Source organism: Trichosurus vulpecula, chromosome 8 (assembly GCF_011100635.1).
Source record: "Trichosurus vulpecula isolate mTriVul1 chromosome 8, mTriVul1.pri, whole genome shotgun sequence".
Classification (NCBI taxonomy): domain Eukaryota; kingdom Metazoa; phylum Chordata; class Mammalia; order Diprotodontia; family Phalangeridae; genus Trichosurus; species Trichosurus vulpecula.
The window spans coordinates 225,728,535-225,849,498 of NC_050580.1; the positions used below are offsets into that span (position 1 = coordinate 225,728,535).

The 120,964-nt window shown below is 40.7% G+C and overlaps 1 protein-coding gene across 3 annotated transcripts; it reads right to left on the reverse strand.

Moving 5' to 3' along the window:
* Window positions 1-14,248: 14,248 nt before the first annotated feature.
* Window positions 14,249-72,269, reverse strand: TMEM229B (transmembrane protein 229B). 3 transcript variants are annotated; one of them, XM_036735434.1, is made up of 4 exons: window positions 71,923-72,040; window positions 27,965-28,148; window positions 18,034-18,147; window positions 14,249-17,360 (listed from the first exon to the last, which is right to left on the reverse strand). In XM_036735434.1, the coding sequence occupies exon 4, from the start codon at window positions 17,328-17,330 to the stop codon at window positions 16,827-16,829; it is 504 nt and encodes a 167-aa protein (XP_036591329.1). In that variant the 5' UTR covers window positions 17,331-17,360; window positions 18,034-18,147; window positions 27,965-28,148; window positions 71,923-72,040; the 3' UTR covers window positions 14,249-16,826. The 3 variants fall into 3 exon arrangements, with proteins under 3 accessions (XP_036591329.1, XP_036591327.1, XP_036591328.1); XM_036735432.1 differs by lacking the exon at window positions 18,034-18,147 and having other exon boundaries at window positions 71,923-72,269; XM_036735433.1 differs by lacking the exons at window positions 18,034-18,147; window positions 71,923-72,040 and adding an exon at window positions 38,796-38,867.
* Window positions 72,270-120,964: the final 48,695 nt, after the last annotated feature.

Genomic DNA, 120,964 nt, shown 5'->3' on the forward strand with positions numbered 1-120,964 from the left:
GGCTGCCATCCCTGGGCCAGTCCCTAAGGAGCTATGGCAACATGTAGGCACCTTCCTGAAGATCAAACGATGGTGTCTGACATGGCCTGAGAAATGAGGAAAAGACATAAAGGGGCAATCACCTTTTTATAGGCCAGCTCAAAGGCATGGCTCTTCTCCACAATGAGACAGGGAATCACATCATTATGGAACACAATGTTTTAAATCTTATTCAAGAGCTTGTCATTGGGCAGGCCCAGCACTCTACATGGAAAGATGTTATCAGTCCTAAACTATGTCCCCCACCCTCTAAGCAAACCAAGCTTGTCAGGGAACTCCCTAGATCGGTGTCTTATACTCCCATCTGTCATATTTCAGAGGAGTTCTAAAAAGGCTGGGAGGTGAAACCATTCCATCCATATCTCTAGGCAGCATTTTTTCTGGGTTATTTTTAGTCAGTCAATGAACATTTACCATTGGCCAGGCATTGTGCTAAGTGCTAAGGTTCTGAAGAAAGGCAAAGAAATCTTCAAAAACTCAGGCCTTGCCCTTAAGGAGTGTGCATTTGTAATGGGAGAGACAATATGCAAGATGTGTATATATATATATATATATATATATATATAACATATATATATTAGATATATACAGAGTAGATGAAGATAATCTCTGAAGACATTAGCAGTCACAGCTGGGTGGGGGTGGGGATAGGAAAGGTCTCTTAGGAAAAGGCAGGATTTGAGATGATTCTTGAAGAAAGCCAGGGAAACTAACAAGCAAAGTTGAGGGAGAAGAGCTTTCTAGACAAGCTCCAGAGACGGGGCCTTATTCAAGGAATAGCAAGGAAGCCAGGGTCATTGGATTGTAGGGTACTTGGAGAAGAGTAAAGCATGATAAGACTGGAAAAGTAGAAAAGGGCCAGGTTATGAAAAGCTTTGAATGCCAAACAAAAGAAATTATGTTTGATCGTGGGGGTAATAGGGCGTCACTGGAATTCCCTTAGCAGGGTGATGACATAGTCAAACCTACAATTTAGAAAAATCATGTAGGTAACTGAGCAGAGGATAGATTTGAACAGGTAGAAACTTGAGGGAGAGAGACCAATTAGAAGGCTACTAATGTAATCATCAAAGCAAGAGGTATAAGGAACTGAACTAGGATTATAGCTGTATGAGTGGAGAGAAGGGAACATATATGAGAGAGGTTATGAAGCAGGATTTGTCAGTGGATTAGATATATGGGGTGAGAGTAAGGATCCAAGGATGACACCAATGTTGCTGGCCTGGATGAACTGGGATGATGATGGTGGTACCCTTAATAGTATAAGGGAATGTAGAAGTGGGGAACATTTTGGGCAGTTGGAGATGTGTGACTAGCTTAGCAGAGGGATTAGGGCCAGATATATGTATCTGGGAGTCAACTGCATAGAAAATTGTATTTGAGTCCATGGAAGTTGATAAGAGCATTAATTGAAATAGTATAGGGCAAAAAGAAAAGGAGGTCTAGGACAGAGTCTTGGGGGCCACCCATGGTGAGAGGGTCTTAAATGGAGAAGAAACAGCAAAGGGGACTAAGAAAGAACAAGGAAGGATTGTGTAGATTTGGGTTAATTCATCAAGGGGTAGAGATAAGGCAGATAAAGGAGCTTAGGCAATTCAGGGATGATAGCCTAGTAAAGAATTAAAAGGTAAAGGGAATTTAGATCATAATGAGGTTGAAAAACAGAGTTAGGAATTTAAAGCATAGGGAAAGATGGAATGACAAAATTTTTCAATCAGATAATGGAATTTTGGAGTTAATAGGTGTGGATTGTTGTCATTGTTTGTCTTTCGTTCTCAAAAGTGGTACCCTAATAGATCACAGCAAGATGAAGGGTGTGAACATCTGTATGTAGATGAGGTAGAGTGGAAGAATAGGTTGTAGGAATTGAGTAGAACTAGAAAATTAGGGTATTTGATGGAGAATCAATATGTATGCTGAAGTACCTCAGAATGAGGGCAGGAAAAGAACAGATAAAGATTTTGTTCCAGGCATTGAACGCATTGAGAAAGGAAGGAGAATGCTGGCAGGAATGAGGTTGGAGAGGGAGGTAGAGCAGCCTGAGGGAACAACCAAGATGAGGATTGGGAATGGGATTTGTATATCCATTTTCAGGGTTTCAGAATTAGCAGGATAGGGTGAGTATTAGGGGATGGCAATACACTTACAATTGAGCAAGGAGTCCAGGTAAAAAGTATCAGTAGTTGGTTCCCTGAGTAGACATATACTGGGGGCTCAGTATACAGTTGATATGTTTAAAAAATGTTGACTGACTGACTTCATTTGGTGCCCAACCCCCAAGGGATCCAAATAGCCCATTAGTGACACAAACATGGAACTTGCTAGTTTCCCTTTAGGAACTTGCTCCATTCTATCCTATCCTGAAAAAAAGAAAAACAAAAAATTGTCCTTTGATTGTGCTAGCTCTTCAAACCATCATACCATCCCTTTAATCTATCCTTTTTAATACCAGCCTCTGTAAGCAAGTAATCTAGCCTGGCTACTTCAACTTCCTTACCACCTGCTTGGCCTCCAACCTCATGGGATCTGGCTTTTAACCTTGTCACACTACTAAAATCTCTCTCTCTCTCTCTCTCTCTCTCTCTCTGTCATGATTGAGGGCTTTCTGGATAGATCTAATGATCTTTTCTCTATCTTCATTCTTTTTGACAACTTTGCAGCATTTGACATTATAGATCAGTCCCCTCTTGATTCCCTCTTTTCTCTTGGCTTTCATGATGCCGCATGCTCATGCTTCCCCTCCTACCTTTCCAACAACTCCTTTTCTGTGTCTTTTTCTGGTTTACCATCCTCCTTCCACTCCTTAAATGTAGATGTTCCTCAAAGGTATTATTCTAGAACTTTTCCCACTTTTCTCTGCTTTCTCCCTTAGCAATCTTGTCTGCTCCCGTGACTTCAATTATCTCTCCTATGTAGCTGACTCCTAAATATGTGCCTTTACTCCCAACAAGCCCCCAGAGCTAGTCTCATTTCTCAACTGCCCATTATGTATGTCTACCTTTGTGTCATGTGGCATCTCAAATACAATGTGTCTAAAACTGACCTCATAATTTTTCCCTTTAAACCTTCTTCTTCCCCTCTTAGCTTCTCTATTTTTAGGAATGGCACCCTCATCTTGCCAGTCTCTCAGCTTCAAATTTTGGAATCACCTTTTTAACTCTACCCTCTCTCTCATCCCACATATGTAATCCATTGCCATTTCAAGAGGAAGCAGAGTCATAACTAGCAATTTTTACACCTAAAACAAGTGACGGCCTGAAGAAGGGAATGCATCTGGAATGCAGCCAGGGAAGAAATACATCCTGCCTGACTGCAGAATACCACAAATCTTCCAGGCCGGAAATGCCTTTGGGATAAGGGCCATCACCACTGCTGCTGCCATAGGGCAAATATAGCCGGTGAGGAAGTGCTTTGGGGACAATAATGTCGGTACTATATATTTTTCATGTTTGGGGGCAAAGCCCCAGTAGCCTCATCTTAGTCACAGTTTTAGGAGAAAGTAATTTTCAGTGTATGTGTCCTTGGCAACAGCCTCAGTCAGGCTGGCTGTTTGGTTCCCTCTGCTTTGATCAGAGAAATCCAAGGATAATTTTGGAACCCTGTCTAGGCTTTCAGAAAACACCTTGCATGGGTCTCAGTCATAGAATGTTAGAGTAGGAAATGACTGTAGGAAATCCTAGAGAGAGAAATGAGACTGCCTAAGAAATGAGGTAAGCTCTTCAGCAGGGACCTTGGGCAGGAATCTGCTAAAATCTGAGGGCCATGCTGGCCTGGAGCCTGAAAATTTCAGCCTGAGCTTTCCTACAGCTTAAAGACAAAATCCACCTGACCTAGATGGACTTTGAACTCAAGGATGCTAATAAGGGATAAAGTAAGCCCCTCCAGGTGGTCATTGATTCACTGTGTGACCATGACCTTGATCCTGTTTGGTTTAATATTCAAACTTTGGAACTAGAAGAGACCTTAGAGATCATTTGGTCTAGCAGTTCTCAAATCTTTTGATGTCAGGACCTTTGAAGCTCTTAATAATTATCAGTGACCCCAAAGAACTTTTGCTTGTGGTAAGTTATATCTATTGATATTTGCCACATTAGAAATTAAACTGATAAAATTTTAAAATATGTATGTATTTATTAATTCACTTTAAAATCACAAGAATAAACCTATTACATGTTAATATAAATAACATTTTAATGAAAAATTACTATATTTTCCAAAACAAAAATTTGGTGAGGAGTGACTTGATACTTTTGCGAATCTCTTTAATAGCTAGCTTAATAGAAGACAGGTGGATTCTCCTATCTGCTTCTACATCCAATTTAATATATTGTTTCAGTTGAAATGTATGAAGAAAATCCAGCCTTACGTACATTTGTAGTTAGAAAAGGGAGTTCTATTTTAATAGGCAAATAATGTCTTAGTATTATTATTAAAATAGTATTGACTTCTTGCATGCTCTGAAAGTATCTCAGGTATCCCCAGAAGTCCAAGGACCACTCTTTGAGAATTGCTGATATAATCTAACTCTTACCTCCCACCCAATTTCACTCTGAAAACGTAGACCTATTTTTAGACGAAGAACCTGGAGCCTAGAGTCTTATTCAAAGTCACACAAACTCCAAATCCATTGTCATTTCCCCTACATCATGCTGTTTGCAAATAGAAATAGAGGATAAGTTTCCAAATGCAGTTTTATCATTTTGCCATGGACTAGCCCTAGCTAGAACTAGCCCTAAGCCTATATATGAGCAAATAAATCAATTGAAATATCCTTCAATTTCTATCCACTGACTTGATACTTAGAAAATCTTCCTGGCCTGCTGAGAGACACTGGTCCGATTTTGAGAATGCCAACACCTACTTCCATACTTTGGAATGGATCTAGGATTGCACAGATGAGGGTATTTGGAGACAGGATTCACACTCTCTCATCCTGCACAATTCTTTTTATGGCCTCCTGTAAATCCCACACAGGGGCTTCACCTAATATTCCAAGGGATTCTCTTAGAGCCTTTTCAGTTTCTTTTCTTAAAAAAATTTTATCAATAGTTTTTGTTATTGCCTCTCCTATCCCTCCTCCACCACCCTCCCAGAAAGCCCCTCCTTATAAGGAGAAAAAAAGTTCAACAAACTATCCAGCACATTGAAAAAGTATGATATTCTCTGTAGGGCTCTCTGTACCATTCCCCACCTCTGCGAAGAAGAGAGGGAGGTTTATTCTCCTATTTCTTTTGGGGGGAGAGGAGGGCAAATTTGCTTATTATCATTTTGAAACATTCAACTTCCTTTTTTGTTGTTGTTTATCCATTTACATTATTGTGGTTATTATATACATTGTTTTCTCAGTTTTGCTTACTTCATTTTGTATTAATTCGTACGTCTTCCTGTGCCTCTTTACATTCATAGTTTCTTAGGGCCCAGAGATGGTCCATTGCATTCATTTTTCACAACTTGTTTAGCCACACCCCCAGTCAATGATATATTTCGAAGTAGAAGATGCCTTAAAGGTCATCTAGTCCATTTCCTCTCATGTGAATGCCATCAATGACATTCCCTACAAAAGGGATACCCACCATTCTTTTTGAAGGTCTCCAGTGACAGGGAGTTCACTACTTCCTCAAGCAAACCTTTCTATTGATAGGCAAACAATTGTTAATAAGAATTAGATTATATAGAACTAAAACCTGTCTCTCTGTAGCTTCCCATCTTTGATTCTAGTTCTGCTTTCCAAGGCCAAGCAAAACAGAACAAATATGATTCTTCTTTTGCAAGATAATTCTTTGTGGAGGGCAGACTTGATAGTTATAAATTAAGCCTTCTCTTCAGGTTAAACATTCCTATGTTTATTCCATGTTCTATTTTCCTAGAGCATGGTTTCTAGTGCCCTCCTCATCCTCTTCCAAGCATGCTCTAGCTTATCAATATACCCCCAAAAGGATGGTGCCCAAATCTGAACAAAGTTCTCCAAATGGTAGCAGATTGTGGGACTAGCTCCTTTCTGGTTCTGGACTCTCTGCCTCTGTTTGCATTAGCTCTTTGGGCTGCAACATCCAGAAGTTGACTCATACTGTTCTTAGAATCACTAAAACCCCCAGGGTTTTTTTTCCACATGAACTGTTGCCTAGCCAGTTCTTCCCCATCCTGAACTTGTACAGATGATATTTTGAACTTAAGTGTAGGATTTTCCCTGGGAACAAACTCATAAAGAGTAGCAATAGAAAATTAGAATGTCGAGGTGGGGCTTCCCTCATCTTTGGGGCCAATGTCATGGACAATTGGAGCATTCTGCATTACATCCTTGAGGTCTTTGTTTTTCCCTAAATTTTATACTGTACTTACATATCTGGAGAGGGAAGAGACTTCAGAACTCGTCTGATTCAACCCCTTGATTTTATATTGAGGAAACTGGGGCCCACTGAGGTTAGGTGACTTGTCCAACATCACATGGGAAGTAAGCATCAGGTCCTCCAGGTGACTCCAGAGCCACCACCACTGACTATCTCTTTTTTTTTATTATGAACTTGACAAGCACCAACAAACATGAACATTTCCACACACAAGGAACAGAAAAAGAAGATTGTATGTGAAACTTTAAATCTCTATTATGTATAATTTTTCTCTCTTTTTTAAACATGTTAAATTCCACACAATAGTACCAATACAGCCCTGCTTATCTGTGTTTCCTTCTGAACCTCCCACAGTTTTTTTCTGTGTATTTTAAAAATATTTCATTGATGTTCTTTTCTTCTTTTTAAGTCTCTCTGACTATCTTTCTCTCCCCCTGCCCCCACCAACTCTCTCCACCAATTAAAAGTCCCCGTTTGTAACAAATAAGTATAAGTAAGCAAACAAATTTATACATTTAAAACATGTTTGAAAGTGTGTCTCATTCAGCACCTATTGTCCATCAGCTCTCCACCAACGGGTAGAAAGGATGCTTCATCAATCTTGTGGAATTGCAATTGGTCTTTGAATTGATTAGAGCTCTTAAGTCTTTCAAAGTTGTTTTCTTTTACAACGTTACAATCATTAAATACATTGTTCTCCTGGTTCTGCCCATTTCACTCTGTATCAGTTCTGAATCAACTTCTTTTGCTATTTACAGCCTAATAACATTTCATTACATTCATATGGAATAATGAAAGATGCTCATTTTATTTCCAGTTCTTTGCTACAACCAAAAATACTGCTATATTTTTGCACAGGCAGGTTCTTTCCTTTTTTCTATTATCTCTTTAGGGGTATATACCTAGTAGCGATATTGCTGGGTCAAAGTTTAGTGACTTTTGAGATGTTTTTTCAAATTACTTTCCAGAATGGTTGGGCCACTTCACAGTTTCACCAACAATATACTAGCGTGTGTGTCCTTCCATGGCTGCTCTAACAATTATCGTTTTCTGTTTTTGTTATCTTTGCTAATCTGATGTTTATGATAGGGAACCGCAGAGCTATTTTAATTCACACTTCTTTTATTTTTAGGGATTTACAACAATTATTACATGGTTATTATTTGCATCCTTTGACCATTTATCTATTGGGGAAGTGGGTCTTGTTCTAATACATTTGATCAATTCTCTATATTTCCTGGATATCAATCCTTTATCTGAGAAATTGTTGCAAAGACTGTTCACTATTTTCTTTTTAATCATAACTTCAATAATTTTGTTTGCACAAAACTTTTTCAATTTTATGTAATCAGAATTGTCTATTTTATCTCTTATGATGATCTCTTCCTTGATTAAAAAAAACTTCCTCTATCCATAGTTATAAAAGGTATCTACATCTGTGCCATGTATCCATTTGGAGTTTTTCATGGTATATGGCGTGTGCTGTTGATCTAAAGCTAATATCTGCCAGACTGCTTTCTAGTTTTCCTTTCCTTTCCCCTATAGTTGATGTCGTTGGGTTTTTGGAATGCTCTCTTACATTCAATTGCTTCTGTGTCTTGCATACCTAATATGTTCCACTGATCAACTTTTCTATTTTTTAATGAATACTGAATGGTTTTTTTTTGACTCCTGCTTTGTAGTAAAGTTTAAGATGTAGAGTATTTCTGCCCACCATTCCCATTTTTTACCTTAAGATTCTTAACCTTTTGTTTTTCTGGATGAATTTTGTTATTATTTTGTCTGGTTCTATGAAGTAGTTTAATTGGTTTGGCACTGAATAAGTAATGGATTTATGCAGCATTCTCGTTTTAATCAAAATATAATCTAATATAATCATGTTAGAAAGGCCTAACCATAAGAAAGTAATATTTTTCCAATTATTTAAGATCTTTATTTTTATGGAGTGTTTTGTAGTTGCATTCATATAATTCCTATGTATTTATGTCGGTATTTGGAACCCAAAATATTTTATACATTTTGCAGTTATTTTGAATGGAATTTCCGTTTTTATTTCTTCCTGCTTGGATTTGTTAGTAATATCTAGAAAGGCTGATGATTTGAGTGGGTTTGTTTTATATCCTGAGAGCTTACCTAAATTATTATTTCAATTTTTTAATATCTATAGGGTTCTCTAATTAAATCACATCCTTTGTGAGAAGTGATAATTTTGTTTCCTCTTTGCCTATTCTTATTCCCTCAATTTCATTTTATTGTCATCTTGCTGTAAGCAGCATTTCTAGAACTATATCAAATAATAGTGGCAACAATAGATATCCTTGCTTTACCTCAGTCTAATTAGGATGGCCTCTAGTGTTTCTCCTCCATTGCAGATAATGCTAGCTCTTGGTTTTAGATGGATACTATTTGACATATTAAGGAACAGTCCATTTTCCTATGCTTTTTAATTTTTTAAAAAAATATAAGTAGGTGTCATATTTTATCAAAAGTCTTTTTCTGAATCTATTGATGTAATTATGCAATTTTTTTGTTACAATATGGACTATTATGTTATAGTTTTCCTAATAGTGAACCAACCTTACATTCCTGGTATAAATCCAGCCTCAGTATGTTGTTTAACCTTTTAACATTCTTTGCTATTTTTAATCCCACCACCTTTATGATCCACCCTCTAAAGTTGAAGTTGGTTTGGGTTGTAATTATTTCCTCCCAAATATATATTCCCTTTTGGTGCCCCCCCCTTATCTTTCCTCATCCCATCAGATTTGCCATTAAATTTAATTAATGTCTACTCTGAACTCATGTATGTGTTCAATCCTCTTTTGCCATTATGAAAAATGGTGAGTTCTTTCTCCATCATCCTCATTTCTTCCCTTTTCCCTTCCTTTTCTTTCTACTTTTAAAACCAACAAAACAGAATAAAACCCCACCCTGGTGCTGTGTTTCATTAGTCTTTAGCACTATGTGAATGGGCTTTCCCTTGCTTTTGACTCAGGACAGCTCACCTTCTTTTCAAACATCTCTGATTATATCCTCTCCACTGTGGTAGATGGACCTCTTAAAAAATTTCTCTCCAACCCTTCCCTCCCAACATACGCTACTGTTCAAATCCTATCTATGCTTTAACAACTAACTAAAGCATTGCCCCTTCTCTGAACTCCCATCTCCTTTTTCCAATAATCAGGACTAGAAAGGACTTTAAAGACCTAGCTCAACTTCTTCATTCTCAGAAAATGGATACGTAAGGAAATATATACAAAGAAGCTGGTCACACATGTAGTTGGTTAGTGGCCAAGCTAGAACTTGGAACCCCGACTATATCACATTGCCTTCCTACTTCTTTCAAATGGAGAAAGGCTCAGGGTAAAAATACGTGACAGAGGTAGGACAGCCTTCATGGTACATGGATCCCCCAGAAGGGGCTTCAAGATGATAAAATCACCCCCATCACTGGCCATCCAGGCAAGAGTAGAAGATCCATGTCAGCAAAATCATGAAGACAGAAGGTGGCTGGCACATACATCTCAAGGAGTTCCTAAAAAAAATCAACATTTTGGGGTGTGTCATAGAGGACAGAAAACTGAACTTAGATTCAGAGAACATCTGAGTTCAAATCCTGCCCCTGCTACATACTACCTCTGTGTTCCTGGGCCAGTTACAGCCTCTCAGCAACCCTGCCAATTCTCCAAGGCTATGTAGAAGTTGTGAAGCAGGTTCCCATTTGAATTGGCAGAAAGAGCAGAGCAGAGAGGTCTCTACACTGAAGAAATCATAGGTCTTGGGGGAAAATAAGGGGAGATTACTGGATTTGGAACTTAGAAAGCTTGGGATCTAGTGCCAGCTCCGTGCTAAGCAACCTGGCCATATTACTTAGCCTCTCTCAGACTCAGTTTCCTCATTTGTAAAATGAACAGATTGGCTTAGGTTACCCCCAAGGTCCTGTCCAGCTCTGACATTCTATGGATCTAGCAGAAGGCAGGCCCAGATACCATGGACTCATTAGGAGATTTGATGAGGACACTATCTCTGCACTGCTGAAATCTTCTCTCCTGTCATTTATCCATGAGTCATTAGCCTCCAGAGGGGTCTCCAGACAGAGCTTAGAGAAAGGCTCAGGGCCCTTGAAGGCATTAGAAATACAGGGGGAATTCCACTAATGCCATCTCAATCATTTCATTTGAGTAGGGTTGGGGGGAAGGGGGAGTAGCGAGAAAAGGAGCCCATTGTGGATGAATAGAAGGTAAGCCAGCCTCAGGCAAGTTGTGAAATCTCAGAACTTTGTCTTAGGTGCTCTCATCATACCCTTTCTGTGTCCTTTTCTCCTCACTCTTCTCAAGGGAGACTAAGCTCGTACTTGTCCTCTCTCTGTTTTTTCCTATCAAAACCTGCTGCTGTTAAGAAAGAAATCTCGAAAACCCACTCATACTCGTGCACTGCTCTCAATTTGTCACTGTTCATAATCCTTTGATAGCTACCTATTGCCTACTAAATAAAACCCAAAGAGCTTGCTCTGGTATTTGTGCCTCCAACCTGCTTCTTCTGCAGCTTCATTCACATATTCACTCTGTCCTATGAGCTGGACTATCCCCAAACTTGTCTTGCCATTTTTTGCACACAGTTAGGGCTTAATAACTGTTCATTGAATTAAAAAATACACACTGAGGTGTAAATGATCTGATGAAGCTTAATAAGGGAACCCCTTGAGGTATTTACATTTTGACAGAGTACAAAGCCTTTGGATCCCCTTCGATTAGTGACATTTCCCACATTTGTGAGCCAATGGGGGTAGGTGTCTTAAGGAGGCAGGAGAGCCATCTACCCAGAAAAATCATACCAGCTGGTCCTAGGCCCTAGCTAACTAGCAGGCCCAAGTCTTCTAGGAATATGAGACACGGTAGTAGGACCCCTCTTGAATTACAATCAAAAAACTTTCAAAAGTTTTCTAGTGTGGCCATACTGGCTATGAGTCCATGAGGGAGTCACTTAACTTCTGAGTCTCAGTTTCTTCATTTGTAAGATGGGGATAATATGCCCATAAACCTTTTAGGATTACTATGAAGTTAAAATGAGATTTGTGTGTCTGTGTGTGTATACACACATATACATATATATGAGAATATATTATATATGAGCTTTGCAAACTTTAAAGCTCTAGATAAATATTAGTTGTTATTTTTATCGTTATTTTGGACTTCATTGTGGAAAGAGCATGGTGGTATAGCATCATTCAGCTTGTAGGCTGGTGGTGGGGCTGGTCAGGGGCAAGGAGTAAGCTGGGTATTCAAAGGAGAGCCACCTCCTTGAGTTAACTGGCAAGGGTGGGGAGAGCATCTTTTCTAGTTTAAAAGACTTTTAGAACTGACTACTTCAACAGAGGCAGGAGGAAAATAAAACTCTTCTGATCACCCCCTTCCTAGCTGTCCCACCTTGGAGAAAGACTAGGACTCTCAAAACAGAAGAAATGCTCCCTTTTAGCTCATGAAGCCACAGTCTCTCTTCCTCCACAGCAGAAAGAATTGTGGCTCAATTAAGCTCACTCCAAGGGGCTCCTTGGAAACCCTCTTGCCCCCTATTAAGACTGTAAGACTGCTCAGGCTCCTACCTTCATTCCCTTAATGGTGGGTGACGTAAATGATATCCAAATCACTTTATACTTACCCAGCTGAGATGGACTCATTAACCAACTTTAAGCAAAGATACTATGATAGACTGGCAGAAAGTTCCAAGGAAAGAGTTCCCTCAGAAAAGCCAGGAGGCAGTCCCAAGAACTACTTTGAGACAGGGAATCATCCCATGCAGTGGGTGGGTTGGAAGAGCTTCCAGTCTGTTAGCACCTTTGTTAGAAATGGGCTTCATTTAATGAAATGTTAAGTGTGGCCTTAAATGGTACCTGACTGAGACAGGCCTCCCTGAATCCTACAGTAGACAGAGTCAGCAATAGCCCTAGAACACAGATTTCAGTATATTTTATGTTCATAAGGTAGAGGCAGTGTGGTGGGGACAGAATAATGGAATTGTGGTAAGACCTGACTCAAACTATGTGACCCTGGATCATTCACTTAACTTCTGGGAGTCTCAGATCTTTGAAACTATAAATTATAGTTGGGTTATTTGCATTTTTCCAGGATGGAGGGAGTTCCCACATCAGTGTAATCATAGGTCCTTGACTTCTCGTTGTATGCATGAAAGAGGAAGAGAGAATAGAGGCCAAGTGGGGGTGGGGATATGAAAGTCTAAACAGGCCCCTATATTTAGTTCTAGAGCCATATTCAGTTGTACTAAGTTCTCTCCTTATAAAGGGCTCCCTAGTCAGAAGCCTAGAGTTTTTGGAGGAATGAAAGGTACTGGCCAAACATAAGTAACCTTCCAACATAGCTCAGGGTCTGTCTACTCAGGCATGGAGGACAAGCATTATTGCTACAAATAAGCATAGGCCATTATGAGTCATTAGCATCAAAGAGGGAGGAATGGAGTAGGGGGATAGGAAGTGGCTCACCCAAGCTGAAGGATGATTCATTCTCTAGTTCAATGTATTCAGCTCTGGGGTAGGGAAGGCATGAAAACCAGAAGCAGCTTTTCCTCTAGAGAAGTCTGGGGATTTCCAGTAGTATACCAGGGCCAACTGGTAATGCAGCACAGGGCTCTTGGAGCAAGCAGATGGGGCTTCCATTTCTAGGTTTCTAGGCTAGGGAATATGAGTAGGCAAAAGGGTCAAATGGAAGAAAAAAAGGGAGCTCAGGGACAGGCCTGGTGTGAACTGGGTAATGTGGCATACTAGAAAGAACATTGTTTGGAATCTGAAGACGTGGGTTCAAGTTTCAGCTCTCCCATTAGTCACTTAAAAGGAGCTGTTGGATGAGATGACTAAAGGTCTCTTGCAACTCTAAATCCTGCTGTAAAGGTGGTTGATCAAGGGAGCCCCTGATCAATCTTACAGATAGCCCAATCAAACTGGTGAAATTACAGGGTGAGGATCTGTATCAGAAGAGCACCTCCGACAGCAGTAGACATGTGCTCTAGCTCCTCCCTGAGAAGACACAGGGCACTCCTCTGGACCGTTCCAGGGGCTGCAGCTGCCTCTAAGATGACTGGTGCCTGAGGATCAGAGGGGACAATCTCTTGCCATAAGATCCACCTCTTCTTCATAGCATTTAACGGTGAGCTAAGATGCCAACTGGGCCTTTTGGGAGGCAGTCTCTTAGATTTCCCAACTAAAATGCAACATGATGGGGGACAGGGTAGGTGGGAGAAGAGATTTCTCCCTTCCCCACTCCCCACAAGAAGATAATATTAATTGCAGCAAACAATTTCTGCTTACCCTGGCAAGACTAAGGAGTCCCTGCCTGCCTTCTTTTGCTTTTTTTTTTTTCTTCTGAGCTCAGGTCAGAGACTAGTGATCTTGAGAATGGGTATTTCTAGCCTTGGGGGTTACCTTGCAGACAATCCTAATACAGAGTTTCCAGGTTCTAGAGTTCCCAATCAAGAGTTCCTGAGTTTCACAGATTTTCTCAGTGCATGCAATTTGAAGAGGATAGTCCTAAAACTGGAAGACTAAAACCACATTACATGGGCTAAGAGATATGAACATTGTCAATCCTAAATAATATTGCTAAGAGTTGCTTGGATCGTCATAAAAGGTAAATGGGGGGGGGTGTTTGTTAAGCAGCCTCGAAATGCCTTTATCTTCAGGGAAGTAGGACACTAAATGAGTTCTATATCTGTATCGCTACTGGGGCTCTGATGATAGCTTTTTTATGCATTTTATGCATATTTTTGTGGTGGAGGAAATAAAGGCAGTCTCATACCCAGGGTACCTGTGAGGAAGTGGAGACACTACTACCCACATGTGGGGACGCTTCAGACACAAGCCATACCTAAGCTTTATTCAGGACGTCTACCCCAGAGTTGGGGTAGAAAGCCAAAGAGCAATAAGGACCCCTTTGGGGTCAGCCCCCAGGATGAAATCTGGTCCCTGTGAACCCGGGTCTTTGAAGAGAGACCTGGGGCACAGGATACACTGTGATTCCTATGGTGGCATTAACAGTGACTCAGCACCAGGCCATAACTATATGAAGACTGGGTGGTTGGTAGGGCAGCATTTGTAAAGTTTGTGGCTAAACGAACTAAATGCTTCTCTCTAGTCAACATAGGCAGCCTGACACAGGGACTATGGGGGCTAATCTGGGAGTCAGGCAAAGGTTTTAGTCTGACACACTAGATAATGGGCAAATCACTTAATTTCTCAATGCCTTAGGAAGTTTTCTAAGACTAAGGTATAGATGAGTTGCATCAAGTTTCAACACTGGCAGTTTCCAATGTTGGTGAAATCACAGGTCTGACCTCACTACTCCCTAACCGCCCAAATTCTCTTCACTAATTGATAGAAAGCAATCAATGCCCACCTTCACCTGGGAAGAAATGATTTTCTATGTCCTTGGGGGAAGAGAGGACACTGTATGAGGGGGAGCAACTATTCTTCAGTTAGGATTAATCCCTGTATTTGGAAAGCCTATCCAGGAAGCAAAAACTTAGAACTTCTTATCACATTACTCTGAGTCTAAGACAACAGCAAAAAACATTTGTTCCCTAAATTGATCCCTCCAAGCTATTTTATTCCACTCCCCTCCATATTCTTTCCCCCACCCAACCTCCAAACTCTGGTCCCACCTGTGAGACTGGGTAGGACAGCAAGGAAGAGGAGTTTCTTTCTACAGTTGGTAGTCTTGGCATTTTTTTAAATGATTTATAAAAAGGGATGATGCTAATTTCTACCTAAGTGTCCTGGACTAGTCAGGAAACACTGTACCACAGGGTATAGTAGGGTTAATTAACTCCTTTGTGCTGGTTGGGAGTGCTGGAAGTGAGCTAGGTTGAGGCATTCACCTGTCCACTGCCAGCAATGGACACTTCACAGGAGCGAGAGGGCAACTGGGGTGGGGGACTAAAACCATGCCTCCAAATAGTGTGGTAATACTGAATAAGGAGTGAATTCAAAGAGAGAGCCCTGTTTGTGGGGACAAGAGGGCTAGGAGTGGCAGCCCTGAGAAGGCAACATGGAGTTGGGGGCTGTGATAAATGAACACCAGCACCAAGTTCTGAGCCTGTTCCCATCTGAACATTCTAAAGCATCTCCTAAGCCTAAAATATTACCTCTCTCCACCTCTGGTTTCCTTCAAGTAGAATCTTAACCTCTCTTTCTCTCCCTCTCTCAAACTCTGCCCCTTCCCCCCCCTCTCCTAACAATCTTTATTTGGGAAACCTCTCAGAAATTCTTCCAGGTCACAAGACACTACCTCCTTAAGGCCCTGCTGGGCCCAATTCTTGCATGGGTTTAGTGGGTGGTCAGCCTCCAGCAAGGCTGTTAGATGGCTATGAGAAGGGAGTAGGGGGCCAGCACCAGGGCACACTGTCACAAGCCCAGTGGCCATGATGCCAGATGCTTTCACAGTAGATGATTGGAGAGGGAAAATGCTGCCTGTGTAGTCTCCCTAGGATGTATGGCAAATGAGCAAAAAACAAAGAGGGGAAGGGGTAGGGGCAGGTAGAAAAGACTTCTCAGGTTTCTATCTCTGGGAATTTTTGTGTTGGCTTGTAAGGGGAGGAGACAAGAAAGGCAGGCCACCCTTAGTTCAAAAATAAAAGAAGAGGGTAGAGGGAAAAAAGGGGGAACTCCACGGAGCACTTGAGGATTAAGTTCTTCAAAAGTCCAAGTTTAGTGGGGATCCAGCACCAGTGTGCCCCAAAAAACACCAAGAAAGCAGCTTCGGGGCTACAGGGAAGGAGGCAGCAGCAGGGCCTCTGCCTCCATCTCCTGTGCAAGCAGAGTGTGGCTGCCAAGCTGTCTCTCAGCCATGGCCAAGTTCCTTCTAGTCCTTCAGCTCCTTTGGCCCCGTGGGAGGTATTGGTTGCAAGCAAGCACCTGAATACTGCCTAATGGAACAAGCCAACTGCTAACTTCACCCAGACCAAAGGGCAGTGGTGGGTGTGGGGGGAAGGGGCCCAAGGAAGAGGTGGGTGTGGGAGGTCCAAGAGGTTTCCTGGGGCCTTCCCACCTGTCACCCAGTTTTTAAAGTCACACGGTCAGTGGATTGGGATGCTATTTTTCAAAGTCATCACTGCAATCGGGAATTCTGCTGTTCTCCTCTGAGCTAGGAAGGTATTCACATATATGCCCCCCACCCCCATACCCATGTAGCTCTGTTCCCTTCACTTCTAACACACACACACACACACACACACTCTACTCTGGTGAGGACGGGGATGGTGTGTGGGTGCAGATTTTGTGTGTATGTGTGTGTGTGTATGTGTGTGTGTATTGATACAGTGGGCATAGAAGGGAGAGGCTGTGTCTAATAGGAAGAGCAGCTCCTCCCATTTGGTTTTTGTTCATGGGTTGATCAAGAAAGCCCCAGGGCCACTGTCCATGCACGGGTCCACTTCTTAGTCTGTCTTGACATGGCCATTAGCCAGAGCCAGTGAGGCAGTAGGTCCACCAGGCTCAGCATGCTGTTCAAAACGAAGACGGAGGGTGTTGCGGATGATAAACTGTTCCATGATGAGGGAGCCACAGAACCAGGGCACAGCATACTCCAGGGTGATGAGACCCATGAAGTCAAAGTCAAACTGGGAGTAGTCCCAGGGGCAGGCATTAAACTGGCGAAGGATATAGCCCGTGGTGAACTCCCATAGGTATGTCCAGAGGGTGTAAATGAGGCAACGGACCAGGATGTGGCAACGGCCCCGCAGGCGCAGGTACATCTTCTCCACAATAAGGATTGAGGTACCGTAGATGAAAAGGGCCCAGACACTGGTGACACCCGGAAATTTCCAATTAAAGTTCACGACGAACTCCCAGGCAGCCGTGAACATCACCTCGCAGAAGTAGCCATGAATGGCATAGAGGTACCAGCGAGACAGTGCCGTCAGGGGCTCCGCAGAGGCCATGTTGCCTCCTCACAGTCCCCAGCCCAAAAGCTAAGAAGTACAACAAAGGAGACAAATCAGAGTGGCAGAAACAGCAGTCACAAGAATTCAATGTATGGCTCAATCAGCCCTCCCCTCCCATTATGTGGCCGCTCTCAAGTCACTGCCTTGTTAACCAACATGGGGGTGATCTGAGTTCTTTGTTTCTCCTTCTGCTCCCAATGGCTACCTCAGGGTCCCAGAATCATAGGACTTTAGGGCTGGGATGGACCTTAGAGATTATATTCTAATTCCTTTATTAATTTTATTTTAACTTTAAAGAATCCTTGACTTAATTATTAAATTGATATAGTTTGTTTTTACATTGCTTACATTTCCAAATATATATATATCTATATATATATAGATATCTATATATATAGATATCTATCTATCTATATATCTATATCTATATATACTTCTCCCATCCCAGAAAACCCTTCCTTATAATAACAAATAACAAAGAAAGGAGGGAAAAGAAGTTTGGTAAAACTAAACAGCTTATCAACTTCATCTAAGAATATCTGCAATGTGCCACATCTAGAGTCCCTCACTTCTGCAAAGAAGGGAGGGGAGTACATTTTGTCTTCTCTTCTTCAGGCCAAATTTGATAATTAAAATTACCCAGTCTAACCCACGTATTTTAAAGATGAAGAAACTGAAATTCACAGTTAAAGGGACTTACCCAAAGTCACACAGCTGATTAATGGCAAAGCCAGTAGAACCCAGGTCCCCAGGTCTTTTGACTCCCAATCCAGAGGTTTTTCCACTGAGCTATGATGCTTGTCTCAGGAGTTGTCTGGTACCATTTTGGGGGAATATTTTACCACTCATTAGCAAGGGAAGATATGGATAATATATATGAAAGTGCTTTGAAAACTGTAAAGTGCTATTATAATGTAAGGAATAAGTATTATGGATGGACAGGAAGAGAAGGAATCAAAGTTGGCTGGCTTAATGCTGCAGGAATCATAGAGATGATAGACAAGGGAATCTGCATGGACCTTCCCTTCACTGAAGGTCTTCAAGTGAAGGTTGGATGACTAACTTGTTAGGATTATGGTCTGGGGTATTTCCATGCAGGTAGGGGTTAGAAATGGATGGTTTCTGAGGTCTCTTCCAACTCCAAGATTCTGCCTCTATTGTATAGATGCAGAGGTTCCCAAACTTCGTTGGTTCATGGTATCCTTAGCGTCTAATTATTTTCAAAAGAAATCCCTTACCAGTTTCATTTATTAAATAGCTAGGTTGAAAACTTCAAAGTATCTCATAGGGCCCCTGTGAGTTTGCTACTGCATCTTAACATGCTGGGGCACATGGTTTGGGAACCATGGATGTAATGGAAAGAACAATGAATTGGAAGGCAGGAGCTCTGGATTCTAATCCAACTCTGGCTCCTACTAGCTGTATAATCAGGAGCAAATAACTTTCCTCTTCTGGATCTCAGTAAAATGAGGACAATGTCTTAGGCTCAGAGGTTCTCAACTTGGGGGCTATGATCTAGTTTTGATAGATAGACAGATAACTGTATTTTAGTATAATTCTTTTCCTTTGTAATCCTATATATTTTATTTTAGGCATCTTAACTCATTATTCCAAGAAGGGGGCCATCAATTTCACTAGACTGCTGAAGAAGTCCATGACACACAAAAAAGTCAAGAACCCCTGGCCTAGATGATCACCAAGATTCTTTTCCAACTCCAATGTTGTTATTCTGTGTGTTTATTTTTAAAAAGGGGAAACTTCCCAAAGCTCATTCTGTTTTTTTATAAACTCCAGGGGGAAGTTTAAAGCTACCAGCTAATTTTCATTTTCTATGTTCCTCCTTTAGTATCAATAAGGCAGCTAGGTGGTACAGTGGATAGAGTGTTGGAGTAAGGAAGACCTGAGTTCAAATCCAGCCTCAGACACTAGCAGTGACCCTGGGTGTATCACTTACCCTTTGTCTACCTTCGTTTCCTCAAAAGTAAAATGGGGATGCTAATAGCGCCTACCTCCCAGAAATGTTTTGAGGATCAAATGAGATAAAATAAAGCATTTAGCAGAGTGCCTGGTACATAGTAGGCATTTAGTAAATGTTTTTTCTCTTCTTCCCTTTCGTCCTCCCTTTAATGAGCCATGAACAAATTGCACTGGCCCATCAATAGATGACATTGCATGCTACTGAACTTTTGTGTTCCCTCACTCTTCATGTCCCTTGGTCACTTTCCAACTTTATTTTAACCTGGGGTCAACATAACTCCTTCAAGCATTTCTACAACAATTTCTGATTTCTGAATGCTTTAAAATCAACTCTTCCTTTACATTTGTCTTCAACAGGCAAATTACATAGGTATTAGGTACCCAGTTTCAAGATGGCCTGAGCTTAAATTGGTTGAAAGCTTATTGGACATACTAGGGACAAAAATTAAGAGGTCAAAAAAGGGAGGACTTCCTTTTGTTTTCCTTTCTCACCTAATTACCTCTCTACTCTACTCAGGTTATCTTTGTTTTTTATTTTTATCATGTATGGCTTTTTAATGTGGGAGCCGTGATAGCCAAAGATACAGAGTCAGGAAGACCTGGGTTCAAGTTCTGCTTCTGACACGGTTGTCTTTTGATATACTTTTGACACAACAACTCAGTTCCCCTAGGCTTGTCTCTAAAAGGTGGCACAATGGATAGAGAGCCAGGCCTGGAGTCAGGAAGACTTAAGTTCAAATTCAGCCTCAGATACTTACTAGCTGTGTGTGACCCTGGGCAAGTCACTTAACCCTGTTTGTTTCAGTTTGCTCATCTATAAAATGAGCTGGGGGGAAGGAATGGCAAACCACTCCAGTGTCTTTGCCAAGAAAACCCCAAATGGGGTCATGAAGAGTTGGACACAACTTAAACAAATGAACAACAAAGTCTTTGCAACCATAAGTTGCAGATGAGTTGCTAACCTTCAATAGTGGAGGAAGTTTCTATGATGGGAATTCCAAATACTGATGAAATCACAGGTCCAGACAAAAACAATGATGTTGTCGTCTCTGTAACTATAGCTGTGCCCCCATCCTATCCATCTCCTAGTTCAAGCCCCATTACCACCCTGAAAAGCTTCCTGTTCCTGCCTATAATGATTTCTGCCTCCTCTGAGCACAACTCAATTCAACACATAGTTAATAAATATCTAATATGTACAGAATTCAGTGATGAGCCCTGAGAAGATAGTGTAATACTTGCAATACTTCATCAATATGAGGGAGCTCTCAGCATGAGAACTCTCTCTACCAACATAGATCACAGATTAACAATCCATCTATAACTTAGTAGATAAATCTCATGGAGTTGCCTGAGGCACATGGGGGTTATATAACTGGCCCAGGGTCAAAAGCTAATATGTGTCAGAGACTAGATTATAACCAGGTTTTTCTGATTCTAAGTTCAGCTCTTTACCCAATTTACAATGTAAAAAAAAAACCAAAATAGATGATTTGTAATTTGTTCTGGTTGGGAGTAACAAGCTATTTTTATCTAAAATAGTCTAGCAGAGAAGTAGCACGGCGTAACAGATAGAGATCTGGCCTCAGAATTAGGAAAAATGTAGTCCATGGGCTGGCAAACTATGGCCAAAGGCCAAATCCAACTCTTCACCTATTTTTGTATACCAGAGAATTAAAAATAGTTTTCTTTCTTTTCTTCTTTCCTTCCTTTCTTCTTTCTTTCTTCTTTCCTTCCTTTCTTCTTTCTTTCTCCCTTCTTTCCTTTCTTTATTTTACATTTTTAAATATGATAAAACTTTATTTAAAAATGCAAAAGCCATTCTTAGTTCTCTGGTCTTACAAAAAAACAGGTGGTGGCCAGATGTGACTCCCTCGGTCTGCAGTATGCCAATCCCCTTTGTTGTTCAGTTGTGTCCAACTCTTCATGACTCCATTTGGGGTTTTCTCGGCAAATATACTGGAGTGGTCTGCCACTTCCTTCTCCAGCTCATTTCACAGATGAGGAAACTGAGTGAAATAGGGTTAAAAGACTCGCCCAGGGTCACACAGCTAGTAAGTATCTGAGACCAGAGTTGAACTTAGGAAGATGAAGTCTTCCTTACTTCAGGGCTGGTACTCTATCCACTGCTGCTCAGCCATTAATCAAGGAAAATTATTTAATCTCTTAGTATTCCAACTCGCTAAGACTATATAAGTTGAAGAGCAGCTATAGGTCTATACTGATAGTTTCCTCATTGGGAATTCCCTGTACCATTTACTGCTTGAGGTCTTTTCTGGTTCCAACCAACGCCCTTCCAAACACACTGGAGCTGTTTTGTATGTGTTTCGAATATACTTGTTTATGTATGTTGTCTTCTCATTGCAATGTAAGTCCCTTGTGGGCAGGAATTGTTTTTGTATCTTGACTTCATAGCACAGTGTCTGACACATAGTAGGAACTTAATGAATGTTTGTTGACCCATACAATCAAAATCACAAGTCTGGTTCAAAAGAAAAACAAAATAAATAAAAAATCCAAAAATAATGATGATGATACCACCTTATATTTGTATACTGCATTGTGATAACTAACATTATCTCTTGTCCCTCACAACCATCTTGTGAAGAAGGTGTCACTAGGCCTATTCTTGTAAAATGTTAGAGATAGAAAAAGGAAAAAAAAAGAAAAAGAAAAACCTTAGAGATATCAAGACCTCAATCTCTTCAATTTACAAATGAGGTCAATCAGAGGGGTAAAAAGGGCCAGGACTAGATTTCACGTGTCTTAAGTGATTCCTGGTTATTCTCCTAGCAAGGTGGCACAGTGATTAAGACACTAGATCTGGAGTTAGGAAGACCTGAGTTCAAATCCAGCCTCAGACACTTCCTAGTGGTGTGACCCTGGGCAAGTCACTTAACCTGTCTGCCTTGTTTTTTTCATCTGTAAAATGGGCATAAGAATAACATATGAAGAGCAAGTCTGACCATGTTACACATACTCACACATGCACACATACATACACACACAAAGTCAATAAATTTCACTAGCTGCCTATCAACTCTAGGATCCAATATAAAATCCTGTTTGACATTCAAAGCCTTTCACAAATTGCCCTTCCCCGCCCCCCACTCCCAACATCCCTGATCTTTCCAGTCTCCTTACATCTTACACTTCTCCTCACACCATTCTTCAGTCCAGAGATATTGCCCTCCTTTCGGTTCCTCAAATAAGACTGTATCCTGAGGCTGGCATTTTTACTGGGCATTGCCCATGCCTAGAACGCTCTCCTTCCTCATCTCTACCTCCTGGCTTCCCTCAAGTCTCAGTTAAATCCCACCTTCTGCAAGATACTTTTCCTAATCCCCTTTGATTCTAGCTCTTTCCCTCTGTTGATTATTTCCAAATTTATCCTTTAACTAACTTGTTTGTACATTTGCTCACATGTTGTTTTCTTCATTGGACTGTGAGCTTCTGGAGGGCAGGGACTAGGTTGTTGTTGTTGTTGTAGTAAAACCTTTCTTTATTTTCTCACAATTTTTTTAACCTTTCTTCTTATTCCCAGTACTTAGCATAGTGCCCGGCACACGGTAGGTGTTTAATAAATGTTTATCAATTGACTGATCTTCCTCTCAGAGTTGTTGTGAGGATAAAATGAGATAAACCACTTTGAAAACCTTAATGTGCTATATAAATGCTAGCTATCATTACTAGATCAAAGCTGCCCCTCTCCTCAACATTGCCTAAGGCTCATCTAGGAAACACTGGAGCAACAGGAGACTAATGCAGCCTTCCATCTCTGGAGCTAACTGCACTGTAAGGCAGCACCTGGAGTCACCGATTTTATCAGAGATGCTAGCTGACATGGACCTGGCCTTCCTGAGTGTGCCTCCAGTTTAGCTAACACTGCCTTCAGGGTCACCTTCCATCCGAAGTCTGGGCCCCCACATCCTCTACCTCAGTTAGACAACCAGCCTGTAACAACAGGCTGTGTCTTCTATTAGATGGTAAGCTTGTTTTACTTTTGTATTTATACCCCCAATGGCCTAGCACGGTTGTAAGCACCTAATAAATGTTTGTTGATTGAGTGAAGAAAGCAATTCCATCATCAAGTGGGAGAAAGAAAACAACACAATTTTCTAGCACCTGAGTGATGGGTAGGGAAAGGCTCCATTAAATGGGGCAGGCTCTTAAGAGTTTCCTTTAGAATTGGGCAAAAGAGACAGAGCTGGCCTGGAGAGAAATGAAGATCCTGTAATTTGGTCATTACATTCTTGGTATTGGACAAACCAACAAGGAAAAGGATTTAAAAAGAGGTATTTGCCTCCAACTGAAGGTATAAAAAGAGTAGAAACAGACATCAAATGACCAGAACAAATATGCCAAAAATGGTTTCCCCAGACCAGAGAAGCAATTTCTTACGCAGTGCAGGAAGGAGAATGAGGAAGAGAATTCAGGACCCAAGATTATACAAACAAAATGGAGCGGTTCTGGGGCACAGACTCTTAAAGAAATTAAGATATAGAAGGTCCCCAGAGCACCAGGTGGGAGGAATGGTCCTGGTGGCTAGATTATTGAAGGAAGGTTAAGAAATTGTTTGGGGAGAGGAGGTGGTCTGGGAAAGAGCAGAGGTTTTTATTTCCTCTCTCCTCCAATGGAGTAAGAAACCAATAGTCACACAGATAAACAGCCTCAAGTTCCCAGTGGGCTTCAGCTACACCTATATTCGTTTATGACCTTCTACTTCTCAACTGCCCAACCCAATAGGGTATGGGCCAGGACCCTCAAAGACGAAAGTGGGCTTTTCTTTTCATTTTAACAGACCTGACACATTTGGCACCTTGGGAATGGGGGATCTGGCCTCTTACTGGACTGGAAGCCAGATGCTAAGTCCTATATAATGACTTCCTTCATTCAGCTAAAAACTCTACCCTTACTCGATCTTCTCTGACCAGTAATGAATCGCTGCTTATCCTCACTCTGTTCCCCAGCTTCGTGGGAGTGTCCAAGAACAGATGAGACACGGAAGTATCAACCTTCAGAGCCTTCCAGGGCTTCCCTCCAAGATCAGATGAATTAGAGTACTGGGGTAAGGGAGGGTAAGATATCTCTTAATGGAGAAAAGAAATACAGAGCAAAGGAAAATAAGCAGATAAGAAAGAGAAAAGGTGGAAAGAAAGAATGAGATGAAAAACAGGCCTGGTTTTAGTTTCTAAGAGGTAAGAAAAAACAGGGTGGGAGAGAATGGTATGTTGTTGTTCAGTCGTGCCCACCTCTTCATGACCCCACTTGGAGTTTTCTTGGCAAAGATACTGGAATGGTTTGCCATTTCTTTCTCCAGCTCATATTACAGATTTACAGAACTGAGGCAAACAGGGTTAAAGTGACTTGTCCAACGTCACACAGCCAGTAACTATCTGAGGTCACATTTGAACTCAGGTCTTCCTGCCTCCAGGCCTGGTGCTCTATCCACTGAACCACCTACTTGCCCAGCAAATAGTACAGGAAAGGCCCAACTAGATCATTGGTTAACTACATTTTTATCTCAGAGGATGACCACTCTCAGGTGGGAGGTGGGAGAGATTTAAAGACCAGGCTGAGGTCAGGGAGAGAAGATTGAAAAGGTATCACTGTCATCTGTGACAGCATAGGGCTCCTCGCTGGAGTGGGGAGTTAGGGGTGAGGGGAGGGCAGACTTGTTTGAATTTTTAGAACTCAACTTCCCTTCAGGCCCTGTTAAAAAACCATATGAACTGTGCTTGAACCCTAAGCTAGAGGGAGCCTATTCCTCCTCTGTGTTAGGGTTTCTCATACCCCAAACCTTAGCTGTCTACCCAGTTTGACCCCAATTGGGTTGATTCTTCCTAGAGACAGACACACTTATTCTGAGAACTCAGCAGCACTTGGACTCTATGCAGGATGACAAACACAGAATGGGGGGAGGAGAAGGAAGGGAGTATAAAAAGAAAACAGAAAGGGGGTGGTGCCACAGGCATGGGGTGTTTGCTTCAAGGAGCAGCACTCATATTCAAGGACCTCTCCCATGAAGGGGAACAGAAACACAGGGCTCCAAGGAAGGACTTGGAGTCCAAAGTGCCATTGTAGGGTCAGGTGAATCATTGCCTCTTAAGCACAGGAGGTTAGTAGGTGAAGGGACAGGAGTGGTTATACTTAGGAGATTCCTGTCCTAATGGTCCTTGAGTTCTCTCACCTGATGCCTTTTTCTGGCATTTGGCTATTACATCACCTAGGGGATGAGGTATTGTTTGGACCACTTCCATAGGTTAGTAGAGCTGGGACAGAACAGGTGACTGAAAGTGACCAGAAGGCCACAGGCATAAAAGTAAGGCTGAAACCAGGGAGAAATACCTTAAAAAGCTCTCAATTCATGACAGGTCTGGTTGCCTCCCCTCTTATCCCTAAAAGGATAGGGCATCACTATCAGATCACTCAGTGGGAATCTCTCTCACCAAATGGGACAATATTGCTTTAAAAAGAGTAGGGGTATGGTTCTTTTACTCCCCCTCCCATTCAGCTCAGGTCGGCAGGACCTTCAATCACCTCTCATTCATTTCAGCTCTTACCCTCCCTATCTTGAGGCTCCCAAATCACCCCAGTTCCATGCTTCATGGATGTGTACTGTCTTTCCAGGTGGAGGTCACATGAGAGGAGAAGGCTCCAGAGACATGGAGTGGAGTTTCTCTGTAGGTGGCAGAATGGAGTGAGATGCTAGAGGAAGACTGTGGCTGAGAAGCAACAGCTTACATGAATGTCCCCTGTGGCTTCTTAGACTTGATTAAGCACAGAGAGAGGATCTGACTATTTAGGCTAGATGAGAAGAAAATACATGTGGTCATCTTAATCACAGAAGATGGATGGGTGAAGGGAAACAGAATCATAGAATTTCAAAGATGGATGAGACTCCAGGAGTTGTCTAATCAAACTCATTCCTGAAGGAGAATCCCTCTACAACCTGCCCAGCAAGTGACCATCCAACCCTTGCCTGAAAACTTCCGGTGAAGGGGAATTCACTACCTGTTGAGGCAGCCCACCTGTGTCCTTGGGATGGATGGTCCAGGTGTCATGAAGAGTCAAGCAGCTCTCCAACATGGCTGTCATTCTCCAGGCTTATAGGAAAATCCCTCTATAGACAGCACTTCCTGTTTTACTGTTAGGTTCCTTTTCCTGATTCAGTGAATCAGGACTACTGAGGTTTCATATGCGGGTTAAGTTCCTGTTTCCAAGAGGCTAGTGTTGGGAGGTGGGGAAGGGAGTGGATCAAGAAGCAAGACGGGTAATGTCTGCATTTCTGGGTGAATGATTAATGAGACACGGAACTAAGTTTTTATGAGATGTCCCTGTCTCTCCTGGAGGCTAAATTTTTGTAGGTTTCAGATGAGGTCCCTGCAGGAAACAAAGCTCATTACACTCAGGACTGTGTGTGCTAAATATACACAGGTCTATGTGAGCTAAATACACTCCGCCCTTTCCTCCCTCTTGCCAAACACACAAGCAGGTGGCCATGAGCCCACACACCAGGACACACCTCCAACACACTCCCAGCTCACAGAATGTTGCAGGAAAACTCTGATGGGCTATATCAAGCCTCAGCTGATGATGTCACAGGGAAGACAGGGTAGGCTGCCTTTTGGGTTGCCAAGGGGCAGACAGGATGGCAAGCCTGCCTAGGAACATTCTAAATTTGGCAGCAGCATGGGAGGGGAGATTATTAAGGGGAATCATGGACTAAGCATAACCAACTGCTGAACAAAGGGCCTCAAGGGCATATATGGCTTTTGGGGGCCTAGAGCCACTAAAAAAAAAAGCTGAGGACTGAAGAGCTGCAGTCATCCCTGAAAAAGGATGAAGGTATATTGTAGATCTATTTCTCCTTATCTCACTGTTCCACTCCCTACTTTGAGACACAAAAGTCATAGCCATGCCATGCTTTAAGGAATGAGATATTTTAATCAGAGACTGGGGTAGAACAAGGTACCTTGGATATGGACAGTCTGGACAACAACTAAGGGGCCAGCCAAGTTAACCTATCCTCTAATGAGAAAACTGTCACAGATCTCCCATTGGTTATCTCTACCTCAGGGCCTTCTCTTCTTCTCAAGGATAGGATGCCTGTAAGATACTATGTGCAAAAATGTGGTCCCTTTTCAGAGTCACCCAGGTAAAACAAATCATTTCCTAACATCCAGCGGATGTTAGCTGGATCTACGGATCACCACAGCTACAAAAAAGCCCTGAGAGATCCTACAGAGACAAATTTGGTTAAAATATCTGACCAAGGGTAAGTGGTAACTAAGATTCTGACAACTGGTTTTAAGCTCTCATCTACAAGTAGAAATCCTCACCTTTGGGTCTGCTTGAGGCTGGGTCTAGGTGTTTGACTCGATTTGAGATTCCCAAAGCCACTCATTTCTGGACTTAGAACATTCCTATATTTGGCCCAGGTCCAACTGCTTCCCAGCCTCTGAGGTGGGAGAGGTACAAGGGCCCCTCATTCATCATGCATTGGTTTATGGGTGGCAGAATCAGACAGAACTAGAACTCAGAACATCTAACCCCTGTGGCTGGCTCCAGACTGGGGGACCAAAGAGCGATTTCTGACAGAATTAGGGACAAGATAGTGATAGAGGCCTCAACAGGGACTGTCACATACTCACTTATCTCACACTTGAATGCTCTGCACAGAAGAGACATCAGGATCACTGTCCAGGAGTATCTTGGGTGAGTCTTCTTCCTAGTGGGAAACTGGGGTGTGGTGTCATCCTCAGTAGAATGGGCAAGCATCAGCCCCAGGATTCAGAAGTTCGTTCGTTATTGCAAGTATTTGAGCTCCATGTGTCTCTGGGGACAAAAGCAGAGACCCCCATTTACCTTTCAGACAGTCCTTTGCTCCTTTGCTCCCCAGAGTAAAATTATTCCCAGCTCCAGGCTGTTGGGCCAACTGGAAAGACAGGGACACAAACTTGCAATATATCCCAGACTCCCCAGCTTCCTTATCCTTAACAAGGCCTCTTCCCTGGAACTTCTCAGTCCATTTTCTCCCACCCTGTTCTGTTGTCTGGTTGCCAGTGAGGTCGGGGGGTTAGGACAGGATTTTCTAAGTATTCCACAGACAGAGTCTTAAGATTCCACAGAAACATACCGAAGTTTCATTGGTATTTCCCAAGCAGAGTTAGTCCTTACAGGCTTTTGCACAATTATTTTAAGTTTGAATAAGGAGATTATTTCTAAATATAGCTCCTTTCTCTTCTGTCTCTGTTCATGTCCCTATCTCATCTTGTCTCATAGACTGTAAGCTCCTGGAGAAAGGTTCTTAACCTTTTTTGTGTGTCCTCAACCCTGCTGGCAATCTGTTGAAGCCTATAGACCCCTTCTCAGGATAATGTTTTTAAATGCTTAAAATAAAATACATAAGATTACAAAGGAAACCAATTTTATTAAAATAGTTATGAAAAATTTTTATAAGTTCACAGTTTGTAGCTTAAGAACCCCTTCCTCTCACCCCCATTATGTAAAGAACAGGCACTGTATATTAGGCAGCTACATTGTACATTGGACACAGCACTGAAGTCAGGAAGACCTGAGTCAGGAAGACCTGAATTCAGACATTTACTAGCTGTCTGACCCTGGGCAAGTCACTTAACTTCTGTCTGCCTCTGTTTCTTCAAAGTGGAGATGATAACAGCACCCACCTCCTAGGATTGTTATGAGGATCAAATGAGATAATATTTGTAAAACACTTTGCCAACCCGAAAGTGCTATGTAAATGCTAGCTCTTGTTATTATGTATAATACAATGTAATATATGATATGATATGATAATATCTTTACATCCTCAGCACCTAGTAGTGTCTTGTTAGAGACACTTGCCAGAGACACCAAGAGAAACTTGATGATGTCTGAGGAATGAATAAATCTCCCAATTACAATCTCATCCTCTCTACACTTGTGGCCAAGTACTATAGAGGTTCTTGTCAGAAAGTAAACAGTATATAATGGAGACAATTGGCAACTGTATTTGTTTTTATAGGGAACTAGAAAAAGAATGCCATAAAGAAGTCAAGAAATTGTATTATTATCTCCATGACCTACACTTTTAGACTGCTTATTTTTTCAGACCTACCCTCCTTAACATAAGCTATTACTGGCTATAAATAGGCATGTATATGTATACACTTTTTGCTTTACTATCATTTGTCTTACAAGAAGCAGCCTAACATAGCAGATATAGGGTCTTAGAGTCAGGAAGATCTGGGTTCAGGTCCTGATTCTCACACATATGAACAGGGGGAAAGTCACTTAATATCTCTGTACCCCCAGATAGGAGTTGCCAATCTGCATCCATAAAGGGAACTTCTATATCAGGAAGGAGAAGGGAACAAACATTTATTAAGTGCCTACTATGTGTTAGGCACTGTGCCTAGGTATTTGACAATTATTAACTCATTTGAGTTTTCCACATCAGTGAAATTATAGGCTGGACCCACACCCCTCCACACCCCAACACTTGCATTTATATTTATGCCTTACCATGTGATGAAGTTACTATACTTTTTTAAGTAATATGAAATTTCTGTGACTTCTCCCTTTCCCTCTTTCCCTTAGAGATTATCTCCAGTTTATCCTTTTGTATATATCTTTTGTTCATAGTTGTTTATATCTTGTCTCCCCAATTAGATTGCCAGCTCCTAGAGGGCAGGGACAATTTTTGCCTTTTTAAAATATCCCCGTCACTTAGCACATAGTAGGTGCTTGATAAATGCTTGTTGACTTGACTCAGAAAGGTTTGAAAATCCCTGGGCTTCAGGACCTTACTAATGAGACCAAAGTTGCAGGTTCAATCCCCATATGGACCAATAAAAGCCTTACATCCCAGCTGCTTTTCTAAAGCCTGGCTGCATATGAGCCCCAATTCCAAATGAACACAAGGACTTTACAGCTTGTAGAAGAGCTGTTCCATGCCTCCATACCTACTGTCCATATTTCCCTGGCTTCAATTTCAAAGGATGATGGTTAAAAAAAAAAAAGCACAACCATATCTGATCTCTACCCTTGGCAGAATGAAGGGTTAGCTGAGGTCCCTGAGAGGAGTTTCTGTGCTATTTCTAGAAGAAGCAATACTAGGACGCTGCTCAAGGTCCTTGTTCATCTATTAAAATGAGGGATGTTGAACTAGGTGACTTCTAACATTCTATGGCTACCAACTGCCTCCTAGAGTGCCCTCCTATGAGATACCCAGAGGGAAAAGGAAGGAGGGAGAAACTGGAGAAGGGAAGAGGGAAGGAAATGGAGAGGTAAAGAGAGAGAGAGAAGTCCAGAGGGAGGTCTCCAGGTCTCCAGGTGGAGCTCCCTTTCACCCCATTAGTGAATATGGCCCTAGGGCTATCCACAAGTCTTGGAGTTGTCCAGTGGATATGGCCTGGTAGGGAGGAGGGTGGAATACTAAATGCCTCCCAATATCTTCCTTTACAAAAGGCAGAAGCCGGACTTTTGCTCACTCCATTCTGCATCTCCCACTCTCCCTCGTATCCCGTAGTCCCTCCCTCCCCACTCTGGTTTTCCTGCCTTCTTTTGTCTGTTGTCTCCCTCTATTAGATGGTGAAGTCCTTGAGAGCAGGGACTGTCTTTCTCTTTATTAATTATACCTCCAGCACTTAGCAATGCCCTGCTTAATACACATCAATTAGATTCATTTGGATGGCGTTGGGGTCACAAACCCAACAAGAAATCTTAGAAGAACTTAAGGAATTTAAAAACCAAATAACAGAGAATTAGGAAAAATTAAAAAAAAGTAAGAGAGAATGAGGAAAAATTAGGGGGAAGAAAAGCAAGCCAAGAAAATTATGAAAAGGAAGTTAACTAATTAGAAAAGGAGATACAAAATCTTAAGGAAGAAAATAACTCCTTGAAAACTAGAATTGGGCAAGAGGAATCAAATGATATTATAAGACAAAATAAAGATAAAATAAAACTAGAAAAAATAGAAGAGTATGTGAATATAAAAACAAATAATCTGGAGAACAGATCGAGAGGAGATAACATAAAAATTGTCAGAGTACCTGGAAGTTATGATTAAAAAAAGAATCTGGATACAATGTTACAAGAAATTATTAAGGAAAATTGCCCTTAAGTTCTAGAACAAGAAGGTAAAGTAGAAATAGAAAGAATTCAGTGATCACCACCTGAAAGAGATCCTAGGAAGAAAACTTACCTAGCTAAGTTTCAAAATTCCCAGGTTGAAAAGAAAGTATTGCAAGCAACAAGAAAAAAAATCAATTTGAATTCACAAGACCTAGCAGCTTCTACACTGAAAGACCACAGGTCTTGGAACATTATATTTCAAAGAGCAAAGGAGCTGGGGTTACGTCCAAGAATAACTTATCCAGCAAAACTGAATTATCCTGAATGAAAAAATAGACATTTGATGAACTGAAAGACTTTCAGGTATTTGAAACAGAAAGACCAGAACTCAGTCAAAAATTCAATATAAGAGAAGAAGAAATATAAGGAAGGAAATCATTAAAGACTATCAGGTACTGATAAAGGTTAAAAAACTGTTTACTTATACAATATGAAAATGTTATCAGTATTCTTAAAATTGTTATCATTACTAAAGTAGTTTGAAATAAAGGTTGTGACTGAGTTGTGTATGATGAGGTGACTCTAAAAAACAAAATCGGGAAGGATAAGGTAAAAAGGAGCAATTATCTCATAAATTTGGGACTTGAAAGAAAGAACTAACATAGAGGAAACAGGTGGGAGTGGCGGGCCAGTAATGTTGGAACCTTACTCTCATATGGGTTGAACAGGAAACAAAGTGTACATCTGAAGAGGTTTAGAAATCTTCCAAACTTCTAGAGATTTGAGAAAACTGGGGCATAGGGTTAGGGAAGGACTTTTTTTTAAAAAAAATTTTAGATTTTTTATTTTTAGTTTACAACACTCAGTTTCACAAGTTTTTGAGTTCCAAATTTTCTCCTCCCTCCCCTAACCCCTCCCCTACAAGATGGCAAGGAATCCCTTATGGGAAGGACTTTTAAAAGGGAAAACAATAAGATTAAGAGGACGGACCTCTAGGGAGAAGCAAAAGAGGATATGCATATTTGAGTGTCATTTGCATAAATGTGACTGTTATTGCTCTGTTATGTCTGACTCTTCCAGACACTGTGGCAAATACTGTTCATGGGGTTTTCTTGACAATGATACTGAAGTGGTTTTGCCATTTCCTTTTCCAGTGGATTAAGGCAAACAGAGGTTAAGAGACTTGCCAAGGGTCACACAGCTAGCTGAGGCCACATTTGAACGCAGGTCTTCCTGATTCTAGGCCCAGTGTTCTATCCAGTGAGCCACCTAACTGCCTCCATAAAGCTGATAGCTGAAGTCAAAAGAGTAGAAGTGATCACTAAGGGAGCAAAAATACCGAGAGAAGAGGGGTAAGGATAGAACCATCAGATTAGCAATTCAAGAGGTCTAATGACTCTGCAGACATGGAAAATCTACCTGGGAGACAGGGACAATGTCAAGAGGCTTTGACTTACTGACTAATGTGCCTGGCTCCACAAACAAAGTGTGGAAAGGGGGATGTTTCTCAGTGAGGTCTTTGTCTCTAACATAAGACTCAATCTTTAAGGCCCTTGGGAGAAAACTGACTTTATATAAAAAAAAAAAAATCTCTCTCTTCTCTCTCCCTCTGTCTCTCTCTTTATGTCTTCTCTCTCTCCCTCTCTCTCTGTCTCTTTCTCCCCCTATGTCCCTCTCTCTCCGTCTCTCTCTCTGTCTCTCTCAATCTCTTTGTCTCTCTCTGTCTTCTTCTTCTTCTTCTTCTTCTTCTTCTTCTCTCTCTCTCTCTCTCTCTCTCTCTCTCTCTCTCTCTCTCCCTCTGTCTCTCTCTCTCTTCCTCTCCTCCTGTTAACTATTTTTTTTACCACTCTTTTTTTAAATTTTGAGTTTCAAATTCTTTCTCCCTCCATCCCCTCCCCCACCCATTGAAAAGGCAAGAAATATACCCATTGTGCAAGGGAAGTCAACCACAGTAACACATTTGAATTTGTTATATTCACCTAAACAGTGACCCAGCACTCCATCCCACTTGGCTGTGGCCATGTCCCATCTAAACCTCATTTCTATGTACAGATATGCAGAACTGGCTAGCCTCCTCTAGGGACAGAGAGCCAAGCTCAGAAATGAAGGACAGATCAACAGCTATGAAGCCATATCTGCAGGACCCATCATCCCAGCTCAGACCTCCTTTTAGATAACCACTATTTCCCAGCTCTCGCATGTTACAGGACCTCATGGAGCATACAAGCCACCCAGGAAAAACTCTGACACCGCACCCAGGCTCCTGACTGCCCTCTCCAGAAACAGAGTAGCCGGGGACACATACCACACCGAAGAACACGAAAGGAAAGCCGGGGGCACCACAGCTGAGCTGCGGCGAGTTCCTTACCTGAGGCCAACTTCCTTATTCTGATGTGCTAGGCTTGGTCGGGCAGGTCTGACCCGGGACAGATCAGCACCAGGCAGATTTAAATACCTGCTCCAGCCCTCCAGGGGGTGGGTGGAGCTCCCCATGCCCACTTCTGGCGCACAGCCCCAGCTGAGGCCCTCTGCCCCTTTGCTTGCTACTAACCTGTACTTCACATTCAGTCCTTGCCATTGACGTAGTTGATTTAAACTATTTATCTATACCAAATATCTGAGTTCTTTCTCCTTCTCTCTCCAGGAGATTGCAAAATCATTGAAATACCTTTTTGGAGCAATCTGAAGGGAAGATAAATAAAAGGAAACACTTTAAGTATTTCTTAACACTGTGTTAAATACACAGGAAACAGCCTGACATAGTGTTGTCAGAAAGGATTGATTAAGCACTTACTAAATGCCAGGCACTTTGCTAAGCACTTTGCAAATATTGTCTCTTTTGAGCCTCACAACAACCCTTCAATATAGGTGCTAGTATTATTCCCATTTTGCAGTTGGGGAAACTGAGGCAAGCATAGGTTAAGTGCCCGGATCAGGGCCACACAGCCAGAAAGTGTCTGAAGTTGGATTTGAACTCAGATCTTCCTGACTCCAGACCCAGTGCTCTACCCACTGTACCACCCAGATGACCTGAGGTCAAGAAGAATTCCACCTCTTACACTGTGTGACCATGGGCAAATCACTTTACTTCTGAGCCTCAGTTTCCCCATTTGTTAAATGAGGGTAATAATACCTGAGTATTATTACAGGGCTATTTTGAATCTCAAATGAGATCATATATATAAAGCCCTTTGCAAACCCTGAAGGGCTCTAGAAATGCCAGTTATTATTCTATTCTATAGAATTCATTACCTCCAATGCAAACAAACATGCTAGATAGAGATGGTTTAAAATTTTGGGATGATAGCTCCATAGTATTAAGGAGAAATTAGAAATACTCAGGGCTCCTTCCCATAGGAAGATTAATCTAAAAGTTGTAAGACAGATGGCCTGGATAAGGAAGGGGTTGGCTTTAGGAACACAAATTAGGAAACTATGACAAATGCCTAGGAAACCAAAAAAGAGATGGGTAAATTTGAGGATTGGGGGTACAGAAAGGTACATATGGCACCAGGCATGGTTGCAGTGTTGTCTGGTTTTGTTCAATTCTGCTTTCCTTTGTTCCAAGGTGGGGGTGGGATATTCAGAAATTATTGTAAAAAAAGGTATCAATAAAATATTCATTTTAAAACTATCTAGGGAAAAGATAATGTGGGGTTGAAACAGAAGAGTGGTCATGTGAACAGAAAGAAGAAAGCTTTTGCAGGAGATATTGCTGCAGGAGAATTGACAGGACCTGGCAACTAATTGGATGTGGAGGGTGAAAAACCAGGAAGAGCCAAAGATGACCTGATGTTTGGGGGCTAAGTTACTGAGAAATTGGCACTGCCATCCATAGAAGTGGAGAAGTTGGAAGGAAGGATGGGTCTTGGGGGGAAAGATGAGCTCACTTTTGGACATGTTGAATTTGACATGCTGTTAAGGGGGAGATAAACGTTTGTAAGGCAGTTAAAAATTGGAACTCAGGAGAAAGAACAAGGTAGAATATATGAATTGAGAACATGATAGAGAAAAATCATCAGAATCTCCCACAAAATGTATCTCTCAGAGAGAGAGACAGAGACTCTGAGACAGAGAGAGACAGAGACAAGAGAGAAAGAGAGAGGATGGAAAGAGGGAAGGAGAAAGGGATGACAATGGGGAAGGAGAAAGAGGGAGGGAGACAGAAGGAGACAGACAGGGAGAGAGATGCTGAGCTGGTAGGATCATTAGTTTGACCTAAAATGGCATTTTTGATGTTTCCAAAACTCCATGGTGGACAGGATAGTCCCACATACGCTGTTGCTGAGCTGTTTTTCAGTTGTGTCCCACTCTTCATGACCTCATTTGGGTTCTTCTTGGCAGAGATACTGGAGTGGATTAATATTCCTTTTTCAGCTCATTTTACAGATGAGGAAACTCTGGCAAACAGGATTAAGTGACTCGCCCAGGGTCACACAGCTACTAAGTATGTGAGGCCAGATTTGAACTCAGGAAGAAGAGTCTTCCGGACTCCAGGTCAGGTGCCCTATCCACTGTGGTACCTAACATACATTGCAGATAATTAATAAACATCAATCAATGATAGTTTAGTACTTTCTTTCCTTAAGAGAGCAGAAAGATAGAGAAAGCACAATCAGGCTTCTCTGACCCAATTTTTTGAATACCTTTTTTTTTTTTGGAAGGGGGAAGGTAGGGCAACTGGGGTTAGGTGACTTGCCCAAGGTCACACAGCTAGTGTGTCAAGTGTCTGAGGTCACATTTGAACTCAGGTCCTCCTGACTCCAAGTCCAGCACTCTATTCACTGCACCACCTAGCTGCCCCTTGAACACCTTCTAATTGTATGAAAAAGGTGAAAGAAGGAATGAAGGGAGTAAGGTCAAGAGGCAAGGTCAAAGCTAGAGTAAAAGGATCTGTTTTCTCCATATTTGTTTATTTTTTTATTTTTTTTTTAGGATCTGTTTTCTCACGGTTTCTTTGGCTGTAGATTCCCTGGCATCATGACACAGCTCTTGCCTGGGTGAAGTGCTGACCTCAGATTTAGGTTACAACATGCTTGCATGTTGAGTAAATATCTAATTATCACACATGACAAAATCATTTTCCTAAGAGACTTAATCAGCAACTGCCGGTAGGAAATTCTTTCTGCTTCAATCCTTGTAGTATAGAGTACTGACTCAGGAGTCAGAGCACCTGAGTTCAAATCCTATCTCTGATGTTTATTACCTATGTGATGTCGGGCAAATCACTTTACCTCACTGGGACTCAGTTCCCTCCTCTGTAAAATGAGGGATTTGGATTAGATGACTTCTGAAGACTCTTCCAGCTCTAGATCTAAGATCCTATGATCTTTCTCTTCCACTTCCACAGGACTATCTATGGTAAGCTAAGCTATGTAATTGATTCTATCTTATCTGAACTATTACTAAAAAACAAAAAAAAATTCTCTATAAGTCCCTAGAGTCTGAGAACCAAGACAGCCAAGGAGTTATTATAAAGACTTTTGAAAATAAGCTTACACTGCCCCCCAACTCCTTTTCTTCTTCCCAAAAACAAAAAAATTGGGCAGCCACAGAGTAAAAGGAGATCACAGATGATAAGTATATAGTAGAGAAGATCTTGGCCTATTTGGACCAATACCCTCAGTTTACAGATGAAGAAACAGAGCCCCAGAGAGATGAAGTGATTTTGCCCAAGGCCACACAGGTAGTAAGTAAGCAGATCCAGAATTTGAAAACAGGTTTTCTGACTTCAGATTCAGCCCTACCACCAAAAAAAATGTTGCACAAACAAATTTCATAACTAACAAAAACTAGGAATAGATTAAGTTCAGTTAAAGACACTTTTTTATAATAATAGCTGGCATTTATATAGCACTTTAAGGTCTGTGAAGTTATCTGGTTTGATCCTCTCAAGAACTCTGGAAGGTAGAGGATATTATTAACTCTATCTTTACTACAAAACCCCTCCATACCTCTCTCCACAAGGCCCAGGGCAATTATTTCCATTTGGTCTTTGGCAAGGCTGGTCCTAATACAAACAAATTTTTAAAGATAAGTTTTGTTGATGTGTTTTATTTTTATATGTCATTTATGGAACTTTGCCTCCATATCCCCCCAAGAATTGTGTCCTACTCTTTTTTTTAATGAGCAATGATTTTTATTTCAAGACCAGAAGGCTGTTTATGTCATTGTTTTTATGTTTACAGCCCTCAGCATGATAGCAAAAAAATGTATGCTGGTTTATAAACTTCTGCATGAATCACAAATATAAACCCTTGTAATGCTTGCTATTAGCCCCTGAAGTTCTTTTTTTCCATCTCTCTTGGATCTCAAAGTAATTTTATCTTTTGTGTGTGTCCTCCCTTTGAACAGAAACAGTTAAACAAAAGCTACCAATACAGCAAATGCATCTGACGGTGTATGCAACATTATATTCCCCTTATATTCCCCCCTTACCTCTCTGCTGCAAAGGGAAATATATTCCATCTGTTCTTCATGATCAAACCCTGTCATTTAAATTACTCAGTTTGGCTTCTTTTTGGTGTTCCTTCATTTACATTATGTAGTCATTGTGCATACTGTTTTTCTGGATCTGCTTATTTCACTCTGCATCAGTTCATACAAGTCTTCCCTAATTCCTTATATTCATCCACATTTCTAACTACATAATAATATTACATTATATTCATATGCCACAATTTATTCAGCTGTTCCCTAATTGATGGGAACCTACGTTGTTTTCAGCTCTCTGTTACAAAAAAAGTGCTACATGTATTTCATAACTAACAAAAGCTAAGATTGGACAGATCCAGCCAAAATACATTTTTCACTAGGGGCATAGTGTCCCTATTCCTAGTGGTTTCTTTCGGTGCGATGGTAAGAGGAAATACAAATGTATAATGCTCGACCCTATGAGATCTTAGCTAGAGGAAGGAAGGTCTGCAAGGAAGGAGAAGCAGACTCTCCACTCTGTCCCATCATTCTCCTTCTTGGCTGGCTGCTCATCCCCTATTCTTCAGACACCCGGCTCTTCCATTCCACCATATGCTTTTTAGTCTGAGAACCAAGATCATACTAACTCCTCAATATCTCTCCCCCTTTTTCCTGCCTTTAGTCTCCCAACTTCCTTGCTTTGTCATCCTGTACTCTCATCAATCCACACCTCCCTTTCCTCTTCCCTCTCCATCCTGCAAAACATGACAAACCCAAATGTCCCACTTTGGAAATAAATCAGCCCCTTGGACTATGGCCCTTTAACTTCACTCTCCTTTTTTCTCCTACTTCCATCCCAATCCTTTGGCACTCAGGAAGGGGTACACTGCTGATCCTTCACTGAAAGGCTGGACAGCTGCCGTGTTCCCTAATTAGATCTCTGCCTGTCCACCGGGAAAGCCAGGCATGTGTTACTGTAAAGAGACATTTCACCTGTTCTTCGTCAATAATCTCCTATGCAGATAGTCCATTAGGCAGCAGGTGGGCCGTCCTGATCATCCTTTTCATGTGACACAGGGCTTGGCTGCTTTTCCCAGTTCTGGTGCTAACTCTGCTGGAAAGGAAAAGGTGGTGGGCTGATTGTTTTGCACTAATTCTCCTCTAGCACACAACACAGTAAGATGATAAGAAATCTTTCTAAGCTATCTTCTCACTCAAAGCCACAAGCCCTCCTGGGTTACCTAACACATGTACGCAGACCCCTGGTATCCTCAGAAGTAATGCCAAAGTTTTTATCTTACTATCACAGGTGAAAGAGCAGAGGTAGCCTGCTAGGAATAAGCTCAGGAGCTGTTTACTACAGTAGGCTTCCCAGGCTGCTGCTACCTATCATGGGCCGTAAGGCCAAGTTAACCAGGTTTCTTAGGCAATTCTATTGCAAGAGCTCCTATAGCATTTGGCATGTCTATACAAATGCTTGGTAATTAACTTTGCTTGCCTAGAACCTCATTTCTAAGGCTTCATTTCCTGACTTGGCAGAAGCTAATCTACATCTGGCCATGTGTGCAATGTCTAAAGATTCCACTACCTACCTCAGCTGCTTTGGGGGGAGAAAAGAAGTATGAAACGGTGAAAAGTGCATTTAATTTGGAGTCAGAGAGACAGATTCAGGTCCTAGCTTTGCCAATAATTTTGTATGACCTTGGGCCACTATCTTAACCCCTCTGAGCCTCAGTCTCCTTATCTGCAAAATAAGGAAGTTGGATTAGATCGTCTCTACAATCCATTCCTGCTTAAGTCTATAAAAACAATGACTTAGCCCCCCGTGAAGCATACAGAATGGAGGAATTGGAAGTTAGAAATATTAGATCTTGGCAAAGATGGCTCAGATCCCAATATGATAGCTGCGGCCAGTTATCATTTGATGTCCAGTTCTCCTCCATTGGTCCCTCCAGCACCACCAACACCATTGATGACTCTATACTCCCCCCAGGAGCTATAAATACTTTTTTTCCCACTTGTAGTTGTGGATTTCAGCAGCAAGTATCCTCTGAAATTTTAACATGCTTCACTTAGCTGGCAGCTGAAGATTGGCCTGACTTATGGTCTAATGTTCTTTAGGAGAAGTCATGCAAAGGGGTGGAAAACTATTAGGAACAAAATTCTAAAGATAAAAAAGAAATGAACGAGAATAGGGCAGAGGAAGCTGTCTAGAAAAATATATGTGGTTGGGCAGAGAAATCATCGACTTTGATTTTTAAAAGATATTAAGAGAACATGGAAACAAGAATAGGTAATTAATGCTGAATACAAAACAGTAGCCTGGACCCATAAAAGTAATATCAGAAGGCCCAAAGCTCAGAATGAGATAAGGCTAGTAATGAGTGTGAAGGATAAGAAAAATAAAGATTTTAAATTATGCTGGGGGAAAGAGGAAGATAAAGGAGGGATAGATGGAAAGAAACTCAGGTAGATGGAAAAAGAATAGACAATTGAGGGAATCTAGAACCACTCATGTCTTTTTTTGCTTGTTTTCTCTGCCAAGAAGAATGACCTTTGGACTGGGAAGAACAGAACAAAAATATATTTTTTAAAATTTATTTATTTATTTTTAGTTCACCACACACGGTTCTACATAATTTTGAGTTCCAGATTTTCTCCCCTCCCTCCCCCCTCCCTTCCCAAGACGGCATGGAATCTCATATAACTACCATGTATAACTTTGCATTGAATTAATTTATACACTAGTCAAGTTGTGGAGAAGACTTATAACCAATGGAATGAATCATGAGAAAGAAGAAACAGAAAACCAAAAAAATAAAGACCCTAAAAACAAAAACAAAAGAGAAGCAAAAAAGGCAAGCATGTAGTGCGCCTCAATCTGTATTCAAACTTCACAAGAACAAAAATATTTAATAGAGAGTTTCAACCCAAGATAAGTAAGGAGATAGTAAGAGAACCTCTAGCTGCCTTCAAATATTACAAACATCCTATAGTTTGAAGGTCCCACAATCTCTTCAGTTACAGAGATTGTAATCTCAGAGTTCATCTTTGATGCCTCCCTGACCTCACTATCCATATTTCATAATGGTATCATAGATTTTGGGGCAGTTAGTGCAACAGATAGAGTGCAGCACCTGGAGTGAGTCAGAAGACTCAGACTTGTCTTCCTGAGTTCAAATCTGGCCTCAGAAACTAGCTGTGTGACCCTGGACAAGTCACTTAACCCTGTTTGCCTCTGTTTGCCTTCCTCACCTGTAAAGGAGCTGGAAAAGGAAATGGCAAACCATTCCAGTATCTTTGCCAAGAAAACCCCAAATAAGGTCACAAGTTGGGAGTGAAAACTACTAGACAACAACAATCACAGATTTAGAATTGTGAGGACTATGGATATCTTCTCCATTACTCACTTTTCAGATGAGGAAACTGAGGCCTAAGTTCCCCTGGGTTGTAAGTAGCAAAGCTAGAATTTAACCCAGAGTTCCTGATTCCAAATCTAGTACTTCCCCAATGAAACCACTCTCTCTCCTCAGCTGCCAATTTTTATGCATTCCACCTCCACAAAATTTCTTACAACCGACTGTTTCTCTTACTCACCTGGCTAGCCTCTCTCTCTTCTAGTTGAAGTCCTGATTTCTTCTCATCTGATTTATCCTATCACAGGATGTCAGAGTTGGAAGGGCCCTTACAGGAAAGCTAGTACAACATACCTCAGCAAGTGTCTCTTCTCCAACATTCCTGATATCCCTTGACTTAGCTTTAAGACTTCTGGAAAGAAAGGGGAGGATGGGGAGGGAAGGGGAGCTACTACCTCTCAAAGCAACCATTTACACTTTATAGGCTTCTACCTAGGTGGGCAGCGGGGTAGTAAAGTGGATAAAGTGCCAGGCCTGGAGTCAGAAAACCCTAAGTTCAAATCTTGCCCCTTAGCCACTTACTAGCTGTGTGACCTTGGGCAAGTCACTTAACCCTGTTTACCTCAGTTTCCACATCTGTTAAATGAGCTGAAGGAGGAAATGACAAACCATTCTAGTATCTTTGTCAAGAAAACCCTAAAGAGGGTCATAAAGAGTTGGACATGCCTGAAAAAGATTAAGCAACAACAACTTGTTAGGTAGGTTTTCCTTACCCTAAGCTGAAATTTGTATCTCTGAAAATTCCACTCACTTTTCCTAGTTCTGCCAAACTAAATTAGGCCTCTTCACTAGGAAGGAAGGGGCCTTTGAGGGCAAGGGCCTGTCCCATTTCTGTCTCTGTATAAGAAAAACCTAGTATTACTACCTTGCACATAGTAGGCACTTAATTGTGTGCTAAACTGAAACAAAGTAATAAGGCCCAGAATAAAGATATCCTTGGATATGCAAACAGCTGGCATATATGATAGCTGAGTTGCCATCAGTCATTTCTAAAAGACTGTGGAAGACAGGAGGGCTGCTGTAGGACTGGGCACAGACAAATCCTGCCTAGTTTTCAAAAATGGGCAAGAAGTCTGCAAATTACAGGCTTTTGAGCTTGACCTCAACCCCGAGTAAAAATTCTAGAGCACATTATTAAATATTAAATAAGATGGTTTGTGAACATTTCAAAAAAGAGACGCAGCAATCACTAAGAGCCTCTATTAAAGAACAGGCTGTGTCAAACTCATCTCATTCCCTTTTTGACAGGATCCCTGGGTTTATAGAGAAGGGATGGGGCCGCCAGAAATCTAGTGTACCTAAATCTTAACAAAGCATTTGACAAAGGCACTCATACCTTCCTTTTGGACAGGATATGGGCCAGATGACAGTTTGATTAAGTGGATTCAGAGCTAGTTGACTGGCCAGATTCAAAGAGTAGACGTTAACAAGCTGATGAAAATTTACAGAGTGGTCACTAGTGGAATGCCTCAGGCCAAGGGCTTTTCATATTTCTATAAAGGCCTCTGCAGCAATCTGGTGAAGCCTATAGACCTATTCTCAGAGTGATGTTTTTAAATGCATCTAATAAAATACACAAAAGATTGCAAAAGAAACCAATTATCTTCAAATACAGTTATCATAATTAAAAAGAAAAACAAAGTCATGGACCCCAAGTTAAGAAATTTTGACTCAACAGTCATATGAAAAAATGCTCTAAATCACTATTGATTAGAGAAATGCAAATCAAAACAACTCTGAGGTACCACATCACACCTATCAGATTGGCTAACATGACAAAACAGGAAAATGATAAATGTTGAAGAAGATGTGGGAAAATTGGAACACTAATGAATTGTTGGTGGAATTGTGAACTGATCCAGCCATTCTGGAGAGCGATTTGGAATCAGACCCAAAAGGCTATAAAACTATGCATACCCTTTGACTCAGCAATACCACTTCTAGGTCTGTTTCCCAAAAATATCATAAAAATGGGAAAAGGACCCACATGTACAAAAATATTTATAGCAGCTCTTTTTTGTGGTGGCCAAAAATTGGAAATTGAGGGGATGCCCATCAATTACAGAATGACTGAACAAGTTGTAATATGTAAATGTAATAGAATACTATTGTGCTATGAGAAATGATGAGCAGGCAAACTTCAGAAAAACCTGGAAAAACTTATATGAACTGATGCTGAGTGAAGTGAGTAGAACCAGAACATTGTACACAGTAACAGCAACATTGTACGATGACTGACTTTGATAGACTCAGCTCTTCTTAGTAATGCAAGGATCTAAGACGACTCCAAAAGACTCAAGATAGAAATTGCTATCCACATCCAGAAAAAGAACTATGGAGTCTGAATGCAAATAGAAGCAGACTATTTGCTCTCTCTTTCTCTCTCTCGTTTCTTCTTTCTTGTGATTCTTCCCATTGGTTCTAATTCCTCTTTACAATATCACCAATGTGACAATAAAATAAATGAAAGCAACATGATATGCAAGTGATAAAAATGGTTGACATTTATATATGCTTTGAGGTTTTTAAAGTGCTTTATAAATATGCATTATTTTATTTTATCCTCATAATAAGTCTCTTAAGGTGGGTGCTATTATTAGGCCATTTTACAGATAAGGAAACCGAGGCTGAAAAGGGGTAAAGTGACTTGTATATGGCCACATACCATCAGTACATCATAGAAAAGACAAATATTACCCAGAAGGCAACAACCAAACATGTCACCCAAACACTGTCCTCCATTCTCTTGCCCCTGGAAATTGACCCCAACGCCACTTAAAAAGATACCTCTGCCCTTCCTCTTTCCCATCTTCAGGCTTAGACAATTCAGTGTATGCCACAGGCAAAATAGCAAAGTGGAACTGTTGAGGTGGCCAAGTATAATCTGCAGGCACAGAAAGGGTATGCCTCCTGTATGGAGAAAGGTGTACAGTTAAAGGGTCACAAGGGAATGGGGTTCTCAATGGACCTTGGCTACGAGTTGCTGATATCAACCCCTAAGTCATGGTCCTTGGCTATATACACCATGGGAGTCAAGGTAATACAAACAGGGGTCAAAGGAACTAATTGTCTAATGGTAGCAACAGAAGAGACTTTTTTAGAGATCAACTGTATTTACACCCAACCACAGATTCATACAGTAACAAATGTGTGTGAAATAAGTGTGATAATGAAGAAGGAAGGAATCTATCAGCCAACAAACATTTGTTATTAAATGCCTGTGATGTTTTAGGCACTACAGTAGGTTCCAAAATACGAAGACAAAAATGAAACAGTCCTTTATCCGCGTTTGGGAAATCAGCATCTGGAGTCAGAAGGACTTGGGTTTGAAGCTGGCTCTGCTACTTACTAGCTGGGCAAATCACTTACCCTCTGTGGGTCTCATTTTCTTCGTATGTAAAGAGAGTGGCCAGGACTAGATGACTTTTAAGGTCCTTTCTATAATCCTATGCCCAAGAGATAGCTCAAGTCCACCCCAGGCTTCCTAACATAGCATCTGGGGCAAAAGCAGGTGCACTTTCCAAAGGCTAGCCATAGCTGAGGCAGAAGAAGTTTCTATCACTGCAACTAAGCCATGAAGGGGCTCCTGGGAGGAAAATCTTGATATTAGAACACTAGAAAGTGTCCATCTCCCAGGGATTAAAGAGTGAAAGACAACTTTTGCAAAGAAGGAAATGTTAATATTACCTCAAAAAAACTGTTCAAACTCTAAAAAATGCAAATTAAAATAACTGTGACATTACTTTTCACTCATCAAATTGAGAAAGAATAGAAAATAAAAGGTAAAATCCAGTGCCAATAGGGCTTTAGGGAAATGGGCCCATTATATTTGGGATGGCAGGACTGTGAACTGGTGCATTCATTTTGTTAAGCAATCTAAATGACCAGACCGATCATTGCTTTTGACCTAGTCATCCCATTATTAGGGCTACAGCTTCAGGATGTTATTCAAAGCAAAAAAGGAGGGGGAAAAACATCTTTCTGTCCAAAAATATTTGCAACAGCTGTATTTGCAATAACAGAAAAACTGAAAACAACACATACAAGTTGACAGTTGGGGGATGACTGAATAAGTAATGGTATGTTAGTGTCACGGAATGTTATTGAGGCACAAGAAATAACAAATACAAAAAAATGTAAAGAAATAAAGGCTTTTGCAAAGCAATGCCAAGCAAAGGAAATAGAATCAGAACACTACACACATTGTCTATATTTTAAAAAGAAAAAAAAACCCCAATAAAATCCGATACACTAAAGAAAAAGATGCAAAGGGTATGCAAAAGTGAATAATATAGATTATTTCGTTCAAGTTGACAAATTATAAACAACTTATTTAGAGTTTTATTTAATTTTTATTTATTTGTTTTATTTGAACAATTAATGAAGAAGACAGTGTGGTGTTAACAGATAGAGTGCAGCACTTGGGGTCAGGAAAACCTGAGTTCATACAAATCTCAGATAGCAGCTGTGGCACCCTGCACAAATCACTTAACCTCTATGTGCCCTAGGCAACTCCCTAGGGCTTATCTACTAAGTCATGGAGGGGTTCCTCATAGGTTACATTAATTTTTTTAATTAAAAAAAGAAAAAGAAACATGCAAAGGCAAGATACAGATATTTGAGTGAAGGCCAATGGCCAAAGTACCCCTAAGTGAGGGAAAAGGAATAGAGAATGAATCAAGAAAGAGTTGGGACTAAGAGGTTTAGGCTGTTTGATTGCATTTTAATTCTGTTGATCATCCTTGACTTTCAAAAGCCAGCAAAATCAGGGTGCATCCTTGACCAAGACAACATTCAGTAACCATGCAGTTCTGGCCCCCAACCTAGTCTCTCTCCTTGGGGAGCCCCATCCACTGGGCAGGCACCTGGTCTCAATGACCGGCTTAAAATATGGCTTGAGACAGCACTTAGGCAAGAGTAATTAAAGGGGATGTTATCTCAGTATAGCCTCTTATTACTGAGTAATTAGACTGCTGAAAATAATTAACATTCCTTTTGACAAAGAAAACAAAGGGCCCATTACATGCCTTAGTACAGCATCAAACCAGAGAAGGAAGGACTGAAAGAGGGTGAATTCACCACTCAGGCTCTACACATACCCGGGAAGGTATTTTGGTTATTCAAACCAACTAATTAAACCTGGGCTTTGAGCCAGGACTTGGAGTAATTCAATGGGAATGAACCTCAAGGTGAGTGTGGTCCAAAATAGATGTCAGGTGGGATGAACAAAATGAAGGCCTCTAGAGATGCAATAACTACAATAAAACTTAACTTTATTAAGCACTGACTGTATACACAACACTGCATAGCTACTGGGAGATGTACAACATTTATATAAGACAGGGATGTCCTCAAAAAGCTTGTAATCTAGGAGGAGGATAGGACCAACACCGATAACTAAAATATACACTATTACATGATAAGTGCATTAGAGACACAGAAATCAAAGTTTTATATGAAATCCGAGGGGGCAATCCTATTACTGTGAGAGATATGTAATGCTTCCCCATTAGACTGTGGGCTCCTTAAGGGCAGAGACTATCATCTGCCTCTTTCTGTACACTCAGCATTTAGCATCATGCCTGGCACACAGTAGGTACTTCATAAATGTTTATTCATTGATTGGCTGTAGTAGAAAAAAGAGCACCGGGCCTCGAGAAAGGAGAAACCAGGTTTAAATCATGTCTTGGATAAAAACAAAGACTGAAGTATCTAGCCTCACAGAGTTGCACTAAGGATCAAATAAGCTAGTTATATAAAGTACTTTACAAACCTCAAAGGACTAGATTCATGTCAACTTTTGTAAAGAGCTATTCCATTGTATTCTCTTCTTTATATGAATCTACCCAACCTACTGAACTGTACCCCAAGTCACTCATGATCTCTTATGCGTGACAGGCTCATCTCTACCTACATTCCTTTGTTTGCCATGGTTCCTCCTGTCTAGAATGCTCTTCCCACCATCTACCTCATCTCTAAGTTTTATCCATCCTTCATCAACTCTTCACTGAGTCTATTCCAATTCCCAATCACTTTTCCCTCTTCTGAGTTCCTATGGCCCTCACCATCCAAACCAGCCAATGGGATTCAATTACATGTTGCCTCATGACACCTCTTGAAGAATGGTTTTATGTTACTTACATCTTGTTTCACCAACTACATTGGAAATGCAAATCAGCCATGTGGTATCTAGCAGAATATTGAGAGGGGAAAGAAATTGGCATTTATTAAGCACCTACTATGTGCCAGACACTATGCTAAGTGCTTTATAAATATTATCTCATTTAATCCTCACAACAACCCTGGGAGGTATCATCCCCATTTTATACTGAGGAAACTGAGGCAGACAGGTAAAGTGACTTGCCCAGTGTTACAAAAGCTAGTAAGTGTCTGAGGTTGGATCTGAACTCAGGTCTTCCTGACTACAGGCCAACCTACCTGCCAATACTGGTATTAGGGCAGTCCTTTGTTTCAGGGGGAAGCATGGGTTTGTTAAAAGTACTATATAATCTCAAATGCAATTTACCTCTTTCTATTCAATTCTGGATCCAGTTCATTTTTTATACGGAGTATTTACCAGCTGTACGGGCAGTTCACCCAACATAGGACAACAGACCTACTTCATCCCTTTGATTTTTCCTGTATGAGTAGTAAGACCAAATTTTATTTTAGTGATTATGGATCTCACGTAAGAAGCTTTTTGCAATGTTCAGGTGCTTGATGTAAATAGTACAAGCCAACAGTAGCATCTGGAGGACCTCAATGCCTCTTCCATCTGGACTGAGCCCAACATCCATCCTCCATGGCAGTGGCAAACACCTTTGGTGAGCATATGTCTCCCTGTTTCATGCCTCACCTGACAGCTATCTGATAGTTTTTTTTTTTAACAAAGTTATCTTTGTTATGGTATCTTGCAAGGAATTTTAAATACACTATGCTAGGTATGCTTTGCTAAAGTATAAATTTTTTTAAGGCACGGACTTCTCTTGGGAAGTAAGGAGAGAAATGCAGTCAGTTTAATTCAAACAACATTTATTTATTAAACATCTACTCTGTGTAGAGAGAGCACTGTGCTAGGCAATGAGGAAAGACATAAAGTTTAGATAACACACTATCAGTTCAACAAGTATTAAGTGTAAGGCCCTGCCCTCGTGGAGCTTACAGTCTAGCAAGTAAGGCCTTTCCCCTCCTACCCCCCCCTCCCCCACTGGGCTATACTGTAGGAAGACTCTTTCTCAGAGTGATCATCAATCAGGCAAATGACTCAAGCCGGCTCAAGATGGAGGGAGAGGGAAAGAGTGTACTTTGCCCCCCTGCCCTTTTGTGCTGGGATCCAGTCAGACCTCAAAAAGCTTCACTGATTCAACTACAACAAGGGGAAAGTCCCATGGAGTATAAAGCTCAGCTTCCTAGTCCTGTGTTTCGGGTTTGTCTGGTTTTTTAAGAGTAGGTTAAAGGAAATATTTATTATAGCATTCAGAAGTCTGGCAGTCAGTCAAATAAACACTTATTAAGAACCTACTATGCAGGTTTCATAAATTAAAAATAAAATAATTTTTTAAAAAAGAATCTGCTCTGTATTAGGCATTGTGCTAAGTGCTGGGGATGCAAAGAAAGATAAAAGACAGTCCCTGCTCTCAAGGAGCTCACAGTCTAATAGGTGAGACAACATACAAACAACTATGTATAAGCAAAACACAGGCAGGATAAATGGGAAATTATCACAAGAGGGAAGGCTAGAATGAAGGGAGATGAAGAAAGGCTTTCTGTAGAACACGGGATTTTAGCTGGGACTTGAAGGAAGCCAGGAAAGCCGGGAGGTGGAGAGGGGAGGGAGAGCATTCCAGGTATGGGGAACAGCCATGGAAAATGCCCAGAGTCAAGAGAGGGACTGTCATGTTAGTGGAACAGCAAAGAGACCAGCGCCACTGGATTGCAGAGTATGTGGTAGAGTCTAAGAGAGAGGGGAGAGAGGTAGCTTTGAATGCCACACAGAAGATATCTGATCCCGGAGTTGACAAGGAGCCATTGGAGTTTATTGGGTGGGGGGCAAGGGTAGATATGATCAGACCTGTACTTTTGGAAAATCACTCTGCCTAGATGTTGGTTCTCCATCTCTGTCTCTGTCTGTCTGTCTCTCCCTCTGCCTCACTATGCCTATTTTTTGAGATGTAGTATTTTATTTTTTCCCCAATTATGTGTTAAAACAATGTTTTTTAATATTCCGTGTTTTTCTTGAAGATCCCCAGTGTTCTCATTTCCCTCAAGGAGGCACTTTGTCACCCTCACTGGGTCCTGCTTCTTCTTCTTTTCATTTCTCTCTTTTCCTTTCCTGATAAGCCTGTCAACACAGCATGCAATGGAACCCCTTCACAATGCCAGTGTTGGAAAATAGGAGCACATACCTATCTACCTTTTCTCTACAGCTGTTCTGTATTGGGTTATGCGATTTGATACATGGACAAATTTTAAAAAGCTACATTTCTCATACTTTCTATCTTCACCTTGCAAGGGAGTTTCAACTCAATCAGCCAGGATTTATGAAGCACCTACTAAATGCCAGGCACAACTCTAGAAGCTGGGAGCACAAATACAAAGGGGAGAAAATCAATGCCTTCAAGATGGCAGTGAGGGACTGTAAGAAGACAGGCTCTGGTGGAGTCAGATGACCTGGATTCAAACCCCACCTTCAATGTTTACTAGCTGTGTGAGCTTGGGCAAGTCATTTAACCTGGGCTTCAGTTTCTTCAACTGGAAAATGAGAGGGCTAGACTAAACGATCTTTGAAGTTCCCTTTGACTATGATCATGGAGGCTGATCCTATCTGCTTCTTCTGATTGTCTTCTCCAGGCTATGCTCTGCTCCCACCCACCACCTACAGACTTTAGTCCCAATAGCCCAGATGATCATTCTACTATTTATTACATACCCACTCTATATAACATAGAGCATAATATAACATAAGGCAGTTAGGTGGCACAGTAGATAGAGTACCAGGCCTGGAGTCAGGAAGAGTTGAGTTCAAATTAGGCCTCGGGCACTTACAAGTTGTGTGACAGTGGGCAAGTCACTTAACTAATGTCTGCCTCAGTTTCCTCATCCGTAAAATGGCAAAACACTTCAGTATCTTTGCCAAGAAAATCCTAAATGAGGTCATAAAGAGTCAGGACTGAAAAATGACTGAATAACATTACAAGCCAGGCACTTTGTTAGGTGCTGAGAACACAAATACAAGGAATAAAACAATTCTTGTTTACAGAGAGACAAGGACACATACAAGGTGTCTCAAAAGTTTGAGTGTGGTTTTAAGTTATTAAAGCCTAAAATATATGCATAATAAATAGAAAGAGAATAAACACAGCTTAATGAATACAAGTATATACAGGCTATACAGAGTATGAAGATAATAAATACAAATAAATAGAAAGTAGTTCAATATAAGGAAGTATAAGTATATACAGAATAAATATAAGGAGAGTAAATACAAATAAACAGAAAGTCCTTAAATACAAGGAAGTTTGAGAGGGGTGATGCTAGCTATTGAGACCGTAGTCTTTTCCTGCATCCTTTCTCTGCTTTTGGAAGAAGTGTGATCACTTTCATCCATGTCTTACATTACATATTCAAAATCTATCACTTTAAGCAAAGTGCAAACAAATACAAAACAAAATGCTTGAAAGGGCAGCCCTGCCAAGCAGACAAAGGAAATTAAGTAAACCATAGCACTACATAAATTTATTCATCCAATATACATCAAACACCCATCATATTTTGCAAAGTACTGTGCTAGGCAATGAATGTGGACTGTTATCAGAACGTAACAGTGGAGCTGAAAGAGAACAAAGTAGTAAGTAATTTTCAAAACTAAGAAGATATAGTAATCCCTTAGAAATCTTCTTTTATTTTCAGTTCACCCCCCTCCATGGAGAATGAATAATAATACCACAGTGTATTTGCATGGTGTTCTTAACTTTTCAAACCATATCCAGGCACATTACCTCCTTTCATACTTTCAATCCTGGGAGGTAGAGCAGGCATACCCATTTTACAGATAAAGAAACTGAGGCATAGATAGGTGAGGTGATTTGAATAAACTCACATGACTATTGACAGAACCAGAACCAGGACCTCTCAACTCCCCTCCCTGTGTCTTTTCCACTAGATCTGGGTTCTTAACCTCTTTTTACATCATGGACCACTTTGGCAATCTGTTGAAACTTGTCAGTGGTTCCCATTAGAGAATAGTATTTTTGAATGCATGAAATAAAATGCCTAGCATTACACAGGAGATCAATTGTATTAAAATTGTACCAATTGTATCAAAATAATTTTTAAAACCAACAGATTCCATGAAATCTACTCATGAATCACTTTGGGGTCCATGGACCCCACCTTAAGAACTTCTGTACTAGAGCATTAGGCTGCCTCTAGTAATGAGGGGGGAAAATCTGGAAGCAAAAGAGATGAAGAGAAGTAAGACTTTTTCAATAATTCAAGCCCCCACCCCCTAGTAAAACTGAGGGGCCTTTTTTTATATTACTTTGAAGACATTAGCTAGAGAAAGCAGAGGCCACGTGACCACCTATGGCAGTTTAAAAGGTTATCCACATACAGCATCTTGGGACATCTATGATTAATTCAATGGTCATCTTAGCATCACCCTGGGAACTACAAAGAGGTAAGAGACCACAAGTCAAATATGGGAGCCAGCAAAATGATAGATGGCTTCACGTCCAGAAGCAAAGGCATGCTTAGTGGGAAGCCAAGTATATCAGTGCTAGATTTGGGAATGGGGAGAGGTAGGGAGCAGGCAGATCTTCAAATGCCTGGAAGGGATATGTTAGAAGATACCATAGGATATTTGTGTGTGATGCTGTACCCAGAAGAACTGTAAACACCAAAAGGGATCTACAGATTTTCCCAAAGGACCTCTGAAAGTTGAAAAGACAGAGCCAATAATTATTAAGTGCGGTTTATGTTCTGAAAAGTGGTAATTATTTTAATGGGGAGGACAAAAACAATAATAATAATGAGGGAAACTTGAAAATACAACCCCAGCCAAAAGAAGAGAAAGGGTAAGAATAGACAGATGATTGAGTACAACTTAGCTAAGAGATCCATGGGTCACTACAGAGGTATTCTGGAGGATGGGAAGGAAAGAAAAGTTGTGGTTCCAAAAGCAGGCATCAGAGACACCAGGATGATGTTCAAATCCTTCCATTACCTGGTGCTGTGACCTTGAGTAAATCACTTTCTCTTCTCAGTTTCTTCATTACAGAATACTAGGACAGCTGTGGGGATTACAGAGTCAGAAAATGTCAGAGCCAGAAAAAACATCAAAGATCAGTGAGTCCAGCCCCCTTATTTTACAGATGAGGAAACAGAAGCCCGAAGAGATTAAGTAATTTCACAGAATTTGAGAATTGCAAGGGACCTTGGTACCCATTGAGTCATGCCCATACACAACAGGGATGCCTACTAGACCAAATCTGACAAGTATTCATCCAGCTTCTGTTTGAAGACTCCCAAAGAGGGGAAACTCACTACCCCTTGAGGCAACTAATTTCACTTTTGGACAGCTCAAATTGTCAAGATGTTGGTTTTTTGGGTTTTCTTTCCCAGATATCAAAACTAAATTTAAATTGTCTCTTCTGTGATTTCCACTCACTGCTTCTGGTTCTGTCCTCTGGAGTGAAAAAGAACAAGTTGAATCTGCCCTCCACATAAGAGACTTTCAAATAACTGAACACAGCTAACCTATCCCCTAGTGACCTCAACCAATCCTCATATGATGTGGACTCAAGCTCTTTCACCATGCTCTCCTCTGGAAACCTTTCAGGTTATCAATGTCCTTCCTAAACCATGGCACCCAAAAGTAAACACAACAGTTCAGATGAGGTGAAGACAAGGGCAGAATACAGAAGATCACCTCTCTATTTCTGGTAATTGCACCTCTCACAATGCAACCCGGGAACACATCAGCTTTTTGGCTGCTACGTGACATTGCTGCTTCATACGAAGTTTGTAATTGACTGAACTCTATTAAATCTTTTCCAGAACTGCTGACTAACTAGGCCTTCCTTATCTTGTATGGGTGAAGTTGACTTTTTTGGTACCCAAGTGTGAAACTTTACATTTATCCCTTTTGGATTTCATTTTATTAGATTTCATCTTAGCCTGTCAAAAGCTTTGGGGATCTTGATGGCTATCTAGTATGTTAGTTATTCCTTCCAGCTCTGTGTCATCTGCAAATCTGATGAGTACACCATCTATGCCAATATCCACATCATTGATAAAAGTGTTAAAGAGCACAGAGCCAAGCATGGATCCATAAGGCTCTCCACTGTGAACCTCCTGCCATACTGATACTGAAACAACTACTCTTTGAATCCTGCCATCAAACAGTTCTAAATCTGAAATAACTAATAATCTTTAAATTGCCAAATCTGAGTGGCCTTTTCTCAGTGGCCATTCTTCTCAACCTCTCTGCAGCCTTCGATATTGTTCACTACTCCCTTCTCCTTGATATTCTATTCTCTCTCTGTTTTTGTGACCCTGTTATCTCCTGGTTCTCCTTCTACCTGTTTGACCACTCCATCTCCTGACTCTGAGAGTGAGTTTTCACTGGCTATCTTCAGTGCCTGCAACTCTCTCCCTTCTTATCTCCTATTCCCAGATCCCCTGGCTTCCTTCAAATTTCAGCTCAAGTCCCACCTTCTGAAAGAATCTTTTCCTAGTCCTTTATCTTAACGCCTTCCATCTGAGACTATCCCCAACTTATCCTATATATATACCTTGCTTGTACATAATTATTTGCATGTTGTCTCCTCCATTAGACTGTGAGCTCCATGATTTTTGCCTTTCTTGGCATCACCAGTGCTTAGCACAGTGCCTGGCACCTAGTAGGTACTTAATAAATGCTAGTAAACTGATTGCATCTGATTTGTATTATTGTCTGATCCATATCTCTCCATTTCTCTACAAAATAGCATGAGATACTTTATCAAAAACCTTACTAAAATCGAGGCAAACTATATCCAAATATGACCTTCACCTATTAGTTTAGTAATCCTGTCAAAAAAGGAAATGGGGTTAGTCTGGCATGACCCAACCTTGATAAAGCCATGATGCCGGCTTTTTGTAATCACTATTTGCCTTTCAGGATGTTCCCTAAATATCTCTAAATATCTACCTATTCTAGAATTTCCCCAGAAATCCAAGTAAAGCTCACCAGTGTATAGTTTATAGACTCTGTTCTCTTCTCCCTCCCCCCTTTTTAAAATTAGGACTCTTGTCCTTCCCTAATGTGATGATCCCCTTCCTGTTTTCCATAACTGTTTAAATACTGCTAAGTAGCTTGACCCACTCACATCTGCCACTTCCATCAGTACACAAGAATGTCATTCACCTTGGCCACATGACTAGAATTCATCAAGGACAGCTAGGGGTTGTGTCTTACTATCTTCTTAATTATCTTGGTTGGTCATTTGTGTTTTGTCATTTCCAGTGCAAAGATCACTCTCTTTGACAGAGAAAATAAAAGGAAAATAGGAATTAAGCAGGTCTGCTTTTTGTTTCTTGTTCATTCTTATCATTCCATCTCCACACCAAGCAAATGTTTTATCCTTTTTCTCCCAATATAGCTAAAAAAATCCAAAGCCTTTTTATTGTCCTTCATTTTCCTTACAAGTCTCAATTCATTCTGAAGTTTAGCATCCCTATCACTTATTTTTACAGAATCATGTTACATTCATATTCTTTCTCTGTTATTGGATCTTGCTTTCATCTTCTGAACATTTCTTTTCAAGTCTAAGTAAAAGTTTCCTGTCAAGATACATTAGGCTCTTCAGACAAATTTCATTTTCTCTCCATAGTGAAATTGTTTCCCTTCGTATCTTCAGAATTTCATTCTTGAACATCTCCCATCCCTTCCTTCTGGGCTGACTTTTTCTGGAAACATTTTACTCCATGGGATCTTACCATCTTTTTTTCTGAATCCTTTAAAATCTGCTTTCCCAAAACATAGGAGAAATGTAGACCAGTGGTGTCAAACTCAAATAAAAGAGAGGCCACTACATTGCACATAAGGATCCCTGTGGGTTGCATATTGACTTAGAAAATCACATATTAACATTAACTATGTTCTATTGAATTTTTATTTTGTGAAATACTTTCCAAGTACATTTTAATCTGGTGTTGCAAGCTGCATGTGTAGACTACACTCCAATTCAAACCCTAGAAAGGTGGTCACTTCCTCTCAGGGTTTCTATCATTACATATCAGCAACTAGTTCCTTATTACTAAGAACAACATTTTCCCTTGTGGGTTTCTCTACCTTTTGAATGCTGACATTATCACTAAGGAAAGTCAAGAAGTTATTAGCTACTCTGTTTTTGGCAGAGAATAAGTTGTAACTGATTTTTGGATAACTAAAATCACCCATCATTAAAATATCATGCTTCTGTGCCAAGCTTATGATCTATTTCCCAAACTCCTTATCTATTTCCTCTTTTTGACCAGATGATCTGCAATCTACTCCAATGACAAAATCTCTTCTGTTTCTCCTTCCACTGACCTCTACCCAAACATTTTCTTATCATGTTTCTTTCCTATGGTTCTTAGGTTTCCTCACATGAGTGTAACTCCTGAAAATACAGTACTACCTTTGTCCCCACCTCTTTAACCTATGCTGTTGTTGTTTTCTAGTAAGGTTCATTCCATCAATTCTCAGGAATAGCTGTGAAGTCAAATTTGCCTTATGTTGTTTGCTGTCTAAACTTTGGGCATTTGTGTATGGATAGTTGAGGTCATGGGCTTTACTACCCAGATTCTTTCTTAGAAGTTCTGGGTTTCTCAAATTCTATTCTTCTTTCTTTGTGGTGATGCTCTATGACATATTGCTTGACCAAAAGACACAAAGAGTTTGTAGAAGAAGGAGGATTGGAATCTCAATCTCTTGACTTCTTCCTTAGTTCTTTCAATTGTAACATACTTGGTAAACCTGGCACACTCCTGTCTTCTTCCTTCTTCTAAGCCCCACTCTCCATTAACAAGCTGACCATCAATATAAACAATTGAGTTAAATCTTGCAGCAGAGATGTAGAGATGGACTAGAGAAATCCCTCCGGCACTGCAGAAACATCTAGACACAGGAACGGCCTCCAGGATCAAGTCTGTGAGCTTCTTCCTGTCTTAACTGTCTTCCAACAATGCCAACTTGGAAATGTTGATCTCAACAAGCTATGTATAGACACGCAGCAGGTATATCTACCCTGTAAACAAAAGTGATTCAGCCAAGGAGAATGACAGTAGGAGGAATAAAGGCCTGAGTGGCATTTGATTTGAACAGAGTGGGGTGACAGGTAGGATAGACTTCTATGATGCTTGGCCACTTAACAGTTTTCAAGGATTTCAGGGCACTGCCATTTTTTCCTACCGCATTAAAGTGTTAATAGTGTTGGTGACCCCACAGGCACCAGAATAATATTCAGTTCCTCCTTGGGATAAACTAATCTAAGAGTTAAGACTGCCTAAAAGGAAAGGTCTTCAAAGAGAGAAGAAGAAGAAAAATGTGTTCATACAAGTAACACTTTACAATTTACAAAGCAATTTTCTCATTGGAGTCTCATGGCAATGCTACTAGGTAAGTAGTAGTTTGTGTATTATTATCATCTTCCCTTTCAGCTAAGGAAACAAAGACTAGAGAGCACAGAAAGTTCTAGGCAGAAATAGAATTAACATCCAGGTCTCCTGAGTCCCCACATAGTGCTTTATCCAGAGATATTCTCTTCTATAAATGCTATGTGGAAGTCCATTTTGAATCCCAGTCGAATGATATGGATAATAGGTCCTATTGGAAGAGTGGAGGAGAATATGGACTGAGGGAAGAGATCATTTCTAGCTTGGGGTGGTCAATGTAAGCTTCAGAGAGGAGACAGGATGTGACTTGAGCATTGAAATATCGGTAGGACTCAGGTAGGCAGAGTGGAACAGAAAAGTTATTCCAAAGAAGGAATATCCTGAGCACAGGTGGAAAGAAGGAGGAGATAGTTGGGGAAAAGCTTTGTGGACAGCTTTAAATGCCAAACTGAGGAGTTTGGACTTTATTTCATATGTGAACTTTGTTTTTAGCAAAGGGATAAAATAATCAGAACTGAGCTAACTAATCTAACTAAAGTTAGATTAATCTGACTGCTTTGGGCATGATCATTTAGAAGCTGGTTAAGATGCCACTGCAAAAAATCTAGGTAGAAGGTGGTGAACTAGGCTTTGAACTGGGGGGATGCCAGTGAAAATGAAAAGGAGGGAAGAATGGACCCATTCCCCAATAAATAAGCAGCCAAGGAATACAGATGATCAATAGCCATATGAAAAAAATGTTCCCAATCACTATGGAGAAAAATGAAAATTAAAACAACCCTCAGTTAATACTCATACCTATCAAAGTAATAAAGATGGAACTAGTCAATGTAGGAAGGACTATAAGAACACATGCACGTGAATATATAGTTGGTAGAATTATGAATTGATCCAACTATCCTGGGAAACAATTTGGAATTATGTGAGAAAGATTACTAAACTGTTCATACCCTTTAACCAAGGAATCCCTCTGAGAGGCATACATTCTAAAGAGGGCAATGATAGATAAAGTCCCAAATATGCTAAAATATCTACAGTACCACCTTTTGTAGAAGTAAAAAGCTAGAAAGAAACTGGGTGTCCATTAACACAAGAATGGCTGAACCTACTGTGGTATTAGAAAGTAATGGAATATTGCTGAATGATAAGAAACAACAGTTAGGAGAAATTTAGAGAAATGTGAAAATTTGTATGAATTGATGCAGAGTGAAGAAAACAAAACTGCAAAACAATACATACAATGACTACAAGAGCATAGATGAAAAAAAACACTAAAAGATGTGCAAATTAAAACAACCCTGAGTTATTTCCTCAGACCTATCAAAGTAACAAAGAAAACAAAAGCTGAATTCATGGCCAATTCCATCTTTGGCCGTTCCAAGTAATGGCCAATATTGGTTCCAGAGAACTGATGACGAAAGACATTTCCTTTCCTTTTGTAAAGAAGTGGGGACTATAGCTACAGTATGTAGCACACTCCGCCAGACACAGTGATGTCTGAGTTAGTTTAAGTGGTTAAACTTACTTTCTTTTATATAAGGGAAGGTTCTGTGGAAAGGAGTTTACTGAGAAGTGACTACGATGTTGGGAGCAATATGTGGTACAGTGGATAGAGTGTTGGGCCTGAAGTCAGGAAGACTCATCTTTCTGAGTTCAAATTTGGCCTCAGATATTTACTAGCTGTGTGACTTTGGGCAAGTCACTTAACCCTGTTTACCTCAGTTCCTCATCTGTAAAATGAGCTGGAGAAAAAAATGGCAAAGCATTTCATTATCTTTGCCAAGAAAACCCCAAAAGAGGTCACAAAGGGTGACCGAAAGACTGAATAATAACAACAGACTATGATGTAAAATATGAAAGTCACCAATAAAACATTTTTTCAAAAGAAGAAATGGACATAAGGGACCTTGCTGGGAAGACCAGCAATGGATCATCCTACAACTTTGGGATTTCACCGGTGTCAAACTCACATAGAAACAGATCCCTGCATACTGACTCAGAAACCACAAATTAACGTTATTTATTTGGTTAAACATTTTCCAATTACAAACTGCAAACTGGTTGCAGCGGTACTTGGTAATTTTGTGACCTTGAGTTTGATACTTCTGAACTATGAGACACTAGGTCAGTCTCAACCCTCTTACTGAGGATTTAGTTACTTGCTAGCAAGTCTTGTAGATCGTGGAACATCACAGACTTGGAGCTTTGCCAAAGAATGACCATAAGCCAACTGAGGTCACTTAGAATTCCTGTAGGAGTAGGAGAACCCTAAGACATCTGGGTCACAAGGACTTTAGTCATCACTGTACTACCCTTATCAATGCAATAAGACTACATTCCATCTCATGCCATTTCTAGGACTCAAAGTTCCTAATATAAGCCAACTCCCAAATAGCTCTTTTATAAGCACAGAACATAAGCCACATACACCCAGTGAGCAGGTATGAAACAGACATACAATGAGTGGGATACAGGAAATGACTACAGCTTTGGAAAATGGTGAGTCTCCCACTGGACAGGTGAAAAGGTCTGAGCATTCTTTCCTCAGACTAGGCATAAACATTCCACACTGCACAGGATTCTAGAAAAGGTCAAAGATGGGTTTAAAAGGATGTGGTCATCCACATTTTTAAAAAAAATCTTAAAAGAGATGTGAACTTTCTTTACCCTTTCCCAAAATGCCTTTCTCAATTGTACCCCAGACGAGTAAATGACTTAAAGTAAATTGACTTAAAATAATAGTTGTCTTGGACTTACGTAATATCTAAGGTTTGCAAAGCACTTTAATACAGCGCATCTCTTTTGATCCTCACAACAACCCTATGAGGTATATGAGGTATTATTATCCCCATTTTGGAGATGGGCTAACAGAGATCAAGAGAGATCATACAGCTAGTATCTGAGGCAGAATTTGAACTCAGGTCTTGACTCCAAGGAGAGTGCTCCATAGAGCTACCTAGCTTCTCTTCTTCCAGTTTGGCATCCTTCGCCTCCTTCACCATCTATTATATTAGGAAGGCAGAATTTATGATTTCAAAGAGAATCTCATATGTGCCTAAAAGGTCCGGAACCGCAGGATATAAGGAATTCTCTAGGCAGAAGGCAGGAGAACTAAAGTATGTATTTACACTCCACAATAACAAGCCCACAAACCAGCATCCCCATTTTGATATTTTCATCAAAAGCTTCCAGGCCCAATAAGTCCACCTCACAAGGGTTACCAGGAGGCCACAGAGAAGCAAGATGGTATAAGGCAAAATCGTATACATGCTTCCCCCTCTACGGTAAGAAGATTACCCACTAGCCTCCAGTCAGCTCTGCTACCGGCAGCTCAGCTTCAGCTGTAGGCGTCTCTGGCTCCAACCGGAAAAGGAAAGGAGGATCTTCAAGCTGTCCTCTCCCCTCTTATAGAGTTTTTGACATCATCAAGTGCCGCCTGAACGACCAGGGCCAATTGGTTCTTGACTTGGCCCCTCCCCCAGCGTAGACCACGTTAACACACCTCCCCTCAGCCAGCACCACGACTCATCACACAGGAAGCTCTGGTCCTGCCCCGGAAGAGCAAGCCCCAGCGTCCAGGGAAGCTCAACGAGGCAAGCTGAGTCATTCAAAGAAAACAAAGTCCATTCTGGCTACATCTATAACTCTAGATAAGCTAGGTAACGCCCAGAGAAAGGCCAAGACTCACAGAATCAGAATTTTAGAGTTCTTTGCCTCTTAGCTATCACCCACCTAATCAGATCTCCTCATCTCAGACAAAGAAAATGAGGCCCAGGTAGGATAAATCACTTTCTCAAATTCCTGTAGCTGGCTGACCCAGCTAAGACTTGAACGTTCTTACTGCTTCAATCTAATACACTTTAACTATACCATAATGCCCCTCAAAATAAAGTTTCAGTATCTTCAAAGCACTTCTCCCAAAAAAACTACCACCCCAGTCTCACCCATTCCTCCCCCCACTCCTCACCCCCAATAAACTACGAACTCCTGGAGAGAAGGAACTGTCTGATTTACTGTTTTTTGTATCCCCAGTGCTTAGCACAGTGTTAGGCACATAGTAGTCACTTAATAAAATGCTTGTTGATTGACCATGTGTCCCGCAATTGGTGGACAAGATTTTGTACCCAAAACTGGACCCCAAAAAAGGGAGGGAAGGGGGAAGATTAAAAACAGAATGATATCAGTTGTTGTTGTTCAGTTGTGTCTCACTCTTCGTGACCCCATTTGGGGTTTTCTTGGCAAAGATACTGGAGTAGTTTGCCATTTCCTCATTTTACCCAGGGGTCACACTGCTTCTCAGTGTCTGAGGCCACATTTGAAAGTCTTCCTAACTCCAGGCCTATCACTCTATTCACTGCACCACCAACCTGCCCCAATGATATCAGAGAGAGCCATATAGCCTACTCAAGGAAGTCATATGACCAAGATTCTAGTCCTTTCTCTGACACTAATATCTATGTGACCCTGAACAAGCTACTTCCTCCCTCTAGTCTTCAGTTTCCTAGTGTAAAATATGAAAGCATTTATCCCTCCAACTGCTAATTATCTGGTGTTATGTAGCACAGTGCCTGGCACATACTAGTTACTGAACAAATGTTGTTTGACTGACTAACAAGAGAATGGTATTATAAGCCACAAGTCCTGGGATTGCCTCCTAATTCTACTACTTAACCTGTGCGACCTTAGGCACTTCTTTGGCTCTCAGTTTCTTCCTCTTTAAAAAGCAGGGGTGATGATCTCTAAGGTGTCCTCCAACTCTCTATGCTCACTGAATCCCTATGATTCTGCTATTATAATCATCCTGATAAATTAAGCAGGTAGGTGGCACAGTGGATAGAGAGCTGGACCGGAGTCAGGAAGAACTAAGTTCAAATTCAGCCTCAGACACTTACCAGTTGTGTGACCCTAGGCATCTGTAAAATGGGTATAAGAGTACCTACTTCAGGGCACCTAGGTGGGGCAGTGAGCAGAGCACTGGCCCTGGAGTCAAGAGGACCTGAGCTCAAATCCAACCTCAGACACTTCACACACCAGCTGTGTGACCTTGGGCAAGTCACTTAACCCCAATTGCCCTGCCTTCCCCTCTCAAAAAATTTTTTTAAGAAAGAGTGCCTACTTCACAGGGTTCATGTAAGGATCAAATGGGATATGATTTGTGAAGTACTAGCACAGTGCATGGCACAGAGTAGGCACTGAATAAAGGCTTCTTTCTTTTCCTTTTCTTTCCCTTCCTTTCTTTTCCCTCCCTCCTTCTGTCCCTTCCTTCTTTCCTTCTTTCCTTCCTTCCTTCCTTCCTTCCTTCCTTCCTTCCTTCCTTCCTTCCTTCCTTCCTTCCTTCCTTCCTTCCTTCCTTCCTTCTTTTCATAAAAGCAGCTGGTCAGCTCTGAATAAAATAATGGAGTCCCTAGGAATATCTTTGCAGAGATGCAAGCTATTTACTATCAGAAACATGTTTTGCAAATGGCTGTCTGGGAATACAGTCCTAAAACTTTAGCTATGATCAAAAGAGAGAAAAAGGCAGTAGGAATGGAGGAAAGAGTTGGGAGCTAAAGAGTAATAAGAGTAACTTCCCACAGAAGGAAGACTGCAGGTGTGGAAGGGGTGATAAAACCACCAACAATCATGGTAAATGAAGTCCTGGTAAATGAGGGTGAACAGACATAAAACTGAAATGGGGTCTGTGAAACACATCCCACTGGCAAAGGCTTTCCTTGGAAGAAGGCTGGCTCCCCCAATATAGTAACTCTCAGGCCAACCATGCCACCTTTCTGAGCACTCCTCAAAGCACAGCTATTTTCAAACATGAATTTGCATGCTTAGCACCTTTCAAAGGCATATCACATGGTGTGTTGTCCACAATGGTTCCCCTCTTCTCACACTAATCTTAACACCCTCAACTCTGTGGGTCCAAAATCACTTAAGCCTTATTTAGTAAACGAGGTTAAAACCTCAGCGGACTGAAGTGAATTGCCCAAGACTGGGTGATACAGAGGCAGAGAGATCAGGAAATAAACCCCGATTTCCTGATTCTTAATCTCTTTGCCAACCAACAGCTCTCACACATTTTAAACATACACGCTGAGTGACCTAGAAACACATATGTCTTTCTCATATCTAGTGTCAAAGCTGATTGTTTAACATTTATTGAGTAACAGAAACTGTACAGGACATAAGCAAGATTCTAGTACTTTAAAATAGCTAACATGCAGGTGTTACCGGTGAAGATGCTCAGATAGCGAAATATTTCTTATGCACATTTGTAGTTTTAAAATTTTTATTATCTTGTCTTCACAATACCAATATTTCCTAATGAATTAATCCCCCTTTATCCACCCTTTTTCTTTTTTTCTCTCATCCTTCCTCTCTTCCTTCTTTCCTTCCTTCCCCTCTTTCTTTTCTTCTTTTCTTTCTCTCTCTTTTTTTCTTTTTCTTTCCTTCTTTCTTTGCTTGCTTCCTTCCTTCCTTCCTTCCATCTTATACTTTGAGCTAGTTGGGAAGAAACATATGAAAGAGACCAAACCCTCCTCTTCCAGATGGTTAATTGATAAGAGCCATCCCTTATAACAAAGAATAAAAAAAATAGGGGTGGGAAAAGCAGGTCTGCCAAATTAACTAACATTAATCAAGTCCAATAGTATATGTATTGTCTATTCACATGTGGGTTTTTGTGGGGTTTTTTGGAGGGGGAAGGCAGGGCAATTGGGGTTAAGTGACTTGCCCAAGGTCCACGTTTTTAAGAATGAGATAGGGGGAAACTTTTTGGTTTGTTTTTTTCTTTTTTTCTCATTATTTATTTTTAGTTTACAACACTTGCTTCCACAAGTTTTTGAGTTCCAAATTTTTTTCTCCTCTCTCTCCTGCTCCCTCTCCTCCCAAGACAGCATGTAATCTGATATAGGTTCTACATATACCTTCACATTAAACTTCTTTCCCCAACAGTCAAATTGTAAAGAAGAATTATAACCAATGAAATGAACCATGAGAAAGATGTAACAAAACCAAAAATAAAACGAAATAAAAAGAGAGCAAATAGTTTGCTTCAATCTGCATTCAGATTCCATAATTCTTTCCCTGGATGTGGACAGCCTTTTCCATCATGCGTCTTTTGGAGCTGTCTTAGAACCTTGCATTGTTGAGAAGAGGCAAGTCTATCAAAGTTAGTCATCACAGAAGCAATGAGTCTGTGGTTGTGTACAATGTTCTCCTGGTTCTGCTCCTTTCACTCACCATAAGATCATATAAGACTCTCCAGGTTCTTATGAAGTCCATCTGCTCCTCATTTCTTATAGCACAATAGTATTCCACTACATTCATGTACTACAATTTGTTTAGCCATTCCCCAATTGATGGGCATCTCCTTGATTTCCAATTCTATGTGACCACAAAAAGGGCTGTTATAAATATTTTTGTACATACAGGTCCCTTTCCTGAGATAGGGGAAATTTTAACTCATCCATTATTAGGACCCTGCCTCATCACCTTCTAACTCTGGAATTTCTTTCTGGTAAGAAGAGAAGACAAAGACAAGGCATGAAGGTTGACCAGGGACAGTGGTGAGAAAGGAGACAAGAGTTGTCAGCGATCTAAAATAAAAAATCCCTTACAGATTTTCCAAGTGTTGGTGATTGTTATTTCTGAGGTGGGTTCCTGGCTGCTGCAGAGTCTAGCCTCCACCACGTACACAAGTTACATATCAGAAATGATTGAGTCTTGGGAAGTACAGTTGATCTTGAAGAATGAATCACTGCTTAGAAAGCTGAGTGAAGAATCCCCTCTCTGTTGGCCCGCAAACTCCTTTTTTAGCTGCTAGCCTTAGCTCGTTAGGGTTGGGCTTCCAAGGCCCTGCTGAAACTCACGTCAAGTGACCTTTCTGACTAGAAGCTGTCCATTTTAGAAACTCATGTGATAGTTGGGTCATTCATACAAAGAAGGAAAACAATGAATGAATGAATGATCCTGCTAGAAAGCATTCAAGGCCAAATGTGAATAGTTAAATAGCTTATCTCCATATATAAACTACGGAGTTTGAGGAGAAAGGAGAGAGCAGGATGTGCTTTCTCTGATTAATCCCCTGGTATCTCTCTCAGATCATCTATATTAAATTCATGATTGAAAGCTCAGGGAGTGTGAGTGTGTGAGTGTGTGTGTGTGTGTACATGTGAGCACACGCGTGCCAATCTTTCCCTTTCATTCTTTCTTTTTCTTCCTGTTTCTTTCTCTCTTCCTTCCTTTCCTTTTTTTATTTTCCTCCTTTCTCTCCCTCTCTCTCCCTCGCTCTCTCTCTCTCCTTCCTTTCTTTATTTCTTCCTTCCTTCTTCTTCTAGCTAACTGGAAAGAAACAGAGACTAGAGAGGCCAAACCCTCCTCTTCCAGATGGTTAATCTCAGAGATGCTGCCCCTTCTGCAATACTAGGAAAGCTGTGAGATAGCAGTCCTAAAATGGTAACAAAATCACCATTGAGAAAACAAAGGAGGAGAGATATGCGTGTGGTCTTAGTAGGGGGAGTGAAGGGGACAGTTAGTTTGAGCTTCAGACTGTTGGGGTGAAGTACTACCTCTTGAGTCACAGGACACAGTCAGCAGTTTTCCCTAACTGGGGTTCACACTGAGTGGACGATTATAACATTTTTCTTGTTGTTCTTCAGTCACTTTTCAGTCATGTCTGACCCTTTGTGACCTCATTCGGGGTTTTCTTGGCAAAGATACTGGAGTGGTTTGCCTTTTCCTTCTCCAGCTCATTTTACAGATGAGGAAACTGAGGCAAAGAGGGTATAGTGACTTACCCAAGGGCACATAGCTACTAAGTATCTGAGACCAAATTTGAACTCAGGTCTTCCTGACTCCAGGCCTGGTGCTCTATCCACTGCGCCATCTAGCATTTTTAGGCAGATGAAATATAGGTTTGCATATATGATCCCATTTGATTTTCACAACAATGTTTTGAGATAGGTACTGTTATTATTCCCACTTTACAGATGGGGAAACTGAGGCCAAAAGAGAGTAAATGGGTCATAAAGCTCACACGTGTCTGAGGCAAGATTTTAATTTGGGTCTTCTGGACTCTAAGACCAATGCTATCAGACTGTGTCACCTAGCTGACCAGATAGAACTGGTTTCCTTTATAATGGTAGGTATTTTATTTTAGGCATTTAAAAGCATTATTCTGAGAAGGGCTCAGTGGGCTTCAGTGCCTAGAATTCAAATCTGCCATTCCCATGGGCTACCACCTCCCTTCCTACTTCAGATCCCTCCCTGAGAGGGAGCTGTTACACCCTGGTGCCCTTTGACTTATCAGTTACTAATGTATGTAAAATATTCATTCATTCAAGAAGCATTTCAGTGGCTACTCTGTTCCAGGCACTGTGTTAATCCCTCATCAGCCCTGTGCTTTCATTGGTATAAGAAGCTTCCCATGAGGAAACTCCCTCAATCAATTTAGTTCACTCTCTGCTCTGCAACATTGTCTCAGCATCTTAGAAAGTTCTCTGAGGCCCTGAGAGGTTGAGTAACTTGACCAGACTCACCCAGCCAGTATTTGTTACAAGCAGGACTTGTAACCAGGTCATCCTGAACCCAGGCAGTTGTAGCTATGGTTGTTCAGTCATTTCAGTCAGAACCCCACTTGGGGTTTTCTTGGCAAAGTTACTAGAGTGGTTTGCTATTTCCCTCTCCAGCTCATTTTATAGATGTGGGAACTGAGGCAAAGAGGGTGTAGTGACTTGCCCAGGGTCACACAGATAGTGTCTGAGGTCACATTTGAACTCAGGTCTTTCTGACTCCAGGCCTGGTACTCTATCCACTGTGCCTCCTAGCTGCCCCTAGACCCCAACGCAGACTCTACACAAAACTGCCTCTTTTGCACTATGCCAGGCAATGGAGATACAGAATTTAAAAAAAATATTAAAACTGTCGCTGACCTCAAAGAGTTTACATTCTAATATGTATGGCAGATAGAGCGCTGGGCCTGGTATCGAGAAGACCTGAGTTTGAATCCAGCCTCTGACACTTACTAGCTGTGTGACCCTGGGCAAGTCACTTAACCTCACCCATACAATGAGGGTAACCATAGCGCCCCCTCCCAAGGTCGTTGTGAAGATGAAATGAGATAATCATTGTAAAGTGCTTAGCACCATGCCTGGCACACGGAAAGCACTATGTAAATGTTAGCTATTATCATTAAGCACTACACAAATTTCGCTATTATTATCGTTATTATTAATGGAATCTTTCCTAATTTAGAGATCAGACCCATGGATTTCCTTCGATGCTTGACTCTCTACTGAGCTCTAGAAAAAAGCCAGCTCCTCCAAATCCACACTCACAGGTGGGAAAGATTACAGTGGGGACACACAGCAGAAAATTGGGATGGACAACTGAAAAGAGGGCCATTGGTGAAGACAGAAATACAATGCACAAGGGTGGAGAGAACACAGGGCAGCGCTCAAACAAGCCGGCTTGGAATCCTAGCTTAGCTCCTTACCACCTGCAGGACCTTACACCAGTCACTTCCTTTCTCTTGACCTTTATTACCTTATTTGTAAAAGAGGGAGGTTGTACAAGATCAGGGCTTTTTAACCTTTTCTGTGTCATGGTCCCTCTGAGCAGTCTAACGATAATGTTTTTTTTTTAAATATGCAAAATAAAATACAAGATTACAAAGGAAAACCAACTATATTGAAACACAGTTATCAAAAATATTTTTAAAAACAAGTTCACGGACCCCAGGTTAAGAACTTCTGTAAGGAAGGAAGGAAGCATTTATAGAGTGCCTACTATGTGCCAGGCCGTATACTAAGTGCTTTACAAATATTATCTCATTGGATCTACACAACAACCCTGTTGAGGTGGGTGCTATTATTATCCCCACTTTTCAGATGATGAATGTGAGGCATATGGAAGTGACTTTCCCAGGGTCACATAGCTAGTAAGTATAGGAGGCTGCATTTGAACTCAGGACTTCCTGACACCTAGTCCAGCGATAGGTTGCCTTACCTAGCTGCCTCTGGACTAAATGACCTCTCCTGTCTCTAAATCCTATAATCCTGTTTGATTCCCTACCTCCCTTTAGCCGTGGCTAAATCTCCAATCCTTGCTCTGACTCCATTTTCCGCCAAAGGAAAATAATAACTAAAGTCCAAACATAACAAAACCATGAGGGTGGAAATCAGCAGAAGAAAGCAAGAATTATAATAGCTGGCACTTACAGAGTGGTTTTGTTGGTTGTTTTTTTTACCTAATGTTTTAAGGTTTGCAAAGCTCCTTCCATATGTCACCTCATTCAATCCTCACAACAGTCTTGGAAAGTAGCTGCTATTATTAACTCCACTTTACAGATGAGGAAACTGAGGCAGAGAGGGGTCACTCCCAGCGTCAGACAGCCAATAAGTATCTGAAGCAGGTCTGAGTTTAAGTTCTCAGTTCAACTCTGATGCATTGAACCACTAGCTACCCTCAATAATTTTTGGTCTTATTTTATTCAATATTCTTTTTATTCCCAAGTAGGGTCAGTAGAGCGGCTTGCTGGAGGCCTAATTTCTTTCTGCTCAGAAGAGATGCCAGGATCTTCCTCTGCAAGGTATTCCTTATACCCGGATGATGTCACCAGGGTATTGGACAGAGTGCTTGTTGGCATACTTTGGCCATAATTCAAAAGAAATGCACCTACAGCATAAAATAAACTAAAAATCAAATGCCCATGTACAACAGACAGAAAGCAAAGGACAGTGGGGCCAAGGGAATAGGAGGCATAGTGAAAAGAATACAAATATGAAAACAGCTGGAGGGGGGAGGGTTAGATTCTCCTCCCTGCCCCTTATCCCCCCACTTCTCTCTGTCTCTCAAGGACATCAAGATCTGACAGGCTGTGCTGATAAGCCCCAAGGTGCTTTGCTTGCTGTCCTTACCCACCTGGCTAAGGGAGCAGGAGTCCAAGATGGGATCTTTCTGCTGATGACATCTGACTCTGTTACAGGTACAGAGCTCAGAGGACAATTCTGTCACTGATGCATGAGGCACAGCAGAACCCATAGTCCTCAGGGTTCTGGCAGGACTGCAAAATGGGGCTGCCAATAAAATTCAGGAGGACTGGGTCCAAAAAGGAGCTGGGAGGCAGAGGCAAAGGGGGCATTTTTATGCTGCAGTTAGGATTTTTCTGACAGTAACAGCACTTTTAAAGCCAGCATTGAAGTTTCCCTAATGCAAAGGCTTTAATTTAGTCCTTTCTGGCAAAATAATACCTTACTTAGCATTTAACACAAGAGTTCTTAACCTTTTTGATGTCATGGACCCCTTTGGCAGTGTGGTAAAGTCTATGGAATCCCTTTTCAGAACAATGTGGTTTTTATTTTAGCAGTATAATTTTAAAATATAGCATTGGAAAATACTAAATTTCAGTCAGAAGTTAATGAAAACAGAGAATTTTTCCCACCCAAGTTCATAGACTCCTTGAAATCTATCTATAGACTCCATAAGGGTCCCAGAGACCCCAGGTTAAGAATCTCTGCTGTAGAAGAAACATATAAAAACCAATATTACTATAAATTATAATCTCAAACTTACTTAATATTTTTCATCCAAGGCCCTCAAAGTACTAGATACTAAAAAATCCACATTTCATCTCTACTAGAGAAGATGAAAGAGTATCATTTTACAGTACCCATTTTACAGGTGTTAAAACTGGGGCACAAGAAGACTTAGTGGAAAAAAACATTTTATTTCAGCTCTCCTGGCCAGTCTCTCACACTTAATGGGGTGGGGCAAGGGGTTGGAGGCCTCTGAATCCTAACCCAAGGCTCTGAGAAAATAGCCTGGGCTTTCAGATACCAAAAGCAACACCCAACCTTAAGCAAGGATTGAGCACTAGCTAACCCTGGCTCTTTTCCAAGGAATGGGTCACTAGTGGTGTTAATTTAGATGTTCTCTAGCCTAGCACCTCTTTCCAGTTACAAGTTAAAATTCTTCAGAAGTTAATTCCCCTGACTACAAGCCCACCAAGCAAACTCCATTTTTTATTAGCAATTTGCTGCTTTTTCCTCAAATTCTCCTTGTCTAAGAGTTCCACCCCCACAACTTCCACCTGAAGTAACAAAAACCAGCCCTGTAAATCAATCCATCACTCAACCACAAGGGACCAGAAAAAAACAACTGATCCAGTCACAAACATTCCTACTTAAATGCCCAGACTGGTCCATGGAACCTAACACTACACCAAATGGATCCATTTTCCTCTCTTTCCTGAAGTAAGAGATGGAGCTGCTGACTAACTTGGCATGTCAGTTCGGCAAGTCAGTCCCCGTCCCATAAACTTGGGGAATTTAATTTACTTTGTAGTTGCATTCATTCATAGGCTGAGGTTCACCCAGCTCAGTTCACCCTGAAATCTCACCTTTCCACAATTCCCTTCTAGAAAGCAGAGAGCTAAACCTGCTTTCCATTCAGAAGATAACTTGAGCTCTGAAAAGGCTCTTCTTCCTAGAAGGTGAATGGGAAATCAGGGCAGCCCTGTCACAGGATCAGAGTCAGGCAGCCATGAAATTCCACAATTTTTCCTGGAGAAGAAACCTTTTCACTAAAGACAGGGGGGTTGGTCCTTGTATTGCAGGCAAAATGTACCTACCTCTCCCCGAAGAGGCATCCCACACTCCACCCTCAGTACTGGCCTTCTCCAGCCTCTTGTGGGAAGAAGAAAGAAAAGAATGATACCTCCCAGTGACTCTGCTTTGAATAGTAAAGGCAGGAAACTTGTAACTAAAGCATAAAGAACTCGGGAGAACTAGGTGTACCAGAGTGCCCAAGGTTACACAGTGGGAAAAGGCTTTGTGGGCTTTCTGACTCCTCTCCCTAAGAGACAGACTGAAGCAACAGCAGGAGAAAAGCTGGGGGGGGGGGGGACGACATCAAACACCTGCCTATGTGTGTGGGGAGGTTTCTGGAGATGGGGAATGGGGTTAAACCAGATAGTCCCTGAGGAGAACTAGGGTCGGGAGAAGAAAAGGAAAGGGGTAAGGAAGGACAAGAGAAAGAGGAAAAGAGAAAGACCTAGAAGAGATGCTAATGTCTCAGTGTCCTTGCCAGAGAAAGGTCTGTGCAGTCCCAGCCTCTCTTATCCCCACCCCCAAATCTCCCCGCTGTGTAACTATACCCTCAAATCAGAACGAAGAGGATCACGTCTAGCTGCAAAAGGGGTCTGGGACTAGGCTGCAGTGCAGGGCACTCCCTTGGCAGATGGAGGTGTCTAAGTGTAAACCCTCCTTCCCCAGCCTCCTCTACCCCTCCGCCCCCCAACACCTGCTTTTCCTTGTACAGGAATGATGATTCTGGAAGGCTCCCTGTCTCCTTTCTCCCAATCCTTGTTTTCACCAGGTCTGGGGCAGCAAAGACCCAAGGTTTTTGATCCATCTGGGGAGGGAGTAGGTTGGCACTGTTTTCTCTATGGTCTCCCCCGCACCCCAATTTCTGTCTCCTGTGCCCTTAGCACCTCTGGACCGAACCTTTCAAACCCTGGCACGCCCCCAAGTCTGGCTCCTCCCGTTGCCCCCACGATCCGAGCTCCCTCCCCCCCACCCAGTTTTACCTGGGCTGCTCCCCCCCACCCGTGAGAGCTGAAGAGGACCACAGGCCATCCCTTGCGACTGTCCCTCTACCCCAGGAAAGGTTGCCTTCTACAACCTACTACGGGAGACAGTGATGAACGATGAGCCCGGGCCCCTTTCCTCCCCTTTCTTCGAAGCCCCTTTGTTTCAGGCGGGGGAAAGTTGCCAGTTTGCACCTCTCCCTCCCTCCCTCCCCAACCCCCGCAAGAAAACCAACCCTAAACATGCAACCTTCTCGGGAGCCAGACTCGAAAGCGAAAGCAAAGGAGGACCAGGGATGAAACACCCTACAGCGTGCGCGCGCACGCACAACACACATTCACACACTCACAGACCCCAGCAGATCCACACACACACGTCACCCCCTCCGATGCCCACCAGCCTCCTCGCCCTCCCCTTTTCTCCCCCTCCCTGCCCCGCACTGGCCACCTCCCCGCTGCAGGAGGCCTCTGCAAAGACTCCAAGCGCACCTACCAGTGACGGGACCAGAGGCTGAGATCATTGGCGCGGGGCACGGGGCCCGCCGGGCCAGCAGTCCGCTGCAGGTGCTGCCCAGGAGCGAGTTCTCAGCTCCTCTATGCGTCCTCCTCCTCCCGGGGCTGGAGCGCTCGCCTCCTCCGCCTCCTCCCCACCCCCCACGGCAGCCTCTCCCGGGCGCGCACTGGCTGGTTCTGGGTCTTCTCTGCTCCGCTCCTCTCTGTTCTGCCACTCAGACCCGCATTGTCTTCTCCTGCTTAGGAAGATGCCTGGAGAGCGAGAGGGCAATTGCGGCCGTGGCTGAAGATTTCAATGTATCAGTGGCACTCACCCATAGTATGGATGCGGTTGCAGACTGCACATGCTCCCTTCTGCCGGTCGGCCTTCCCCCGATCCTGCCTTAACTCCTTCACTGCTTGCCCTGGCTAGCGCCTGGCAGGGTCGACCTCCACTTCTTTCTTACGTCCTGGGGCTAGAGGTTGTTGGGGGATTGGAAAAGAGGGAGCCCCGGATGAGGATGGAAAATAAATTTAAGTCCCCGGTTGTGTGGTACAGGTGTCCACCAGCCTCGATTCCCTTAGCCTCCTTTTCCTTCCTGCTCATCGCATCTAGACCTGCAGGAGCCCCAAGGACCCCTCTTCTGTCTTCTTATATGTTTTCCGGATTTCCCAGCTCGAGATTCATGCCCCGCCCAAACACAAAGTGTAGCAATATTCACGGCGCATTTTTACCCCAAATGTTTCAGCTTTTTTTTTAGGCTGGGGCCACTTAAAGTAGATGCCATCTAGCTCCCAAGGGAAATAAGTTTGCTCTTTCTAGGGATTATCTGGGTATAGTTGAAAGTCAGGGTGTCTGGAGCTTCCATACAGGGGCTCAATTTGCTGAAAAATCTAGAAGTCTGTACCTATTGTGGCCTTGGTTTTCCCTTCTCTGGATGGAAAAAATACTTCCCCATGTAGCCCAATGCTTAATGACGAGGCCGACCTGACCTTTGATTCCCAAAAGCGGTGTCAATGTCACAGGAGTAACAGATGCTCATGCTTTGTCATGTTCTCTTTAATTATTTTGATGTATTTATTTATTTGTTTGTTTGTTTGTTTGCCCAGGTTGTTGATAATTTGAAGGGAAGAGTGTCAGTGTTGCTAAAGATCTCTGTGCTCCTCCCTCTCACTGGGACTGCACCAAAAACATGATTATAGCAGAATGAAGCCCTTTGAATGGAGAAATGGAAGGAACTCTCCCATACACATTCACCTGCTCTAGAGAAAGACTTCCTGTCACTCCTTCCATTTGGCACAGGGAACAGACAGAGACATTGCAAGCTCTGGCTTTGGGCCTTCTGCCCTTGAGACAATAACTTCCAGCTGATGGCAGCTGTGGCTTGCTGCTGCATTTTGTCCCTAGAGCTGTGATGGAAAAAAGGTAGATCATACTGAGACCCAGAACAGGGACCACACTGAGGGGCAACCTAGGCCTAGAGAATAGTCAATTAGGGACCAATGTGGAGAGGTAAGTAGACCAGGCAGCAGAGACAAGGGGCTTCAAAAACCTCAGTGCCTGAGAAGACCAGGAGACCAAAACACCTTCTAGCATTGGCCCAGGTTTCTCCCTTGCTTTTACTGTTGTAGTCTGGGATGTAGATCTGGGTCTTGAATTACAGTGTAAATCCCCTTATGCCTTTTCCATTACCTGCAGGAATGGGAGGAAGTTATGGCTCAGTAGAAAACTTGTGTAGGAATATTGAGAAGTTTCCCTTTATGTTTTTGCTATGCTAAATGAGCTACTTGGCTACTGAGTATTTATTGCTTGTGTAATATAAAAGGTCAAGACTAAGTTAATAAATTTACCAAATAAAGGGTAGGGCTCCAGGGCTTCATATTTTGTCATTTTAATAATCCCAAACAATACCCCTATATAAAAATTCAGAATCCAGTCAGTGAGGGTTTCTTTTATCACCGCCACCCCGCCCACCTTCCCCCTACCCCCCCCCTCCACCCTGGCCACCCAATCATTAGACTTTTTATTGCTTGGTAGGTTGGGAGTTTCACACATGTGCCGTGGAGGAGATCTCCTGTGCATGTGTCAAAGAGACTTTGATGAGACCATTGGGCTGGTGCCTTGAGTATATAGCATTATTTGGTGAGCAAATTATGTTTTCGTGACTGGTTAATCAATAAAGTTTCTTCCCTGTGTTTCTGCAGCTTTATCCAAGGCAATAATGAGTCCTTGTGGGCTGCTTGTACTATTGCAGTGCCCCAAGTGTCATGTGGAATACCCATGAAGTACACACAGCATACAGCCCTATCAAACAAGTTTTAATAGGTCTTGTCCTACAAAACTGAAAAAAAAAACCCAATACATCTGGTGTCTGAGACTGAGCCTAGTTAAGTTAGGAGAGATATCGCCAGAAGGCTAGCTAACCTTTTTCTTATTGTTCAGTTGTGTCCAACTCTTCTTGACCCCATTTGGGATTTTCTTGGCAAAGATACTGGACTGTTTTTCATTTTCTTCTCCAGCTGAGTTGCTAAGGCAAACGGGGTAAAGTGGCTTGTCCAGGGTCACATGGCTAATAAGTGTGTGAGGCCAAATTTGGACTCATTGATATGAGTCTTCCTGACTTCAGGCCTGGTACACTATCCACTGGGCCACCTAGTTGCCTCTTACCTGGCTTACCTAACAAGTGATTAATTTGCTGTCTGCTACCTCAATTAATATGTGTGTGGGTTGTGATCTTCATCATGGGAGGGAAGACATTTTCTAATGAAATTGCATATCTTTACAAATATTCAAGCAAATGGAAGATAGTGTCAAATGTGATCTGGAAAGTACTTGGAAATCATGGAAAGCACTGTTGTTTTAGAAGTGGAATATATCGTCCACATTGGGTTCCAGGGATCTGCTGGCCTGAGTGGTCTGAGGCCTTGCTTCAGAGGTACTGTGTTCATTTGTTTGTCTTTTGTTTTTGAAGAGGACCATGACATCAGGCAAATGATGACATGACTTGCAGTTGACTTTGATTTGAGGGAGGGAGGGCTGTGCAAGGTCACCAGCCTCACCTTTTCCTCCAGAGCCATGTGGGTCCAGTGACAAGATATTCATCAGGATGACTAGAGATGACCCAGGATGTAATGGGAGACTCTGGCCCTTTTAGGCACAGGCCTTTTCATGTACTCACTTAGAGTGAGGTAAAGCCCATTCAGTGAATAGGCCTCTTTAAGAAGTGAGTCAAGGAATGGCCCTTTTAATTAGAAAAAAGGGGAAAAAATCAAGCTGTGAGGGGAAGACCCTCAGGGTTGCTGTTCCAAAGAGAAACTGTTACCGTTGACATTCACTCTAAGCCAGGAGGGCCCAAAATGCAGGCATTAAGCAGAGCTTGGGCAGGGACCTATTCATGAGCTTCAGAGTGAACTGGGTTTAAGGTTTTGAGGAACGAAGCAAGGAAGGAAGGAATCTAGGCAGTTCACTCTAAGTGAGTACATGAAAAGGCCTGAGCCTAGAAGGGCCGGGGTCTCTCATTGCATCCTGAGTCATCTCCAGCCATTCCTCACTCAAATCCAAGTCAACTGCAAGTCATATCATTTCCCTGATGTCATGGTCCTCTTCGAGAGCGAAGGACAAACACAACCTGCGAGTAAACCGAGCTGCCTGAAAGGGGACCCCGCTAGTTGGGTAACTCAGCTCGCCCTCTCCCTTTCCCACTGTGTTCATTTAGTGGAAGATGGAAAGAGGAGGCTCCACCCTTTCTTCACTTCTTTAAAAGTAGGACAAAGATATTCCAGGGAAGGGTCCCCTAATAGGAAATTGACATTCATCCAGTCAGAGCCTGTCCCTTCTATGGTGGGGGAACCTTGCTACTCTCTATTCTTGACTTTTTGTGAATCCATTTGTTACCTTTTAATTGCCTGATTTGGTGATTCTCCCTCAGTTGTCCTCAGGTCACTGGTTTCTTCTTACCTTAAAGATCAATATTAGAGGTGTAGACTTGTCCGAGGATGGGTGGAAGGTCTCAAACAGAAAGTTCTCATCCCACCTCTATATACAATGCATTTCTGAGCAAACCAATCCCTTGTAGTTTGAGCAGAAACTGGGGCAAGGTCAAGAAAAAAAGGGGAATTTCACAAGGTTCCCAATACTTAGCTGTGAAGCTGGCCTGGGGCCTGCTTTTTCTGGCTTCTTGACTGAATTTCAACTTTCCCTATGAGTATTTAGAGATGGACGTAGGAGATAGGTATCCTCCCTGGGGAACTTGAAAGAGAGGAAGCTTTCACAGGACAGTCCTGGTAAAGAAATCTTTGAGTCATCAGGTATGTCACTCTCGGCAAGAGCTGGTCCAGGGTGACAAATGTTAGGATGGGAACTCTTTTTTTTCTAGATCACCTTTAGGAGCCCCCGGTAGACCCAATTCTCCCTGAGTCCATGAGAGGCAGCATGACATAGGGAAAGCATCAATGGCACATGCAGTCAGATGACCTGGGTTCAAAGACTGACTCTGCCATTGACTAGCTATAACTAGTTTCGACTATTCATTTAGTCCCTCTAAACCTTTGTTTCCTCTTCTGTAAAGTGGGAATGATAATATTTGTCATTCCTAGGCTTCACTGGGTTGTGAAGACCAAAGGAGATGAAGCCTTTAAGATCTTAGAGCACCGTAGAAATGCCCCATAGAAGCATCCAGAGGACCTCAATATAAAGAGTCCCCCTTTTCATCTTGGACTTCGCTGGATCTCCTCTATTGCACTGGTAAACACCTTTGGGGAGCATGCATCTCCTTGATTTATGCCTTGCTTGAAGGCAAGCATCACTGAACAGAGTTATTTCTGGTATTGTGTATATGAAGGGATATTGATTGATTTTGATATGTGGAATGATGATAAATATCTTGCTTTTTAAAGCCTTTAAGGCAGCATTTCGCTCTATCAAATTAAATGCATTTTTATAATTAATAAACAATAACCACAATGGGATATTATATTCTCTGTGTCTTTTGTTCAATTGCTAAATGGCAAAGATGTAATCAGTTATTGAATATTGCTTGCAAAAGTTTTCTTGTTCTCTATTTACCAGTGTGATGGAGGAGATCCAGCAGAGTACAAGATGAAAAGGGTGGCTCTCTATGGTGAGGTCCTCTGGATACACCTGTGGGGCATTTATATAGTGCTTTAAAATCTTAAAGGCTTCATCTGCTTTGCTCTTCACAACATTGTGTTGGTTACAGCAGTCATTTTGGCTCTGGTACAAAGTTCCTGGAACATCACAAAGCCTCTTGTGACTCAAAAATAATGACTCAAAAAAGGTTGGCCCAACTGTCCATATAGGAAAGACTAAAGAAAATCTATTACCAGCCTATCACATTCTTTTGGATGGAAACTTACAGAACCTGTCCATGAATATGGACATCCGGGATGGCCAGTACAGATGGACAAAGAAGTTGGGCCTGGAGTTGAACAGGAGGAGATGAAGCTGGATTGCCTTCACGAAAATGCAGATTTCCTTAAATGATTCCAAACTTCCCATGGAAACTATGGTCTATCTTTTTAATGCCAACATTTTACAAGTGTTAGTGTATTGCAACAAGATTATGATATTGGATTACGATAGCCTACAGGAAAATTTTAAATGGAGATCACACAGAGGGCAATAGAGAAGTGTATGGGGGCCAAGGAGGATGAAACATGTAGCCAATGTGGGATTTGAAGAAAAAAAAGAACAGGAATAACAATTGTCATCAAGGCAATCATGTCACATGGTGAGGATAAGGGAGGGGATGTGGACAGCAAGAGTGTTCCATTTGTATCCTTACAATTTTAGGAGAAATTAAGAAAGACCTCTGACCTCTTAGGTGGGCATTCTATGGCAAACTTACAGGTATATAAAGAAAAGATTTACACAGGATGGACAGGCAAATGATCTGCTGCAATCTGTATCATTGGAAAGAAATCCCAAATCAATGAGATCTCAGCTACATATGAGTATATCGATGCCAGCAGCTATCATTAGCAATCATAACAATTGTAATTAATCAACAAGCACTTATTAAGTTCTTGATATGTGCTGGGTGGTAGAGATACAAATATGAGAATATCTATTATATTTTACAAATTAAGTTTAAATAATCACTACAGAGACTTTGGAAACTTGTACAGACAAAAGAGAGGAGGAGAATTCTGGAGATGGACAGTTTAATATTCATCTTTGCAGTCTGTTTGCGGTATGGAGAGAGGACTAACAGAACTTCATTGCTGAGAATACTTGGACAGTGATCGGTCATGGCAGAAGGAGTTGTCTGTATGAGACACTTGGAGACAAGTAAGTTTGACTCCCATTCCCAAGGGGATCAGAAGGGAAACTGAGAGAGTTTTAACTGCTTTTCTGAAGAGCACTCAACTATTCTGTCATTCAAGGAGATGGCAATCCCCCTCCGCACCTCCCCCTACCCACCCCAGGAGAACTGTTGTCAAACTGCAAGCCTACTATTTTGGAGGAAATGACTCTTGATGATTGGGTGAGAGGAATTCTAGTCAATACCTTTTTCCCCCTATTTTCATAGCATAGCATAAAGCTGAAATATTGTTTAAATGTTCTTCTATGTTTTGTATGAGTTGTCAAACCTTAATAACATATATAAGCCTTAGAGTTTGGAGTCTGTGAGTAAGAAAAGTAAAATAACCTATAAGAGAAAAGATTTCCCTGGTTTTTCTGGATGGGATGCTCAAGTTAAGTCATTAATCAACTATTAATTAATGAGATATTGGGCATTTTAAGTTTTGCCAAGGCAATTTTAGATTATACCCATTATATTTTCTTTGAACTTGGTGAGAAAAGTATAATTAATAGCTAATATAGTACACGATTATTGTATGTAACAATACATTAATAATTATACATTGTTAATATATAATTATGTATTAGTTACATATTACATGTACTAATTAATAATTACCTTATAAAGTCAGTAGCAGTTTAAGGGTTGGGAATTTGGTGTTTCATCCTCCAGAGCACTTGAGATGATTTTCTCACATCCTACACTGTAGACCCACACCTCCTAGTAGAGTTGCTACATGTGGGGTCTTGTCCAAGAGACTGCTACCTGTGAGTTATCAAAAGCCTGTTGCACATATAATTAGCATATTATATAGATAGACAGACAGGCAGAGGGATAAATAAATGGATAGATAAATAAATAGAGCATTTATTAAGTGCTTATTATTTGCCAGGTAGTCTTAAACACTAAAAAGACAAGACATCCTCAAGGAGCTTACATTCTAATGGAAGAAAACAACACATAAAAGGGAGAAGGGAAAGTGGGGGAGGTCCACTCTGGACCAAGGCTGCTATTAGGGAGGTGGAGAAGTCCAAAGAGTCAGGAATAGAGCTCGGAGGGAAGTAAATATAGCTTGGGCACCTTCTGAAATAGTAGTCCAGGCCAGAGACACAAGAATTAGAAGAGAGGTGAATAGGGGTAAAGTCTCTGGGGTGAGAAAACTCCTATTGAGGAACATTATGCTGATCGCATCAGAACCTCCTATATGAAATCCAGGGCTACTCAAAACTATCCACACAGGGGAAAAAACAAAGAAAACAAAAGCAAATGGATTAAGAATGCCTATTTTGCTGAATTTCTTAAGGAAGAGGTTGAGCAACAGAAATGAGACAAAGAGAGCACAGTATAGTATGCACCAAATGCTTTTCCAATTCAATTTAAACAGTGCTTAGGGAACACTTGCTAAGTGTAAGGCCCTGTGTTAGATGCTAGGGATAGAAAGATGAAGATGAAACAGTCCCTGCCTTCAATGAGTTTACACTCCATCAGAGGGGAAATGACATGTACCCAAATAGATACAATACAAGATACAATCTGATACAAACAAAAGAGAGATCCGGACAAAGTCTGCTAAGAAACTACTTCGTGGCACTGATTGGATGAATGAATAAAGCATTTATTAAGTGATTACTATATGCAAAACACTGTGCTAAGTGCTGGGGATACTAATAGAAAAGTAAAATCATCCCTTCTCCCAAGAAGCTCACATTCCAAAAGTGGAGATAACCTTTATGGCAGGTTTAAGCTGCAAGTCAAATGGAAAATTCCCAGGGTCTTTAGGGTACGGTGGCAAAGCAAACGTTACTGCATGATCTCTGATACCCAGTTTGGGCCTCCAGGGGCCATAGCAGGGGATAGTGTCATTTCTTGGTTGGGGATTATATAAGGAGAAGACAGAGATTTTGCTGTTGTGCCAACAGAGACAGAAAACCAAGGATTGTTGCAGCGGGTGGGGCCTAGTCCCAGGTTACCTCACCCAAAACTGAAGCGACAGAGACGCAATTAGACTGTAAGAATGGGGAGATCGATTTATTCACCCTCTCCCCTCTTAAAGCTAGTGATAAGATGCCCACCAATCAAGTTATTCCTAGGTCTTAAATGAAGAGAGAGAAGGCCTTCAAGTTGGAATGACTTCACTCAGGACTCCAGATAGTTTAAAGGATCTTTGCTGCACATCAAGGACCATCTATAAAAGGATTCTTTCCAGAAATTAGAGCACGCAAAGCATTGTAACATATCCCTAAGGAGAAAGGTAGGACTGGATAGTGGTGGGGAAGGGGAGTATCAAACAGGGTCATCAGGCATTTTGGAGAAGACACAAGCTGAGGGAGGTTCCAAAAAAAAAAGTTATATTTTTCCCCAATTTCTCTTCATGGGACCTGTCTCTCTAGAGACTTTATAATATAAACTTCTATCTTGTTACAAACATCTCCAGTAAAATTAAACTTAGCCTCAACCACAGAGGCCAGGGCCTAACTAGAAATAGATACAAATGTAAAGTTAGGCAGGAAACTGAACTTCTGCCTAAATGTTAGAAAAAAATATTTTAAATAACAGTGAGTTACACAGACTATCAGAACCAAACAGACTACTCTATCCAAGAACATGGGATGGAACAAAGCCCTTGAAAGTCCCAGTCCAAGAACTGAAGAAATAAGTTTAAAAAAGGGAAACTGAATACAATGAACAAATATTATAGGTTAAGAGAAGCCTATGAGATAAACCCAGAAGGAAGTAATTTTGCAATAAGTACAAGCAAAGAATGACTGGGCCATCAGGAGTGATTAGAAGAAAATGAAGGAAGGGGAATAAATTAAATTAGGGCTTTTATGGAAAAAAGATTGAAAGTTAAATAAATAGCTAGAGCTGGACCATATTTCAATAAATCATAAATGAAAATTGCCCAAATATAATTGGAACCATAGGGCAAAGTGAAAATGGAAACATATGCATTGTAATATCAATTCAGTTGGGACTTTTTTACTGTTTTAGAATGATAAATTAATTAAGGGTCTTTGATTGAGCCCTACCAGGTGGAAAACCCCAGGCCCAAACCCCTATCCTCTAGGTGCTAAGCCTATGTGGGCAGGAAGCCCTCAGGGTCCTAAAGGGAGTTGCTAAAACCGGAGCCAATAGTAGGAGCCTGAGTTCTGGTCACTCAGATGACATTTGATGACGGCTAAAGAGTGTATAAAAAGAGAGAACAGAGCTATTTTGGGGGGGGCTTTGAGCCACAGGAGGAGTGGCACGTGACTCTGGGCCAGCCGTTGTTATGCACTCCCTGGCTCCTGAACTCAGATGTTGATGGTTTCTTGGTAACTATGAATTGTACTTGGTCTGTTTATAATGTATGTTTGTAATTTGTATTTGCTCTGAAGTTCAGGGTGCTAGTTTCTTCCCCTGAACTAAGTGAGTTTATGTGTGTATGTTGGATTAAAATAAGATCGTTAACCCCTTAACGTTACTTTCCTTAGTAAAGCAAGTCAAAGAACTTGTGCTGGCAGCATTCTTGTTGTTGGGCTTGTGTTGGTCTTTAACCCCCACAACAGCTGCTAGCCAAATTGTTGCTACATGCATCAATCACCTCCTCAAAGAAATCCCAAATTGAAAACTCCCAGGGTTATCATAGACCAAAACCAGAGCTTCTAATCAAAGAAAAATACTATAAGCAGCTAGAAAGAAAGAACTCAAATACTAAGGAACCATAGTCAGGATCGCGCAAAATTGTGCTACAGCTACGATAAAGAAGAGAAAATCTTAGTGAATCAAGTTGGAATGAAGATGTAGTTGTAGCAATTGCCTGTGTTCCACCCACATTTGCTTGTAGGTGATCCAATCTCTGATTGCCACTTGAGTGATTGAACGTACTATTGAACAGACAAACAGTCCCACCCTGGAAAGTATCTCTGGGTTTTTTTCTTTTTAAATATTGAAATTTTTCTGGCTCATTGGCCAGAAGGAATATAGTGAGTCCTCTCTGATCTCAGCAAAGTACCAGCAAAGGGGCCAAATCTTGCTGTGAATCATTGGTCTGAGGTTCTTCTCTCATCTTGCACTAGTCTGGAAATGGAGACCCATGCTAAGATAGCTTTCCTTCCCTTCAGCTTTGGGTTCAGATTATCAATTCTGGTTCTAAAACAACTCTGAAGTCTTCTTTCCTACCCCCATCACCTATTCACATCTGTCTCTACTGCAATAGAGTATCCTTCCAAACTCTATTTTAATGTAGGGCTATAATCAGATAATTTATCTTTTATTAGTAAATTTGCTATCATTACCTTAATTAATAGCAAAAGTGTCTACTCCTGTTCATTAAACACTAATTATTTAATAACTGGAGAAATCTCCTTTCCCATGAGTAATTACTCTAACATCTATAATTAAATTTTAAAATTATTGATTAGTTATATTAACAAATAAAACCAATGATAAACATAAAACATATGTAATTTATTTATCATATTTTGCCTGCTATTAATGTTACAACATATGTGACCTCAAACTCAGTATAACAATATTTAACTCCTTCTTCCAATCTGGAAACTCAGCCTTACACTATTTAGCTCTCTCCCAATACTGATTAAATCCTTTTAAGAATCTTCTTAATTTTTCTTTTCAAGATTAATCCTTTCTGTCTTCTCTTGTGTAACCATAGAACATAATTTTTCAGCTTCTCTCATGCTCTTTATAGTATTCTTTTTATAAATTTGTCTTGTAGGGTTTTCTTGTAAAAGAAAATTTGATAGTTTTCACAAGAAAGAAGACATTTCTACCTTTTTTTCTTCTTCCTTCTTCATACATTCTTACTAAAATCTATGAATCACATGGATCACAGATAATACACGCATTTTCTCTCTGATTCCACAGGAGAAACTCTTTGTATCAAGATATTTTTTTCAGCTGTCTCTTTAAAATTGCCACTACAAATTGCTTCCCCCTCCCTCAACATTGTATTTGCTTTATATTTATATTTATATTATATTAACAAAACTCTATAGTATCCATTAGTTAGATTTTCAATACAGGATTACATTAGGTGGTGGTAGTGGTGGTGGTTGTGCAGTCATGTCTTCATGACCCCATGGACCATCCTATGCCAGCCCTTTCTATCCTCCACCATCTCTCAAAGTCTATCCAAGTTCATGTTCATTGTTTCTATGAAGGCAAAAGAAAATGCTTACAACCAAGAATAAATTAGGAAACTTAAAAAAATTGATAACTTTCAAGTGTTCCAAATGAAAATATCAGAGTTGAATAGAATCTTTGAAGTCAAACTACACAGGCAAGAGAAACCCAAAAGGTAAATACGTTTGAGCAATTGGATGATGAGGAAGTGCTTACATTCTAATAAAGGGAGAAGAGAGAAGTGTCCCTTCAGAACCAGAATGTCTTCAAAAGTTACAGAGGGAGTTAATAAGACAAACACAGAGCTTGGAGGTGATTTTTGGTTTTTTTATGATGTTCTTAAGAGAGGAAAGAAAAGGGATGGAGGAAAGTAAAATTTTAGGGAAGAAATGAAAAGGGGGGAGGAACTTAGTATTTTGTTTAATTAATGGTGTGAGGTACAGGTGTGTGTATAAACATGGGAGAAAGGGCAGGAGAGCAGCATTACATGAACCTCACTTTATCTGAACTAAATAAAAAAGATTGAAGACAAACACATATGCACATACAAACAAAGAGGTTGGTATAGAGATACATTAAAATAAACAGAGAAATAGGCAAGGAAAGAGAAAAAGAAATGGGAGATTGAAGAGGAAGAATAGAGTTAGGGAAGGGATAAAGAATAGTTACAAGTAAAACAAATTTCAGCTTTGAATAGTGGATCATAAGAGGCATTAAAAAGAAAGAAAGAAATTGTGAGAACCAGAAATCAGATTCTGGGAGAAATAAAGTCAAGACGGGCAGTGGGGCAGAAGCAGATGGCTTTAAATATAGTTTACTAGTACCATAGTCAATATGTAAATTTGTTTTGCTTGATTGTACTAATTTGTTTTCAGGTAGAGCTTTTTTTGAGGGGCTGGGAAGCATGACTCCCATAGCAAAACCAGACTCTCTTCTGGTGGCAAAGAATTGGAAATTGAGGGAATGCTCTTCAATTGGGGAATAGCTGAACAAATTGTGTTATGTGATTGTGATGGAATACTATTGTGCTATAAGAAATGAAGAACATGATGTTCTCAGAAAAACCTGGAAAGATTCATGTGAGCTAATGCAAAGTGAAATGTATTGTGTACAAAATAACACAGGGTTACGTTAGGTGGTGATGGGGACTTAGCTATTCTCAGCAATATGTAATCCAAGACAACTCTGAACGACGAAAAACGCTATCTATACCCAGAGAAAGAACTGATGGTGTCCGAATACAGATTGAAGCATGCTCTTTTAACTTCATGTTTCTTGAGGTTTTTTTGGGGGGGGTCTATGTTTTCTTTCACAACATGACTAATAGTAATATGTTTTGCATGACTATACATGTATAACCTATAGCAAATTGCTTGCCTTCTCATTGAGGGGTTGGAAAGGAAAGAATTTGGAACTCAAAGTTTTAAAAACAAATTTCAAAAAGTTGTTTTTTACATGTAATTGAAGAAAAAGAAAATACTAAATAAATTATTTTTAGTTAAAAAAAAGTCAGTGTAGCCCCAAGCAGCAACCAGCATGACCTAGAACATTAGTGAATATACCCAGCAGCCAAGAAAATGTGTCCTGTAGGTAAAGGTGTATCCAGTAGCTACGCATACACAGAAATGAACTTGGTGGAGAGAATTTTCATAGTACAGGGGAGTGTTGGGCCTGGAGTCAGAAAGACTCATCTCTGTGAGTTCAAATGTAGCCTCAGATACTTAATACTTGTGTGACCCTGGACAAGTCATTTAACTGTGTTCGCCCCAGTTCCCTCATCTGAAATGAGCTGGAGAAGGAAATGGCAAAGTACTCCAGTATCTGTGCCAAGAAAGCCCTAAATGGGGTCATGAAGAGTCGCTCATAACTGAAACAACTAAACAACACTTTAAAGTCAAGCTCACTCTCCCTAGGAACTGAAGTGATAGAAGGGAGAATATGCTCCAGTCAGGAGGGATGTTTTTATGTGATCTGTTTTTGCTATATCTTCTCAATAAATACCCCTTTGCTAATTCTTATTAACTGCTTATTAATGATACCAAAGGAATATCAACTGATTAAATGATGCTGAGATGATCCTAATTAGCCCTGGCAAATAATATTGGGTCAGTGATCACTGATTTTGCAGGCAACACATTGGAATAGGGACTCAGTAGCTTTAGAAGAACTCTGCTGCCCCTGAGGGGTACTTCTAGAATCCTGAAGGGGAGATTTAGCCTGCTACAGTCTGAGAAGCAAAACCTAGTTTTCCTGTGGGTTGGGAGCAGTGGTGTGTTGGTAAATGTTTAATAATTGGCTCACCAAAGGAAAAAATGTATGCACAACACACTTTTGAGTTAATCTTCATTGTTAACATTTTCTCTGTCACTTTCTGAAGCCCAAAAAGTAAATTTATCCTTGATTTGAAACCTTTCCTGATTTCCAAGGTATGAATGCTCAAGCTGAAAATTTAACAATTGGCTCTCTTGAGGATGCCTCAACACACCTCTGATTGGGAGAGGAATACAATAAAATACAATAATAAAATATATAAAATAATAATAATAATAATAAAGATGACCCAGTAGAATACAAAGACTGTTTTTGTGAAGTCTTTATATGCCAGCTGCCTTGCACATTGTCTTAGACATAGTAGGCTCTTTGTAAGTGCTTGTTGGGTAACATAGGACTTGTATATTTTCTTCTGGTCATGCAAAGAGAAATGAAGTCTATAAAGACTAAAATGTTTGAAATTGAAGAACTTAAAGTTTCTCTCATAGCAATTTGGAACTATGCCCAAGGGGCAACCAAAGTTTGCATACCCTTTGATCCAGCAATACCACTACTAGGTCTGTATCCCAAAGAGATCATAAAAAGGACCCATATGTGCAAAAAGATTTATAGTAGCTCTTTTTGTGGTGGCAAAAATTGGAAATTGAGGGGATGTCTATCAGTTGGGGAATGTGGCATATGATTGTGATGCAATACTATTCTTGTATAAGAAATGACAAGCAGGACACTTTCAGAAAAACCTAGATTTACATGAACTGATGCTTAGTGAAGTGAGCAGAACCAGGAGAAAATTGTACACAGTAACAGCAACATTGTAAGATGATTAACTACAATATACAGCTCCTCTCAATATTTTACAAAAATGAATGTTGAAAACTATCTTTATATGTAATCGGAAAAAATGAAATACTATTAAGGAAAAAAAGTTTCTCTCATAAGATACATTTATCCATAAAGCATATCCACAGGCAGTCTTGTCAATTAGTCCAGGTTCATAAGCCTTAAAATGTGAAAAAAAATAAGGTCAACCTAAAAATAAAAAATTTTAAAAATCAAAGAAAAAACTCTAACCAAAAATAAAAAACCACAATACCTTCCATCTCACTTGATCTTCTCCTCATCTATCTGCTCCCCCTACTACTTTTCATTTGGATTGATCACTGGAATCATGAAAATGTGGTGATAGTTTTAGGACTTGTAAACCATTTTTGCAGGCAGAGAGATGTGTAAATGAGACTACAATAAGGAGGATCCCTCTTATGGAGGGTAGTGAAGAAGGGAAAGGGAGTTTTATCTGGGAAACTCCTAAGTTCCCATCCAGGAGGCAGCCCAGGTGCTGGGCAAGTTTAAAAGAACCTCTGCCCTAGAGATTAGAAACCAAATGCCTCCTCCTCCCCCTCCCTCGTGTCCTCTTTTGCAAGTGCACACAGAGTAGAGCTTAGCTGTCTGGGAAGAGACAAAGAGGTATTGTGAAAGGAAGGCTGGTTATGAGGTTTCTTAGCCAAGTACTTGCATGCTGATAGCTAAGCGGCTCCACGTAGCCTACTCTAATCTTCCTATGAATGGCATCAGTTCCTACATGTAAATAGGAACTTTCAAATATATCTAATGATTTTAGGAGCATCCATTCAGAAACCCAGACAACTGACATCCCAATTACAGTTTTCCATCCCTCAGGTCCTAGTTCCCACTGGATCCTGAGTAGGTCAGATTGATGTCTTGAACTTGGAGCGATACCATCTTACTCTGGAAGCAGCGATCTCAGTTTTGCAATTTTAGCCACACTGAGTTGAAGGATTCCAATTTAGGGACTCATGGCATAGCAAAGCATTGGAGATTAGTATCTGCAGGCACATATAAAATTTCCCATGAACATCTACGTAGGCCTTCAGGAGCTTTGGGAATTGTGTATGTGACTGAAAAGACAAGGGTTTCCTCTCTTCATCCTAGAAGCAGCGAAGACGCCAAAATCTTGCAGGGAGAGGCAAGCAGCAAGAGAGGGACAGAGACAGAGACAGAGAGACAGAGGCAGAGACAAGACAGAGGCAGAGATAGACCAAGAAAGAAAAGAGAAAGACAGAGAGACAGAGACAAAGAACAGCAGGGCCTTCTACCTCACAGAACTATGGCTGCCACTGCTACTGTGGCTACTGATATATGCCTTTAACTCGCAAGAGAGAAAGGCAAGAGCAAGAGGGTAGAAACTGCATGTGCTCTCTGTCTGCTACCAACCACAATGGTGAAAGTCCCACCCCCGTCTCCTACTTCCCTTTCCTTGTCTCCTTTTAACAATCTGTTTGTTCACTTTCTGTATTAACCAAATGTTCTCAAAAAGAAACCAGTTTCTCTAAGGTAGCATTCTTTGTGTGTGGGTGTGTCTCTGTGGTATTAAAGGAACCAGTATCACGAAGGGCCACGGCTGCTCTGAAACATACATACACAAAGGATGTTGCCAGAATGTTTTTCTGGCTGAGGACTCAAAACAAACCCAAGAGATATCACTGATAAGTAGTATTATAACAACCCAAAAAGGAAGGAAAGAAAAAAATAAGCAGCTGAAGCCTGGACCTCATGCATTACCCTAGACATAATTGAGTTAAACAGTGATGTAAGGGAAATGAAGTTTCTTAAATAAGGAGCAAGAGTTACTTTCCTCAGTCGTAGTTGTCTCGGGCCCCTCATTCTTTGCCTCTCCCTTCCCCACCTCCACCTCCTACCCCCCACCCCCTCTGCCCCTGCCCCAAACACACAGACACACACACACACACACACACACACACACACACACACACACGAGAGGCAAAATGGACATTGTTCACTAAGGAAAAGACCATGCTTGTAAGGACGCTTAGGAAGGAGTTGGGAAAGAGGGGTGCCATTCACACAAAGATGTGGGCCAAAGAGAGGCAGCTAATAGTTTTCTTCTAGTCGAACACCTCCAACCTAAAGGAAGCAAGGAAGGAAAGAAAAAGGAAGAAAAATATTTTTAAAGTACCTACTATGTATCGGGCACAGTACTAGGTGTTTTACAAATATTATCTCAATTGATCCTCTTGGACACAAATGTTGTTATTTATCCCCATTTTACAGCTGAGGAAACTGAAGTAGGCAGTGGTTAAGTATTACAAATCTTGTTGATTGTCTAGACTTAAGAAAGTGATGAAGAAAATGTTAATAATGCAAATTAAACTTAAAAGTGTGTCCTACATATAGTTTTTCATCAGGAGACCCTGTTGTTGAACATCTACCAGTACATCACTGTTATGCCTCACTTGAACCACATGACCAGCCCACTTCTTTTTCCAAAATTCTTTAACGATAGACTTTTCTTGCTCCACTGAAAATATGTCCCAGTTTACTCGTATTCTCCATGTGTTTCTCAGCTCTCTAGGTCACCCACAACATTAATTCCTTAGAGATTTTGATACTCCAAGATTGACAGCGATATAATATTACTGTGAGAATGTGTGCATTGATGTAATAGCAAGTAAAATGGGACTTTTTGTTGTCTTTTGTTTTGGAGTACTTCTCAACACTAAGGCAAAAACTAAGGCAAAACACTAAGGCTTTTGATTGAGTCTTGCCTTTTGCTAGTTAGGTCAGGAGTGGTGTGAAGCCCCCAAGAGGTGTAAAACCCTTGAGAGGTATGAAGCACTCTGACTGAAGAAGTGTATATATACTCTGAGGTTAGCATTTTTTGGGAGGCTCACTCATTGGAAGAGTGTTGGTGTGGAGACTCTGGGTAGCCGTCAAGGAGTGCCCCCACTCCCACCCCAGCTTTGAAAACTGTTTCAACAATTCAGCTAGCAGCTACTGTGGGGGTGAAAAACCAACACAAGCCCAACAGCAAGGACACTGCAAGCACAGGGTCTTTTGATCTGCTTTACTAAGGAAAGCAATGTTAAGGAGTTAACAATCTTACTTTAAACCAACATACAAATATCATTCGCTCAGCTCAGGGGGAAGAGCCAGCACGCTGAGCTTCAGAGCAAATACAAACAAAGCAAATAAACATGAATCAACAGACAGATTTCCATCTGACAAAATCACAATATACAGTTACCAGAGAAGCATCAACAACTGAGTTTTCTCCAAAGCCAGGGAGCTCATAACAACAGCTGGCCCAGAGTCACACACCACTCCTGCTGTGGCTCAGAGCCCCAAGGGAGAAAGTCAACCTCTGGGTTTATATATCTTGTTCAGGGTCAAAGGTGAGTCACACAGTCACCCACGTGACCTAGAAATTCACAAAAATTCGACTTAAACCCATGTAGACTAGGCTTTCCCTTGAGGCAAGGAGGTTATCAAGGACTCCTAATTTAATCAAGGAAACAAAGGCCAAACTCTTCAAGGGCACTTGATTGAATAAGTGCTAAAAGCCCATCTTGATTGCCAATACAAAAACCAGATGTTGGTGCTTCTCTCTGGTAACTGTGTATGTATAGCTTTGGTCAGACAGCTAGAAGCCTATTGATTTGTGTTATTTGCTCTGTTTATGTTGTAATTTCTGTTTGTGTTTTCTCTGAAATTCAAGGTGCTGACTTTTTCCCCTGAACTAAGTGGATGATATATGTATGCTTAATTAAAGTGAGATTGTTAACCCCTTAAAGAAGCTTTCCTTAGAAAAGCAGATCAAAGAAGCTGTGCTAGCAGCCCTTCTGTGTGCTCTTGTTGTTGGTCTTGTGTTGGTCTTTGACCCCCACAACAGCTGCTAGCAACATTGTTGTTACAATTGAAAATATGGGTCTTTGTCCTGGGAAGCAGTTTTAAATGGTCTAAAGCTCTTCACAGTTTCCCAAATACAATCCATCTTGCTGTCTTTCCTCTTTTTAATTGTGGGCCTAGCTCATAGCATCAGAAGCCCATAGGACCATAAAATCATGGAATTAGATTTGGAAGAGACCTTAGAGGCCTCATTTGTAAGTTAGAAACCTGAGGCACAGGAAGGGTTATTGACTTGATCAGAGTCACATAGCTAGTAAAGTGTCTGAGACAGAATTTGAACCTAAATCTTTCTGACTTCAAGTCTAGCTACCTATCCACTAACTATCCATTTAAAACATTTGTCCCAAATATAGGTTGTTGCTGTTTAGTCAAAATAGACATATTATCATTCATGACCCCATTTGGCATTTTCTTGGCAAAGATACTGAAGTGTTTTGCCATTTCCTTCTCCAACTCATTTTACAGGTGAGGAAACTGAGGCAGACAGAGTTAACTGACTTGCCCACAGTCACACAGCTAATAAGTGCCTCAGGCCTGATTTGAACTCAGATCTTCCTGACTCCAGGCCTGGTGCTCTGTGCCACCAACGGCCCTCAGATATAGGTACTGATAGGTTAATTCAATGTACTGGCTATCTGACTGTGTATCATAATATGGACAATTTGACTTTATTATCCATTTAGCGTCTTCTTTATGGATTGCTAAACTGATCTATTTTGAATAATCTCACATCTTACTGAAGAGGCCCAGGAATGTTCTGGAACTTGGTAAAATCTACATTATATTATCATAAAAAAGGAGTATCTGGAGTAACTCATTGCCTATAGAGAATTCCTTTTCTGTACAAATCTTGTGTAAGACATCTCATGTGACAGTATCAAACATTTTTGTTAAGTTTTCTGCTTGTTTTTGAGCAAATAATCTCTGCAGTTGTCTTTGTTAAGAAATCTTGTATGATTTTAATGTTTGAATGAGATCTAACACTCATTCATCTGCTATTTTTTCTAAATCAACTTCTTTGTTTATTGTTTTAAACAAATTATGACAAGCACATGGCCAGTCCATTGAATTTGTATATCAATACCTATGTTTGGGACAAACATTTTAAATGGATAATTTAGTGGACAGGGAGCTAAACTTGGAAGACAGAAAGACTCGGGTTCAAATTCTGTCTCAGGAACTTAATAGCTGTGTGACCCTGATCAAGTCTCTTAAGTTTTTCTGAGCCTCAGTTTTATTTCTATACCCTTTTAATTGCATAAATGTTCTTTGCTATTATAGGAATGCTTGTGAAGGTCTTCTGTTCTCTTCTCACATTTTCACTGAGGACATTTGGCATATGCATGCTGCTCACTATCACAAATATTTATAAAAATATAAAGTGGGTTTACCACTTAATGACATGCTTGTCACATGGGTTTAGTAGTTACTAATAGCCTCTCAATTACCTTTTCCAGGTATTAATATTGTTGGTGATTTTTTTCCCCATTCTTTCTCTATTACCCCTTCCCTGGGCTATCTTATAAGGTAATCCTTCTTTCTTCAGGAGGTAGATATCACAGTTTCTGTTATCCCTATTTTACAAGTCACGAATCTGTGGCTCAGAGCGACTTGCTCAGTGTCCTACAACTGGTAAATGTGAGCAGCAGTATTTGATCTTTCATATGTTAATCACTCTTTTAACTTTACTACACTGAGTCTCTACATGAAACAATTAGATAGCATCCTATGAACAATCAGCAAACAGTTACACCAAACTTTGTCCTTCCTGTGTTAAGGGGGATGTGGTCATTTCTATCATGCCACTATGGCATATAACTGGCACTGAGCAAGAATGGACCTGTTTTCATAGTTATGGAAGAAGGAAAGCATTCGGGTGTGTTGTTCTGGGATTAAATAGTGACTTTTGGCTTCTAAGGGAAGAGCAAGGGGATTTGAGCTGAAGGAGAAAGAATGTAAAAGAGATTTTTGAGTGGTGTGGAATTGTGAGGAAGGCCAGAGATGAATTTGAGGGATAGGAAATTTGGGAAGATTTGAGGGGAAGATGAAGTAGGGAGAAGAAAGAAAATGATTTGAGCTAATGAAAAAGAGAGATCAAAAGGTGTTGTTGTTGTTTTTGTTATCCATCCTTCATTTTTCTAAGAGAGCCAGTGACATCACAGGGTGATGTCTTGACTTGCTCGTGAATTGGATTTAAGTGAGGCAGCTCAAAGCTGTCAGTCTCACTCTCTCTTCCAGTCACTGAAGTCCAGTGGCAAGACAAAAGAAAGTCAGGATGACTGGCAATGGCCTGGGATGCAGTGGATGATGTTGGTGTCTTTGATGCCTGACCAAGCTCTAAGCACTCCACAGCACCTGCTTCAGCCACCCTCGAGGCTGTTGAGGGCATCTGCCCATTCCACTGGGAGAAGTCTTCACATGCTTGGGCCCTGTGGAGGAAGAACAGAACTCAAGGAGGACTAAGACACAATGAGAAGAAGAAGTAGAATTAGAGGAGAAGATGGCAGAAACAAAGTAAGATAGATTTGAGTGATCTGCGGTCAGGAAATTCCATAGCTTTGGATTTCTCTCCCCTCACTTCAACACACTTTCCCAGTTCCTTGACCTTTGTACCCTAGTATAACCTGTGCAAGCATCTCAGAATGAGACAGCTAAAACTCATCTGGTTGCAAGGCAGTGAAACCCACTACCCACTTCCTTGTCTCCTGTGGTCTAGACAAACTCCCTGGGCCACATTTTTATATAGACACTTGTCAGTCATTTGTACTGACCTATTAGAAAAGAGAGAGGGGGTAGGAAGGAAACAAGCATTTGTTAAATATCTGTTAAATAAAATTATATGCCAGGAATTGTGCTAAGTACTTTAGACATACATTATTATGCAGAATATATACTGTTTATTATACAATATGTGTGTATACATTATAAAATAGCACATATTATGGTATATTAGCATATACCTTGTAACTACTTTATTTCTTATTAAACATACTGTATGTTATTACATATTTATATAATATTATACACACAGTAAATAGAATATGTTGCTATATAATTGTAACAACAATGTTGGTAGCAGCTGCTGTGGAGGGGAAAGACCAACACAAGACCAACAACAAGAGTGCACAGGAGGGTTGCTAGCACAGATTCTTTGATCTGCTTTTCTAAGGTAAGCAATTTTAAGGGGTTAACAATCTTACTTTAATTAAACATGCATATATCTTTCATTTAGTTCAGGGGAAAAAGTCAGCACTCTGAACTTCAGAGCAAACACAAACAGAAAATATAAACAGATCAACAGACAGGCTTTTGTCTGATCAAGACACCACATACATAGTTACCAGAGAGAGACACATCAATGTCTGGGTTTTTCAAAATGGGGGGGGGGGGGTTCACTTAAATCCAGAGTCTCCACACCAACATTCTTCCAATGAGTGTGTCCCAAAAGCAAAATGCTAACCTCTGAGTATATATAAACTTCTTCAGGGTCAGAGGGTGTCACAACCATGTGACTCAAACCCATGTGAACTAAGCTCCCTCCCCCTCTCCCCCTCCCTCTCCTTCTCCCCTCCTCTTTCTCTGTCCTCTGCCCAAAAGAGGCAGATAGCTGAGGCATACTCCTTAATTTCTGGTTTACTGGCTAGATTTTTTTCTCAAAAACTAAGCCTTAAACCCAACTCACTCTGGAGCTCATAGATTGGACAATATGTCCCTGCCCTCCTATCACAGAGTGAATGTAAATACTAACTAGTAACTGCTTCTTTTTTGGCCAGGAATCCTGAGGGTCTTCCCTTCACAATTTGATTTTTTTTTTGAGTTTTGATTAAAGGGGCCATCCCTTGATTAACTTCATAAAGAGGCCTATTCACTGAATGTGCGTTACCTCACTCAAAGTGAGAACCTCAAAAGACCTTAGCCCGAAAGGGCCACGATCTCCCAAAGCATGCATGAGAGAGGTGACAGAAACAGCTAGCTATATCTTTAATTCCTCGTTTTGCCTCTAAGGATTGGATTATTAGGAGCAAGTCGTGGTTTTACTGGGATTCCTAGACTCAAGAGTGTTAAGGCTAAAAGGAATCTTAGAGCATAGAATGTTAGCATACAGAAAAGAAGAAACATAGGCAATCAACACACACATGAAAAAATACTGCAAATCACTCATAATTAAATGAAAATTAAAAACAACTCAGGTTCTATTTCAGTCATTGGATTGGTAAAGATGGTAAATTGGCAATTGTTTTAGAGAATGTGGGGAGAAAGACACACTGATACACTGTTAGTGGAGCTATAAAGTGGACCAACCATTGTGGAAAACAATTTAGAATTATAATCCATGTTGTAGGCACAGCTCTAATGACAATACCTTTTTAATTCAGGTTTGATGTTGGGATGTGGCCCTCTCAAATAACTGAATATTTAACAAATACTTACTTTGCCCCAATGCAGCAAGATTATGCTACGAGTAAGATATAGTGGCATTTAGTTTCTCTGATGTACCCATGTCCTGCCCCTCCTTATCTCCATCAGGAAATGAATCTGGTCAGTGAGTCATCAAGTTTTAGTGATTCACATGACTTACATGGTCTTGGGTACCTACCACGTCTGAGTGTCAAGACTTTTCATGCCCCTGGAGGAGCTGGAAGCCACAGCAGGGAAGCCAGGGCTAATCTGTTCCTAGGGGTAGTTTTCTCCTATCACATCCCAAAAGTCAATAAACTATGCATACATGTTGACCCAGAGATACTGATGTGGGTGCAAACAGTGCCCTAAAGATTAAATTGCCTTTTTCCTGGGGACACTCTAATGTATCTTAATACAAAGGTACCCTAAGGGATGAGTTTCTCTCCCTGGAACCCCAAAGTCTCCTTCCCTTATCTTGTGTCTGGGTCTGGACTCCCTTATCTTGTCCTTACCCTGTAAGGCTTATCCTATCCCTAAATCTCCAACCCCCATAAGAAACCCTAAAATCTTCTACAGGCTGTGTAGCTTTTTGTCTACATAAGTCTGGTCCCTTCCCTACATCAGTGGCTTTGTTTAGCTCCTTGCTAAATCTTAGGCCCCGCTGCTTTTGCGTCAATAAAGCTTCCAATGGCTACAGAGAAGGTCTAAGTGAATTCTTTCACATTTGATGAACCAGCTCTCCCAACTCTGACCACATCATTATTTTGGTGCTGAAACCCGGGAGTCCAAATATTAATTGGACTCCAATGATCTTCTCCTAGCCACCGGGATAACAGGTAAGCACCCTTTTCTTTGTTCTCTTCCCCAGACCCTTTCTGCTCCCACTGTCTCCCTAGCAGTGAGACTCCTGGAGTGCCCAGACACTGCCAGTGGCGTCTGAAGCTCCATTGACTTCTGGGTGGTCAGTTGGACTGTGGCCCTTGGTATAAGGGGACGCCCTTGCCCTGGGTTTGTCATTTTCTTTCTCCCCTCTGTCCTGGGATGCTGGGATGAGTGGTGAGAGGCTGCTAGGAGACTGCTAGGAAGGAAATTCGGGAAGGAGATCTTTAAAGAAAAGTGTCTAAGTGTTCCATTGTAACACAGCCTGACCTCAATATAATCTGGAAAAGTGATTTGTGAAGGGATTTCTAAACAAAACAAGCTTAGTGAGAAATTTGGTCTCCAAAACTTAAACAAAAGACACCTTGCTCTGCTTGAGCAGACTTTTTAACTCTGTCTTGTTCTCCATGCACCCTGGTTTTTCTTGGGGGGGTCTCTGTACTCCAGTTTCAGGGTCTCTGTGCCATGTGGGCCTCTTTGGGGGTCCCTGAGCCAGCCCAAGGAAGTAAAGGTTATCTGGAACTTGGAATTGTCGCCATATGCCTTCAAAAAATATGAGTTAATAGATAATAATCTTTTCTTTTAAAGTGCTAAGAGTATTATGTCTTAGAAATTAAAATGTTACCACTAGTGATTATGAATCCAGATTTGAATTGCTCATCCAACTAAGTTGGTAATTAATTGGTCCTGTTTCCAGTTTTAAATACATGATAATTGCTTGTGGTATGGTTATTTTTCTAAATTTTCTTATATCATGAAACTTGGTTAACATTGTATATTACCTATGTTTGTAAGAAAAGCAATTCCTCTTCTAATCTAGATGGTTTTAGATTAAGAATTGTACTTAATTAAGGTTGTTAACTAAAACAAGATATTTTTGGAACCGTCTAGTCATAAATTCTTATCAACCCTGTGTAAGTGTTCTTTAAGGTTTCCAGCTAATTTATTTTATGAAAGTTTTAGTGATTATTCCTTTTAACATCAGAGTAAATTGTATGTTTTTTTAGAAAGGGAAATACTTTTTACAAAGAAATGTTTTGCAAAATCTTTTTGTGTGATTTAAAAGGCCTACTATACTGATAACAATTATATTCAAGCCTGCTGTGAATTCTCTAAGTTTCACTCCTAGGTTTGTTGTGTCCTTAGATCAGCCTTAAGTAGGTGCTTTCAGAGAAACAGAGTCATTGGTTCATGCTTCAGGTATCCTAAGAAAGGACACTAGTCTCTTGAATGTAGGTCTGAAAGGTTCAATGTCCCACTCTAAACTTTAAGGGATGGGCATAGAAGTGAAAAGATAGAACGGCTAAAAAACAGCTTAGCAGATTTTCAATTGATCTTTAAGCTTTGAAACCCCTCCTGACAAACCCTGGTCACTCCCTTCCCTTGAGTCAAGAGGGTATCTCAGTACAACTGCAAACAGCCCTGGAGTTTTTTCTGTTAACTCCTCTCATCCCAGATCAGATTAGGAAAAGAGAGTTTCACACTTCCTCTACCCCCACCTGCAGGCCCCACTGGTAATGGCCCTGGGCCCCTGAGGCCGAAAGCCTGGAAGTACCTCCCAGGAGCCAGCCTCTGCACTTGGTAAGACGATCCACCTTTGTATCAATAATTTTTATATGATCTGGAAATGCAGTTGATGTCATCTGAAGTTCATCGTTTGTGAGACAGCTAAAACAATTTGAAAATAATAAGATTGCTGGTTATGTGTTAATGCTAAAACCTAAAGCTGGGAATTGATTAGTGTGTGTGTTGTATGGAAAGGAGGGTTCTGCCCCTTTAGAGCAGTCCTCAGGGCTAATCAAAAGCACAGCCCATAGCAGCTCTAAGGATAGATGGGGTAGATAAGGCAGCCCCTTCTCAGGGGTCCCTCTCCATCCTTAATTTTATAAGCTTGCCAAAGAGCTTGTTTCAGTTATGGAGTTCCTAAACGAGGAACTTGGCATACTGGGAATTTGCAAGTATATAGAAATGATCTCTAGGGATTGGCTTTTGCACAAAGATAGATTTAAAATTGGAGATCTAAGTCCTAGTAAAAAAAATTTTTTTGATTAGTGAAACTTGCCATCTGAGGTAAAAGCTCATGGGACTATAATGAATTGTGTTTTGAGCTATCTGGTGGATCATAAAAATGCATCAATAATCAATAGTCCATAATCTACCATCTGAGAGAAATGCCACAAGCTACTCAGAGAGAATGTAACTGTTACAGGTGGAGGCCTGTGTCTGGAAAAGCTGAGAGGACAATCTTAGCCTCCATCTAAGGTGGGATCCTCCTGGCTCAGTTTTCCCATTGTGTTCCTTTGAAAAGGTTCCCACCTGACTATTTCTGAGTCTGGCAATGAGATGGAATTGATATTGCATGGTTGTAAAACTGTGGTATTTTATCTCCTCATGTCCTTGTCTTTCCCTTTCATGGCAAATTTCTGTAATCAAAGCAAGTGGTCAGTATAAGATGTGAGCACAATCTAAGTATGTGAAATCTTGTTCTTTTCAATTTGAATGTGTAGTCCGTGGAATAGAGCATTCTTTTCGAATATGGGAATAATAAGACAAAGGAAAAAGAAGTTTGTGAAACAAAGGTACACACACAACGTTGAATCATTATCCCATAGACTAAGGCTGGGATACATCTGAGCTACCATGATAAAGTGTGTGTTTAAGATCTGAGCTATTCAGCCTAAAATGATATTCCTTTTTACTTCTTAAACAACTTAGCAAATGGGTGTTTGGCCTAGTTGTCCGCCTGTTACTAGACATATGTCTATGTGGAATAAGGTCCTTAAATGTTTCAAAATAATGTTAGAATAATTAAGTATTGGTACAACTGACTGAGAGACCTAAATTATTTTATTAATTACTGAAACTAGATCAGAAACATTTTCAGTCTGGAGAAAAGAATTTCAGTGCCAATTTCTTAGAGGTAACTTATGGAATACTTTTGCATTAATAGAAAATTTCATTCAAAGTTTGTTGCTATTGGGGAAATAATATCTGTTTATATGGTGTGTTCTGTGGTACAAGCATGTTTTATTATAAGCAACTTATTGATATTCATTGTTTTGGAGTTAATCACTTATGGATCCTCCCAAGTCATTTATGACAACTGGAGTAAAAGTCAGTCTCTTATAAGTGAATTCATTTGTGTAACTATTGAACTCAAGGGTAGAAAGCTTCTACCTGCAAAGTGTTGTTACTTATATTTACATGTATAAAGTTGGATCCTCAATAGCATCTGATCCTTCTAAAGGAATTGGAATCAGAGTGGAAACTTCTGAGAGAATAACAAGATCAGAAAGTCCTGTATGTCCAAAGTAAATAATAGCATCATAGGACTCTTGGTTTCTTTCTTTGTCACTTGTAATGTTCCTTCTATTTGGACCCTGCATATTGAACTTGTCTGTCAGATTTGTGTCTTCTAGACTATTGGCTGTCCACCTGCAGATGGTCATGCAACAAGGATGCCTGTTCCACACTCTCCTCATGCCCTGGCCGCTGCTTCAGCCTCATTTTACTCCCCTCCATACCCCTACTCAGGCAGGGACAGCTCCCTTGTGCCTCTCTCAGAAAAGCATTTGGGTGGATAGTGAGGAAGACAGGAATGCTGAGGCAGATGAAGCAAGCAGGAGGCAGGATGTGAGATGTGAGATAAGACTCAGGGTGTGACTAGCCAGAAAAGTGATCAAAAGAAGACTATGCCTTAAAGCCCCTCACCTTGGGGACTTGCCAGTGTGCTTTCTAGCTATGCTGGGTTCTGGGCCCCACCTTGAACCACTTCTGTTTCTAGCCCACTGACACCTGATTCCCACACTATGCCTAGGATTAGGCCTGCTTCCTTAGGACTGGAAGTCTAATGCCTTAATTCAAATAGGGAACTCTGTGGGGCAAGGCAGAGTACACTATTGCTGAGTGTGTCAACATCATTCCCAGTATACTAGCTTACTCCCCATAGCTCTCCCCCTATACCCTGAAACTCTGCATGTGATTTCTCCTTTGAGCACTTGAAGAACATTACAGACAGCCTCTTGGATGCAAGACATCCACTCCTGCCTGGTATCTCCTCCTACCTCTTCCTGGGGGTCATGGTTCCTCTTCCTTCTTTCACTCATTCTGACCTCGTTATTAATCACTTTATTTGCTCTTATATTTGGTCCGTACTTGTTTAACTTCCTGGTTTGTTCGCTTCGTGTCATCTCGCCTGCAGAAATTCCACTTTCAGCTCTTAGGCTACCAACCTCTACCCTTGATGTTCCCGAGTGGTTTGCCTTTCTCCACCCTGGACTCAACTGGCACTGAATTCCGCACTTCTATGCTGATCATCCCTCCTCAACCTACGCTTGGCTCCTGAAATGGACTCTTCACCCCTTTTCAGCAGGAAGCAGATACTGAAGACAATGACCTTAGCCCCTTTTCCAAAAGAATTCTCCCTGTCTAGTGGTTTAGTGAGGAAATGATGTGGGTGCAAACAGTGCCCTAAGGATTAAATTGCCTTTTTCCTGGGGACACCCTAATGTATCTTAATACGAAGGTACCCTAAGGGATGAGTTTCTGTCCCTGGAACCCCAAAGTCCGCTCCCCTTATCTTGTGTCCGGTCCTGACTCCCTTATCTTGTGTCTGGGTCCAGACTCCCTTATCTTGTCCTTACCCTGTAAGGCTTATCCTATCCCTAAATCTCCAACCCCCATAAGAAACCCTAAAATCATCCTACAGGCTGTATAGTTTTTTGTCTATGTAAGTCTGGTCCCTTCCCTACATCAGTGCCTCTGTTTAGCTCCTTGCTAAATCTCAGGCCTGCTGCTTTTGTGTCAATAAAGCTCCCAATGGCTACAGAGAAGGTCTAAGTGAATTCTTTCACATTTGATGAACCAGCTCTCCAACTCTGACCTCATCAATACCATTACTAGGCAATATCCCCAAAGAGGTCAAACAGAGGGAAAAGATCCATATATACAAAAATATTCATAACATCTCTTTTTGTTGTAGCAAAGAACTTAAAACAAAGGTGCCCATCAGTTGGAGAATGGCTGAACAAATTGTGGCATATCAACAGAGGGACAAGGACTAAACCTGTGATTTGATTGATCTATGGAACTAACAACAAGAGGAGGAAATTCCCTTGATGCAGAATGCTCCCCAGAGCACTGAACCCTTTAAATGTCTTGGCCAGCGTCACAAAGCCAGTATCTGTCAGAGACAAAACCGAGGTCTTCCTGGCTTTGAGGGCTACTCTTCCCCTACATTATCTGGCTTCTATCTAATGTGGTACTATTGCCGCAGAAGGAATGATGCATATGAGGGATTCAAAGAAACCAGAGAAAACCTGTAGAGAGTGATGAAAGAAAGAAAGAATAGAATAAGGAGAACAATTTATGGGGTGACTATAGTTGTTTTCTCATTAGTTGGAGAATAGTTGAACAAATAAGGGAATTCTGAAAAGCTTCAGAACTCTGATCAATGAGGTAATCAGTAATGACTTCAGAAGGCTTATGATGAAATGTGCTTCCTGCCTTTGTCAGATATGAAAGGATTAAGGGTACAAAATGATACATTCATTTTCAGACATGGCCAGGGGATTGATTTGTTTTGTTTTACTATATTTATTTGTTATTAGAGAGGCCTTTTATTGGGGAGAGAGGTAGTCGATGGGTATTGATGGTACGCAAAAAAAAGAATAAAAGAAAAGAACATTAATAAAACATTTTGAAAAATACACAGAAGTAAAGAGAAAGAAGTTCAGAAGGGGGATGTAAAGAAATGGGAAACTTTGTAATTATTATAATTAAATATACGCTTAAAAAATTAAACTATTTAACAGAAGTTCGCAGTTTCATTTACAATCCACTTTTCTGTTCTTCATATAGTGAAATGTTTGTGTATGTAAATTCACATATATATAAAGGAACCACAACTATCTCCTTCACCAAGGCTCGGATTCAATTCTACTTCCCCTTATGACCCTGTGGCCAAAATGCCCCTTTCGATTATTTTGAGGGCTATAGGTTCTCAAAAGACATAGGTCCTCAAAGACAGAGATCTGCAATGTCACTTTGGGTTACAAGTTAGTGGGAATCCTTGACACAAGAGATAGGGATGAGAGAACTTTCCATTAACAGAGTCAGCTAGGTGGGACAGTGATGGACTAGGAGTCAAGAAGACTAGCATCCTGCCTCCATACTTACTACCTATGTGACCCTGGGCAAGTCACTTAATCTCTCCATGCTTCAATTTCCTCATCTATAAAATGAGGAGGTTGAACTGGATGGCCTCCAAGCTCCCTTCTATCTCTAAATCTCTGATCCTAAGAACTAAATAATTGGATTTTTCAGGGAGAATTAAAAAAGATCATGGTGGGGTGGGGAAGATGCATTTTGAATGCTTAAAACATCTTTATTTGAATTGCAGGAAAGATTTAAGTTTGTTCACAAAAACTTTTTATGTGATCCCTTTTTTATGTAAATAAACAAATATATACATTTTTCTTCCTTCCAAGAGATTTTGGTTTTAGTCAATCTGTATATTGTACTGGTCTATAAAATTAGATATTTTTGCATTTTATATTTTTAATGAAATTTTTGGCTTAAATGAAACCTTTTTACTTTAGTAGATGTTAACTCCAGTGAGATTACTTGTCCTCTTGGTACATGGGACAAGAACCATTCAAAATGATTCCTACAAGTCACCCCACTTGAAGGAAACAAATTAAATTCTTGTCTATTTTGGAGCTGGAGGGGCATTCCAGCTCAGTAGACCAAAAAGGGTTCTGGGAACTCAGGAGCCTCATCTTATCTTTGCAATTATTTGTGGACAAGCCACTTAATTGTTCTGTTTGAGTTTCCTGCTCTACAGAATGGAATGTTAATACTGCTTACCTCCTTGAGGTTCTGTTCTGGATTGGAACCAAGTCCCTAATCCCTGCCCTAGTTACTGCTCTGTCACTAGGGTAAAATGGTGCTGGTTGTCTTCCTGAAGCTCTAGGTAGGTTTTCAAGCCATATAGCTGAAGACACTGAAGAATGGAGGTAAGTGGGGAATGCTAGGTTGGGGGTGGTGGAGTAGGGAAGGAAGGAAGTCAAAATTTCTTCATGATACCATTCACCATTTCTTCTGCTGCCTCTTTACCTTCCTCTAGCAAGCTGAGTTGCCCAAATGAAGCATTTGTCACAAGTTAACCCAATCTCCCCAAGTGCCTCCAAGATCTTACTGATGAACCCTGTTCTTTGAACTGCCATCCAACCCATTTCATACTTCTTTTTAGGCATTTGACTGAATGGGTCATTTCCTTTCTGGGCTTGGTCTAGGACTTGGGCCAGATTAATTCTCCTTGTCCTTTGTCTGGCTCCCTAAAGATCTGGTCAGCTTCCAGTGACTCCAGGGACATGCTGAATAAGAATTCAGTAATGATCTTGTGGTAGTCACTTCATTGCTTTTTCATGAGGTAATGGGTACACAGGCACCATCTGAGATCTCTCCTTGGGCTTGTCTGCCTCTATAGGTTTTCTTGTCTGGACATTAGACTCCAGATTGCCCATCATTCCAAGTGACCTCATATTTGTCCTCACTGTGATTCAAAAGGATCAAGGTTAGAGAAGAAAGACTTTATGTCTTGACTCAGTAGCTACATGTAATTGTATGGATTGGTATGCTTCACTGTTCCACCCACTTTACGTATGCACGACACATATGCAAATATGTAAATGTATGTTTCATATACACATATGTATGTGTGTACGCATTTTGTGGACAAAGACAGTGTTCCACTTTGCCTTTGTGTCCCCAGAGCTTTGCACATACCAAAATACAACTGGGATCTCATCAATTTGATGCAGATTACAACCCATCTCCCCCTGCCTGTCCTGAGAGACTCCTATCCATGTCCTCTCATAAGAGAGTTCACTCAACACACTGGAGGCTTTCCTTGCTTTCTCCCAATATCATGACAATCCCAGAGAAGAAGCACTCACGCTTTTCTGTCATCTCTTGACCTCAGTATGACCAGCTCACCTTTTCTTTCCTAGTATACATTTCTCTGATGATAGCTTTTACTCTTGTTCTTTGAAGTTCCTCATAGAATATATGTTGCACCTTGCTCATACCTACTATGTGCATTTCCATTGTCCTCTGAAATAACTCTTCTCATTTCTTCAGAGACTATAATACTCCATGTCTAGCTACCATACAGGAGAACCATGTTGTTCTACCAATAACAGTAACAGAATATTGATGTTAGAAAGATGGGCCTTTGTTTCTGGAAGAAGTTTGGGGTCATTAAAGGAGCTTTGTAGCTTCCCAAGGGCAATCCAGTCTTCTCCTCCTCCTCTTCAACTCTGAGCCATAGTTGTTAACCACCTGCAGTATCTGTCCTAGATAGACATAGTCACGAACAAGCTCTATAGGTTGTCCATCTAAAGTTATATCATAATCTGAGCAACAGAAAATTTTCATCCACTTGTTATTTCATATGTGGATGGTCAAACCATTTGCTTTGCACAAATGTTTATTGTATTAAAATTGGACTATGCTTCAGTTTCATTGTCATAACAAAGAGTCAGTATTTTATAGCTATTCTGATTCTTCTCACATATTGTTATGAAGAATAGTGAAGAAAAAACATAGAAAAATACTACAAGGTTAAAACCACAGTGACCATCATCTGAACCTCATCAACTGCTACAAACCCAGGAATATACCCATATCTGTTAAGAAGTCAGAACTAGGGTTAAGCAAGGTAGGCAGCTATTAAGGATGCCTCACACTGGCTGTGATAGAGAGTGGGAGTAGTACATCTCAGGTCAGTTTTTAACAAAACTTTTATGAGTCCAGGTTCATAAATATAGTATAAGAGACAGCTTGGACACATGCTGACTTATACAACTTTTGGCAAGTCACTTATCCTATATTCCAGGTAATTTTACAAAACTGTAAGATGCAAAGTGGTTAGTAATATGCTAGCAGAGGTAAGTCCTCACCAGGAGTTCTCTGCATCAATGGAATCATGAATTCTTTTTTTCTAAGCACAGAGTTTTTTGTTCTTTTTTTAGTTCCAAATTCTATCCTTCCAGCCCTTCTCTTCCTCACCCATTAAGAAAGCAAGAAAAGGGGGCAGAGCCAAGATGGTGGCTGGAAAGCAGGGACTAGCGTGAGCTCCCCACCAAGTCCCTCCAAAAACCTATAAAAAATGGTTCTGAATCAATTCTAGAATTGCAGAACCCACAAAATAGCAGAGGGAAGCAGGGTTCTAGCCCAGGATAGCCTGGATGGTTGCTGGGTGAGGTCTTTCACGCACGGAGCTGGGAGTGGAGCCAAGTGGAGCAGAGCCCAGCATGGGTGACGTGGACCAACCAGACCAGGAGCTGGGCAGAGCATGCCCTAGCGCCCTGAATCAGTGAACTGCAGCACTTACCAGACTTCTCAACCCACAAACACCAAAGACGACAGAGAAGGCTAGTGGGAAAAGCTGCTGGGGACAGGGGGATAGAGTTCACGGTTCGGCCACTGCCCCGGGGAGAGCGGAGGCGGGGCAGCTACAGAACTACAGCTGCAGTTGCTTCCAGCCCCAGGCCCACCTGGTGGGAGGAATTAAGTGGCAGATCAGAGCAGGAGTGCAGAGTCTGCTGAAGATTTAAGTCCAGTCCGGGTTCGGGGTTCTTGGGGAAGGAGGAGTGCTGGTGTGGCAGAGCTGGCTGTAATAGCTCTGAAATCAACAGCACATCGCCTGCAAGCTTGGAACATAGTACTCTTTACTCTACGAGCAGTCATACCCCGCTGAAAAACTCAAGGGTCAAGTAAGTTGGCTGAGAACATGGCCAGGCAGCAAAAATGCACCCAGAAGACCAAAACATATAGCCAGAAGAAGTCAACAAAGTCAAAGAGCCTACACCAAAAGCCTCCAAGAAAAACATGAACTGGTCTCAGGCCATGGAAGAGCTCAAAAAGGAATTGGAAAAGCAAGTTAGAGAAGTAGAGGAAAAATTGGGAAGAGAAATGAGAACGATGCAAGAAAACCATGAAAAACAAGTCAATGACCTGCTAAAGGAGACCCAAAAAAATACTGAAGAAAACAACACCTTAAAAAATGGACTAACTCAAATGGCAAAAGAGCTCCAAAAGGCCAATGAGGGGAAGAATGCCTTGAAAGGCAGAATTAGTCAAATGGAAAAGGAGATCCAAAAGACCACTGAAGAAAATACTACCCTAAAAATTAGATTGGAGCAAGTGGAAACTAGTGACTTTATGAGAAATCAAGATATTATAAAACAGAACCAAAGGAATGAAAAAGTGGAAGACAATGTGAAATATCTCATTGGAAAAACCACTGACCTGGAAAATAGATCCAGGAGAGATAATTTAAAAATTATTGGACTACCTGAAAGCCATGATCAAAAAAAGAGCCTAGATATCATCTTTCAAGAAATTATCAAGGAGAACTGCCCTGATATTCTAGCACCACAGAGCAAAATAGAAATTGAAAGAATCCACCAATCACCTCCACAAATAGATCCCAAAAAGAAATCTCCTAGGAATATTGTTGCCAAATTCCAGAGCTCCCAGATCAAGGAGAAAATATTGCAAGCAGCCAGAAAGAAACAATTTGAGTATTGTGGAAACACAATCAGAATAATCCAAGATCTAGCAGCTTCTACATTAAGCGATCAAAGGGCTTGGAATACAATATCCTGGAGGTCAATGGAGCTAGGATTAAAACCAATAATCCCCTACCCAGCAAAACTGAGTATCATGCTCCAAGGCAAAATATGGATTTTCAATAAAATAGAGGACTTTCAAGCTTTCTCAGTGAAAAGACCAGAACTGACTAGAAAATCTGACTTTCAAACACAAGGATCAAGAGAAGCATGAAAAGGTAATCAAGAAAAAGAACAATAAAAAGAAATTGCAAAGGACTTACTAAAGTTGAACTGTTTTGTTTACATTCCTACATGGAAAGATGATGTGTTTGATTCATGAGACCTCAGTATTAGGATAGCTGAAGGGAATATGCATATATATATATATACATATATATATATATGTGTGTGTGTGTGTGTGTGTGTATGTATATATGATATGTATGTGCATGTATGTATATATGCATGTGTGTATATATATATATATGGAGAAAGAGAGAGAGAGAGAGAGAGAGAGAGAGAGAGAGAGAGGGCACAGGGTGAGTTGAAGATGAAGAGATGATATCTAAAAGAAATAAAATCAAATTAAGGGATGAGAGAGGAATATATTGAGAGAGGGAGAAAGGGAGAGATAGAATGGGGTAAATTATCTCTCATAAAAGTGGCAAGAAAAAGCAGTTCTATAGGAAGAGAAGAGAAGGCAGGTGAGGGGGAATGAGTGAATCTTGGTCTCATCAGGTTTGACCTGAGGAGGGAATACCATACACACTCAATTGGGTATCTTACCCCACAGGAAAGAAGGAGGAAGAAGATAAAAAAGGGGGGATGATAGAAGGGAGGGCAGATGGGGGAGGAGGTAATAAAAAACAAACACTTTCGAAAAGGGACAGGGTCAAGGGAGAAAATTGGATAAAGGGGGATAGGTTAGGAAGGAGCAAAATATAGTTCGTCTTTCACAACATGAGAATTGTGGAAGGGTTATACATAATGATACGCATGTGGCCTATGTTGAATTGCTTGACTTCTTAGGGAGGGTAAGTGGGAAGGGAAGAGGGGAGAGAATTTGGAACTCAAAGTTTTAAAAACAGATGTTCAAAAACAAAAAAAATAAGTCTTTGCATGCAACTAGAAAATAAGATGCACAGGCAATGGGGCATAGAAATTTATCTTGCCCTACAAGAAAGGAAGGGAAAAGGGGATGGGAGGGGAGTGGGGTGACAGAAGGTAGGGTGACTGGGGAACAGGCGACCAGAATATACGCCATCTTGGAGTGGAGGGAGGGTAGAAATGGGGAGAAAGTTTGTAATTCAAACTTTTGTGAAAATCAATGATGAAAACTAAATATAATAGATAAATTAAATTTAAAAATAAATAAATAATAAAAAAAGAAAGCAAGAAAAATGAAACCCATAACACACATGTATGTACATATATATAACCAATAGAAACAAATTCCTGTATCAGCCATATTTCAATTAAAAAAACAAGAAAAAGGAGAAAAATATGTTTCAGTCTGTTTTCTGAGTCCATCACTTCTCTATCTGGAGGTATTTTTCATTTTGAGTTCTTTGGAACTATGGTGGGTCATTGTGCTGATCAGAGTTACTAAGTCTTTCAAAGTTGATTATCATTACAATATTGCCATTATCAGTGGTGGGGAAACTATGGCCTTGAGACCACATATGGCTTTCTAAGTCCTCAAGTGTAGCCCCAGTCAAAGGGCTGCACTTGAGGACTTAGAGGACCACATGTGGCTTTGAGGCCACAGGTTCTCCATCTCTGGATTGTTCCCTTGATTCTGCTCACTTCACTTTGCCTCAGTTCATACCAGTCAGTGAGGAGCAAAATCTGAAGTAACTGAGGAAAAAAAGGTTCCAGTTTCTGAGCATATCAGTTTATTATGCAATGCATGCCAATTGTATAGTAAACATGCCCATTGCATAACAATCAAGATGTCAGCTTAGCTCTGGACCCCAAATACAGTGGAAGATAGATTTTTATGCATTAAAAGAAAACAATTAACAGGATCTAAACCAGGATAGATTAGGTAATCTGATTTCTAATTGGACGAAAGATTAGGAACTTCCCAAGTTGAGAAGGTGAGAGCAAACAGGAAAAATTCCCTGAAATCAGAAAAAGAGGTATCCCACGACCCCTCAAGTGTCTGTAGTCAGTCAAAGGAACAAAGAAACAGTAACTGAATGACCAGTATGGGGCCAGTTTTCAGGTAAGACATGGGTTGTTTGAGATACATAATTGTAAGAAAAATTGTATCAATTTTTGGATCTGACTGGATTTCTGATCAACATAACCTCAGTACTTAGTTAAGGGTCTCTAAGCAACAGGTAGAGGTGGTCCAGTTTCCCAGCTACTCAGGGCTAGGTTCAAACAATGCAATAAAGTTTTCTCACATTCCTATAATTGAATAAAGTCTCCTCTTTACAGAAATTGGATGACATGAATAATTGAATAAAAAGGGAACTAAGCTAGATCCAAAACTGAATCACAAGAGGGAGTCAGTATGGTTCACTCAATTCCCACAATTCCCACAGGTCTTTGTAGGGTTTTTTCCTGAATCAGTCCCCTTCATCATTTCTTAAACATAATAATATTCCATCGTATTTGTATACCATAACTTGTTCAGCTATTCCCCAATTGATGGGCATCCCCTCAGTTTCCAATTCTTTGCCACTACATAAGAGTTGCAAAAATATTTCTGTACATATAGGCTCTTTTCTTTTCTCTTTGATCTCTTTGAGGTATAGACCTAGTAGATATTTTAGGTATGTACGGTCTAATAGCTTTTGGGGTATAGTTACAAATTGGTTTACAGAATGGTCGAACTAGTTCACAGCACACAGAGAAGTACCTGTTTTCTCACATTCCCTCCAGCATTTGTCATTTTCCTTTTTTGTCATCTTAAACAAGCTGATAGGTGTGAGATGATACTTCAGAGTTGTTTTAATTTGCATTTGTCTAATTATCAGTGATTTAGAGAATTTCTTTACCTGGCTATTGAGAGCTTGGATTTCTTCCTCTAAAAACTACCTCTTCAAATCCTTTGGGGAATTGCTCTCATTCTCATAAATTTGACTCAGTTACATCTATATTTTAGAAATGAGACCTTTATCAAAGAAACTTACTACAAAGATTTTGCCCCACTTTTCTGCTTTTCTTCTAATTTTGGCTATATTGATTTTGTTTGTGCAAAAACATTTTAATTTTATATGATCAAAATTATCCATTTTACCTCCTGCAAATTCTCTATCTCTTCTTTGGTCATGAATATCCTCTATCCATAAATCTGACAGGTAAGTTCTTCCTTACTCCAGCAATTGACTTATGATATAACCCTTTATATTAAAATCATGCACCCATTTTGAGCTTGTCTTGGTATACCATGTTAGATATTGATCTTTGCCTCATTTCTGCCAAATTATTTTCCAGTTTTCCTTGTAGTTTTTGTCAAAGAGTAAGTTCTTACCCCAATAGCTGAGATCTTTGGATTTACCTAACAATAAGTTACTGTGCTCATTTGCTTCTGTATATTGTATACATAAATTGTTCCACTAATCAGCCATTTTATTTCTTACCCAGTAAAAACCTATTTTGATGATTACAGCTTTGTAGTATAGTTTGAGATTTGATACTGCTATTTGACTTGATACTACTCCTTTTTTATCATTCCTCCCCCCTTGATTCCCTTGATATCCTTCACCTTTTGTTCCTCCAGATGAATTTTGTTATTATTTTTTCTAGCTCTGTAAAGTAATTCTTTAGTAGACTGATTGTTATGGTACTAAGAAAATTAATTTAGGTAATATTGTTATCTTTATTATGTTGGTTTGGCCTACATATAAACAGCTAATATTTCTCCAATTATTTAGATTTAGATATTTATGAAGAATGTTTTGTAATTATGTTCATGCAGTTTTTGTGCATGTCTTGGCAGGTAGGCTGTGGAGTATTGTAAACTGTGTGCACTTATTTTGAATAGCATTTTTTTTTCAATCTCTTCCTGCTGGATTTTATTGGTAATATATAAATACTGATGATTTGTGTGGATTCATTTTATATCCTGCAACTTTACTGAAATTGTTAATTGTTTTGATTAGTTTTTCAGTTGAATCTCCAGGGTACTCTAAGTAAACTATCATATCATCTGCAAAAAGTGATAGTTCTTTCCTCATTGTGTGTGCTTATTCCTTCAATTTCTTTTTCTTGTTTTATTGTGATAGCTAGAATGTTTAATACAATATTGAATAGTAATGGTGGTAATACACATCATTGTTTCACCTCTTAGCGTATTAGAAAGGATTCCAGCTTATCCCTATTACAGATAATATTGGCTCTTAGGTTTAGATAGATACTACTTATCATTTTAAGGAAAGTTCCATTTATTCATATGCTTTCGTGTGTGTGTGTATGTGTGTGTGTGTGTGTGTGTGTTTAAACAGAAATGGGTGTTTAGACAAAAGCCTTTTTTCTTCTTCTAATGAAATAATCATAGGATTTTTGTTGTCCTTATTATTTATGTGATCAATTATGCTTATGGTTTTCCTAATATTGAACCAACCCTGCATTTTTGGTGTAAACCCAGCCTGGTCATAATATATGATATTTGAGACAATTGCTGTAATCTCCTATCTAGTGTTTTATTTAAAATTTTTGAATTAATATTCATTAGGGAAACTGGTTTGTTAGTTTTCTTTCTCTGTTTTGACTCTTCTTGATTTAGGTATCAAGATCATATTTGTGTCAAAAAAGAAATTTGGTGTAGGACTCCTTTATTTTTTCAAACTGTTTATATAATATTAGAATTAGTTGTTCTTTAAAGGTTTGGTAGAATTTGCTTGTAAATCCATCTGGTCCTAGGGTTCTTTTCTTAGGGAGCTCATTTATGGCTTGTTCAATTTCTTTTTCTAAGATAGTGTTATTTAAGTATTTTATGTCCTGTCCTGTTAATCTGGGAAATTTGTGTCTATAAAAAGTTTTCATCTATTTCATTTAGATTGTCAGTTTTGTTGGCATGTAGTTGGGCAAAATAACTCCTAATAATTGCTTCTATTTCCTTTTCATTTGTTGTGAGTTCACCTTTCTTCATTTTTGATGCTGGTAATTTGGTTATTTTTTAAAATCAAGTTAGCCAATAGTTAATCTACTTTGTTGTTTGTTTGTTTTGAAAAACAGCTCTTGGGTTTATTAACTAGTTCAATAGGTTGGGGTTTTTTTGCTTTCAAATTTGTTAATCTTTCTCTTGATTTTCAGGATTTTTATTTTGGTATTTAATTGAGGGTTTTTAATTTGTTGTTTTTCTGTTCTAATTTTTTGGGTTTTTTTTAGTTGCATGGAAACTTGTGACACAGATGTTTATGTCTTAAGCTTCCCTACCACCAGTGGTTTTTTATGTTTGAATTCTTCTTTTGTCATTCTCTCAGCCTATTTCTTGATTGGACTTTATGTTAGTGTTGGGCTTTGTTCAATTCTGAGGGAGAGGTATTGTCTGACCTGAGCTTTTGCCTTTTTACATCTTCCTGCTGTTTTCACACCTCAGTCTGAGGCCCTGCAAGTTTTGGGTGCTTCTGAAGTGACATGATACAGGAGAAGTCTGTTCATTGCCCTCCTAGCCAGAGCTCTGCAATTTCCTGACCCAAGTCTGGGTCCTTTGGATTGTGTGTGGTTGAAATATAATAGGCTGTTGCAAGACTCAGTCACTGTTGACCCACTAGGAAGTTCTGCAGGTTCAAAGTGACTGAGCTGCTGGCTCCCCTTTCACCTTGATCTGCTGCCTGATTCTCCTAATCCAGCTTATGTAAGAGACCAAAGCTTAGACCTGAGTTCCCTTGCCTCTGCCCCACTCTTGGGCTCAGTCACACAGCTAAATTTTTGAAAGTCATTCCTTGCTCCATACACAGCTAGAACCTCTCTTGTTCACAAGCACTCCTCTTCACTCTGAAACTGTGACCTGGTATTAAGCAATGGATGACAGAGCTGCCAGGTGCCACCCATTTCTGCTCCCAGTCCTGGTTCTGGAGCCCTCTGGGGTCTCTTTATGCTCTGGTGTTTTCTGCCCTGGAGCTTAGTCTTGGCCCCTTATTGTCCCTCAGCAGAATGCTCTCCACTGCTGCCTCCTCTGCTACTGCTGCTGCTGTTCCTGCACTGAGCTCCTCCTGGCCAGCCCCCACCCCAGTGTCTGCAGGCTTCTCTATCTATATTCCAGAAAATGATTCAATGTGATTTTTTTTCTTGGATTTCCTGATCAGAATTCAATCTGGGGATTTCTAGATGGTTGCAGAAGAGCTGTGTTGGGCGAGCTGGGTGAAAAATGCTGACTTCCACTCTAACATCATCATTCTACCTCTTTCCATGGGATCCTTAAAAAAAATGTAATGCAGATACTTTTCATGAGAAAAAGAGAATAAATATTTACTAAGTACCTACTACATGCCATGCCCCATGCTAAGAGTTTTACAAAGATTATCTCATTTGATCCTCAAACAAACCTATAAAGTGGGTGTTATTATGATCCCTATTTTAAAGTTGAAGAAACTGAATCAGCTAAGAGGTAAAGTGGTTTGCCCAAAGTCACACAACTAGTAAATATCTAAGGCTGGATCTGAACTCAGGCCTTTCTGACTCTAAGCCCAGCCCTCTATCCACTGTGTCACCTAGGTGTCTAAATACCACCCCTCCCAAAAAAATCATTTTTTCCCATGGCTCATAGATAACTAAAAGTCAAATCACATGAGTTATGGTAAAGGCACAAAGCTTTTCCAGCAGATTGAGCATATTGTTTTAAACCTTTCCCTTTCCTGGCTCTCCCTCTCTGCATGTGCTTGTATCAGCCTTTCTAGTGTCAGAATCAATCAACAAACATTTATTAAACACCTACTGTGAACCAGGTTCTGTACTAACCACTGGGAATACAAAGAAAAGCTTAAAACAGTTCCTGCCCTCAAGAATCTCACATTCCAATGGGGAAAGATAGCACTTAAAAAGAAGTGGGGGAAAAGAACCTCTTTCCGGGGCATGATGAAATCCCTTAGCTACGTGGTTAATGATCTGAGTATGTGGGAGTTACAGAGTTGATTTCTTCTTGCACAATGTTGAGTTTCTGAAGAACATGAAACCCAGGAGATCTTCCAGGAGGGAAATGATGAAGCGAATTCCCTGAATGGATGAGGTGAATTCCCTGAATGCCCTCCTCAAACAGGGTCTGGGAGGAGCTCCCAGTTGTCCTGTCCCCAGAAGTAGTGAATTAGAACTAGTGAAAAGATCTAGGCATACTTCTAATCCAAAATAATGTATGTGGGTTTGTTTATTAACTGGACTTTATTTCCTACAATGAGGCTAATTGTCCCACGGTGACTTTGTCTTGTGGGTCATTGATTCCATATAAGGATGATCTCCTTTCCTCAGCTGGCATGTTTCTGTAGCCAGGATCAGGCTACCCCAGATAGGCAATCTAGCATGCAGTCAGTGGAAGAGTAAGTACTTCTCAGGAGATGAAACTTTCCCTGAAAATTTCAAAAGAGGAAGAATCCACTACGCCCTGAGTCAAATTATTTCCGCTTTTGGACAGCTTTATTTGTTAAGAAGTTTGTTTTTTGTTTTGCTTTGTTTTTACGTAGGTGGAACCATGGAGAGAACTCTAAACTTAAAGTCAGGAAGACCTGAATTCAAATCCTGCTTTAGCTACTTACTGGCTATGTGACCCTGAAGTCACTTAACATCTGTTTGCCTCAGTTTCCTCTTCTGTAAAAATGGAAATGGTAATAGCGCCTATCTGTCGGGGTTGTTTTGAGTATTAAATGATGTTCACAATAAAAAAAATCAAATATTTATAAAACACTTTGCAAACCTTGAAGTGCTATAGAAATACTAGTTATTATTGCTACTACTATTATTATGATCATTAGTTGATATTGTTAAATTCTCCCCTTTCAGCTTTCATCCATTTCTCCTAATTCTGACCTCCAATGCCAAGTAGTATAAATCTAAACCCCGAATTCGGTGATAGCCCTTCAAGTACTTGAAGACAGCTAGTGTGTCTCCCCTGAGTTCTCTTCCCCAGGCTAAACACGCGCAATTCCTCCAACCAATCCTCATACAACAAGATCTCAGACCCTGCACTATTCTGGTTGGGTTCTGCTGGGAAACCATTCATCCATTCATTTAGCAAGCATTTACTAAGAGCCTTTTATGTGTTAGGCAAACTGGGGATACTACGATAAAAAAAACCACAACTAAATGGACCCTGTCCTCAGGGGAGTTTGCAATCTATTAGGGAAGGCCTTGAATAACAAGTTTATACGTTGTTATCAAATTGTAACAACAATGTTGCTGGCAGCTGCCATTGGGATGTAAGACCAATAACACCAGCACACAGGAGGGCTGCTAGCACAAGTTCTTTGATCTGCTTTTCTAAGGAAAGCAACTTTAAGGGGTTTACAATCTCACTTTAATTAAACATACATATATCATTCACTTAGTTCAGGGGAAAAAGTCATCACCCTGAACTTCAGAGAAATCACAAATAGAAATTATAAGCAGAAATTATATAAACAGAGCAAACTAACACAAATCAACAGATAGACTTCTAGCTGTCTGACCAAGACATTACATACATAGTAATCAGAGAGAGAGAAGCACCAACATCTGGGTTTCTCAAAGCGGGGTGGGGGATTGGGGTGGGGGGGGCTCCTTAACAGCTACCCAGAGTCTTGTCTGGCCAAATCACACAAATATTCTTCCCATAAGCAAGCCACCAAAGGAAAATGCTAACCTCAGAGCATATATACCCTATTTAGGGTCCTGGTGCTTAGCATCTACTTAGCAAAAGGGTGTAGGCCTGAGGCTTAGCATCTACTTAGCAAAAGGGTGTGGGAAAGATCTCTAGTCACTGACTAGTATCACATCATATATATTGTTTCCAATCAATGACTCGATTGAAACAAAGGCAAGACTCAAAGGCACTTGATTGCCTTAGTGCTGAGAAGCACTCTAAAACAAAAGACAACAAGAAGTCCCACTTTGCTTGCCATTACACCAATGGAAAGTTGCTAAAGGATTTTCAACAGAGAAGTGACATGATTGGAATGGTACATTTGGAAGATTACAAATGGCACAACAATGCACTGGGAAGTGATCCAACCATTCCAAAAGCAATTTTGAATTGTACCTCCCAAAATCACTAAACCATTTAAATCCTTTCAACCAGCAATACTGATACTAGACCTATATCCCTAAAGAGTTCAAAGATAGTGGGAAAGGACCCATATGTACAAAAATATGTATAGTGGAACTTTTTGTTATGCCCAAAAAAACAAAAACAAAGTGGGTACCCATAAAATGAGTAGATGAATAGATTACTGTGCCATAAGAAATGACAAGGGAGACAGATTTGGGGAAACTTGGGAAGACATATGAACTGATACAGAATGAAGTGGGTAGACCTAGAAGAACAATTTAATAACAACTACAATAATGTAAAGACAAACAAGTTGGAAAGGCTTAAGTTCTCTGATCAATGCAATGATTAGTCCCAATTCCAGAAGACTGACGATGAGACATGCTTCTCATTACCTCTTGGCAGAGGATGATGGATTGTTGGTACAGGAGAACACACATTTCCTGACACAATTAACACAATACAAATCTGTTTGCTTGGCTACACTTATTTGTTGCAATGGAGGGCTTTTGTTGGGAAGGTGAGGGGGAATATTATGGGGAGTTTAGGAAGAGTGATGATACAAAAAAAAGAGAGAAAAAGAAGAAAAAGAAAAGAACTCCAGTGAAACATGCCCAGAAGAAAGCAGAAATCCTGAAGATGACACAAACAAAAAGAGTAGTGTTGGAACTATTATGCTAAAGTTGGTATATACTTAAAGCCATACATGGTGCATTCAATGGTTTCATATGCAACACTCTTTTTCTATGATGACAGTTAAGATCATAATAAGATAGATTTGTTAAAAATTTTAAAATAATTTTCAAAAATCATATGGGAAGCAATGAGGAGGAAAACTCTAGACAAGGAAGTTGGCGAATTAAGGACAGAACTGAAAGAAAGAATCCTGGGCTCCTTGTCCCACATTTCCATTGGGTAGCAACTCTTGATTGGGCTGTGGAATGAAAACACAAATTATTTTGGCCACTAGATGGCGCCAAGAGACAATTTCTGCCCATTCCAGGATTCCTGGGTCAGTGTTTGAACCTGGTAGGACAACCAGGTAGAATTAAAATATCTGCTTCTGAGCCTTATCCAAAATGGAGAAAAAAATAACACACACACACACACACGCACACACGTTCTCAAAAACCTGGAAACCTGAGCGCAACTGTAGAACAGTTATTTCCTTTTGTAAGTCTGTTTCTGCCTCTCTGTCTATCTGTCTGTCTCTCCCTATCTCTCTCTTTGTCTCTCTCTGTGTCTGTGTCTATGTCTCTCTCTTTCTCTCTGTGTCTATCTGTATCTCTCTATCTTTCTTTGTCTCTCTGTCTCTGTTTGTCTCTCTCTGTCCCTCTGTCTCTGTCTGTCTGTCTGTCTCTCCCTGGCAATCCTGTCTTTAGCATCCTTATGGATAAGTCAAGGTAGGTCAGGCTGATGAATGGAGATATTTGAGCCTCATAATAAACTAGTGGAATCACAGAATGTTTGAACTGGAGAGGAATATAGAGGCTGGCTCCCATACCTGGAATACATTTCCTTCTCACCTTTGACTCTTGCAATCCTAATTTCCTTTAAGGCTCAGCTCAAGTACCACCTTCTTCATTCCCCCACTCCCACCCCAGCTATTAGTGCCCCTTCTACAAACTAAGTTTATATTTATTTTGTATATACTTATATGTATACATGGTAGTGGAAGGGATAGAGTGCTAGGCCTGGAGTCAAGAAGACTCATCTTCCTAAATTCAAATCTGGCCTCAGACACTTAATAGCTGTCTGACCCTGGGCAAGCCACTTAAGCCCATTTGCCTCAGTTTCCTCATCTGTAAAATGAGGTGGAGAAGGAAATGGCAAATCACTCCATTATCTCTGCCAAGAAAACCTCAAATGGGGTCATGAAGAATCATACACAACTGAACAACAATATGTATACATGTTGTGTCTCATGATAGAAGATAAATTTCTTAAGATAAAGGTATGTTTCATCCTTGCTTTTTTTTTATCCCCAGCACCTATCACCGGCACACAGTAGGCACTTAATAAATGTTTGTTGACTGATCTTTCATGTTCCCTGCCCTCAGCCCTCTCTCTTTCATATGCTCTCTCTGTCTCTCTCCCTCTTGCTCTCCTATTTTTCACCTTGTATAATGTAAGTTTTTCTTTCCCTGTTTGTCTTCTTTTGTGATAATGACAGAAAGAGGGAAGAGACCATTTTTATCCTCCTTCATTATTAACTATTGACTAGGGTCAGAATCATGCTCTCCTGCATCACTCATGTTGACTGGCTGGTTCCTGTACATGTGTTGTTAATAAGTCTTTGGCTCAACGGTTCTGACACCAGCAATGCTGTGATTTGGGTAACGTGTGTCAATCTGAAGTATCTTCACCCCAGCTCCCATTCTAACTGACCAGTTGCCAGAATTAGTCTGGGTACATCTTTCCCTCCGGGCTCTAGGAGTACTCTTCTAGGGTCAGGGCTTATTTCATTTAATATCATTGACTCAAGTCCTCATCAGTGATGACCCCAAGATTATCAATTAAGATAGCCAACCTTTAAGAAGTGTTTAGAAAGAATATTTACTAAGGTGGTACAACAATACAAAACATCCCACCCTAAAATCGGTGTACGCTTGTGTATACTTGTCCAAGGGAAAGTGGGTCTAAATGTAGAAAGCACCTGTGACTGAGGGGATAACTCATAGGCTTTGGTTACTAGAAGTCTTTTTCTCCCATTTTTAGGGTACTCATGAATTCCCTTCAGGCATGATGTAGTCTGTTTGTTGGGTTCCATGTAGAAGTGTGAATTCTATCTGTCTTTGGTTCCTAATGATTTGGACATTTCCACCAGCTGGATGCCATTTAGGACATAAATGAAAGCTGCCGTTTCCTCAGAATACAGTGTTAGTATACCAATAGGAAGATGAAGGGGTCTGACATACTCCAGACCCTTCAAAGCTAGCAAAGTCCTTCTGTGGTCAAAAGGGGGAGGGAAGGAGACAAGGCCAAAGCCCTTCTTTTCCCAAGTGGTTCCTTCTCAGAGATATTCTGGAAAGCCACAAGCTCCAATTTCTGGAAGAGCTTCCATTCCTAACTAAGCTAGCCTAACCAGTTTATGGAGGATCCAGAAAATAGAAAAAGATCCCACAGCCAATTGGACCAGACTACTTGTCTGACATCATCTCACTTCATCAAAGGACTCTCAAAGACTTTTCACATTTAGTGTGATTTCTTTTAACTTACTGATTGTGTTCTCACTCAAGTAATGTATCAGGCTAAAATAGGGGTGGATTTAGACTCCGCTATCATATTTTAATTATAGTAGCCTTCTGATCCCTATTTCCAGGTTGATGGCAACCGCTGAGGTTCCACTTCCATTTTGCAGATGTACAAAGTCATAAGGAAGAGTGAGAATAGGAGTTTCTTGAGGTCACATAAAAATTCAGTGGTAGCTCTCAAACTCATATTTAATCCTTTGACTAAGAAATAGACCCATCTGACTTTGTCATTCCTACTGCAGGGCAAAGAAATGTCCTTACAGGAAGGGAGACTGGAGAGGCAAAGAACATTCTACTCCTCTCTAGATGCAAAGCTAAGGCAAGGTGCAGAGTTGGTGGGATTGCCCTCTATTAGGCAGCCTCAAGGGCAACCTGCCTATCTTCATTTGTTCCTGTTCCTGTAGAGGAAGGACTCCAGTTACCATTAGTCTTCTACAAGGCAGCTAAGTGGAGCTGGAGTCAGGAAGACTTATCTTCCTGAGTTCAAACCTGGTCTCAGACACTTACTAACTGTTTGACCCTGGGCAAGTCACTTAATCCTGTTTGCCTCCGTTTCCTCACCTATAAAATGAGCTGGAGAAGGAAACGGCAAACCACTCTAGTATCTTTGCTTAGAAAACCCCAAAGGGGTCACGAAGAGTCAGACATGACTGAACAACAACAACAACATAGATGAGTCTTCCTGACTCCAAGCTTGGCACTCCATCTACTGTGTCGATCACTCTATCTATGATGTCAGTTTGTGGACTCTTTTGCTTATTTGTTGGGGGAGGGGGGTCATGTTTTAAATATTCTGGTGTGGTACAGGAAGATAGTGATGATAATGCAAAAAAAAATAGAAATAAAGAGTAAAGGAAAGTGTAATAAGAGTTTGAGAATTGCCTGGCATCCTGGGATTTGTCAGAGGAACAAAGATTCTATTTCAACTCTGAGAGCAATTTGAGACTGTAATAGTTTTTTAACTGGAAGTCAAACTTGAGTCATGCCTGGGAGTTCTTAAAAGGACATGCCCAGATGTGGTAGTGATGGCAGATGGCTGGGCTGCCATCCCAGGGGGGCTAGTGTCCAAAGCTGATGTACTCTCTTTCCCAGCAAAAGACTATGGCAATGACCCTAACATTGAGATGATTTGGGCAGTGAAGGCTATGCAGCATGTTAAGTTTTATTACAATTCAGTTTTCTTAGTTGATGCCAAATTCCCAAGACTCAATGAAGTGTAGAAGACTAGATTTATTCAGCATCTCAGGCGGACTCTGGGAAGCTCAATATAAATACTTCGGGCCCAAAGCAGTTCAAATCAGAGCCAACTAAAGCAAAGTAGAAGTCATTCTGGATAACGTTCAGTGGTGTTATAGATTTCAACTATGGTGCCCTATTAGGGGTAAAATGTTTCTGGATAGCATGAGGAAAAAGACTCGTTTTTTGCCGTTTAAATATCTTGAAACTGGTAATTAGAAAAGAGCTATTTGCAACACTTTCCAGTATATTGCAATTAGCAGAAAAAGACAGGAACATGTCCAGGTAAAAATCATAGGAGCTACTGTCTAAAGGCCACCTGGACTAATAGCTAAGGATGTTTACCTTTGAGGATTAAACAAACATCATTCAAGATCTCATCTATGTAGTTCCCTTACTGGACCACTGGGAGGCGACACACAAACTCTTCCCAGGATTGTAGCCAACAAAAAGGCAGTGTTCAGAGGAACTCTTTTATTCTTTGTCAAGTAATAATAAGTAAATTTTCAAAATTGATTTGAATCTATGACCAGCATGAATAAGCCATGCCTTAAAATAGATATGATACAAATTTTTGTAAATAAAATGTTATTATAAATATATTAAATAATTAATATGTAATTGATTATATATAAATATATTACATATATATGTATATATACACATACATGAAGACATAAACCACAGTCTTCTGGGGAGCTAGGTAGTACAATGAATAGAGCACTCGATCTGGAGTCAGGTTAACCTGAATTCGAATTTGACCTCAGATACTTACTATCTGTGTGACCTTGGGCAAGTAACTTAATCTCTGTTTGCCTCAGTTTGTCAACTATGAAATGGGGATAATGAGATCATCTACCTTGCAGAGCTGCTGTGAGGATCAAATGAAAAACTATTTGCACAGTGCCTGGCTACATAAGTGCTTATTCTATTCTCTTCCCTTCTTCATGAGACAGACTAAAAGAAAGCAGTGAAGACTTCTAGAGCTAAGCAGCAGCAATAGGGAAAGAGTGTACTC

Excerpts from the sequence above, each read along its gene's own strand:
- TMEM229B (XM_036735432.1), bottom strand. The coding sequence starts at position 17,330 with ATGGCCTCTGCGGAGCCCCTGACGGCACTGTCTCGCTGGTACCTCTAT.